General features: G+C 45.8%; 1 protein-coding gene across 1 annotated transcript; it reads right to left on the bottom strand.

Moving 5' to 3' along the window:
* Positions 1-38,345: 38,345 nt before the first annotated feature.
* On the bottom strand, positions 38,346-114,302 carry FRMD7 (FERM domain containing 7). Its single transcript, XM_063938555.1, is given in 13 exon segments — positions 38,346-41,610; positions 44,452-44,527; positions 44,609-44,677; positions 48,090-48,253; positions 51,064-51,159; positions 60,352-60,499; positions 79,251-79,365; positions 80,515-80,612; positions 81,937-82,015; positions 82,385-82,427; positions 92,549-92,664; positions 95,719-95,829; positions 114,074-114,302. Coding segments are annotated over 13 exon segments (2,463 nt in total). The 3' UTR covers positions 38,346-40,491.
* Between the last annotated feature and the right edge of the window lie 10,496 nt (positions 114,303-124,798).

Below are 124,798 nucleotides of genomic sequence, written 5' to 3'. Positions count from 1 at the left end.
GGTGGGCTCTTCTTGGGCGGCTGCCCGGGGCGTCTCGGCATTACAGCTTTGCCGAGCAGCAACTTGGTCGGGGGTCAAACACTTTTGCTAAATTCTACAAGTTTGATACCTTGGCTGATGAGGACCTAGCATTTGCTCAGTTGGTGCTGCAGAGTCATACGCACACTCCCACCCGATTGGGAGCTTTGGTATAATCCCCATGGTCCTTACGGAGTCCCCAGCATCCTCTAGGACGTAAGAGAAAATAAGATTTTAAACCTACCGGTAAATCTATTTCTCCTAGTCCGTAGAGGATGCTGGGCGCCCGTCCCAGTGCGGAAACTCTGCAAGACTTGTATATAGTTGTTGTTTACATAAGGGTTATGTTACAGTTGGAATCTGTCTTGGACTGCTACTGTTGTTTGTTCATACTGTTAACTGGTTATGTATGTTCCGGGTTACATGGTATGGTTGGTGTGGGCTGGTAGGACTCTTGCCCTTGGATTTATAAAATCCTGCCCTTGTATTGTCCATCTCCTCTGGGCACAGTTCTCTAACTGAGGTCTGGAGGAGGGGCATAGAGGGAGGAGCCAGTGCATACCCATAGGAAAACTTTTAGGTGCCCATGTCTCCTGCGGAGCCCGTCTATACCCCATGGTCCTTACGGAGTCCCCAGCATCCTCTACGGACTAGGAGAAATAGATTTACCGGTAGGTTTAAAATCTTATTTTCTTCCAGAAACAGTTGACTGCCCTCCCTGAGGTTCAGACTTTTTTGAAGGGAGTTCTGCACATCCAGCCTCCCTTTGTACCACCTACGGCGCCCTGGGATCTTAACGTGGTGTTGCAGTTCCTCCAGTCGGACTGGTTTGAACCTCTACAGGAGGTTGAGATCAAGTTTCTCACGTGGAAGGTTGTCACTTTGTTGGCCTTTGCTTCTGCTAGATGTGTGTCGGAGTTGGGGGCTTTGTCATGTAACAGCCCATACTTGATCTTCCATGAAGATAGAGCTGAGCTCCGGTCACGTCAGCAGTTCCTTCCGAAGGTTGTGTCGGCATTTCATATCAACCAGCCTATTGTGGTGCCAGTTGCGGCTGACTCCTCAATTTCATCAAAGTCCTTAGATGTTGAAAGGTCTCTGAAAATCTATGTGAGGACTGCTTGTCACAGAAAATTGGGTGTCCTGCTTCTAAGCAGACAATCTCTCGCTGGATCAGGGTCACAATCCAGCATGCGTATTCTACGGCAGGCGGGCCGTGTCCTACGTCTGTTAAGGCCCACTCTACTTGTAAGGTGGGTCCTTCCTGGACGGTTGCCTGGGGTGTCTCGGCATTACAACTCTGGCGAGCAGCTACTTGGTCAGGGTCGAGCACGTTCTGCAAGTACGATACTTTGGCCTCTGAGGACCTTAAGTTTGGTCTATTGGTTCTGTAGAAGCCTCCGCGCTCTCCCTCCGGTTCTGGGAGCTTTGGTACATCCCCATGGTACAAATGTGGACCCCAGCATCCTCTAGGACGTAATAGGCAAATAATATCCTATTTTCTATCAGTACATTTTATTTTTTTCGTAGTCTGTAGAGGATGCTGGGTGCCCGCCCAGCGCTTTATCCTGCAGTGGTTATTTAGTTCAGTACTGCTTAGTTCTGCGTAAGCCGTTGCTGATGTTTCTAACTAGTTAGCTTGGTTTGCCTTGTATGTGAGCTGGAGTGAATCTCGCCACTATCTATGTAATCCTTCTCTCGAAGATGTCCGTCTTCTTGGGCACAGTTTCTAGATTGGGTCTGGTAGTAGATACACAGAGGGAGGAGCCAGTCCACACTCTCAAACTCTTAAAGTGCCAATGGCTCCTAGTGGACCCATCTATACCCCCATGGTACTAATGTGGACCCCAGCATCCTCTACAGATTACAAGAAAAGGATTTACCGGTAGTTAGTGAAAATCCTATTTTTTCAACTTTGAGTGCTTATAGAAACTGTTTCACTTCACACAGTGCAATGATTCATATATCATATTAAAAAAAATGTAATGCTGAATTCAGCACAATAAACAGAGGTCAAATATTTGCATTTCAAGGGAAGTTATGCTACTTTCAGTCAGACAAAGAAGCAAAGATGCGCGAGATTCAAGAAGTGGATTGTAGTAACAGCTACTACCAGCTAATCAGAATAGTTGTTCTGAGGACCAATCAGCTGTTGTTCATGAGCAGATGCAAGGTCATGTTCAAAGGTAGGAAAGGTCAGTTTGGCTGTTTCATTTTGCAGAATAAATTTGGTTACTAAAGTGCAATTACGGTTGGATGTTTGTGTGTATTGTTTAGTGCTATTGACGGTCAAAAATACATACAACAATATCGTCCAGGCAAATTGGTGACTGGTCACCCAGGAAAAGATCCAGGACTGTGGTATTACGTGAAAATGGTCTTTCGTATGCAGCAGTTGCGTGAGAAGTTGATGGGAATGTGACAACATCAGGAGTACGAAAGTTTTGTTTACGCTATCAGGAAACGCAATCTATACAAAACAAGGAAAAGGGCACAACAGCTGTTGCTAGGAGAATAAAACAAATTTGCTTTAGGGACAGATGGATGTCATCTGCGGCCATTAACAGTGAACTGAGTGCAACCGGTGTTTTTGTCAGTGCAAGAACGGTACAGAGAAGACTAACGGAGGTTGGCCTAACAGGTAGGATTCCCCGAAAAAAGCAATTCCTGAATAAAAAGCAGCGGGAGAAACGAATATAGTGGACAAAAGAACACATTGCATGGACAGAAGGTCAGTGGTAACAAGTGATATGGAGTGACGAAACTAAGATGTTGGTATTTGGTAGTGATGGGAGAAAATATGTGAGACGTCGCATCAGGGAAGTGGTACATAAAGATTGCATTCAAGCGATGACCAAGATTCCTACAAGTGTTATGATCTGGGCATGTATGACAGCAGATGCTGTAGGCCGCCTTCATGTCATAGATGGCACACTGAACAGCAGAAAGTACATTGACACCATCCTTCAACAAAAACTTCTACTTTCTATCAGGGATCTTTTTCCAGATAATGCCCCATTTTTTTTTCCAGCAGGATGCGGCTCCCTACAACACTGCACGGATATGCAAACAGTGGTTCACGGAGAATGACATGCAGGTGCCGGGATGGCTAGGAAACAGCCCAGACCTGAACCCCATAGAACATTTGTGGTTCCATTTGAAAAAAACTGGTACATCTGAGGCGTCCATCCAATAAAAGAGAATTGAGGCTATAATTGTCTCATGGCACCACATAATAAAGAAGGAAGAGCTCCAAACATTGGTTGGCTCAATGCCGCGTCGCTGGACTGCGGTCTTGAAAAATAAAGGATACCCAACGAAATGATAGGACAGTGACATCATAAGTACACAGGGATTTTCACCCTAAGTGTTGTTTTCACTGCATAACGTCCCTTGTAATGCAAATATTTGACCTGTTTATTGTGTTGAGTTCAGCATTACATTTCCTTTCATATGATATATGAATCATTGCACTGCATGAAGTATAACCGTTTTTATAAACATTCAAAGTTGAAAAACATTCACATTTCAAGAAGTGTCTGCAATTTTGGCCACCACTGTATGTGAATGCTGGTGGGCCTCCTTGCATAGCATTTCTATTGGGTTGTGGTTTGGAAGTGGGTACTATATAATGAGAAATTCCTTCTAATTCAACCATTTGTGTATTTTTAAATAGATTAGTGTGTTTAGGGTTGTCATGCTGTAGGGTCCACGCCTTATGTTGAGTTTCAGTTCCCATAATGATACCCTGCTACTCTCTTGGTATTGCCTTCAATTCATAGTTCCATTAGTGATGGCAAGCTGTCCTATTCCCGTGGCAACAAACTGTGCCAAACTCATGATACTGCCAACACTGTTTCACAGTTAGGATTTTATTTTTTGTAGTAGTTTGCTTTTCTCTTACGTCCTAGAGGATGCTGGGGTCTATATTAGTACCATGGGGTATAGACGGGTCCAACAGGAGCCATTGGCACTTTAAGAGTTTAATAGTGTGGGCTGGCTCCTCCCTCTATGCCCCTCCTACAAGACTCAGTTTAGAAAATGTGCCCGGAGGAGCCGGTCACAGCTAGGGGAGCTCTACAGAGCTTCTCTAGTAAAAGTTTTTTTTTTTTTTTAGAGTTTGTTATTTTTACAGGGAGACTGCTGGCAACAGCCTCCCTGCATTGAGGGGGTGAGTAGTGTCCGCCTTGCAGGGTTTTGAGCCACTGCCTCCGCTGACTGGACGTTGAGCTCCAGAGGGGACAGATCGCGCCCCACCACAGGGGAACGCTTTCCCCGGCAGCCAGCCGCCACCCCCTCACAGAGCTGGTGTGGCGAGTTAGTCACTGTCCCCCCTTACAAGCGGGGGTCAGTGTGAAGAGGGCGGCTTAAGGGTGGGAGCGCTGTATTAACCGCGCTCCTGGACTGCTCAGCGGTGCAGCGCTGTGAGGGGCGCCCTGAGCCATCAAGGCCTACACTGACCATTTCCAGCCTGTCTGGGTCCGCAGATCTCAGCCAGCACAAATTTCCTCCGGCCAGTATAATCTTCAAGAGCGGGAAGACAGCGCCATTGAAGGGGCGGAGCTTCTCAGAGCGGACCCAACAGTGTTCAGCGCCATTTTTCCTGCCTGCAATCACTACTAGTGGATGTCCAGGTCCCTCCAGAGCAACTCCAGCTTTCTGTACGGTACCAGGGGGTTGTAGAAGGGAGGGGGGAGGCTGTATGTAGGCTGTGTCACCTATTAAGGGACACAGCGCTGGTTAGGGTCTCCCTATACCTCTAATAGCGTTGTATGTGGGTTGGCTCCAATCTCTGTGTCTCTCTGCCATTCTTGGGGGGAAACTATGTCTAGTAAATACCCTGTGTGTTTGTGGGGTGTTTGGAGTGTGACAACATGTCTAGGGACACTGTTTCATATGCTGCAGAGGATTGGTCTTCCCAGAAAGACTCCATACCATGTTATCAGGATTGCACTGTTGTAGCACAGATCCCAGCTAGAGAGCCAGAATGGTTAGCCTCTCTGAGGGGGATTATTTCTCAGATTTCTGACAGGTTTGCTAGGACTGAGCATGCCACTCAGATCCTACAATCCTCTATGGGTTGTATGGTGCACTTGCAATGCTTATGCAGGATGACACGGACACTGACTCTGACACTGCAGACGGTGATGGGGATGTGTCGAGGGGGACAGCATCACATGCTAGGGGGGTGCAGTTGATGATTGAAGCTGTGAGGGATGTTTTGCGTATTTCCGACACAGCTCCTGAGCAGGTGCAGGAGGCCTTTTTTTACAGATAATAAGAAGCCCCCCTCACCTTCCCGTCATCCAAAGAATTAAACGCGATCTTTGAAAAGCCTGGGAAACTCCGGAAAAGAGATTTCAGATCCCTAAGAGGGTCTTGGTTGCTTTTCCCTTTTCAGAGGAAGATAGAAAGAAATGGGAGTCCCCGCCAATAGTCGACGCCTCTGTCTCCAGGCTGTCCAAACAGGTGGTGTTGCCAGTCCCGGGATCTACCACGTTGAAGGACCCAGCAGATCGCAAGGTGGATGCTACGCTAAAATCCATTTACACAGCTTCCGGGGCTATATTACGGCCTACTATATAGCCTGTGCTTGGATTGCAAAAGCTATTGCCAGGTGGGCAATCACTCTGCAGGAGGAGTCGACTTCGCTGGATAAAGGTGATGATGATGTATTTTTACGCCATATTCAGGATTCTGCAGGGTTCCTGGTAGATTCCATGAAGGACCTGAGTTCCATGGCTGCGGGGATCTCCTCCATGTCCGTCTCGGCTCGCAGGGGTCTCTCGCTGCGCCAATGGTCTGCGGACGCGGAATCCAGGAAGAGCGTTGAGGGCCTACCCTATACTGGTCAGGCTCTCTTTGGGTAGGCGCTGGATGTGTGGATTGCCATGGCTACCATGGGTAAGTCTCCTTTTCTCCCCTCAGCTGCATCGGCTGTGAAGAAGCCTTTTACACCAGCCACGTCACAGTCCTTTCGGCCCGCGAGGCCTAGAAAGAACAAGCCTTTGAACACCTTCAGAGGTGGTCATGTCAAAGGAAAGAAACCTGCTCCCGCAGGTTCCCAAACCCAGAAGCCCGCTTCTGATACCCCTAAGTCCTCCGCATGACAGTGGACAGCTAGGCCAGGAGGAGGGTCAGGTGGGGGCAAGACTCCGGCAGTTCAGCCACGTCTGGATGTTGTCTGGCCTGGACCCCTGGGTCCTGGATATAGTGTCCAGGGGATACAGGCTGGAGTTTCAAGATCCCCCACCTCACCGTTTCTTCAAGTCAGGCTTGCCAGCTCTGCTGGCAGACAGAACAATTCTTCTGGAGGCCATCAGAAAATTGGTGGTGCCAGAGGTCATTGTTCCAGTTTCACCTCAGCAGTGGAACAAGGGTTGTTATTATTCAAACCTTTTTGTGGTACCAAAACCGGATGGTTTGGTACGGCCTATTCTAAACTTAGTCTTTGAACCCTTATCTCAAGGAGTTCAAATTCAAGATGGAATCTCTGAGAGCTGTCATCTCAGGACTGACGGAGGGGGAGTTCCTGGTGTCTCTAGACATCAAGGATGCTTCCCATTTGGTCGCCGCATCAGGCATATCTCAGGTTTGCACTGTTGGACGATCACTATCAGTTCCAGGCGCTGCCGTTTGGCCTCTCCACAGCACCAAGGATCTTCACCAAGGTGATGGCGGAGATGATGATTCTCCACAAACAGGGGGTGAACATAATTCCATATCTGGACAATCTCCTGATCAAGGCGTCGTCCAGGGAGAGGTGGTTGCGATCCATCGTGCTCACGACACAGCTGCTCAGGAAGCACGGCTGGATCCTGAACCTTCCAAAGTCTCAGCTGGAGCTGACAAGGAGGCTCTTTCCTGGGAATGATCCTCGACACGGAAGTGCAGAGGGTATTTCTCCCGGTGGAGAAAACATTGGTGATTCAAACAATGGTCCGGAATGTCTTAAAGCCTACCTGGGTATCGGTTCATCAATGCATCCGCCTTCTGGGGAAGATGGTTGCCCCCTACGAGGCTCTGCAGTACGGCAGGTTTCATGCTCGACCTTTTCAGATGGACCTTTTGGACCAGTGGTCGGGCTCTCACCTACACATGCACAAGAGGATACGCCTGTCTCCGAAAGCCAGGATTTCACTCCTCTGGTGGCTACAACTTCCACAACACCTGGAAGGCCGAAGGTTCGGAATTCAGGACTGGATCCTTTTAACCACAGATGCAAGTCTAAGAGGTTGGGGAGCTGTCTTTTTGGGGGGAAGCCTTTCAGGGAAGGTGGTCGAATCAAGAATCCCTTCTCCCAATAAACATTCTAGAGCTAAGGGACATGTACAATGCCCTTCTGCAAGCAGCACACCTTCTAAAGGATCGGGCTGTTCAGGTGCAGTCGGACAACGTGACCACTGTGGCCTACATAAACCGACAAGGCGGAACGAAGAGCAGGGCTGCAATGTCAGAGGTGTCAAGAATCCTCCTCTGGGCGGAAAGACACGCTGTAGCGGTGTCAGCAATCTTCATTCCGGGAGTAGACAACAGGGATGCGGACTTCCTCAGCAGACACGATCTCCATCCAGCGGAGTGGGGCCTCCATCCGGAGGTGTTCGAGGAGGTAACCGGTTGGTGGGGGGTTCCTCTCGTAGACATGATGGCTTCCCGCCTCAACAAGAAGCTGGGGAGGTACTGTTCCCGGTCAGTGGCGGTGGACGCACTGGTAACTCCGTGGGTGTTCCCGTCAGTGTATGTGTTCCCTCCACTTCCTCTGATTCCAAAGGTTCGTCAGCTGGTAAGAAGAACAAAGGTTCACACTCCGTGCTGAAACCCTGACATTTATCTCTGTATATGCGCCTAACAGGATCAACATCTGTTTTTCCACTCCCTTTTCCGTCACATTGGCAAAGTTGCATGGGGTCACATTGTATTGGGTGGGGATTTTAACACCATTCAGACCCCCTATTAGATAGGACTGGTCCCCCCCTCACCTCCAGAGCTTCACACACGCTCACAGCCTCCCTAAAATTTCATGACCTACGGGACTCGTGGCAGCTATACCCACTATTCAGCCCCGCATCAGCATTACACCCGGATTGATATGCTACACATCTCATCTTCCATTGCCTCTAGAATTACCGATGCAGGAATAACCCCTTTCACTTGGACTGATCATTCCGGTGTTTATATTCTCATAGATTTGTATCATTCTGCACACACTGTTCGCAAATGGCGTTTCGATGAATCCCTGTTGCTTAACCCGTCAGTTTCCGTGGAAATACAACTGGCGATAGAACAATACTTTACAGAGAATATTACACCTGATGTCTCTTCTGGTATTATTTGGGAGGCTCATAAGGCCACCTTGAGGGGTCTTCTTATGGCGCGGACCTCCTCGCTTCGCAAAAAAGCTACGCAGGAGATACACTTGCTAGAATCACAGATTGCTACCCTAGCCACACAACATAAACTAAATTCCTGCCCTGCTTTACTTGTGCAACTGAAACTTACAAGGCCAGCTGAACGCGCTTTTGTCTCGTCGTGCGGCTCTCATTCTTCGAAAATTAAACCAGAAGTTCTATGATAAAGCGGACAAATTAGATTCCCTATTGGCGAATAAACTGCGATGTAAGCAAGCGAGTAGTGCAATTGACAAATTGTATTCCCGAATCTTGGGTGATTTCACTTGTGACCCTAAACGGTCGAAGAGTTTAAGGATTACTATAGCTCTCTTTATGACTTGCCGACCCCAACGCATTCCTACTATGCTCCTACTTGTCCTCAACCCATCTTCCAAGCATTTCCACAGCCCAATTAGACAAACTGAACCAGGATATCTCAGTAGAGGAGATGTTAACAGCTGTGAAATCCATGCAGCCCTCAGTCGCCCCTGTCCCTGACTGTTTCACGGCGCACTGTTACAAACACTTTGCTAAAGTTTTAGCCCCTCACCTTACCGCCCTCTTTAACTAGATCTTGGGGGGCGTATCCTTTGCTCCGGCAACCACTCAAGCTGATATTGTTGTGATCCCAAAACCTGACAGAGACCCCACCCAATGCGGCAATTATAGGCCTATCTCATTGCTCAATGTCGATTTTTAATATTTATGCAAAAATCCTAGCTTTGAGATTGGCCCCCCTTCTTTCTGTATTGGTACATCCCGACCGACCAGGTTGGATTTATTCTAGGCCGACAGGCCTCTGATAACACCAGAAGGGCCATTGATATTATCCACTCTATCCATCGCCAAAAGTCCTCTTTCCTTTTACTAGCCTTGGACGCAGAGAAGGCGTTTGATCGCATTTTGTGGCCTTTCGCCTTCTCTGTTCTTCAACGAATGGGCTTTTCTGGTAAGTTTTACGATGGTGTCTCTGCATTGTATCGCAACTCCTCAGCACGGGTCTCTGTCAATGGGGTCACTTCTTCAAGTTTTGAGATATCTAATGGGACCAGGCAAGGGTGTCCGCTCTCTCCCTTGATTTTTGCCCTCGTCAAGGAGCCTTTAGCGGCCAGGGTTCGTCTCAATCCGAATATCAAAGGGGTTAAAATTGGCCATGCGGAACACAAAATTGCACTTTATGCTGACTATGTATTCGTTTCTCTTACAAACCCAACGTCGTCACTCTATCCTCTCCTCTCTGAGATAGACTTATATTCACAATACTCTGGTTATAAGATTACTAAAACGATTTTAACATTACCCCTGTGTCTAGGACACAACTTGAGTCAACGTTCCCGTTTTCCTGGCATAACCGTAAAATCAGATACATAGGGATTTACCTTACCTACAGACACCATCAGCTTTTTCAAGCGAACTTCCCACGACTTTTGGACCAAATTCGTTCGGATCTCCAAACCTGGTCCTCTTATTTCATTTCATGGATTGGACGTGCCAATTCTGTAAGATGAATGTCCTTCCTAGGATTATATACCTTTTCCAAACGCTCCCGATCTACATTCCCCCCTACGTTTTTAAATTCTTGCAGCATCAAACTTCCCGTTTCGTTTGGGCCAATAAACACCCTAGAATTAAACTCTCGTTGTTACAACGGCCTTCTTGGTGCGGAGGCTTGGACATACCCAATTTCAAATATTATTACTACGCAGCTCAGATGGCAGCCTGTGTTCAATGGTGTGGTTCTGGGACGGACAAGGTTTGGATAACTATCGAAGCCGGTGAGCTAGGACTCTCCACACTTTCTTCCCTCTTATGGCTTCCGAGGTCCGCCCGTCCTCGTGCCATCTCTTTTCACCAAGTGGTGGCCCGCTCTCTCTGTATTTGGGATCTTGTGTTGAGGAAAGTACAATTGGCTCCTAACCCATCCCCCCCTTATACCTCTGTTCCACAACCTGGCCTTCCCTCCAGGGAATGGATAAATCTGCTTTCTCACTCTGGAAACAGGGGAACGTTTACTTTCTCAATGACATCACCTCTAGCACACTTTTCCTTTGTTTACCCAGATTCAGACACAATGCTCATAGTGAATTTTTTCGATACCGCCAACTTAGACACTTTCACTCCAGGGTTCATACCACTCTCTCTTCTAGGCCTCTCACCACTCTTGAAAATATATGTCTGAGACGCTCTTCTACGAAAGGTCTTATCTCTGACCTCTATGCTTTGCTATTGCAGGGCTCTACCGCTCCCAGAGACAACAGAGAATTGGCCTGGGAGAGAGATCTGGGTGTCACTTTGAATGGGGAGAAATATGGAGTAATGCGTCCTCCAGTTCTATCTGTGTTCGGATAAAGGAAAATGTGTATAAACTGTTATACCGTTAGTATTATGTACCTTCTCGTTTAAAGGCGTTGTACCCCGATGTTACAGACAGATGTTAGAGGGGTTGTGCTGCTGAAGGGACATACATGCATATATAGTGGACTTGTCCAAAATTAGTATCTTTATGAACTGACGTTGTTCGACTTCTTTCGCGCCTATTCGCTGTCCCAATCCCCTGGACCCTGTACAATATTCAGATTTTGTGTATTACTGTAAATCGACTAATAAAACGTTTCGAAAGAAAAAAAAGGTTCTGGCAATACTCATTGCTCCGGACTGGCCAAGGAGGGCTTGGTATGCGGATCTACTGGATATTCTGCTGGAAGATCCAAAGCCCTTACCTCTTCGGGAGGATCTGCTACTGCAGGGGCCGTTCGCCTATCAAGACTTACCACGGCTACGTTTGACGGCATGGCGGGTGAACGTCAGATCTTAGCTCGGAAAGGTATCCCGAGTGAAGTCATTCTTATCCTGATTCAGGCTAGGAAGGGAGTAACGTCTAAACATTACCACCGTATTTGGAAGAAATATGTTTCTTGGTGTGTATCAAGAAAATTTCCTGCGGTGGAGTTTCAACTTGGATGTTTTCTCCTTTTCCTGCAAGCGGGAGTGGATGTGGGCCTGAGATTGGGATCCATCAAGGTCCAAATCTCTGCTTTGTCCATCTTTTTTCAAAAACATTTGGCTGTCCTCCCTGAGGTTCAGACCTTTTTGAAAGGGGTTCTGCACATCCAGCCTCCCTTCGTGGCGCCGACGGCACCCTGGGATCTAGATGTGGTGTTGCAGTTCCTACAATCAGCTTGGTTTGAGCCTCTACTGGAGGCTGACATCAAGTTTCTCACGTGGAAGGCGGTCACTTTGTTGGCCTTGGCTTCTGCCCGACGCGTGTCGGAGTTGGGTGCTTTATCCTGTAAAAGTCCTTATCTCATCTTCCATGAAGACAGGGCGGAACTTAGGACTCGTCCACAGTTCCTGCCTAAGGTTGTATCGGCTTTCCATATCAACCAACCTATTGTGGTGCCAGTTGCTACTGACTCCTCAATTGCTTCAAAGGCTTTGGATGTTGTCAGGGCTTTGAAGATCTATGTGAAGAGGACAGTTCGTCATAGGAAAACTGACTCTCTTTGTCCTCTACGATCCCAAGAAAATTGGGTGTCCTGCTTCTAAGCAGTCGATTTCGCGCTGGATCAGGTTCACTATCCAGCGTGGGTATTCTACGGCAGGATTGCCATGTCCGAAATTGGTTAAGGCCCACTCTGCTCGTAAAGTGGCTTCTTCCAGGGCAGCTGGGCGGGGTGTCTCGGCCTTACAGCTTTGCCGAGCTGCTACTTGGTCTGGTTCGAACATGTTTGCTAAGTTTTACAGGTTCGATACTTTGGCCTCTGATGACCTCAAGTTTGGTCAAGCAGTCTTGCAGGAGCCTCCGCGCTCTCCCTCCTGTACTGGGAGCTTTGGTACATCCCCATGGTACTAATATGGACCCCAGCATCCTCTAGGATGTAAGAGAAAATAGGATTTTAATTATCTACCGGTAAATCCTTTTCTCGTAGTCCGTAGAGGATTCTGGGTGCCCGCCCAGCTCTTCGTTTTCCTGCATTGGTTTTATAGTTCAGTACTGCCTGGTTCCTAGGTAAGTTCTGTGTTATTTACGGTTTCAGCTGTTGCTGAGTTTTCCGGCATGTTAGCCGGATTTGTGTGTTGTGTGAGCTGGTATGAATCTCGTCACTATCTGTGTAATTCCTTCTCTCGAAGTATGTCGTCTTCTTGGGCACAGTTTCTAGACTGAGTCTGGTAGGAGGGGCATAGAGGGAGGAGCTAGCCCACACTATTAAACACTTAAAGTGCCTATGGCTCCTGGTGGACTCGTCTATACCCCATGGTACTAATATGGACCCCAGCATCCTCTACGGACTACGAGAAAATAATTTACCGGTAGTTAATTAAAATCCTATTTTTCCCATATCTATATAATAATTTTTGCTTAAAACATAACCATCTGTGCTGTATAGCGCATATTATTGAAGATCTTGTCTGTAAAAATTTAAAATATAGATGAAAGGGGTAAGATACATTAGGGGGAGGTGGGACTGAGCTTAGTGTTCATTAGAGGAAACTGAGGATGAGACTGTTCAATGGCAGAAGGGTAGAGGTATTTGGCAGGAGTTATGAGAAAGAGGAGCGACAGGAGAGGTGTAGTAGGATAGGAGGTAGAAGAGAGTGGAAGACTGACGGGCAAGATGTGAGGCCTTATAGTATATTTGCAAACAAGGGACAATTTATAGAGCATGCAGGAATGGCATGATGTGAGTTAGAGCGTAGAGATATGGGCGTGACCTGAAGTAGAATCAGTACAGGGTGTGCAATGTTTTGTGGAGTCCCATCAGCTACAAGCAACATGAAGGCAGTGCCCCACCAAGTAGTCCTATGCGCATAGTACTGCTTAGGGAGTTGGGACCTTCTAAAACACTGATCAAATCACTCCATGACCTGATCATGCCTCCTCCACCTAGGAAAACAGATATTATGTAATTTTACACTTTCCTGCTTAATGTAGTGCAATGTGTACTCAGAAGGATATGAGCTTTTTTCTGTACTAACCATACTAGTTTAAAAAGGTCAGTAAGGAAACGCACCCCCCACTGTAGTGAGAGTGCAGCTCCTGGTGCCCACTGTCCTGTTTTAGTGGTGACAAGGTCCCAGATAGTAAGCTGCAGATTCCTCACATCTAAATCTTCAGTGCCAATGTCACTTCCATCATAACTGGCAGTGTCCCACTTCCCTGTGATTTGCTTGTCAGACCTGCCCACTAAGATACAGAGGCTGCAGCCCCTCAATAGACATGGTAGGCTCTGTTTCCATCCTCTAATTGTGGAGAATCCAGACACTACTGAACAAAGCAATTGAAGCTCAATGTAAAAGATAATAAAGGTTTAGAATGGGTGACAGATGGTACTTCTATGGGTTGACAGACTCTGCCATATAGTGCCTCCTCCTCAACCATTTCCCCTGATGAGTAACATCCTGGCCAAGCCCTAGTTACAGCTCTGCTTATTTATGCAAAAAGTTGTATTGAACACTTTTCTGTTCACAGAAAACTGTTTCTGAAGTCTCTCCCTCTTGATTGAGGCATAGCATACATTCCCAAACCTGTGTATGAAGACCATACTTTGGTAAAGAAGACTTTGGTTTACATTTTTAAAATATGGCAGTGCCACCTAAATGGACACTAGATGCCTCTCCCTTTCACCATCCTGATACTAATTATCTCTTTAATTGAACTGATCATCCTAGACCTAGAGCATCACATACAGTCCTGCAAAACACATTTATTGAAATAATTTTGATGACACATGGAGTATATCCTGTGTGTAATGAATTTAGGTTCCATCTATTTTTTTATTCATGATTCAGCTGAAGATCTGAGCACAAAATCGAGCACTCTTATGCAGAAATTAAGAAAATTGTAGATGGTATACAAACATTCTAGCACCACTGTATTAATATACATAACGCATTCAGTGGCCACTTTCTAGAATTGGTTAGAGACCTCATCTGTCCCTAGAACAGCCTAAATGCTTCATAGCATGCATTCAGCAACGTGTTGGAAACGAGCATTAAGTTAGATTACTCCTTAGTGATTCTGGTTCCTGTGACGTGATGCTATCCCACAGTTGCTGCAGATTTGTAAGTAGCACATTCTTGCTACAAATCTTTTCCATCATCTACTAAAGGCGGTAACCAATTAGCTGCAGTAATTTACTGTGGCTAATGAATTCGTAGGAGTCTATCCAGTTAGCCCTAATAAACGGCACTTATTGGGGATTATGCTTCATGTGCCTCAAGCATAATCCCCAATAACTAGCCCTTAAAGCCGCGTCAACACGTGGGTCCAGTAATTTACCCTGGATCCAATGTGTGAGAAAACTGGACATTTTTCTGGGAAAAAAACAAACTCCAAACCCTGGCTTTAATTGGATAGCATGATAGTGACCATCTGGCAAAAAAGCATCTTTTTTTTTTTCCTTCTTTTTTTGCAAGCAAAATTTGTGGCTAATAAGATGCTTCTTAAAGGTGCTCTATTGGCTTGAGATCTGGTGATTGAATGTCATTAGAGTGCACTAAATTCCTTGTGTATCCAGTTTCAGATGACTGTTACATGGTGCTTTACCCATTTTCTAATGTCTACTGCAACAGGATAGTCTGTGGCCTTAGCATATGGTCAGCAGCAATACTATGGCTGTGGTATTTATAGAACACTTAACTGGTGTTAAGGTGTCTGTTGGGCCATATCAACATTCCCTACACCCATTACACCTCCAGGTTTAACCATTGATGCAAAGCAGGATGACTTCCTGGTTACGCCCGATTCTGACCTTACGGTCTACTAGTAACTACTGAAATTTGGATTCATCAGACCAGGCATAGTTTTTCAGCTCTTCACCTGTCTATAGTAGTATAACCAGGAGCAGTCTTCTGCTGTGTGTTCAGAGATGGTTAGTGGAGTTACTGATGCTTTCCTGTCGGCTTGAACCAGTCTGGACATTTCTGACCTTATTAACCAGACCTATTTGGCCACAGGACTGCCTTTCTGGATTTCTTTTATGTGTGAAAATCCAAGTAGGTCATCAGTTTCTGAGCTAAATCGCTCCATCTGGCATGAGCAATCATTCTGCAGTCAGTCGCTTAGATTAGGCATAGGCAACGTCTGGCGTGCCAGCTGCTGTGGAACTACACATCCCAGCATGCCCTTTACGCAAAACTGTCAGGGTATGCTTAAATGTGTAGTTCCACAGTAGCCGAAGTGCAGCATATGGTTTACCCCTGCCTACATTTTTTTTTCCCCCCATTCTGCTGTTTGGTCTTAAGAACAATTGAACTTCTGCAGTGGGGTACACTGGGTTCTACAGGGATAACATTGGGGTGTAGAGTAGGATCTTGAGCCGAGGCACCAACAGGCTAAAGCTTTGACTGTTCCAAAGATGCTCAGCGCCGCCTCCTCTATAACCCCACCTCCGTGCACAGGAGCTCAGTTTTTAAGTTGGTGCCTGCAGTGCAAGCAGCTAACAGGCAGGGCTGCTCCAGCAGCCCAAATAAGAGCTATTTTAAAGAAGATAGAAGACTTCAAGGGCTGCAGCAGAGGCACTGTCCATGCTAAGATGTCATTCCCACATCACTCAGTGTCTACCTAATAATGTATCTTTATCCTTCCCCCCTAGTCTCCTACACCTCCTCCTCTGTCTCCCCTCCATCCCTCTGTTTCCTTCCCCCTCATTTCCTGTTACCCCACATTCATTTACCTCAGCCCCATGGTCCTGCTACCCCACAACTCAGCCCTGCTCCCTCTCTCCCTTCCCTGTCACCTGCCCATATCCCCATCCACATCACACTGACCTCTCTCCCTGCCCAACTCCTGCAGTTTCACCTCCTAACTCAGGCACCCGTACCATCACTACTCTCTCACCATCCCTGCCCTCAAAGTTAATCTCACCTCATCGCTACAGCAACCCTGATAATCTCATTCACATCTCTCCCACACACTCATACCCCCTATCCTGTGCCCTCTGGAATGCCAGATCTGTTTGTAACAAACTGGTCCCCACTCATGACCTTTTTATTTCCAAATCCCTACACCTACTAGCCATTACTGAAACTTGGATTACGCCCTCTGACACTACTTCTCCTGCTGCTCTCTCTGCTGGGGGCCTCACATTCACACACACGCCCCGACCTGGGGGTCGCCATGGAGGTGGTGTTGGGGTCCTTTTACCTTCTAGTTACTCCTACCAACTCATACCACCAGAACCATCCCTTACATTCTCAACATTTGAGGTCCATGCCATACGCCTCTTCCAACCAGTACATCTTAGAGTAGCTGTCATTTACCGCCCCCCTGGCACTGCTTCCAAATTCATCGACAACTTTGCTTCATGGCTTCCTCACTTCCTCTCTTCTGACATTCCCTCCATTATCCTAGGCGATTTCAACATCCCTATTGACAACCCCACACAATCCCCTGCCTCTAAACTCCTTAACCTCACCTCTTCACTTGGTCTCTCCCAGTGGACCTCCTCACCCTCCCATGTGAATGGGAGCTCACTGGATCTGGTCTTCACTCACCGCTGTGATATTTCTGATTTTTCCAACTCCCCATTTCCCCTCTCTGACCACCACCTGCTCTCCTTTAACCTATCTCTCTCGACTTGCCCATCTCTACCTCCTAAGGCTACCATCACTAAGCGTAACATTGAAGCTATTGACACTACATTCCTTTCCTCCCTGTTTGACTCACTTCTCTCTCCTATTCTCTCTCTCTCTCATGCCCTGAACAAGCCACTTCCACATACAATGCATCCCTTACTTCTGCTCTTGACTCTGTTGCTCCACCAACCACTATTCACCCTCGCAAATTAACACCTCAACCCTGGCACACCAAATGCACCAGATATCTGCAAAAATGCTCACGTACTGCTGAGCGACACTGGAGGAAATCACGCTCTAAGGCAGACTTCCTCCTTTTCAAACTTATGCTCTCATCCTTCAGTGCTGCCCTTTCTCTTGCTAAACAGTCATACTTCAAGAACCTCATCTCCTTCCAGTCTTCCAACCCCCGGCGCCTCTCTGCCACTCTCAACTCACTCCTCTGCCCACCTCCACCTCGTCTCCCTTCCTCACTCTCTGCTCTTGACTTTGCCAATTACTTCACATCCAAAATTGACTCCATACATCAGGACATCACATCACACCAGTCCATCAGTAACCAGCTTTCTCCTATCCCTTACCAACCCTCCCCATCCCTCGCACCTACTCTGTCATCTTTCTCCCATGCATCTGGAGAGGAAGTCATGGCCCTCATTCATTCCTGTCCCCTCACCACCTCCCCACTTGACCCTATCCCCTCTCGCCTCCTCCGCTACCTCTCTCCTTCTGCTTGTTCCCATCTTTCCCACCTTCTCAGTCTTTCCCTCTCATCAGGCACTGTCCCCTCTGCCTTCAAGCATGCACTCATCTCTTCTATTCTTAAAAAACCTACACTTGATCCAAACACTCTCTCCAACTACCGACCCATCTCTCTCCTCCCTTTTGCCTCCAAACTCCTTGAGCGTATTGTCTACAACCGTCTTACTTCCTTTCTTTCCTCACACTTACTGCTTGACCCATTCCAGTCTGGTTTCCGTCCTCTCCACTCCACTGAAACTGCCCTCACTAAAGTATGCAATGACCTCCATGCTGCTAAATCTAAGGGACACTACTCTATACTTATTCTACTTGATCTCTCTGCTGCTTTTGACACTGTGGACCATCCTCTCCTACTGCAAATTCTGCACTCCATTGGTCTACGTGACACTGCCCTCTCTTGGCTGTCGTCCTACCTTTCTGACCGTTCTTTCTCTGTCTCCTCTCATGACTCCACCTCCCCCTCACTTCCACTAACTGTAGGGGTACCCCAAGGTTCTGTCCTTGGTCCTCTTCTCTCTCTATACGTCCTCACTAGGTAAGCTCATCAGTTCTTTTGGTTTCCAATATCATCTCTACGCTGATGATACCCAAATCTATCTTTCCTCTCCAGACCTCTCCCCTGCTCTCCTCACTCGTATCTCCAACTGTCTATCTGCTACCTCTTCCTGGATGTCCCAGCGCTTTCTTAAACTTAACATGTCTAAGACCGAGCTGATCATCTTCCCTCCCTCCCGCATAACCTCACCTCCTACAATCTCATTATCTATTGATGGCACTACTATCTCCTCTAGCCCCCAAGTGCGCTGCCTTGGAGTAATCCTTGACTCCTCCCTCTCCTTCAAACCACACATTCAGCACCTCTCACAAACCTGCCATTTTCATCTAAAAAATATTTCCAGGATCAGACCTTTTCTGACCCAGGATGCTACTAAGACTCTTATCCACTCACTGGTCATCTCCAGACTGGACTACTGTAATCTGCTCCTGACTGGCATTCCTGACAAATACCTCTCTCCACTGCAATCTATCCTCAATGCTGCCGCCCGGCTCATCTTCCTCACCAAACGCACTACATCCACCTCTCCTCTCTTACTAGACCTTCACTGGCTCCCCTTCCCTTTCAGAATCCATTTCAAGCTTCTCACACTCGCTTACAAAGCCCTCACCCACTCCTCTCCCATCTACATCTCTGACCTTATCTCCCTTTACACTCCCACCCGTCCTCTTCGCTCTGCTAACGCACGCCGACTCTCCTGCCTACGGATTACTTCCTCCCACTCCTACCTCCAAGATTTTTCACGTGCTGCACCACTTCTTTGGAATTCCCTACCTCTCCCCCTCAGACTCTCCACCTCTCTACAAAACTTCAAACGGGCTCTCAAGACCCACTTCTTCACCAAACCCAGCCAAATCTCATCCTAACCCTCTGTTCTACGCTCTCTATGTACCCCTACTGTGTCACCCCTGTCTGTCTACCCCTCCCCTCTTAGAATGTAAGCTCTCACGAGCAGGGCCCTCTTCCCTCATGTGCTTATCCTTTCTTACTTTAATAATCTTCAACTGCACCAATTCCATCAGTCTTCTGCCACCTGATACTTATTCCAGTGTCATCTGCTGATGTAACTATGTTTATTTACCCTGTACTTGTCCTATATTGTCATCAACTGTAAGTTGCTGTTTTCCTGTTTGATTATTTGTTTATGTACTCTGTAATTGGGCGCTGCGGAACCCTTGTGGCGCCATATAAATAAAGGATAATAATAATAATAATTCTGACATCTCCTGCAGCTCCCTCACCTCCCCCAGCGGCGCTGTATATCCTGTGTCCCTGGTTGCCGGGTACTTACAGCGGAGGCTCCGGTTCTCTACGTCAGGCACACACACCAGCCGCAGCTCTCCGGGATCGCGTAGCCGCATTCAGGGAGGAGGCAAGAAGGTCCCCCAGGCAGGACCCACTGGAAATCGCAATCCGACGCGGCCATTAGGCGGCAGGCTGCGCGCACTGGCGTGGACACTGTGTCAGTACAGGGACCCCACTAGACCACCAGGGTAGGGGCACAGGTCGGTTTTACTAAAAAAAAGTTTTCATATGGCCCACAGTACCCGGTGGTGAAGTGCAGCTCTGACCTGTAGCCCCAGCCCCAGGGCGCCATTTAGAGTAAATGTTCCCGCCCTGGAGCTGCATCTCTCTCACTCCCTGTCAGCGTTTGTGCGCCATCTTCACATGCTGAGCTGATCCTGGGACTGTTTGGGCAAAGCATCCTCTGTAAAGCCGCCTGCATTATCAGCGCTATGCATTTTACAGGACACTTAAGTATTCTACATGTCTGTTGACAGTGTTAGTTAAGAAACGGTGCATTACTTCAGGGTTATGTAGTACAAGTACAAGTACATCGGGTAGGTGATCCAGTCTTTACTGTGCATTGTTATATCCATTACTCTGTATAGCTTTACTTAGTATTGCTTAGTATTGCTAGTCCAGTGCAGTTTTATTGCTTGTCATAATTTCTGCATTGTACATGTGACTGTGTCTGTGTGCATATAGCTGCTGCGTAATTTCTACTCAGATTGCTATCCCTATATTCTGTACCCCGAGGGGGGCTAAGTGCGTCAGGGTCATTATTTGATATAGGTGTTTTACAGGATATACTTATTGTGTATTTGTCTCTGTGATTTTCAGTCACTGTATGCCTCTTGAATCCTCTGTTTGTGATTTCACACTTTACCGGGGGATCTTGGTAAGGTATTATACTGCTGATATTGTACTGTGTTGCCCGTGTTTATGCTTTCAGATATGTCAGCTTCAAGGGGCAATGGTGCTGTGGCTGATACCACAATGCATGGTGGTGATACTGCAGACACATTAGAGGAAAACATAGCAGCAGAGGCATCAGGTTCTGGGGGTCCACTACCCTCCAGTAGAGCCGTAGCAACGGGGGTCCAGAATGACCCACCTTGGGCTACTTTCCTACTCTACTAAATACGCTGGTAACTAGACTTACGCCCCCTATGGGACCTCACGTGCCGGTACAGCCACATATTGTCCCTGCGGTTAATCCGCCATGGGCAGATCTTCTGTCCACTCAGTTACAGCAATTGAACCACTCACTGAACAAACAAAAACCTAACCCTTGCCCGTCATTACTTCCTCACAATCCACCCATATTCCAGACACTTCGTCTGATGAAGATGGCGTATATACTGGCGTATGACACTGATCCAGATGCTTCTGATGGCGAATCTGTTTCACAGGTGGATGTTCCTGACCTATTGGAGGCTATCAGGCTGATTCTTTAAATTGACGATGACCCAGAACCCGTTGTAACCTGTAAGAAACCAGATAGATTTAAACGTCAGAAGGTTATTAAACAAGTTTTACCTCTTTCTGATCACTTAGTTGACATACGTCAGGAATCCTGGGAAAATCCAGGAAAGAAATTCACACCTCACAAGAAGATGCTGGCTCGCTATACCCTCACTGCGGAGCTAAGTAAGAATTGGGAAACACCACTGCAGGTGGATTCTCAAGTGGCGCGGCTGGTGTTGTCCTCTGCTCTGCCTGTAACTACCGTCACCTCTCTGAAAGAACCGACGGATTAGTGTGTGGATGGTTGCTTAAAAGCTATTTACACCCTCGCAGGAGCTGTGCATCGACCCACTATTGCAGCTACTTGGGCTGCAGAAGCTATTGAAGCGTGGGCTCAGGACGTGGAAGCAGAGCTGCCATCCAATTTTTCTGATAATGCTAGACAATGTCTCTCGTATATTGTCACAGCATCTCATTGCATTAAGGAGGCGGCTTCTGATGCCGGTATTCTGGCGGCCAAGGCTTCTACTACGCCCATTTTGGCTCGTCGGATTCTCTGGTTACGGTCCTGGTCTGTGGTTCTGGACTCTAAGAAAACCCTGGAGGTGCTCCCTTATAAGGGAGACATTCTTTTTGGTGAGGATCTCAACAAGATTGTTGCTGACTTAGCTTCTGCTAAGACGGCGTGTCTTCCTAGTACTGCTCCGGTCCCGAAGGTTAAGAGTACTTCCTTTCGATCCTTTTGTCCTCCAGGTAAAGCAAAGGGTCAGGCGTACCCGAAACAGGCTCGCACTTCCAAAACCACTAAGCCCAAACCTAAACGTGCCCGGGCTGCCCGTCAGCCTGCTTCCAAATCAGACAAGCCTACTGCATGACTGGACGGGCCGACTGCATGACTGGTGGGAGGCCGACTTCTAAGTTTTACCCAGGAATGGTTGAAGACCACTTCCGACACCTGGGTATGGGAAGTCATCACGCACGGATACGCCATATTCTTCAAGAATCGTCCCCCTCATCGATTTTGCCTGACGGACATCCCTTCGGATCAGGTGAAGGCAAAAGCTCTTCATTTGATGGTACAATCCCTCATGGACACAGGAGTGGTAGTACAGGTGCCTCTGGCTCAGAGAGGCAAGGGGTACTATTCACCGCTGTTCCAAGTCCCGAAACCAAATGGTTCCTCCCGGCCCATTCTCAACCTCAAGTCCTTGAACAAATTTGTGAGAGTCTCCAAGTTTCGTATGGAAACTCTTCACTCTATTGTTCTGGTTATGGAGCCTGGGGGCTATATGGTCTCCCTGGACATACGGGATGCTTACCTCCATAGTCCGATTGCCATGTCGCATCAGCAGTACTTGCGGTTTGCTATTAGCAACCTCCATTATCAATTTCGGGTTTTACCTTTTGGTTTGACCACGGCTCCGCGAGTCTTCACGAAGGTTATGGCAGTAATGACGGCTTTACTCCGCCGTCAGGGTGTCAGGATCCTACTGTATCTGGACAACCTGCTGATCCTGGCGAATTCCCCAGAAATTCTCCTCCGTCATCTGGATCTGATGGTCCAGTTTCTGAAAGCCCACGGGTGGCTCATCAACTGGAAGAAATCTTCCCTGGTCCCTGCGCAGAGCATGGTGCATCTGGGGGCATTGTTGGACACTCACAATCAGCGGTTGTTCTTGTCTCAGGAGAAGGTCCTTAACCTTCAGGACAGAATCTGATGCTTCCTCTCTCGACCTCGAGTGTCGATTCATTCGGCGATGCAAGTACTAGGCCTCATGGTGTCGGCTTTCAACATGGTGGAGTGCGCTCAATTTAATTCCCGCCCTCTGCAGAGATTGCTTCTTGCCAAGTGGGACGGCCTGCCTCACCGGATCAGGTCTCGCATGATCTCATTGTCTCTGGAGGTTCATCGGTCACAGAGCTGGTGTCTCCAGGACCAACGATTGAGCAGGGGTCGTCCCTTCTGGATCTCCAACTGGGTCCTTCTGACAACGGATGCCAGTCTAAGGGGTTGGGGCGCGGTGTTGGGGCAATACTCTCTTCAGGATCGGTGGACCAAGGAGGAATCTCTCCTCCCAATAAACATTCTGGAATTGCGGGCGGTGTTCAAAGCTCTGATCCTGGCCCAGCATCTGATACAGAACAGGCCTGTTCAAGTACAGTCTGACAATGCCACCATGGTGGCGTACATAAATCATCAAGGCGGCACTCGAAGCCGCATGGCAATGATGGAAGTGTCTTCTTCAGTGGGCGGAACGCCATCTGCCAGCCATATCGGCAGTGTTCATTCCGGGGGTCCTAAACTGGGAAGTGGACTTCCTCAGTCATCAGGACGTACACGCCGGAGAGTGAAGCCTCCATCCAGATGTATTTCAACTCCTAGTGGACAAGTGGGGCCTACCAGACGTAGACCTGATGGCGTCTCGACACAATCACAAGGTTCCGGTCTTTGGAGCAAGGACAAGGGATCCTCAAGCAGCATTCGTGGACGCACTGGCAATTCCATGGAACTTTCGGCTGCCGTACGTGTTCCCTCCGGTGTCACTTCTGCCCAGGGTGATACGGAAATTCAAACAAGAAGGAGGAATCCTGCTTCTGATCGCCCCAGCATGGCCCAGACTGCATTGGTCCCTCGACCTACAGGGTCTCTCGATAGAGCGTCCCCTTCTACTTTCGCAACACCCAGACCTCCTCGTTCAGGGCCCTTGTGTATACCAGGATTTGGCCCGGCTGGCTTTGACGGCGTGGCTCTTGAAACTTCAGTTCTGAGGGCCAAAGGATTTTCTGAGGCGGTCATTCAAACCATGTTGAAGGCCTGGAAACCGGCTTCTGCTAAGATTTATCATAGGGTCTGGAATTCTTACCCTGCTTGGTGCGCAGCTAACAGTCATGACGCTTACAAGTTTAGTGCGGCCAAACTTTTTGCCTTCCTGCAACAGGGCCTGGACTTGGGCCTTGGTTTGGCCTCCCTCAAGGTTCATATTTCTGCCTTGTCGGTTTGGTTTCAGAGAAAACGTGCGACTCTGCCTGATGTTCATGTGGCATGCCTGGTGCGCTCCTCCAAGTTACCTATACCGTCAGCTTCTTCCCTAACGGATGCGACAGACAGGAACATTGAATCGGGTCTTAAGTCTATTTTTTCCCTTATAGGGGCTATTACTAGACCAGCGTTAGCTTCAGCCTGGGTGGCTAAAGCTGCGGAGCATTGGGCTGATGCACTAGAGCAGTGATGGGGAACCTTTGGCACTCCAGTTGTTGTTGAACTACACATCCCAGGATGCATTGCTGAGGTTTTAGCATGGCCAAATAGCAAAACTGTAGCAGGGCATGCTGGGATGTATAGTTCAACAACAGCTGGAGTGCCAAAGGTTCCCCATCACTGCACTAGAGGACAGTGAGAGGTTGGATACTTCCAGAGACCAGCTGCCGGATAGCTAAAAGAGGCATCCTGGGATACATGTATGTTGGCTTCCAGGGCCTCGCCTACTTCAGTGGTAGCTCGTCGTGTGCTCCTGGAAGGCGTATTCAGAGTCTAAGAGGACATTGGAAGCTCTGCCTTTTGTTAGAAACATTCTGTTTGGCACACAATTGGATGAGATTGTGGCTACGCTGGCAGTTTCTAAATCTGCTTTTTTGCCATCAGAGGCGGGCCCTCCTCCTGGGGGACCCCAGGGTGGGAGGCCGACTTATGCGATTCACAGCCTCATGGCACCAGTCAACTACAGATGCATGGGTGCGAGAAGTGGTCTCTCACGGGCATGACCTCATTTCTGAGATGCCCCCTCCCCCAGCAGTTTTTTGCACCAATCCTCCATCTCATTCAGGCGCAGCAAGGAGCTGTTCAGTCTTTACTGCATGTAGGGGTTATTATCCCTGTTCCCCGAGAACAATAGGGAAAGGGTTTTTACTCCCCCCTTTTCCTGATTCCGAAACTCAATGGGACCTATCGACCTATTCTCAATCTAAAATCTCTGAACAAGTTTTTGTGGGTGCCCTAGATTCCATATGGAAACTCTATGGTCTATTGATCTGTCATCAGAGCCAGGGGATGCCTACATACATGTCCCTATATCACCTACTCATCAGACATTCCTCCACTTTGCTGTTCTGCAACAGCATTACCAGCTTCAGGCACTACTCTTTGGGCTGGCTATCGCTCCATGGGTATTTACCAAGCTGATGATGGTTATGGTAGCTCAACTGCATCGTCAAGGGATCAGGGTGCTCCCATATTTGGACGACATGTTGCTCCTGGCGCAATCTCAGGAAGTTTTGCACCACCATCTACAAATAACCGTTGCCTTTCTACAAACCATGATCAATTTGGAAAAGTCCTCCCTTGTCCTTTTACACCGGATGTTGCATCTAGGGGCTCTCCTGCCAGTGGAAAAAGTTGCCACACTGCATTAAAGGGTCTGCAACTTACTGCACAATCCCCGGGTGTCCATACAGTCGGAAATGCAGGTTCTGGGGTCCATGGTCTCCAGCTTAGATATGGTGGAGTATGCCCAGTTTCATTCCAGGCCCCTACAACATCTGATCCTTTCCAGGTGCTACTGGCAGTATCATTAGATCAGGGCCCAGATGATCGTACTGTCTCTAGAAATGCGTCTGTCTCTCTCCTGACGCTACAGATGTTATACTTGGATAAAGGATGGCCATTCTGGATTGGGTGGTCCTCACCACAGATGCCAGTCTCTGTGGATGGGGCACAGTAACTGGTCCACACGTCTTTCAAGGTAGGTGGACTCCAGACGAAAGTTGCTTGCCAGTCAATGTCCTGGAACTTCGGGTGGTCTACAGAGCTCTTGTTCAGGCTTAGGATGTCCTCCAGGGCAGGCTTGTTCAGGTTCAGTCTGACAATGCAACCGCCATTGCCTATCTAAGCCATCAAGGGGGCACTCACAGTCATCTGGTTATGGCAAAAGTGGAGTGCATGCTCCAGTGGGACGAGGATCACCTTCCAGCCATCTTAGCGGTGTTTGTCAAGAATCCTCAACTGGGAAGCAGACTTCCTCAGTCGGCAGGACGTCTACATCGGCGAATGGACTCTACACCCCGAAGTTGTTAGAGAACTTGGTAAACAGATGGGGTCTGTCAGATGTAGATCTGATATCTTCTCATCACAATCACAAGGTCCTAATCTATGAATCCAGCACCAAAGATCCACTGTCAGCCTTCATGTATGCTCTAGCAGTATGGTGGACCTTCCATCTGGGTTACCTCTTTCCTCTGGTATCAATGTTATCCAGAGTTCTTCACAAATTCTAACAGGATGGAGGAACTGTATAGCTCCTGCACGGCCCAGGTGCCATTGGTTCGTAGATCTCCAAAATCTATCCATGGACATGCCATTCCTACTGCCACAGCGACCAGACCTGTTGTCCCAGGGTCCCTGTCTGTATTGGGACCTTGCTCAACTGTCTTTGATGGCTTGGCTTTTGAGTCATCTGTCCTCAGAGTTAAGGGGTTCTCAAATGCAGTGATACAGACAATGCTGGCTTGTAAGCCATCTTCAGCATGCATCTATTACTAGATTTGGCACGCTTATTTTCAGGGGTGTACGCCTAGGTGCTATGTCCCACGTACCTTTTGGGTCTCCAGGGTACTGGCCTTTCTGCAAGCAGGGTTAGACCTTGGTCTTCACCTAGCATCCCTGAAAGTACAAGTTTCTGCACTGTCAGTGTGGTTTCAACGAAAGATCGCTCTATTACAAGATGTGCATACCGTTTTTTAAATACTCCATATACAGCCTTCCTTTGTACGTCCAGTGGCCTCCTGGGATTTATCCATAGTGATGCAAGCTCTTTAGACTTCCCCATTTGAGCCTTTAGAGTCGGTGGATCTTTAGTGGCTGTTGGCAAAGTTGTTATTTCTCCTGGATGTTGCCTCTGCAAGAAGGGTGTCTGATTTCAGAGCGCTTTCCTGTCAACCTCCGTTTCTGATCTTCCATCAAGACAGGGCAGTACTCCAGACCAGGGTGAGTCACTATCCTAAGGTGGTGTCCAAGTTTCATCTAAATACGGATATAGTGGTTCCAGCCTTTCAGTCCCCGTATGTGTCGGCTGGAGAGGCCTTATTGGATGTGGTTCATGCATTAAGGACTTACGTGGAATGTACCAGCGTCATCAGGAAAAGTGATTCTCTGTTTGTCCTATATGGATTCCATAAGCGAGGTTGGCCAGCTAGTAAACAAACGCTGTCCAGGTGGTTTTGTATGGCTATTGCAGAGGCTTATATTCAAGCTGATCTTCCCGTTCCGAATATAGGCCCTCATTCCGAGTTGTTCGCTCGCTAGCAGATTTTAGCAGCATTGCACACGCTAGGCCGCTACCCTCTGGGAGTGTATCTTAGCTTAGCAGAATTGCGAATAGAAATTTCTTAGCAGTTTCTGAGTAGCTCGAGACTTACTCCTACACTGCGATCAGCTCAGCCCGTTTCGTTCCTGGTTTGACGTCACAAACACGCCCTGCGTTCGGCTAGCCACTCCCCCGTTTCTCCAGTCACTCCCGCGTTTTGTCCTGGCATGCCTGCGTTTTTCCGCACACTCCCAGAAAACGCTCAGTTTCCGCCCAGAAACACCCACTTCCTGTCAATCACAATCCAATCACTTCAACGATGAAAATTCTTCGTTCGGACGTGAGTAAATCTACAATGATTTGTGCTAAAATACTTAGCGCATGCGCACTGCGTACCATGCGCATGCGCATTTTTGCCTTAATCGCTCCATTGCGAAAATCGGCAACGAGCGAACAACTCGGAATGACCCCCATAGTCTCTGCTCATTCTATACATTCAGTAGGTCCCTCCTGGGCAGCTCGCTGAGGCGCTACAGCTGAACAACTCTTCAAGGCAGCTAAATGGTCTTCTATTAACACGTTCCTGAGGTTTTATGCCTTGGATACCTTTTCCATTTCAGGATGCTTCCTTTGGGCGTTGGATTCTCCTGTCTACTCAGGAGCGTCCCCACCCTTAGGGGAAACTGCTTTAGGGCATCCCCAGTGTAAGGACTGTGGATCACTATGGACCCTGATGAAGAAAACAAGAGTTATGGTAGACTTACCATGGTTGACTCTTTTTCTTTGCGGTCCATTGGAGCCACAGGGCACCCACCCTGACGCACCTGTCTTTGGGGAATTTTTTTTGTTTTTTCCCCTTTTTGATGTTTCTTTCCTCTGCTATGTGGAAGAGTGTGTCTTGTATGTTGAGGTCTTTCTTCTCTCCTGAAATCCTGCTCCTGCCTTGGGCTTGTTAACAAAACTGTCTTCCCTAGGCCGGGGGCGGGGTATATGGGGAGGAGGACCGTAGCATCCTGGGAGCTAAAAGCTTAACTGTGTGGTGCCCGTTGGACTCCTACCACCTACACCCTGATGTAAGACCTGTGGATCCTATGGACCTCGAAGAAAAAGATTTATCCATGGTAAGTCTACAATAACTCTTGTTTTTATACTTAATTCATTTGCTCATAACCCAATGGGGGATAGGGCATACTGGACACTGGCATTTAGAGTATCTTTCAGGGCAATGAAACTATTTTAAGTGTTTTAGGTTCCTTATTTATTCTCTGTCTAGCAGCAAGCTACTATACCTTCATATGAGGCTTGGTTTGAAGAATAAAGAAAATTATTTTTATTTTTTTTATTTACTCCCTGAAGAATACACTTGGGTAAACCTGGTACAGGAGTACTGGAGCAGAAATGAGCGGGCAGGCCATGTCCCCAATACAAAGTGCTTTTTATGTAAGTATAGGAATCCTATCTTCTCTGACATTCTTTGGATGTATCAAAACTGCCACTTCAGTTGAATACGCCCACAGAGTTGTAATGTGCAGCACATTATGGGTAAAATTGCTGTACTCACAAAAGTCTTGCATTTGTAAAAGTTTACACAAAGGACCACGTGACTGCCTGAGAAAGCAGTCCATCGAAACTCAGCTGCACTGCCAATGAGGTGCTCACAGCCCCAGGGACGTGATGTGAGGCAGAGCCTTTCCTGTCATACTAATGTATACGCCAGAGTTTTGACTAAATAAAGTATATAAAAAAAATACAGAAAATATATTAGAAATATCTTCTATGTGTTATTTTATTCTTTTGTAAAGTCAAAACTCTGTGGAGTAAAAAATCTATGGCAGTGGAGGCAGTGCGCCCCTGCCTAGCTTTCTGCAGCAGGATACATTGGTTTCCACAGGATAACATCGGGCTGTAGAGTGGATCTTGATCCAGAGGCACCAACAGGCTGTCCCAGGATGCCTTGGGGCCTCTCCTATAAACCCTGCCTCCAGGCACGGAGAGCTCCGTTTTTGAGTTGGTGCCTGGAGCAGCAGGTCACCTAACAGGTGGGCTGCACTGGGCAGCCCTGAAAAAGCTTTTCTAAGAAGATTTCTTCAATCAGGCTGTCAGCGCTGTATGTCAGGAGACACTTCAGCGCTGCATGTCAGGAGACACTTCAGCGCTGCAGCGCCATCACCTCCCAAGCGGCGTTGCATACTCCTGTGGCCCTGTACCCGGGTACTTGCGGCGGAGAAGCTCCGGCTTAGACACACAGTCGCAGACCACTCTCCTGGATTGCGTGGTTGCTACGGGGAGGAGGTAAGAGGTCCCCCAGCGGGACCTGCCATTAAATAGTGTTCCATCTGCGACCGGGTTGCGGCGCTGGTGTGGACACTGTCACCAAGCAGGGACCCTACTAGACCGCCAGGGCATAAGAGTACAGGTCGAATGTACCAACGCCCCATTTAAAAAGGCTCTGTAGTACCGGTGGTGGAAGTCCAGCATAGTGGAATCGGCGCTTCACCTGTAGCCCTTCCCCTGGCCCAGGGCGCCATCTCTGAGTAGATTTTCCCGCCCTGGAGCTGCCTCACACTCTCCCTTATTCCCTGAGGCTGGTGTCCATCTTCTGAGCATAGTTGCTACTGGTCTCTGGGATTGCAGGGCAAGGTCACCCTTGTAAAGCCGTCCGTATACAGCGCTGTGACTTTACAAACACTTGAGTATTCTACATGTCTTTAAACAGACAGCATTCATTAAGAAAGAGTGTACCTGTTACAGAGTATTCTGATATATATATATATATATATATATATATATATATATATCCCTCCGGTCTAGAACCGCGCTGTTATATATGTTCAGTGCAGCTTTATTGTGATAATTTCTGCATTGCCTATGACTGTGTGTGCCTGTATCTACTGCGTGGTTTTACTCTGTGTTTCTCAGAAATAACTGTCATTATATTCTATACCCTAAGAGGCTAGGTGCATCTGGGTGTGCGAATATACTGGTGAAACTCAGAAAATTAGAATATTGTGCAAAAGTTACTTTATTTCAGTAATTCAACTTAAAAGGTGAAACTAATATATTATATAGACTCAATACATGCAAAGTGAGATATGTCAAGCCTTTATTTGTAATAATTTTGATGATTGTGGCTTACATCTTAAGAAAATCCAAAATCTCAAAAAACTAGATTACATAAAATCAATAAAAAAAGGATTTTAAATACAGAAATGTCGGCCCTCTGAGAAGTATAATCATGCATATATACTCAGTGCTTGGTTTGGGCCACTTTTGCATGAATTACTGCCTCAATGCGGTGTGGCATGGATTCTATCAGCCTGTGGCACTGCTGAGGTGTTCTGGAAGACCAGGATGCTTCAATAGCAGCCTTCAGCTCTTCTGAATTGTTCGGTCTCATGTCTCTCACCTTTTTCTTGGCAATGCCCCATAGATTCTCTAGGAGGTTCAGGTCAGGCGAGTTTGCTGGCCAATCCAGCACAGTAATCCCATGGTCATTGAACCAGGTTTTGGTACTTTTTGCAGTGTGGGCAGGGGCCAAGACCTGCTGTAAACACGCCAAAGGATTTCCGAGGCTGTTATCCAAACTATATGTAGGCCCACAAACCGGCATATGCCTGGATTTAATACAAGGTCTGGAATTCTTACTTCACCTGCTGTGCTGATAAGAATTATGATGTCTTTATGGTCAGAATTTCCAGAATCTGGCTTTTCTGCAATGAGGCCTTGACTTAGGTCTCCATCTGGCCTGCCTAAAGGTTCACATATTTGCCTTATCAGATGGTTTCAGAGAAAAATTGCGTCTATACCTGACGTTCATACTTTCACCCAGGGCGTACTTCGGTGTCAGCCTCCCTATGTCCCTCCTGTGGCTCCATGGGATTGACTGTTGTACTGAAAGCCCTGCAAGAGTCTCCAATGAACCTCTTGAGTCGGTGGACCTTAAATGGCTCATGGCCAAGGTCTTGTTCTTGCTGGCCTATTGCCTCGGCAAGATGGGTGTCGCCTTGTCCTGTCGTCCATCTCATTTGACTTGCCTGAGGTGGTGTCATCTTTTCACCTTAACCAAAAGATTGTGGTTCCAGCCTTTATCTCTTCAGACTTGTCTTCCAAAGAGTGTTTTTTGGATGTGGTAAGGGTTCTCCATATTTATATGGAGAGGACTGCCTGTATCAGGAGGTCAGAGTCCCTTTTTTTGCACTGTTTGGTTTCCACAAACGTGGCTGGCCTGCGAATAAGCAAGCCATGGCCGGATTGAATAGAATGGTGATGCACAAGCGTATGCACAGGCTGGACTTCCAGTTCCTGCTGCTATTAAAGCCCATTCTACTTGGTCTGTTGGATCTTCTTGGGCGGCCCGCAGAACAATGTGCAAGGTGGCTACGTGGTCCTCAGTGAACACGTTTATTAGGTTTTATGCCTTTGAAATTTCCGCCTCCCAGGATGCTTCCTTTGGACGCCGGGTTCTCATACCCGCAAAAGCACGTCCCCTCCCTTGAGGAACTTCTTTAGGACATCCCCGATGTTTTCCTGTGGAAACCAATGTATCCTGTTGCAGAAAGGAGAGTTATGGTAGATTTACCATTAACTCTCTTTCTGCAATGTACATTGGTTCCACAGGGTGCCCACCCTGATTCACCTTGCTTCTATGGGTTTGTAAGGCATTAGCCGCTGGTACCTTCTCCTGTCATGAGAATGTGGTTCTATGTGACTAATATCTGCCTTCTCTCTTGCCTGCCCCTGCATTAGACTAGTTAACAAAACTGAGCGCTCAGTGCCTGGAGGTGGGGCATATAGGGGAGGCCCCAAGGCATCCTGGGACAGCCTAAAGCTTTAGCCTGTTGGTGCCTCTGGATCAAGATCCACTCTACACCCTGATGTTTTCCTGTGGAACCAATGTACCTCGCAGAACGAGAGATAACAATGGTAAGTCTACCATAACTCTCCTTTTTCCACACATCTCTGCTCAAAACACACCAAATTTCCAGCAGTATATACTGCTGCATCTTTCTATGTTGCCCACATGAACCCTTTGGCTCATATATGTGTGTAAATCTGGCTCTGGTACTAGGCAGTGCCTCCCCAGGCATTTACACCACTGCACGTCCCTGCACCACTCTACTAGACTAGGCTTTACATTGTAAGGAACAGGTCTCCACCCCACCCCCTTCCCCCAATGTAAGTGTGTTAAATCACAGCAACGTTTCATCTAACAGTCTTTTCTTTTTATGGGGACTGACCGCTTTTGTATTCATCATATAATTACAATACCCTGATTTAAATGGAGTTTGGAAACCTTAGGTTAAAAAAAACGTTTCTTTCTGAAGAACTATCCTATGCATATAGTAATGAAAGATCAGGTATGGAGGTTTGCAACTCTGACACACACCAGCGCGTGGACATAGGGTAATTCAGACCTGATCGGTTCTATGCGTTTTCGCACAGCGGACAGCCAGGCACAAACTGCGCATCCGTATGCACCGCAATGCGCAAGTGCGTTGCACGGGTACAAAGCGGATCGCCACTCAGCGATGGGTTTGTGCGACAGATCCGCTCACATGGGCGCTCACAAGGAGATTGACAGGAAGTACACGTTTGTGGGTGTCAACTGACAATTTTCAGGAAGTGTCTGGAAAACGCAGGCGTGTCCATGCATTAGCAGGGAGGGTTCCTGATGTCAATTCCGGTCCTGGACAGGCTGATGTGATCGCAGCGGCTGAGTAAGTCCTGGGCTGCGCAGAGACTGCACAGAATCTGTTTGTAAAGCTCTGCTACACCTGTGTTCGCAGTGCAAAAATCGCTTACTATCGATCAGGACTGAATTAGGCCCATAGAGAAGAGCAGTGGTGGATCTAGACTTTACTTTTAGGGTGGGGGTGGTAGTTTAAGAATACTGACTCCTCCCTCTACTCATAGCTCCTCCCACTTAGTTCTACCACTTCCATTTTCAACAAATATTGAAGAAAAAAAACAATATTTATTATATCACAGTAGATAAAAATTTGCAAACCTTTTATAATACAAACTCCACCTCAGTCCTCAAGGCACACTAATACCCCTTTTCCCCCTGAGTACCGGGTCCGATCCGGAATGTTTAACCCGGCTACAACCCGTGTCGGCCCCCTCCGTTTCCACTGCACTTCGACGCTGGTTATTCCTGGGTCGGATCTGTTTCCACTTAACCCGGGAATTGCTCTGTAAAAGCATATTGATGTAATTAAAAATTTACTTTTTACTGTCTCATCAAGATGATGTCACGAAAAGAAAACAAAAGGGAGGGGTGGGGCCTGCTCACAGCAATGGAGACTGGTGCAGTAGCTGTGTCTAGTATGGAGTTGCAGACTGTAGTTCTGCTGCTATATAGTGTCTGTTTGTTTGGAAGCTGCTGCAATAAATATCTGTATGTGCCCAGCGTGACTTCAGAGTGTCTGTTTGTTTGCAAGCTGCTTCAATGCCTGCATGTGCCCAGCGGAGTGTCTTTCTGCAAGCTGCTGCAATAGCTGTGCCCAGCGTGTCTCCCACTGTGTCAACTCCGCGTTTAGCAGCTGCTGTGATGCCTGCATGTGCCCAGTGTGTCTCCCAGGGATGGCATCATCTTCCTGTGCCCCAGAAACACCAATCAGTATCTCAGAGCATTACTTGGGTCTGAAAACATGGGTAATGACCGTTTCCACTGCACAATTACCCGGGTCATTACCGTTTTCAACCCAGGTAACTATCCGGGTAGGATTCCAGGGTCACTCAACCCGTGTTGAGCCGTTTCCACATACCCCTGACAATGCGCGCCCCTGTGCAAAAGCACAGGTAAATGTAGCTAGTGGAAAAGGGGTATATCAGTCCAGGTCCGTACTTGCTCCCGCTTGTCTGTATGTTATGCTAGACGCCCTGTCTGTATGACCCTCTCCCCCAATAATATGCATCCAGTTATGCACCAAAGTATGCTCACATAGTCACTTACAGCCTCTGCAGTCTGCACACCAGGCTCAGGGCCAGGCTCACTCAGGGCTCAGCAGGCTCCTCAGGTCAGGACACAGGTGGCAGGCCAGGAGGACAGACTGGTACAGGCTGCAGGCACTCCACCTTGCTGGCAGTGGTCCGCAACGCTGCTGTAAAAAAAATGGCGCACTGACAGACCTCTTTCGGCGTTCTCAAATGCTTACTGTGTATGTCAGATTCTCTGTTATCACGCAGCAGCACAAGGACAGAAAGGATGAGGTCAGGGAGGCCGGGCGCGGAGAAGACCCTGCTCTCACGCGCGTGCATGCGTCCGTGGCGTGGGGGTGGGCAGTCTCACACTCAGTGTTGCTCAGCAGGCAACCACTACCCTGACTGAGTCCAGGGGCAAATGCAGGCTTTTTATGAAGGGAGGGTCGTGTGTGTGTGTGTGTGTGTGTGTGTGTATGTATTTATATATATATATATATATATATATATACACACACACACACACACACACACACACACACAAACACGTCAAAGTGGAAATTTTTAAGTGGGGTATGGAGAACTGAAGGTTATAATTATGCGCGTGCTCTGGGAAAAGGGGGCATGTCCTTAAGTGTAGTATACTACATCATATACCCCTTATACACATTATGCACCACAATAATAGGACCCCTTGTGCTATCTAGTACTGGTGCCCTTTATAATACATTATGCCACACTGAATGAGCCAGAATTCAAACGGAATAAACCAAAATTCCCATTACACCACACAGTATGAGCCAAAATTCCCATTATGCAACACGGAATGAGCCAAAATTCACAATATGCCACACAGTTTGAGCCAAAATTCAGGGACAAGGAGAATGACAGCAACGACATAGGGACAGGGAGAGTGACAGAGGGACAGTACTTAATAAGCAGCAGACGGGGCTGTGGTCAGAGGTGGTGCAGAGGCTGAAGATGGCTTCGGTGAGGAGAAGGTCCAGGGCGGTGGTGCGGAGGATGGCATGGGTAGCAGCGTCGGCGAAGAGGAGAAAGCCCTGGGTTCACAGGGACCGTAGCGCCCTCCTTTAAAATCTCCCACAGATCGGCAGCCAATCAGGCTCCTGATTGGCTGCCGGTTCCAGCGCTTGACAGCACGGAATTTAAAATGCGGCGGCGGGGTCAGTGCTCGAAGTGCCGGTATGCCATACCGTTGTGTACCGGCCCACTTCGAGCACTATATGCCACACAGTTTGAGCCGAAATTCAAGGACAGGGAGAGTGACAGCAGGGACAATGACAGATGGACAGGGAGAGTGACAGAGGGACAGTACCTAATAAGCAGCAGACGGGGATGTGGTGCAGAGGCTGAAGATGGCGGTGGTGAGGAGAAGGTCCTGGGCGGTGGTGTGGAGGATGGCATGGGCGGCAGCGTTGGGAAAGAAGACAAAGCCCTGGGTTCACAGGGACCGCAGCGCCCTCATTTAAAATCTCCCACAGATCGGCAGCCAATCAGGCTCCTGATTGGCTGCCGGTTGCAGCGCTTGACAGCGCGGAAATTGAAATGCGGCGGCGGGGTCAGTGCTCGAAGTGCCGGTATGCCATACCATTGTATACCGGCCCACTTCGAGATTATATATATATATATATATATATATATATATATAAAAAACAGATGTAGCCATGCTTATCGTGGCTTCGCCGCAGCAATATGTGCATATCCGGCGTACCTAGTCACACCCACGCCCAGCCGCATAGAGCTGCTGCAATTGTCGCTCAGTCCATTCCTAATGGGCGTATGGTCGCAACTAAGATGCACACGTACGCTGGGTGTGCAACGAGGCGCATTCACGCCTAGATGTAGGTACGATGAGCGCGGCTACATTTGTATATCATAATATATACAGTGTGTATATATATATATATATATATATATATATACACAGTATATATATATATATATATATATATATATATACACACACACACACACACACACACATACACGAATGGGGAACTCACTAGGAAATTTCTTTAGCACATGAAAATCAAATGTTTATTTCTCACATGTCAACATGATTCTAAGTCAGTCAGCGTTTCGGTCCAATCACGACCATTGTCAGGACAAGAGTCGGTAGTCTATACTGGACCAGCAGCAATGAAACAGTGCCTGACAATCCCCTAATATACCTCTGGGAATTCATAAAAAGGCGCCAAAAACGTTCTAGCCAACCATATTGACGGTCAATTCCTGGTATTGGTATTACTCATGTAGTCACTATAAATTACTAGCAACCTAGATGGATAGAATACAATACTGTTTGACTATTGGAACAGCGCACACCAAAATTAAATAACACTTACTTAGAACTTAAATGGGTTGCAACAAAGTACAGCATCCATAAGCAGTGCTTTACCGCCAGCGTACGTTCCAATACTGGTGAATGGAATGCACAACGTCACTTCCGGCTTATGGAATATGGGGGAGTGATCACCCTTTCTGCCCCACTTTAAATCTGCCACTGGTGAGGAGATAAACTGTTTTCACTATGAGAAACTTTGCAGTTTCAAGTGGTTCAAAAGGAGATTGTTGTGATATCCTCAACAATACGTAACGTAAGTTAATTTCCAAATGACTCCTGGAGGTGTGATTGATGCTTGTAAGTGTGCCACACCCTGCCCTTCCAGTATGAGGGTTACCATCTTTTGGAAAGAAACTAATTAAAAAAAAAAAAGCTTTTAAGGAACTGAATTTTAATTGATTATCTAAACCATCCCATTATACAAAAAGAAGGAACAAGCAAGATCATTGTAATTACTGCAGTTGCAACACCAATGTAACTGCTTACACCAGCTGTCCCCATCTATATATATATATCTATATATATATATATATATATATATATATATATATATAGACAGGTGCAGTCTGTGGGCTTCAGAAAGCAGGCACGGCACTCCCGGATGAGTAAATGATACAAACTTTTACTTACTTCAACGATTCGGGGACAGTTTTCCCCGTCTTCAGGAAGCAAACAAACAATTACAGTGACATGAATTAACCTTACATCCCTTAAGATATAAGGTTAGTAGACAGGTGCAATCCCCACAGACTGTCTGCATATCTAATATTGGTAAAGGCACACCGGTAGTTGCACCCGTTGAATGGAGTGCCGGACCTACTTGCTATATATATATATATATATATATATATATATATATATATATAAAGATTTTACCGGCACTCCTGACTGCAATGAATACTTGGCTGCGGTGCCCTCCAGGTCAGATGACTGCATAGACTGGAAATATCGGCGGCACTCAAGCAGGCTGATGAGAAGATGCAAACAGTGTCCCTTTATTGCCTACATGTTTCGGGGAAACTCCCCGTCCTCAGGGCTCGACAACAATGAAAATCCACATACAAAACATTTATACACAGCACAGACAAAGACATTAGTGTAACAATTATACTCACCTGTCCTCACGGGCGCTGCCGCCCGCCTGCACACGCTGCTCGCTTCCGCATCGCCGGGCTATGACGTCACGGTGCGCCGCGGGACGGGAGATTACCATGGTAACAAATGAAACAAGTTCACAGGCTCCCACATCAATGTAGAGCCTGTACATGAATAAAACTCAAAAACATAACATTAAACAGCACATCGTATTTCCAGTCTATATATATATATATATATATATATATATATATATATATACACACATAGATAGATACATACATACATACACACACACATCGTTCATTGCTGGTGCCTCCACACTCAAAGATATGAACGGTATCTCGTTCATTAATGAACGAGATCGTTCATATCTTTGAATATTATCGCCCAGTGTGTAGGGCCTATTACACTGCTCTGCTGCAGTTTTGTATATATATATATATATATATATATATATATTCTACCTGATGTAATATGTGTAATGTGCTCTACCTGGTGCAATGTGTATAATGTGCTCTACCTGGCGCAAAGTGTATAATGTGCTCTACCTGGCGCAAAGTGTATAACGTGCTTTACCTGGCGCAAAGTGTATAATGTGCTTTACCGACTGCAATGTGTATAATGTGCTTTACCTGGTGCAGTGTGTATAATGTGCTCTGCCTGGCGCAAAGTGTATAATGTGCTTTACCTGGTGCAATGTGTATAATGTGCTTTACCTGGTGCAATGTGTATAATGTGCTTTACCCACTGCAATGTTTATAATGTGCTTTACCTGGTGCAGTGTGTATAATGTGCTCTGCCTGGCTCAAAGTATATAATGTGCTTTACCTGGTGCAGTGTGTATAATGTGCTCTGCCTGGCGCAGTGTATAATGTGCTTTACCTGGTGCAATGTGCATAATGTGCTCTGCCTGGCGCAAAGTGTATAATGTGCTTTACCTGGTGCAGTGTGTATAATGTGCTTTACCTGGTGCAATGTGTATAATGTGCTTTACCTGGCGCAATGTGTATAATGTGCTTTACCTGGCGCAAAGTGTATAATGTGCTTTACCTGGTGCAATGTGTATAATGTGCTCTGCCTGGCGCAAAGTGTATAATGTGCTTTACCTGGTGCAATGTGTATAATGTGCTTTACCCACTGCAATGTGTATAATGTGCTTTACCTGGTGCAGTGTGTATAATGTGCTCTGCCTGGCGCAGTGTATAATGTGCTTTACCTGGTGCAATGTGCATAATGTGCTCTGCCTGGCGCAAAGTGTATAATGTGCTTTACCTGGTGCAATGTGTATAATGTGCTTTACCTGGTGCAATGTGTATAATGTGCTTTACCTGGCGCAATGTGTATAATGTGCTTTACCTGGCGCAAAGTGTATAATGTGCTTTACGTGGTGCAATGTGTATAATGTGCTCTGCCTGGCGCAAAGTGTATAATGTGCTTTACCTGGTGCAATGTGTATAATGTGCTTTACCCACTGCAATGTGTATAATGTGCTTTACCTGGTGCAGTGTGTATAATGTGAGCTCTGCCTTGCTCAAAGTATATAATGTGCTTTACCTGATGCAGTGTGTATAATGTGCTCTGCCTGGCGCAGTGTATAATGTGCTCTGCCTGGCGCAGTGTATAATGTGCTTTACCTGGCGCAAAGTGTAGAATGTGCTCTATCTGGCGGAATATGTATAACGTGCTCAAACTGGCACAGTGTGTATAGGAGGTTCTACCTGGTGCACGGTGTATAAGTGGCAATACTGTGTGGTGTAATGTTGGCACTATTATGTGGCCACGCCCCTTTCCCACTAAGCCATGCCCCTAAAATTTGGCTGCGTTTTACATTCATTCGTATATGTTGGCCTTCTGAGCACTAATCCTCCCACTTGACAGACTCCACCCCCTCAACAGTCCGCCACCCCTATTAGGGTTGCTTCCATAAATTTCCTGGGCTGGTTTTTGATCCCAATCTGCCCTTGGTAGTCATCATTACGTATCCTACTCCAGTACCAATAATACCCCTTTCACACATACATCCCGGGAAATTGACGGGTCTATCAAGCTGGCAAATTCCTGAGTCTCAGCCCTACCCTAGTAAAGAGCAGGGTCATGGCCCCTTACACACATACCAAAAACCTGGGTCGATGTGCATTCACGCGCAAAAACTCGGGTTTTAGATGTATGTGTGAAAGGGGTATCAGAGATGTAACTCTTACAAAGCGTATCCGGGGGCACATCCACATCTAATTGTGTAATAATTATTTAAACATGCCCAACATGCACTTGCTGGCCGTCATTTTGCATCTCAAGTATTAAGGTGATTCAAATCAATGCTACAGAACATTTTACAGACACAGACGTATGTGTATGCATTTTTTGTGTATGCGCTGTATGGAAATGTGTATCTTATGCAAATAAAATGCTGTACATGTAACTCTTCATAGGCATATGTGTCTCTTCAAAGTTTTCTGCCCCTACACTAACCCAGGCTCACTTCAGACAGCAGAGACTCCTAGACTCCCGGGTAGACCGCCTGGGGTCACCACTGCAAAACCAGGGTATTTTGTGGTGCACTTTGTAAGTGACCTCCATAGATGTTCTAAGACAATTTCCACACAACAATTCACTATTTACATTTGTGCATCTGTAGGCGGCTGAATAAGCACTAAGAAAGCAGCTATCTCATGGCTGTTATATCAATGCCCACCACGTCCACGGATATTGGCCAATTCCCTATGCAGATGTTCTGTGTGATAAATGCATATTTCTAAACTAAGTGTGGTAATGTCTCTTCTCTTGATTGGGCTTTCTTGTTTCCCATGCATGCACATTGAAAGGAACTTCCTCCTCCTCATCATCTAGCTGGAGACTACCCGATGACAGCCTAACTCTTGCCATTGGATGTCTTATGTTTTTCCCAAATACAGCATAATAGTATGGATTTATGATTTCAGATTCAGAGTCACTGGATTCCGTCCCACTGTATACATATCTTTCCGTGACTTGTGGCCCTTTCTTTGATAGAGGAAGAGATTGTGGTGGAGGAGGTGGCGGCGGCGGCGGCAGCGGTGGAGGTGGAAGTGGTAATGGAAGAAGTCGATATGGTTGTTGTTGCTTTGAGACACTAGATGTTCTGCTTAATATTGGGTAAACACCTAAAGGTCTGAATTCTGAACTTTGTGGAAACCATGCAGACTTCATGTCTGAATGACTCAAAGACCTCTTGGGATAAGGTTCTTGACTGTTGTCTACCCTCATTATTTGAGTATCTGTTTGGGGTACCACACAAGTGCTACTCTGGCAACTAGTCCTGGGATATACTGGTTGCTGGTACTCCTTTGACTTTCTGGCACTTTCACTTTGGTTCACTGATTTCCCTTCAAGCAGCTTAGATTGACTGGTAAGTCTCATTATTTCCTCCACTATGGCTGAAGTTTGTGCCGGGATTGGAGATTGTCCATCTGTATAGCAGTATACATTGGACGGAGCCCTGTTCACATCTAGTCTTGCTGAGGATGACCCCAGCTCTGTATTAATGTAAGTTCTTGGTGATGAGGGCACAAACTCCCTCATGCTGCCTTCTGAGGAGCTCTTAAGGTTCCTAGCAAAATTGTTATTTTCCTCATAGCAAGACAAAGGTCTCCTGTGTGTACGATGTTGAGACACTCCACCTGCTATGTAATTGTACCCATAGCCAGGAAATGAAGTACTGCTTGTGGATTGTTGCAGAGCTACTTGTTCCATCTCTGGTTTAGAGTGCTCCAGTTCCGTTGTATAAATTACTTCAACGGCAGAGTTCCTCCGGTTGCTGCTCACAGGCAGATCCCAACCCACACTATTGACACTTCTGGAGCAGGGTCTACTGGTGTATACCAGGCGTAAGTCATTGGGCTAAGGGACAAAAAAAAAAAAACAGACTCAATACAACCTCTGAGTGGATTTTCCATTTTTTTTCCAAATCTTATTGGTCTCTTTCGGGTATACTAACGAGTGTGTTATATTTTCTTTTAATAAATATAGCGCTGTTTTTAAATATCAGCATCATTGCGAAGTTAGTAAAGTTTATAAACTATGTAATGCAGGATAGCATTCTAAACAAGACAGAGAGTAATCTTAATAATGATTAGCTTCTGCATATTTGTAATATCTCACTTAATTTGTGAATGGTCAATAATTAGTAGCATTTCTATACCACAAAGATTATACAGTATGTATGGATAAACCACAAATTGTCTATGTGACAGGATCATTCATGCAAGGTGTACTTAAACATGCAATTGTCACTTTCTGCAGACACCTGTATTAAGCTACTAATATGTGGCATACAAGGGAACATTGGGGCGAATTCAGGTTGGATCGCAGAATCGATCCAATGCACAGTTTTCTGATATTCGGGAAACTGCGCAGACGCAGGACCCGTTCTGCGCATGTGCAGAACTGATCCTGCGATCGCATCTCAGTAATGCGAACGCTTCTGCCTGGTTGATGGGCAAAAGCATTTGCGGGGATGGAGCAGCCGGCGTTGCTGAAAATGGGGGAGTGTTGTCCACGTTTTCCGGGAGTGGCGAGGCCAAGGACTGCATCACGGCCCTCATTCCGAGTTGTTCACTCATTATTTTTCTTCCCATCGGTGCGATTTTCCGCTAACTGCGCATGCGCAATGTTCGCACTGCGGCTGCGTCAAGTAAATTTGCTAAGAAGTTTGGTATTTTACTCACGGCATTACGAGTTTTTTTCTTCGTTCTGGTGATCGGAGTGTGATTGACAGGAAGTGGGTGTTTCTGGGCGGAAACTGACCGTTTTATGGGTGTGTGTGAAAAAACGCTGCAGTTTCTGGGAAAAACGCGGGAGTGGCTGGAGAAACGGGGGAGTGTCTGTGCGAACGCTGGGTGTGTTTGTGACGTCAAACCAGGAACGAAACTGACTGAACTGATCACAGTGGCAGAGTAAGTGTCGAACTACTCAGAAACTGCTAAGAAATTTCTATTCGCAATTTTGAGAATCTTTCGTTCTCAATTCTACTAAGCTAAGATTCACTCCCAGTAGGCGGCGGCTTAGCGTGTGCAATGCTGCTAAAAGCAGCTTGCGAGCGAACAACTCGGAATGAGGGCCCACATACGCAGTTTCCTTGGCCTCGTAAGTTGCCTTGTGACAAGTACTGTAGTCTGAGTCAGTGAGCAATGGTGGGATCGATTCTGGGCAACTCAGATTATTGCTACCCCTTTTCCACTGTCTTGAAAAACCCAGGTTTTTGCACATGAACGTGCATCAACCCGGGTTTTTGTTCGGTGAATAAGGGTCCCAAAAAAAACCCTTGGTCCAGTTACCCAGGAATCCAATTTGTGAAACTTGCATGGTAGGACCCGTGTCCCAGATCATCCGACCTGGGACCCAGTTACAGCATGTGTAGAGCTAGACCTCCCGAACCACAATGTCCCACTGGCGGTCAGGAGGTTAAGGAGCACAGCGCACACTGGACCTTCAGCAAGGATTGCAGTTTCTGCTAAAAAGCAGTTGCTGCGATCAAATAGTTGCTGCCCAGAATTAGAGAAAAAACACCCATTGCAGAAATTGCAAATGCATCGCAATGTGTGTTCTGATTGCAAAACCAGACGCAATTAACATCTAAGATTTTTCCATTCTGAATTGCGATTATATATATATGCAATTTCTGTCACTATTTCCACTCGCACATGCGCAGTCGTTCGATAATCGTCCGGATTGTGATTCTCAAATTTTGCAATACAACCTGAATAAGGCTCACTGGTCTGCCCTGCTATGCAGACAGCAAATGGTGCTCCGTGATGGTTGGAGGTTGGGGGGCAGCCCAGCAACCGCCAGAGTACTGAGCTTGCTCCCATCATGACATGGGGCAACTTCAGTGAGGGGGCGTGGCATGCTTAATGGGGTTTGTTTATTAAATGATGGATTCCATTTTTTATATATCTTTCAGGGAAGTTAGGTACCAAAAAATGATCTTGAACATCACATGGTCCATGGGCTTCCAGTCTTCCAGCTGAATATACCATAACTTGTAAACTCATATGGACATACATATGAATATCATTTTAATAAGATTTAGTGGAAGTATTTGCATGAGGCCACGGACTTGTGATGTAATTCATTAGGCATTATCTAAAGATGGTAATCTATTATGGAGAAGATCATATGCATAAGGTGTGTACAGACGGTGCGATATGCACTTAACTTTCCTTACGATTTTGACTATATAGTTAAAATCGTAAGGAAAGTTAATGCATATTGCACCATGTGTACACAGCTTGCGATGCCGATGTGTGGTCCCGCTGGATCGGCATCGCAAGCAAAAATAGACTGTGCAGGCAGCTCAACATTGACTATATTGGCGGGGCCGGAGTCAAATAGTCAATGTCGGGCTAAAGCAGCATTGCGCCGTGTGTACACAGCTTTACACCCTGTCGTCATCAGCACGTACTGTATATTACAGTAATCTTTCCAGAGCTGCAACAGATACACCTTCTAAGAGGCATATCCAGAGATGTGGTCTAGTATTACTGAGCCATAACTCACCCTTGGCTCCGGGACCCATGCGTGCTGCACACCCTGCACCTATTATAAATACACCACATGTGGTTACAATATATGGAGACTGGAAGTTTACTGCAAGGCTGATGGTAGCATTGCTGGCATGGATGGTACATACAGCTTCTAGTTGGACAACCATGATCTTATTATATACCGTATATGTCTTACCTGTTTTGCCACTTCAGTCAGGAGATCAGGGGAAGATCGGCATTGTCTCTCATGAAGGTTCGCCTGAAAATGCCTTCTGTAATCATGACGGGAAAGTGTTAATATGAACAGGTGTAATCACTGACCTGCTTGTAGCATTATAAATGTGGTAACTTACCTTTCAAAGGGGAGATTCTTGGCTTTTCCTTTAATCCAGGAATCAAATAACTGTTTTTGGGTTCTCCCACTAAGTAAAACCAGAGAGGAATCTAGTGACACAGTACTGAGCATCTTTGTTATCAGTGGAAGTGTGATGGGCAGTGTATAGATGCAGTAGTTCAGTGATAGCTTTCATCATGATGTTTGTTGGAGTTTCCAGGGGTTATATTTACTAACGTTCGATTTTCAGTTTCGTGGCATTTGGCATTCGATTTCAATTGAAGAGATTTACTAAAGGCAAAATCGAATGTCAAATCAATTCTAAAAAAGAATTGAACTCAAATCCCACTCGAAATCGAACACTAAAAGGTGGCCATACACTAGTGCTACTTCTCCGAGGGGAGAAGTCGCATACATTGCCCTTGAACTACTTGGCAGCTTCCCGGGCGGCAGGATCGCATATGATACATCGTATGTAGTCCTTTTGCATACAATGCATTGTATGTGATCCCAGCCAAGGATGCTGCCTCTGAGAATCTATAGTGCAGCCTCTGCGATTCACAGGCTCCGACCCGATGAGCACGTGACCAAGCATCGGATCAGATTGACTTGCCGTTTGCCACTTTTCATCCGATTTCTCGGCCCAATGTGTTAAAATCGGGCAAAATCGCACAAGTATATGGGCACCTTAAATCAAACTTCAAATCCCCATAGTAATTGAATCCTGTTAGACATTAGATTTGTGCTAATAAACACCATTCTATTGGTAGGAAATTGATTGTGATGACTTTTAAAGTATCTAAAAGCACGAGGAACAGTGTGGCTGTAGGAATAACGTCTGTCCAAGGTTATGGTAAGTCGTGCACCTACCAGCAGTATGCAAATCAACACCTGACTGAGAGAACCCAGGAGCATTAATCAGAGCAACATCAGCAGCTTCATGAGTTGAATACTGCACATGTTTATATAAATAGGCCTCATACCTAGGAACCGATTCAGAGATGGACGCAGATCGCTGCATATGCAGCCAGATGTGCGTCAATCTCCTCACATGCTGGGGGGCTGGCCAGCACAGGGCAAGGCTGCCCAGTATGTGTGAGGCCACCTCCCAATGTGTCCGCAATTAGATCGCAGACGCATCATACGACGGTTGACACCTAGCAGCGTGTTAGGCGATCAGCCGCCTTTTTTTTTTAATCGGAGCGACTGCATGTGATGTCACGCAGCTGCCTTGAAAATGGTCACGGCACCCCCCCGTTCAGCCCGCCCCCCAATGCCACATCGCTGCCCCGCGAACGCGCCCCCACTGCTATCAATCACACAATGTGTAAGGTTGCGCAAATGAACTATGGCCAGTGCATCTGCGCAGGCCAGATGGACGCGGCCGCTGCGTATGGGTGTGCGGCTACTTCCATCTCTGAATTAGTCCCCAGTCCATAAATGTGCAATAGATAGCAGCATAGCACAATATCTGGCACTTCTGTCAGATGATATAAGGAAAGTTAAATTCATGAGTGTTGTAACTGGCAATCCCAGTTCAGTCATGATGCCTACATCCTCATCCCTGTCTGCAAAATTTCAGGTCAGTCAAATGCCAGAGGGATGGTTGTTGGGTAAGTTACCTGTATATGTTAATAAAGCAGCTAATAGTACTTGTTACTATATTGTTTTAATTCTCTATACCCCCCTATCCCACCCACCCAACAGGTGATTTAGGCTATGGCTGTTGCTCCTGGCTTATGACTCCATTGTCAAATCATCATAAAGAGGCATGCATAGCCACCCAATCCATGACATTATGCACTTTCGGACTATTAAAAACAAGGTTGATCATTCGGGAGGAATATTATTATATCATTTGGCAAAAGTGTCCAATATTGTGCTCTACTGCTATTGTATAATCGCGCATTGAATAAACCAGTCCCTTCAGATTATGCAATAAACATGAATGAAGCAGGCAGAGGTTTTGTTACCAACAACTGACTATGTGAGCACAGAAACTGGAAGGCAGACAGGAAGGCAGATTAGGGATAAGATTATTGCCAACCATTTCAGATGTAAGTATTATTTCATTTTTCTTGAATAAAAAAAATAATAATCATCCCTTTTCATGTATAAACCAATGAAAAGAGAGCTTCCCCTTTAAGTAGTGTGCATGTGATATACAGGTATTTAGACCAATAGGAAGCAATGAGGAAGTATTGTTTGAAATTTGCATTTGATGTTAATGAGGATTTGAGGTTCGATTTTGGAAGGGATTTCATAATCTCAACAGAAAATCCCTTCTGAAAATGAATCAAAATCAAATTGGATTTGAAAATCGAATTTAAAATCAATTTTTAGTAAATGAGGGATTTTCTAAAGGATATTTCAGTTTCAATAGAATCGATTTCATTTGATTTTTAAGATTCATAAAAATTAATCCCAAATCAAACTTTAGTAAATATTCTCCAGGTGTCTATATAGTGGTATGATCAAAACCAAGGACTTACAATGACCAAAAAGAAAGATTTAAAAAAGAAATAAGAGGCCAGGTACAATTACACCTAAGCTGTACATAAATGCGCACACACACGTATGTAAAAGGGCATCACAATTGGTATTATTCCTAAAATCTGTGTAGTTACTAAGGGCCTAGAGCAATGTTACTCAAACTGTGCGCCGGGCACCCTGGGGTACTTGCAGGGGTGCCCTGGGTTGGTGGTCCAGGACCAAATTCTAATTATTTATGGTCAATAAAATAGACAAAACCAGTGCCTGTGGCTTCCAATCATAAAATATGTGGACAAACAGAAGTGAATCCTGTACCTCACCACATAACTGAACCTAAGGATGACATATAAACACGATTTACTTAATTTCATTTGTTTTATTTTCTCAATAAGAAACTTTTGGGCTAGGGGTGCCATAAAAACAATTTTGATACTCCATTGTGCCATGACTCAAAAAAGTTTGGAAACCACTGGCCTAGAGACTTAGACATACCCTCTAAATTAGGGGTGAAATCTGGGGTATTACCCCTTAAAATGTAATGGGTCTAGGAGTTATCTGGGCCAAGTTACAGCGGCTTAACCGGATGATCTGGACTGGAGACTTAGAACAAAGAGTCCAGTCAGAATTTCTGACGCCTTGCGGTTGGGAGCTCCTAGCTCCTCACAGTATGAGTGCGTGGAGCTCACTGAGGGTTTAACATTTAGAGGATCCCTTACCAACAAGGGAGCATACCTTTGGATGCCATTTTGAATGTTGCTAAATGGTGGCTGAATTTTAGGTTTCTATTTGCACAGACCACAAGTGCATCTTATGGTCCTTATAATAAGTCATGGCGTGATTTCATGATGTCAGGGGGTGTTGCATGTACTGTATTCATGGATGCACTCATTATAGAATTTAGTTTTGTGAATGGAAAATACCAATTAACAGATGAAAGCTGCAGGCTCAATGCACCTGCTCAGAGCAAAGCTCCACAGAGGATACAAGATATTATTTTATTTTTTTACCTGTATCTAAAGTTGGAGCCTTTACTGCATAGGAATGGTTTGGGTTTACACTTGGGTTCCTCGGATAGGCGGAAAAAGGCATGATACTCCACACAGGTTTTCCAGAAAACTTTACAGGCATCCCGACTTACCATGGTGAATTCTAGAGTGTCTTTACACAGGGTCTGCGGGCAGAATATTACAGAACAGAACATTTCAGAGTAAATCTAATTAACAGTGAAACAATGAATCTGTAATATGCTTTACATTTTTTGTTCAATACAATGTATTTTATACATCAAATTTGGCATACCTGACGGTAAACCACTGGCTTGCCCATAAGGATGGGAGATAAGTCCCAGTAGTGGTTTAAAAATAGAAATAAATGTCAATCAGTGGGGGGAATCCTTTTAGCCACGAACAGCTCATGTGGGGTACAAGTTACTGTTGCGATGGCACCCCAACTCCCCCCCTTGCGGCCACTTCTAGTGTCAAACACGCACATTTTTACTCACAGTCCTATAGGCCTGCAAACTAAAAAACACAACTCAGTCGGTACCATGCGGCATAAAGCTGCACTTACGTGAACCAGGAGCTGTGGCTAATTGGATTCCACCGAGTGTGTTAGCACCTCTACAACTAGAGAAACAGATTTTCAGTATATAAAACAAGTAGAAATGCTCCTCTTATTGGGATAATATGGTATTTGGTTGTGTTTTCTGGTTTGTGCCTCAGTTGGTGACAGCTCCGACACAGTAAGATTCTAAACATTTCTATCTGATCAATGATCCCAGATATCCAGCGACAATCTCCACTTCTGGAAAGATGATCCTGTCCAACACCTTTCACCTACTCTGATATGGCTGCAATCTGGTTCTTTATGGAATAAGTCCTCATGGTAAGCCAGCCTACAAGATGGCTTATGTCAAAGAGACCTCTTCAAGGCACCCACCAGCAGCCAGATTAGCAATGGGGTGGATGGAGCTCCAATACACAGTGAGGCTGGTAGTGTAAGGGGTGTACATATGTCCACAGCAGTGGAGCCGAGAGGAGGGGGAATGGGTACTAATTACCAGGGCCGGGGTTCACTGCCGCCCCACCAAATGTTATTAATATTTGGTGCAGTATATTTGCTGAAACCTACCAAATAATGTACTTGATATAAAGGTTATTGTCTGGAAACATGAACAGCTTTTTAAATTCTATGTACATACTTATATCAATAATTCCTTTTAATTGAATATCTTGGAAACTGCAAAGTCAGGGAAAAGGGTTTCCTTTTCTATATAGAGCTGTAAATTGTATTCTGAGAGTTGAGTTTAAACCAAAATAAGGTCTGCCTACTTATTAAATGTCCAAAGTCGAAGGGCACTTCTGTAATGAAGCAGAGTTACAGTTTTGTATGGGGTATACAAAGCCATCTCTAATAAACCAAAAGGTGAGACTATTTAAGGATGGGTTAAAAAAAAAAAAAAAAGTGACTCCATGATGTGAATGTTCTCAGATTTTCTCATCTATCTCTAAGTCAAGCCACAGTTCCAGTTTTGCGAAGGTGTGCCCAAAAAAAGAGTGGACAGGGGTGTATCTAGGGGTATGGCAAAGTAATGGGCTGGCGCCCCCTACACACATTTGAAATAAGGTGTGAGTATTGGAAATGGGGCATGGTCTTGTGGGGGAAGGGTGTGGACACAATAGTACTTCCAATTCAAATTATGCCACACTGTAATGTCCTTCATTCACATTACACTGCACAGTAGTGTCTCATATTCACATTACACCATCCCTCCCCCCTAACCCACCTTTCCCACAGCCTGACCCTAACCCGTATCCCCCCCACCCCAGCCTCTTCAGTGGTGCCTAACCCTAACCCACCCTTCCTAATCTCCCTCCCTGCAGCCTAACCCTCCCACCCTCACAGCCTAACCCTAACCTTCCCATGTGGCTTGCCAGTGGAGACTTTGGCACCAACTCAACTCGGATTTTGGCATTCTGCATTGCTATCTATGTTGGGATGCATCAGCATTCCAAGCAGTTTCGGGTTGCTGGCGTCAGCTTTCCGACCGCCGTGATTCCATACGCCGGCATCTTGACTGCATACCAAATGAAATGCTAATGAGATGAGCCTCAAATGGACCCAGCCATTAACCGAACACCATTAGTTGGATGGTAGAAGTGCTTCCTGTTAGAAAAAACATCAGGGTGCCATCACTTCTAAGATAAAATGAACAATTATACAATTAACTGATATACATTTCCTTGAACCTGGCCTTGAAATAGGTAAGATATGTATTTTCTTTATTACACTGAACAAGTTAAAGGTTTTCACTTACTTACTACTTACTTACATCTAACATGCATGAAAATTGTGTAGTTTTCCAGGTACTACAGTCCCTTCTCCCAAACACTGACACTTTTTTATTATCTTCTATTATCTTCAACAACAAATAGATCTATAGCAGTGTGCTATATAACAATTGCTGTGTACCTGGTGAGAGTCTGTTACTGCCGGTGCGGCGCCAGTGTCCGTCAGCACCGCATTGCACTAGTGATCAGACTAGTGTCCGGCAGCACCGCACTTGTAATCAGACTCAAAATAAACTACAGTTCCCAGCAGCCCTTGCTGCCAGGAGCTCCCAGCAACAAGGGCTGCTGGGAGCTGTAGTTTATTTTGAGTCTGATTACAAGTGCGGTGTTGCCGGATACCGGCGCCACTCCAGCAGCAATAGACTCTCACAAGGTACAGTCTGACAGTACTACTTCTCTACCCTTTGGCCGTGGATGGCACTGCCAGGCGGCGCCCCCTCCTTGCCTGGCGCCCCTGGCGATTGCCATCCTGGCCAATGGGTAGATACACCCCCGAGCGTGGACCTATGATGGGTAGATCTCTCAGTTCTCTGATACAAACAAAGGAATTTTTTGTTTGGTGTATACAATGCATTTTTGTAAATGAGGTCCATTTGTGGTCAGGGAACAGATACACTAAAATACTACTCACATCAATATGTGGGTGAAGTTTGATCAGGAAATGTTTCCTTTTGAAACTCAGCTTCCTAATAGTAGCCCAATTGAAGGTATTTATTTTGGTGTTTCCCTGGAAAATAAAGACATTTTGCTGAAAAAATCATTTTGTCTACAACATTCAAATTGTCACAGTCACTCGCAGATGAGAGGACGGTGAAAACATTAATAGTTTGCTGTTACTCTTACATTATTTTGAGATATGCAGGGTGGTTATAAAGCATATTATCAATATTTTCTATGTTTAGGAACATTGGGGTTCTCAAGTCAAGGCTATCGCAAATGTTGCTAACAAAAGTATGTCCTCCTTAGAAGGTCTGCTACTTCTCCCCCTAAGGGGGTCATTCCGAGTTGATCGCTTGCTAGCAACTTTTTGCTGTGCTGCGATCAGATAGTCGCCGCCTATGGAGGACTGTACTTTCACTTTGTAAGTGTGTGAACGCTTTTGCAGTCGACGGCACAAAAACGTTTTTTGCCGTTTCTGAGTAGCTCTGGACTTACTCAGCCGCTGCAATCACTTCAGTCTTTTTGGTCCCAGAATTGACGTCAGACACCCGCCCTGCAAACGATTGGACACGCCTGCATTTTTCCAAACAGTCCCAGAAAACGGTCAGTTGACACCCACAAATGCCCTCTTTCTGTCAATCTTCTTGCGATCGGCTGTGCGAATGGATTCTTTGTTAAATCCATCGCCCAGCACCGATCCTCTTTGTACTCGTACGACGCACCTGCGCAATGCGGTGCATACGCATGCACAGTTTTGCCAAGATTTAACCTGATCGCAGTGCTGCAAAAAGTTGCTAGCGAGCGATCAACTCGGAATGACCACCCAAATGTCACCTGCAGCTAATGTGCTTAAACTGTATAGAGTATTGTTCTACTTTACACTGAAGTGCCAAAAGTCATGGGATAGCAGTATGTAAAAGTAATAGTAGGTGGCACCACCATACTGTGATGTCTTGTCAATGGTCTGAACACCGGCTAGGCTGCTCAGAACAAGGCAAATTATTGGAGTTCGAACAGGGCATGATAGTGGGTGCCCAATGGATGTGACATTTAATTTCTGAAGTTGTGCAAACATTCAACATTCCTCAATCTATTGTATAATGTGTATACCAGGGAATATCTCATGGAAGGCATTACCACCCACCGTGGGCAGCGCAGTGCCGAACAGGGGTTCTTAATGATCATGACCAGTGGCATCTGGCCAGAATTGTCCATGGTAAGTAACAAGCGACACTGGCTAAAATCAAATCCACATTCAATGCAGATGGTAGCAGATGCATATACAACTGGTCAGTGCAGTGTTCTTTAGCTTCCATGGGATATGGGAGTAGAAGACCCACCAGAGTGCCCCTGTTAACACTACACCTCATTTGGGCCTGTGCAGGGGCGGATTGGGAACAAAAAGCGGCCCTGGAAAAATTTCTACTAGTGGCCCCACATGGGCAGCACCAGAGGTGTAGGGTCTAGTCATGGGCCATGGCAGCAGCACCCTCCCCCCAAGACTTTCCAGATAGTGGGGAAGTTAAAAGGAAATAAAATTAAATATTATGAGCACATTATATGATACACCTTCAGAACTTAGGAAACTAGATCATTCTTTAGAAAGATATATTTTCTTGCTTATTACACCAACCGTATCCCAATCACTATTCACTCAATCTTATATGTCAGCCAAGCAGGCAGAAAGAGCATACATTAGATCATCTGCAATCACAGGCTATGGGGTATATTCAATTAGCAGCGATAACGGACTTTTCGCGTGAAAAGTCCGGTTTTCGCGCGAAAAAACTGACTTTTCCCGTGAAACGCAATTACAGCCTATTCAATTTTCCTGGAAAATTTATCGGTGATCATTTTTTCACTAATTCACTTCACCTACTCTGAAGCAGGTGAAAAGTTGGGAAAAGTCACTATTTTAAGGTAAAAATGTTTGGATATGGTACAGAACTCCTGGGACACCCCCCTTAATGACTAATTAGGCACGTTGAGGTTTTTAATTATTTTTAATTGGCCAATAATGACATGTCATTCATTTTTGGGGTGAAAAAGTACAAAGTGATGGAAATTGGGGTTCAAGGTATGGGACAGGTATATTGGGGTGCTTTATGAGTGGGACAGGTGTTTTTTAGGCTTGCAGATGGGAGTAATCGGTCTGTTTCCACTTTTTTTTAAAGTACCCTAAAATGACCCAAATATATACTTATACCCATTTTCATGTACCCCAAATTTAATGAGCATTTATTTTGCTAAAAAAAACTTGCTTTCTATCATTTTTTTGCATTTTGAAAAAAAATGCATATAACAGCCATTTCACACAATTTAAGTCCCCAAAAACTCTCTAATGTGATCTCTAACACACTTCTCTTCTGTTTTCCTATGTTAGTTTAGCATTTTTTGGGGTACAGGCTGATTTCCCCATTTTCACCTGCACTTTTCACTGCAAGAATTTTCACGTGAAACCCGTTTGGAATCGAATAGGTCGAAAAACGGAGCGTTTTCGCGGCAATTTTCGCCCGATTGCCGCAAAAAAATTTCGGGTGAAAAATTGCCGCAAATTTGCGGATAATTGAATACCCCACTAAGTGGCAAAGTAATTTTCTTATATGCAAATTATTTTGCATCTTATTCATTATGTCTATAAAAAGGACCACATGTCCTCAAACAAAATAGGCCCTAAATGGTGCGTCGGCCCACCGGGAATCTTCCCCGTAAACCCTATGGCCAATCCGCCTCTGGGCTTGTGACATTACTAATTGCACTCTGGAGGACTGGCAACATGTGTGCATGGTCCAATGAGTCACGGTTCCAGTTGTTTCATACTGATGGTAGGGTTCATGGTAGATATCAAAATGTTATGCTACAGTGTACTCCAGCCAAACACTGTAACATAATTTGGTATATTGATACAGTTGCAAATTACGCACAGAATATAGCCATGTCGCATATCATTTAAATCTGCATAAGCTGCTTGTGCCTCCTAATACAGCCGTTTGTGTATCAGACGCAGTTTTCTGTGCAAAAATGACATGTACACTACACGGACTATTTTTACAGATCAAAGTTTTTTTGTTTGTTTTTTTTGTGTAAAAAAAAAAGTTTATTCATTGCAAATGTGCTTGAAAAGTGTACTTATAATTGGTTTCCAACATTTTCATAACCAACTCAGCCAAATAAACCACTTCTAAATTTTTTGAGAGTTTTAGAAACATTGGGGGTCATTCCGAGTTGTTCGTTCGTTATTTTTTTCTCGCAACGGAGCGATTAGTCGCTAATGCGCATGCGCAATGTCCGCAGTGCGACTGCGCCAAGTAAATTTGCTATGCAGTTAGGTATTTTACTCACGGCATTACAAGGTTTTTTCTTCGTTCTGGTGATCGTAATGTGATTGACAGGAAGTGGGTGTTTCTGGGCGGAAACTGGCCATTTTATGGGTGTGCGCGAAAAAACGCTACCGTTTCTGGGAAAAACGCGGGAGTGGCTGGAGAAACGGAGGAGTGTCTGGGCAAACGTTGGGTGTGTTTGTGACGTCAAACCAGGAACGAAACTGACTGAACTGATCGCAGATGCCGAGTGTGGAGCTACTCAGAAACTGCTAAGAAGTGTCTATTCGCAATTCTGCTAATCTTTCGTTCGCAATTTTACTATGCTAAGATTCACTCCCAGTAGGCGGCGGCTTAGCGTGTGCAAAGCTGCTAAAAGCAGCTAGCGAGCGAACAACTCGGAATGAGGGCCATTGTGTGTCTGTCTTGCAATATCGGACTCATTACATCGGCCAAGTTGTATACTTAACATGGCCACAACATCGGGATCCGACTTTTTATTGGGATCACTACTTTAGAGCGTCCCAAAAATCTGGTTTGCAGCCGCCAAATTATTACCCGACTTTGCCCGATGTTTTTAAAGAAATACTAGATCTTCCTCATTGTTTACTTCATTGATGTTGTAGTACTAACACTTTCATTTGTAAGGTCAATTTATAAGGTTAGAACGTATTACTTTTAAAACATTGTTAATAGTTTCTGCATAAAACTCTGTTACATTTCTTTTAGGATGGTATCAGTTGATTTTCTGTTTACAATGTGTAACCTTTATCCATCTTTGCTCAAAGGACATCTCACCCATTCATGACGGTTTGTCTATATCAGGTCATCACCTACAGTACTTTAAGAACAGATATAATTAAAATCCCTCTGCAATCATATGGGTGAAACACTCTACAAAGAATGGCAGACCACAGTTGGAAAAGCTTTACTCCGTAGAACTGATGTGTGTCAAAGCTTATTGCCCAATGTACAATTCACATGTGTATATAAAATCCTTGTGTGGAATTTTAAAATGTGTAGTAATTTTTATGAGTTTTGTTCATGGTTACAAAGCCTCAGACCGTCTCAGTGTACATACTAACATCTAGGCCAGGGGTGGGCAATTATTTCAGCTGGGGGGCCGCTTAACACTTCCAGCGAATATTCGAGGGCCACACACAAAATATCTTGTATATACAATATCTATCACAAAAATGCTGTTAGATTTTTATAAAAAAATATTTTATTATACAAAGCAAACAGAATAAGAAAATGAACACTGATACAATATAGAACACAGTAAATGTCTAGGTAGGAGTACAAGGAACAGAAATGGAGGAAGAGGAGGAGAAGACAGAAAGAAGACAGAAAACAAGAGAGAGAAAAAATAGCAAACACTCAAGCCTTCGTACAATCAAATGGAGTGTCCGTTTAAAAAAAAAAAAGACTAACAATCAAAAGTGGAATTAACAATTACATAAAAGAGTCAGTGAGATGATTGAAACCTCTGATGCGCATTAACCAGAGAAGCGAAGTCAGGCATCATCTCTGTTGTCGCAATCCGGAGCACAGCTGCAAGGTGCTCATCATTCATGGAAGATCTGTGTTTTGACTTGTTAAATTTCATCACAGAAAATGCCTGCTCGCATATGTAGGTTGAACCAAATAGCACAAGCATCTTCCGCGCATGAGCCTTGATCTTTGGAAAGTTTTGACCATTGAGAGAGGCATAAAACCGTGGAAGAGGTTCTGATTTGAATTGCTCTTTAAGCAAAGCATCACACTGCAGGTCAATAAGCTCAAGTTGAAGATCACAAGGAGCATTGTCGACATCAAATGTGAAAGGTGAGGAGACCAAAGATAAATCTTTTTCTATTGTTTTGAAATCATTGAATCTCCGTGAAAACTCCCCATGTAAATCGAGTACTGATGATGCATATTTTTCCAGATTTTCATCTGAAACAGCAACTTGATGCAAAGTGCAGAAATGAGTGAACTGCTTGTTCCTTAAATGACGGGAGAAAAGCAGCAATTTGGTCATAAATGACTTCACGCTGAAATGCAGATCATGAGCAAAAAGCCCCTTCCCTTGCAATTTTAGATTTAATTCATTCATGTGGCCCATAACATCAACAGCAAATGTGAAATCAGATAGCCAATCCTTATTTTTCAGCTGGGGAAAATCGGGTTCTATTCCTTTCATGTTTAGAAACACCCCAATCTGCTCTCTCAGCTCCCACACTCTTTTCAAAACATTCCCCAAGCTAAGCCATCTCACATTGGTATGATACAGGATATCTGTGTGCTCAGCTTCAGTCTCCTCTAGCAGAGCTACAAATTGTCTGTGATTTAATCCTCTTGCGCGAATGTAGTTGACCACTTTTGTAACTGTGTCCACAACGTTGCTTAATTTTAAAACACTTTTACAAAGGACCTCTTGATGTATGATGCAATGTAGAAAGACAATTTTGAGTTCTGGATTCTTTTCACTGACTTGGTCTTGAATTCTTTTTAGCAATCCAATATTTTTTCCTGTTAGATTGGGGCTTCCGTCAGTTGTCACACCAGCCAATTTTTTCCACTCCACTCCAAGTTTGGACACACACTGATTTACAGCCTCCAATAAATCCTTTCCAGTTGTTGTATCTTTCATGGACTGCATTGATGCCAGTTCTTCTGTAATATCAAAATTTTCATTGATACCTCGAATGAAAATCATCAACTGGGCTGTGTCTTTGACATCACAACTTTCATCCAGTGCTAACGCAAAATATGACATATTGTTGACTTTCTTTTTTAATTGCAGTTCCATATTCTCGGATATGTCCTCGATGCGCCTCACAACAGTTCGCCGTGACAAGCTAATATTTTCAAACATTTTTTTCTTGTCTGGGCACAATATTGCAGTAGAGTCAACCATACATTCCTTTATAAATTCTCCTTCGGTGAACGGCTTACTGTTCTTGGTGATTTTGTGTGCTATTAAATAGCTCACCTTTGTAATTCCATCCTGTGCAGATGACAATTTTGTGAAAAATGTTTGCTCTTTTTGGATTCGAGCAACCATCTCATTGGCTTTCTCCAATTTGTCTTCAGCAGATACATTTTTATACTTCAAAGCATGCTTTGTCTCGAAATGGCGATTTAAATTATATTCTTTGAATACTGCCACGGATTCCTTACAAACTAAGCACACTGCTTTTTCACCAACATTGAAAAAAAAATATTTAGGAGTCCATTCTTTGTTGAATTTTCTGCATTCACCGTCTATCTTTCTTTTCTTTGCGAAACTCATTTCTTAGTCTGTTGATTTTAAATCAAAATCAAAATTTAGGCAATAAATATAAACAAGACTCACACAGTGGTGCGCATTACTGACATCTGTATGATGTTTTTATGTTCTCCGATGTTTGTATGGCTTTCCTCCCACACCACAAAAATATACTGGGAGGTGTTGCGGAATTCATACTGTAAGCGTCAAAAGGGAGGGGACTGATATGAATGACAAATATTTGTAGGAGTAAGTCCTGGGCTGCGCAGAGACTGCACAAAGTAGATTTTTGCAGCTCTGCGTATACATACGATCGCACACTTGCATAGGCGAATTTACACTCCCCCTGGGGGCGGCGACTACCCGAACGCAGGACAGCAAAATTAGCAGCACAGTGATCAAGTCTGCATCAGCCCCTTAATCAGCAGTTGCAGCAAAATGCAAATGCAACCAACTTAAAATAAGACCCGCTATAGGGCCCAAGTCAGACACGATCACTGCTGTGCATTTTTGCACAGCAGACGATCGGGTTTGAACTGTGCATACACTGCAATGTGCAGGCACGTCAGTCTGCAGCGCCGGGATGGTGCGAACAAAGCGATCGCACAGGCGATCGCAAGCCGATTGACAGGAAGAGGACGTTTGTGGACGGCAATTGACCGTTTTATAGGAGTGTCCGGAAAAACGCAGGAGGCACCAGGCATTTCGAGGGAGGGTTTCTGACGTCAGCTCCGGCCCCGATCATCGCAGCGGCTGAGTAAGTCCTGGGCTGCGCAGAGACTGCACAAATTTCTGTTTGTGTAGCTCTCTTGCACATGCGATCGCACCCCTGCACAGCAATTACCCCCTCCCCCTGTAGGCGGCGACTACCTGATCGCAGCAGTGCAAAAATCGCCTGCTAGCGATCAGGTCTGAATAAGGCCCATAGTTATGTATATAACTATAAAAACATAGTATATATAGCTATAAAAACACACACCACAATACAATATACATTACGTAGAATACATAGTTTTTTTTACAGGCACAATACATATGTCCAAAAAACACAGTAATCCAGTAATAAAAAAAACAAACCACAGGGCTGAAAACAACCTGCACCCTGTGTAATGCTGCAGCCTCTACCCCCCCCCCCCCCCCTCTCCCCTGGACCCATATAGCAGTCTATCCTCCCCTCTCTCCTGAACCTATATGGCAGTCCCTACCCCCCTTTCCCCACCCTCCCCCTAAACCTATATAGCAGTCCTTACCCTAACCCCCCCCTCCCCTAAACCCATATAACCGTTTTTTAACTCCCCTCCCCTGAACTTATATGGCAGCTTTAGCTTTATCCAGGGGCTGGCTGGACAGGGGGTTTACCTATTTGTCAGTGGCAGACGATCCCCGCTGTCTGATGATCCGTGCTGCTGCTGCTGCCGCCGCTTCTCACTGGCCGCCGCTTCTTCTCCCCACTGGCCGCCGCTTCTTCTCCCCACTGGCCTCCGCTTGTGCTCCCCACTGGCCGCTTCTGCTCCGAGTCCCCACTGCAGTGCCCGCCCAGCGCCGCCCCCCGTGACGCCCAGCGCATGATAGAGGAAATCCCGGTCAGCTGACCCTGTGACGTGACCGGGATTTCCTCAGCGGCGCCGCGTCTGAGTGCAGTGCAATGACAAGCGGCTCAGCCTGTCGGGCCGCTTGTCATTCCACTCTGGTGGAGCACAGCGGGCCAGGCAGGATCGGTCCGCATGTTGCCCACCCCTAATCTAGGCTGACAATTTACATGTGAAGTAATTCATTGATTTACCTTTTGGCATATTCAAGTGGTTAACTTCTAGAACATTTACTATACGTGACTTTATGCATTCAAGATACTGGAGATCATTCAGATCTGATCGTGGGGCTGCTAATTTTGCTGTCCTGCATGCAGATAGTCTCCGCCTCCAGCGGGAGCAATCCTATGTGTACGCCAAGCTGCTAAAATCCACTTTTGTGTGGGAGGGAGGAGTTCAACCTCGAAGTAAAGCAACAGAACGAGTTCCTATATGAAGTTAAACCCACCAATCATGTGAGGCACTAATGAGTCTGTACTGTAAGATATTCATTTGCGGTGTTTCTGATCATTCAGAGTAAAGGGCTTGCCACTGGACGATGTTTTAAACGATATCGTTCATTTTCACTCTTCTTAGCGACATTTAAAGTATCACGCAGTGTAGGTCATCAATGAGGACATCTATCCCTGCAGCTCAATTCTGGCTATATCGTTGATGACATGGTACATATCGTTCGGCATGGCCGGTATGAACGGTAAGCGATGACATGTAAATGCAGAACAAACATTTAAATAAAGGTGCCAAAACCCTAGAGTTAAATGATTTAGGCATATAGTTCACTTGTTCATGAAATCATTAAGTGTGGCCGCTCTATCTCGTTTATCCGGGAGTCCGGGAAGTTCAAGGGAAAATAATGAACTATATCGTTCATGTTGTCCAGTGTGGCAGGCCCTTATCACTCTGGAACAGGCCCCTACATGCACATCAGCCCACCAGGGCTCTTCCCTGCAAACCCTATGGCCAATCTGCCCCTGCATGTGGGGATGGCTCAATCCTTCTTTAGAATGTTTTCTTCTCTCAAACAGTATGAACTATATGTAAGTTGTCTCGTCAAGCTATCTGCAACATCAGACTTACACAAGGTTTTAATGACTGACCCGTAACACCAGGACACCCATATGAGCGACTGCTAGGTTGATTTGCATATTCTCTCCATCGATGGCTTGATGAGGCCGTATTCCATACAAGTCCAGCTTCCGAGCTATGTCCAGCAGCTGCATGTCTGACTCAGCTGGAGATTTCCCTCTAAATACAAATACAGTATACATGAGTACAAGCTGGTGTCCAACAAACTCTTTTTAAAGTTTTTAGACATGAACACTTCACACAAAACAAAATTTTTTGTTAAAGAAGTTAGGGTACTTGTTAATTATATGGGCGCCACTTGAAATGTGAACTCCACCTCCATGTCATTTTAAATGATCACCGTGTTATCCCAGCTATACGTGGTCGCAGCAATTCACATCATCCATGCAGAACCTCCCTCTCCACAGCCTATCTATGTCTGCTCATAATATCTATCTGTGCCTCTTGGCACATGGCCATGGTGGTGGTCAGTGGTGGGGCTGTCAGGGAGGTTATTTGCTGGGGATCAGAATGATTTACCGATGGACACAATACCGACGGTCATAATCCCGACAGCCATTGACCAACAGTCAAAATACTACCACGGTAAAAATACCAAAATTCATTATGCCGACATGTTCAGAATACTGACATTTGAAATGCCGACATTTCAAAATACCGAAATCTGCTTTTCTGCTTTTTGTTGTGTCAATGTCGACATGGACACAGCTCTACATGCTTCAGCCACGGTGCCTTGTTGCACTCAGCACACTATTATATTTCCCCTCCAGGTCCACTGGGATGGTAAAGTATGAACAAGTCTGTTTTGGGGCAAACATTCCTTAAAAACGCATGTCGCCATTTGGACATGTTGGCATGTCAAATGTCTATATTCTATGTCAGCATTTTGAACATTTCAGTATAATTAATGTCGGTATTTTGACCGTGTCTGTGTTTTGACTGTCAGTCACTGGCTGTCGGGATTATGACCATTGGTATTGTGTCCGTCGGTAAATCAACTGCTACTGCTTTTCAGATATGCCAGCTCCCTACTTGATTCCTCCCTGGAACAACAGGTGCTTTATACCAAATGGAGCCCACATAATTAACAAGTACCACATTTAGTTAAAAAAAAAAAAAAAAAACTGAAAATTGACATTGGAGAAAAGGAACTGATAAAAGATATTTGGCTGACACTAGTATTTATGTATCTGCAAGACTGCTTCATATTTAATATATGAATCTACCGGTAATTAGATTAGAAAAAATTATAAATCTGTAATAGGGGCACATTACTCTGTAAACAGGCCCTGATTTATGGTTAGACTCTATAGGCCTGGACCAAGAGCAATAGCATGCTTTGCATTTTCTCTTTATATTGTTTTTCTAATAGACCATGGGTCTGCAACCTGCGGCTCTCCAGCTGCTGTGGAACTACACATCCCAGCATACCCTGCCTCAGTTTTAGCATGCCTTAAAAGTAAAACTGTGGCATGGCATGCTGGGATGTGTAGTACCACAGCAGCTGGAGGGCTGCAGGTTGCAGACCCATGTCCTAGACCATAACTGTTGTAGGTGTTGGACCGCAGGGGGCCTTAGGCAGGGTTGAATGTCAAGCTGGGTATACACTTATGCAACTTCTCAGAGGGGAGAAGTCGCATCACCCGGCAGCTTCCCAGCGGCAGGATCACATATGATACATCGTATGCAGTCCATTTGCATACGATGTATCGTATGCGACCCCAGCCAAGGCGCCAGTATGATATATCTAAAGTGCAGTACTTCCGATTTAGGGCTCCAATCTGATGCTCACGGGTCTGCTCATCAGATCGGATTATAGGTAAAACACATGCGATGTGCCAGTTTTCATCCGATTTATAGGGCAGAAACACAAAATCGGGCAAAATCATACTAGTGTGTGGGCACAGTCTGCTGTCATTTTCGTAGTTGGAATTAAATCCATATACTTGTCCATATGCAGAGTTATAAAAGCCTTATAGCACGTACAAAATATATGCCTGAAAATAGGTGCATTTACCATGATGTCCAAGTCACCATAGCCAGCAGGTGTATTGACACGTCCCCTCTCTATTTTGCCTACATGAGAATGCCCTGTTGTAGACCAGTTATGCCTCCTCAGTCACACACTAATGTTGGTGGTATTGCAAAATCACCCGGCCACATCATGATATGTGACATCATGATGTCACACCAAAGGGGAGGGTTCACCAAGACCAGGGAGAAAAGCAGTGCCTGGAGTGACTAAAGGATGCTCCGGGTAGCTCTACAGGCTAAATGCCCCCTAGGCCCTGCGCTCTGAGCAGCATAGAGCTCACCCACCACTGGTTATGGCCCTGGCTGTTCTGCAAGGGGAAGCACTATACTGAGTAACCCTTCACTGGATCATATAGGAGCTTGCTTAATTATATCATCCAGACTGGGGACAATACTGTCAATTATCTTGCAGCTTGTTCCTCTACATACCCAGCCCTGAAGCTACAGTGGGGCAAAAAAGTATTTGGACAGCCACCGATTGTGCAAGTTGACCCACTTAAAAAGATGAGAGAGGTCTGTAATTTCTCTGATAGGTACACTTCAACTGTGAGAGATAGAATCTGAAAAAAAAAAACATAGGAAATCACATTGTATGATTTTTAAACAATTTATTTGTATATTTTTGCAGAAAATAAATATTTGGACTATCAAAAAGTTTAACTCAATACTTTGGCATATAACCTCGGTTGAGGTTAGATTACAGAGGTCAAACGTTTCCTGTAGTTCTTGACCAGGTTTGCACACACTGTATCAGGTATTTTGGCCCACTCTTACATGCAGATCTTCTCCAGATCTGTCATGTTTTGGGGCTGTCTCCGGGCAACACGTACTTTCAACTCCCTCCACAGATTTTCTATTGGGTTGAGGTCTGGAGACTGGCTAGGCCACTCCAGGACCTTGAAATGCTTCTTACGGAGCCACTCCTTAGTTGCCCGGGCGGTGTGTTTGGGGACATTGTCATGCTGGAAGACCCAGCCATGTTCCATCTTCAATGCTCTTACTGAGGAAAGGAGGTTTTTGCCCAAAATCTCATGATACATGGCGTCATTCATCCTCTCCTTAATATGGATCAGTCGTCCTGACCCTTTGCAGAAAAGCATCAACAAAGCATGATGTTTCCACCCCCATGCTTCACAGTGGGTATGGTGTTCTTGGGATGCCATTCATCATTCTTCTCCCTCCAAACATGGCGAGTGGAGTTTATACCAAAAAGTTCGATTTTGCTCTCATCTGACCACATTACATTCTCCCAATCCTCCTCTGGATCATCCAGATGGTCACTGGCAAACTTTAGACGGGCCTGGACATGTGCTGGCTTAAGCAGCGGGACCTTTCGGGCGCTGCAGGATTTCAATCCATGATGACATAGTGTGTTACTAATGGTAACCTTTGTGACTGTGGTCCCAGCTCTTTTGAGGTCATTGGCCAGGTCCCCCAGTGTTGTTCTGGGCTGATTCCTCACCGTTCTCAAGATCATTGATACCCCACGAGGTGAGATCTTGCATGGAGCCCCAGGTCGAGGGAGATTGTCAGTGATCTTGTATTTCTTCAATTTTTTAATAATTGCGCCAATAGTTGATCTCTTCTCACCAAGCTGCTTGCCTATTGTCGAGTAGCTCATCGAAGCCTTGTGCAGCTCCCTGGTGTCCTTAGACAGCTCTCTGTTCTTGGCCATGGTGGAGAGGTAGCAGTCTGACTGTTTGAGGGTGTGGACAGGTGTCTTTTATACAGATAACAAGTTCAAACAGGTGCCATTAATACAGGTAATGAGTGTAGGATAGAAGAGCTTCTTAAAGAAGAAGTAACCGATATGTGAGAGCCAGAAACCTTGCTGCTTGGTAGGTGTCACGTCTAGCAAAGTTTGAGGATCCGGCAACTGAGATTTGACCGAGGAGGTAGCAGGCTGTGGATGAACAAGATGAGAGGGTTGGATATAGTTCCTTCGCATGGGACACGGAGCAATGAAGAACGTAGGTGGGGTTTGAGAGTCAACAAAAAGTATTTATTATGTACAGGGCTGAGGTAGAGAACTGAGGCTGGAGCACGATGGTTAAGGAACGTAATTGCGGATAAAGAACTGCGGGTTGTGGCTTGAAAGACGAGGTTGTGATTAATGAACTGCGGAACTGTGGATAGTGGTTAAAGACGTGGTTGGAGACAAGGACTGTGGGCTGTAATTTGGAAAACGAGGCTGAAGATAATAATCTGCAGTCTTTGGTCGGTGGTACAAAGGCGTGGCTGGTGAAGGAGATCTGTGGAGTGTGGCTTGAAAGACGAGGCAAGGGGCGTGGCCTGGCTGCATCCTAGAGCAGACGTGCTGTGGAGGAGCTCTCAGGGATTAAGCCAAATAAACCCCTTATTCACAGCCTAACCTGGAATTACAAACATCCAGGTGGGGTATTTACTGCAGGAGAGTGCCCTGCTGTGCGGCCCTGGACAGCGCTGACACATAGAGTGCAGATCCGGCATTGCGGCCTACGCCGACCACTGAAGCCGGGGCCTCGAGTTTGGAGGAGGTCCGGCGGGAAGCTCCGGAACGGCGTGCGGCCGCGGCGGGACCCGGGGCGCGTCCTACGGACACCCATTGGACCCCACAACAGCCTGGAGACCTCCCCAAGACCCTCAGGTACCTGACTAGGGAGAGGGAATTATCCAGGGGTCCACGGGCTCCACACACAGGGAGACATCCTCCAGCCTGTCACAGCTGCGGCGGCCATCTTGGATCCAAAGTTATAGTGCAGACACACAGGCTGCTCACATAGACAGCCTTATCTGAGTTCTATAGCTCACAACTCCACACCTCACCAAACTGATATTGCCTCCAGGACTGTCATATTAACTAAAGCTCACCCACTCCCCACTGCCTGTGGGGGTGTCTGGAGCTGAGGGGTGATGCCAGACTGATTCCTGTCGACTGATTTGGTGGAAGACCTGGGACCTACCTCTGCAGTGCAAATGCCTCAAATTAGACCACACTGACGGACATGACCCCCTGAACCACCCGCACACTATGGGGTTAGGTGGCTGATGACATAGCCCGGGACACCCACACGACAGTGGAGAATCAACTCAGACAGGGTGCGTTCCTGATTCGGCGATGTGGCTTCCTTTTGTTTTACTGCACAATATGATGCATAACGACTGCTGATGGGGAAATCTAAGAGAGGTGGGAAATCATCTGCAGCAAAAAAAACTGGTGACAAATCCCTACAGCCTAATCTGCACCGATATCTCCTACCAGATACCGAGGGAGAAGATACTCGTTCCCTATCATCCGTGTCTAGCTCTCCTATTGACGTCGGCAAGATGGCGGGTACCGACTCTTCACCGATAGACAAGGGACCCGAAACATCAATGGCGGACGTGTTGACCTATTTACGCTCACTCCCTACCAAAAAAGATCTACCTACTAAAAAAGACTTTTTGGATCTTGAGCAAAAGATACGCGACACGGTCAAATCCGAAATCTCCATATTGCAGGCAGATATATCCCACATATCACATCGAGTCTCTGACATGGAAGACCACGTCGATGAAGTTTCATCTTTCCAGCAAAAGCTATGTGATACAGTTGCTCTTCAGGCTCAAGAACTAAGGTCGCTTGCGCGTCGACAAGACGACCTAGACAACAGAGGCCGGAGAAACAACCTGCGCGTCAGAGGGCTATCGGAAGAGGTCCAAGGCCCGGGGATAACAGACGCCCTCACTAAGATTTTCAACGAAATAATAGACGCGAAGCCAGACAACATCATAATGTTTGACCGGGCTCATCGAGCACTGCGCCCGAAAGGTCTCTCCTCTGAGGCTCCCAGAGACATTATATGCCGACTTCATTATTACAGCGTCAAGGAGGAGATTCTTAATAAAGCCCGCAAATTAGATCGGCTGGAATTTGACAGAAATGTGATCCAGATTTTCCCAGATCTGTCCTGGACCACGCTGCAGCAGCGAAGAGCTCTCAAGCCCTTGACAGAAGTCTTAAAGGAGAAAGGAATCAGATTCCGATGGGGTTTTCCAGTCAGCATCCAGGCTACATTTGAGGGATGACAGGTTGCCTTACACTCACCAGAAGACCTGGATAACTTTTGCTCCACGTTATCCGTAACTAAACCTGCCCTAACAGAATGGATACAAACCTTTTACCGCCTGGAACCCCCGAAGCCTCCGACCGCGCGGATGTCTTGGACCCCGGTCAACAACAGAAAACGGGGGACGACTCGATCACCCCAGCTTTCCAACGATACCGGGACATGATGTTTACAAGACCTCTTCCTCCACGACTTCAAGTTGTTTGCCATGGCTCAGCGGGACATAATACTGCCTAAGCAGTCGGTGGCTAACGGTTCACTTTCGAGAATGTAGACTGCACCACTGATTTTTCTCCACGACACCTGCACCAAACAACATTGCAGTAAAATGCCTTGGCATTACTGTCTCTATCTGGACCCACCCCTCCTTCGATACCCCTGATAAGCGGATCCATAGCGCCCTATTGCCTCTTCAAAAATGTGCTTGATTTTCTTAACTCTTAATTTTTGAACTACATCTTTATTTTTATTTTTTTTACTTCATCTGTTGAGCACCAATTAAGAGATATACACTCCCACTGTCCATATTACTGAACAGGGAAACCCCCCTGAGGATATCGGAAGACTGATAATTGGTTACCACAGGTTATCCCCTGAATACACGATATACCACCCCTGTCCCGGGGTTTTGTTGTCTTCACCATGCCCCAGTTGGGTTAGACCGCTTGCCTGTTTTGGCTCTTAAGTCGTGGGTATGACCTTCCTACGACTTAACGGCGGTACTACAATCACTTCACAGGATGTGATAATGTTGTTATATAATTCAATGTTCATTGCATTGTTTTTTCTTTACGTGTTTTCTTCTTTTTTACTCTTTCTTCCTTCTTTCACACTTCTGCTCCCCCCGCTGACCTCCGTAGCAGGCCGAAATGTCCACCATGTGTGGCCCCAATGCCGACACCACGTTATCGGTAAGTCAATGCCACTTCTTCTGCTCATTATATATGCTGAACTTAACCCCACTAATGTCGTCTGACCTTAGATTGTGCTCCTTCAATGTGAAGGGGCTTAATATCCCTGAAAAACGGTCCACACTGCTGCGAGAACTATGGACAGACCGTATAGACATTGCCTTTCTACAAGAGACCCATTTCAAAAACCAGGCCGCCCCTAAACTAGGAAACTATCGTTACCCCCAGGTTTTTTGTAGCAATAACTCAGCTGGTAAATCTCTGGGTGTGGCGATTATAGTGGCACGCAAAATTCCGATTATCGACGTCTCACACCTTACTCTTGAGGAGGGCAGATGCCTAGTTGTCAAATGCACTATATATGGCCAAGTATATACCCTTGTCAACATATATGCCCCTAATAAATGCCAAAGACAGTTCCTCATCAAAATATTGAGACGCCTTGAACCTATTAAAGAGGGGAGATTGATTATAGGAGGGGACTTTAACTGGTCACAAGACCCAGGGATGGACTGTTCACCTTCCTTAAATAGAAAGCAGACACGAGACCACCGGCGGGTAGGCCGACTTCTTCGTGAGTTTCAGCTTATGGACTTATGGAGAACTCAACACCCGACCAGTAAGGATTTCACCTTTTTTTCTCCCCCTCATAATATGTACTCGCGCCCGGACTATTTTCTAGTTGAGCATAGGTCACTACAGTTATTCCCATCAAGTACAATTGGACACATCACATGGTCCGACCATGCCCCGGTTTATATCTCAGTCACGACGACATTGGCCCCTCCCACGCCCTGGTCATGGAAATTTAATGATTATTTGACACAAGACCCCAGACTAAAGGCCACGCTTACTACTGCCATCTTAGACTATATAGAGACGAACGACACTCCAGACGTTAGTGCAATAACAATATGGGAGGCACATAAATGTGTGGTTCGGGGAAAGTGTATTCAGCTTGGCTCTCAGCTTAAAAGGGAGCGAACGGCACAGAGACTGCAGCTCATTGATCAAGTTGCGGCATTGGAGGCCTCGCATCAGGACTCCCTGGACCCGGGGGTACTCCTGGAACTCACAGAGGCGCGAAAAGCTCTCAATAAATTCATATGGGACAAAACTAAATTGGGGATGACCAAATGTCGCCATAAATTTTATCTTTGGGGCAACAAACCCGGTGCTATGTTAGCCAGAGCACTCCGGGTCCAGAGACTGCAGTCTTATGTTCGCTCTATTCAGGAGCCCGGGGGTCGTGCTGCAAATACGCTGCCCCAAATTGCCCACTCCTTCCAAAAATTCTACGAATCCCTCTATAATCTCAGAAAGAATCAAACCCCACAAACCGCTGCAGATCTGAGAGTGTCGATACAGAAATACCTGACAGAAATTGACTTCCCAAGACTGCCGGACTCAGACTTAGACAATCTGGAACGACCCTTTACACTGGAAGAACTAGAGACGGCGCTGGCGGCAACACCGTCTGGGAAGAGCCCGGGCCCGGATGGCTTCCCAGTCGGATACTATAAAGCCTTTAAAATACCTCTATTGCCCCTTTTATTGAAGGCATGTAACGCGGTCTCTGCTGAGAGAGGTTTTTCTCCGCAGACACTAGAAGCCCACATAGCAGTAATCCCGAAGGAGGGTAAAGACCCCACCCAGTGCTCAAGTTACAGACCCATCTCTCTCCTCAACTGTGACATCAAACTTTTTGCCAAACTGCTCTCATGCCGTTTAGGCCGCCTTCTCCCGGGGGTGGTGCATGGGGACCAGGTGGGATTTATATTGGGACGAGAGGCCAAAGACAATACCTCCAAAGTTATTGATCTCATACATTTGGCACAGAGAAGTCCTTCCCATATGGTCCTCTTGTCCACAGACGCGGAGAAGGCCTTTGACAGGATAGACTGGCAATTCATGGAGGGTCTTCTTGGGCACATGGGTCTGGGTCCAGCCTGTCTCAGTCGGATACTGACCCTATATACCAGGCCGTCGGCTAGGGTCCGTGTGAACGGTGTCATGTCCGCACCCTTCCTGATAGGAAACGGAACGAGACAGGGTTGCCCACTATCCCCGCTCATATTTGTTCTTTGCATGGAAGCACTGGCGAGAGCAATTCGAGATAACCCAAATATCCACGGCATAAGGGCAGGTAAACAGGAACACAAACTGGCATTATATGCGGATGATTTACTGGCCACCCTGACAGATCCGGTAACATCCCTCCCAGCGCTTATGCTAGAATTCAATAGATTTAACCAGCTCTCCAATTTCAAAATAAACTACACTAAATCAGTGGCCCTGAACATTTCAACCCCAGAGCGAGTGATAGAAAGCATACGAGACACGTTCCCGTTTCAGTGGCATCCCACTCAGCTAAAATACTTGGGAGTCCTTTTGACCAAAGACCTCACCGATCTATATCGGGCAAATTTCCTTCCACTATTACACAGAATTACAGCGGATTTTAATAGGTGGTCTACACTCCAATTTACGTGGCTGGGCAGGATTAACACGATAAAGATGACGATCCTCCCGAAAGTATTATATCTACTGCAAACATTACCCGTAACAATTCCGACTTCCTTCTTTACGAACTTACAATCTTCTGTCGGCCGTTTTATATGGGGAAAGCGAGGACATAGACTTTCACAGTACACAATGACCCGTACCCGCAGAGAAGGTGGTTTACAACTGCCACACTTTCTTAGCTATTATAATGCTATCCACCTATCCAGAGTTATTGATATCTCCAGGTCCCCCCAGACGATGCAATGGCCATCAATAGCGGAGGCGGCCACAGATATACACATAGCTGCTCTCCCCTGGCTCAAAAAAATACCGCGCACAAAACACCCCACTCTAGACCCAACCTTAAAAGTGTGGAGGAAATTTAGACACCTGGACTCCTTCAGTCCGAGCCCCTCCTTACCGACACCGGTACTAAACAACCCAGACATGCCCGCGAACCCACTCCCACTATCTCAGTCCTCGGTGTGGGTTGAGGCTGGTATATCACGACTAGGCCACTTGATCGGTTCGACGGGACTCCACCCCCTTGCAGAATTACAACGCTCCTTTAATCTACCGCCCAATTCTTTTTGGGCTTACTTACAAATAAGGCACTATATTACTACAATTCCGACTCGAACCGTGGGGTGGAGGCCGACGAATTTTGAATCATTGTGCCTCTCTGAGAATTCGCCGCGACATCTTATATCTCTTCTATATAGACAATGCCTAACAAGTACTTCAGTTAAGCCCCCGACATTTGTAACAGCATGGCATGAAGACCTAGGTAGAGAACTGACTTCTGACCAATGGTCGCGGATTTTCCAATACACGTTTGCTAGCTCCTCCTCACTTCAAGTACTTGAGACTCAATATAAAGTGGTATCGAGATGGTACAGATGCCCAGACCGAGTACATCACATGTTCCCAAGCGTTCCAGATGTTTGTTGGAGGTGCAATAGCTCACGAGGCACCCCTTGCCACATATGGTGGCGGTGCCCGGGACTGGCCCCCTTCTGGAAACAGGTTTGTTCCATCACGAGGAACATCACGGGACTCCCAATACCTGAGACACCTGAGTTCTGGTTACTTAATTTGACAGACCTACCTTTATCCCAGTTCAAAAACTCACTACTGAGACACTTAATGAATGCAGCCAGAGCAACCATCCCATGCTTCTGGAGATCCCAGGTACAACCACCCATTGCCAAATGGTTTCAAAGAATTGACCACTACATGGCAATGGAAGACCTGACAGCCCTGTCCGACCGATCTGCGTCCCGGTTTACGGCCGTCTGGTTCGAATGGCTGGAGTTCAAGGACACGTCGGAATACAAAACCATTATGTTTCACCCCACATCGGCTACATAGTAAGCCTGCTACGGAGAATGCGACCCCCCCCCCCCCCTATCGGTTGCCTTACTCTCTCTATTTCTCTCTCTCTTTCCTTCCTCCCCTATCCTCTATTCTTCAGGATAGATTTATTGTTCTTGTTATTAATATTTGAAGGTGATACATATTAATGACTCTAGCTAAAGTTAATGTAGATGAACGATGCTCTACACTGTTTGTTTATTGTATTCCTGGTTAACAACTAAATTATTAGCTACTGTTCTATGAATATATGTACCGATTGCAAAACCATCGTGATGTATAATATTATCTTTTTATTGATAATAAAAACTTAATTTGCAAAAAAAAAAGAAAGACGAGGCAAAAGACCGGGGCCGACTGTGCCCAAAGAGTCTTACTGGACCGGGTTTTCCAGGAGCGCTTCCACCAGCAGTAGCAGGCTAGAAACGGCAGGGCTGCAGCAGCAACAGAGAATCGACCAAGCAGGATCAGGAGGAACCAGAATACAGCAGGAATCCTGGGAGCACAGGCTAAAGCACCTACAACAGAGTTGTAACTTGAAGCATTGGCGTCCCTGTCCTAAACCAGCCCCCTTTTATAGGGAGAGCTTCCCCTGGATTAACTGGAAGAAACAGGAAACAGGCACTATGCTTAAAACTTGGTCTCCAACATGGGGGCACCCAGTAATGTAGACCTTTTTGCAAAGCCACATTGCTCACTGCCCCTGGTCTCCTAGCAACGGCTCAGCAAGAGCGACCCGCTGCAGCGGCATCCTGCCGCCACGAGCGGACCCCCTCACCACCGCTACTGCTGCCCACAGATCTGGCGCAGCAGCCCACCTCCGCCGCTGCCCGCACATCGCCAAGGAAGCCAGCCCCGCGGCCCCAGCATACCGGTAAGACTCCAAACGCTGACAGTACCCCCCCCCCCACCTTTGCGGGTGGACTCTGGATACCTATGTGGTTTAGTTGGAAACTTGGCATGAAATGTCCGAAATAGTCTTGGAGCATGGACATCCTCTGCATCTACCCAAGATCTCTCCTCTGGCGCATACCCCTTCCAATCAACAAGGTACTGGATGCGACCATAACGTCTGCGAGAATCGAGGATCTTGTGAATCTCAAATTCGTCTCCATGTGCTGATTGGATCTTGGATGATTTAGGCAGAGCGGCTCTGAACCGATTAAGTACCAATGGTTTTAAGAGAGAAATATGAAATGCATTAGGAATTCTTAGCTGCGGAGGTAATTTCACTTTGTAAGCCACAGGATTCAACACTTTTTCGATTGGGTAAGGCCCAATAAATCTGGGAGCAAACTTTCTTGTAGGAACCTTTAATCTTAGGTTACGTGTGGAAACCCAAACCCGATCTCCTACCTTAAGGCTTGGTACAGCTTTTCGTTTCAGATCTGCATAGGTCTTATATCTCTTGGATGTCTTGAGCAAAGTCTTGTGAATTTGTTTCCAGGCTTCAGTAAATTGTCGAAGTGGTGACTCTGCGGCAGGAACCTCGAGCGTAGGCAGAAGTTGGAAGTCAGGAACTCTTGGATGGTAACCATAATTAATGAAGAATGGAGAAGATTTTGTTGCAGAGTGATAAAGATTGTTATGGGCAAATTCTGCGGAAGGGAGGAAGTCCAGCCAGTCGTCCTGTGAGGAGTTCATGAATAAACACAGAAAAGTCTCCAGATCCTGGTTCACTCTCTCTGTTTGACCATCCATTTGGGGATGATAACCTGAGGAGAAGTTTAATTTCACGTCAAGAGCAGAACATAGGGATCTCCAAAACTTGGCCACAAATTGAGGACCTCTATCAGACACGATTTCCTGTGGTAGAGTCGAAAGATATCTGCTATAAACAATTTTGCCAACTGGGATGCAGATGGAAGATTAGCCAGAGGAACAAAGTGTGCCATTTTAGAGAGTCGGTCAACTATGACCCATACGGTGTTCCGCCCACCAGACGTAGGTAAATCTGTAATAAAGTCCATAGAAATATGCGTCCATGGTCTTAGTGGTACCGGCAAAGGATGGAGTAACCCGGCTGGTGGACCTTTATGCTGGGCACATTTTGGACAGGCAGCTACAAATTCCTGAACATCAGTCCTGAGATGAGGCCACCAGTAGGAGCGCTGAATGAATTTAAGTGATTTATGACCGCCTGCATGGCCCATGAAGGAGGAGGAGTGAGCCCGTGTAAGAAGTTTTTTGCAAAGATTTGGTGCAACGAAGATCTTCCCTGGAGGAGGAAGTTAAGAGGTATTAGAAAAAAAGGTGTATTCCAGGATAAATTGCTCTTTTGAATGGTCAGAGGGTTCTACTGAACTTAGGGATCGAGATAATGCATCTGCCTTTTTGTTGAGGGAACCTGGTCGGTAACTGAGTTTAAAATTAAAACGGGTAAAGAAGAGTGCCCATCTTGCTTGGTGTGGGTTCAGACATCGGGCTGACTGTAGATACAGGAGGTACTTGTGATCCGTGGTCACCGAAATTGGATGCTGAGCTCCCTCCAACAAATACCTGCACTCCTCAACGCCAACTTAATTGCCAGTAATTCCTGTTCCCCAATAGCGTAATTCTGTTCAGCGGGGGAGAATCTTTGCGAGAAGAATGCACAAGGATGGACCTTCTTGTCCTCGAAGAGCTGGGATAATACTGCTCCTACTCCTACAGTAGAGGCATCAACCTCCACCAAGTATAGACGGCTGAAATCGGGTTGTCATGAAGGCCTCCTTTAAAGACGAAAAAGCTTCCAAAGCCTCCGGAGACCACTTGGCAGGGTTGGCTCCCTTCCTAGTTAATGCGGTTATAGGAGCTATGACAGAAGAATAATTTTGAATGAATCTTCGGTAGAAGTTAGCGAACCCCAGGAAACGTTGAATTCGTTTAAGGGTAGCTGGAAGCGCCAAATCCTGAATCACCTGGACTTTAGCGGGGTCCATCTGTAACCTCTGCCTTGAAAGAATGTAACAGAGGAATGGAATCATGGGTACTTCAAAGGTGCACTTCTCTAACTTACAGAATAACTGACTCCATCGTAAACGAGTTAGCACTTATTTTACTTGTTCCCGATGGTTCTTCAGATCCCTAGAAAAAATGAGGATGTCATCCAGATACACTACCAAGCAGTCAGAGGAGATCTCTGAAGATTTCGTTAACGAACTCTTGAAAGACGGCTGGGGCGTTACATAGGCCAAAAGGCATTACCAGGTATTCGTAATGGCCATCGCGGGTATTAAATGCCGTCTTCCATTCGCCCCTGGGCGAATACGTATAAGATTGTAGGCCCCCCGTAAGTCCAGCTTAGTAAATACAGTAGCTCCTTTAACACGGTCGAACAGTTCTGGAATCAGATGTAACGGATATCTGTTCTTAACTATTATGTCATTGAGACCTCTATAGTCAATACAGGGCCGCAACCCCCACCCTTCTTTTTGACGAAGAAAAAAACCGCTCCGGCCGGAGATGTAGAAGACCTGATGAACCCTTTCTCCAAGTTCTCCCAGATATACTCTGACATGGCCTGTGTCTTGGGAAGTGAGAGAGGGTAAATTCGACCTCGGGAGGAGTCTTACCGGGTACTAGCTCAATGGGACAATCCCAAGTACGATGCGGAGGCAAGGTGTCTGCCCCATGCTTACTGAAAACATCTTGAAAAGCTTGGTACTCCACAGGAAGGCTGGAAGGGCTGGAAGAACAGAGAGGTCTAACTGCAGGTGAACAGTTCTGAAAGCAGTCTTGTCCCCAAGAGAGAACATCCATAGTTTGCCAATCTATGTGGGGATTGTGTCTGATTAACCATGGAAACCCTAGGATTAGTTCATGAAAGGCTTTAGGAATTACAAGGAAAGATTTTTTCTGAATGGAGAACTCCGACCTTCATCTTGAGAGGAATAGTACGAAAGGATATAATACCCTCAGGGATATAACTTCCATCCACCGCGGTAATAGAAATGGTACGATCCAAAGGAACCGTTTGTATTTCAGATCGTTTGACCAGAGCTGACGTAATGAAGCTTTCGGCGGCTCCGGAGTCGAGTAGTGCAGGGATGAGAAGAGAAGAAGAAGGGATCTCCAATTGGGTTAACAAGACAGACTCTTTCTTGGTATGTAATTCCAAGAATTCACCTAGCTTGACCTCTCCAGCACAAACTAGGAGCGGGCGTTTCCCGGACGTAGATTGCAAGTTTTAACAAAGTGATCAGATGCACCACAATACAAGCAGAGGTTCCCTTGTCGCAGTCTCGGACGTTCTTCATTGGAGAGGCGGGAGCGATTAATCTGCATGGGTTCCTCCGCAGTAGGTGATGATGGCGTTGGTGGAAGAACAACTCTAGGCTTAGGGCGATCTGACCGCAACCTCTCCATACAGCGTTCTCTGAACCTCAGGTCTAACTTATTGCATAAAGAAATTAGTTTATCCAACTTATCAGGTACGTCCTGAGTTGCGAGGTCATCTTTGGTCTTTTCGGAGAGACCGCTCCAGAAAGCTGCAATGAGAGCCTCCTCGTTCCAGTTCAGTTCTGAGGAAAGAGTGCGAAACTGGATCACGTACTGACTGACCGTATGCGTGCCCTGATGCAGGCGCAGGATCTCCAATGAGGCGGCAAAAGTTCTGCCCGGTTAGTCGAAGATTCTTCGAAAGGTGGCCACGAATTCTGGATAGTTAGATAAGATGGGATCCATCCTCTCCCACAAAGGTGAAGCCCATTCCAACGCTTGCCCGGTAAGTAAAGAAATTATATAGGCTACTTTGGTTCGTGCTGATGGGAAGTTGGCCGACTGTAGTTCGAACTGGATTTCGCACTGGTGAAGAAACCCGCGGCATTGTTTTGGATTCCCATCGAATTTACTGGGAGATGACAAATGCAACCGTGGAAGTGGTACTGGTACAGGAGGAAGCGGGACCGGAGGTGCTAATGTGGGAGCAGCTGTAGATACTTGAGGGGCCTTCATGGCAACACAGAGAGAATCGAGACGTTCGGACATAATCTGCATGAACTGCACGATTTGAGATTGTTTGGCCTCCTGCTTACTTAAGCGAGACCAAATATCTGCAGTTGAATCCCCTCCTGAGGCCTGATCACCCGTCGAATCAAATTAATAACTGCTGCATAGAAGTGTCTCTCAAGAAGCATTGGGACAGGGGGGGGGGGGGGCTTCAAAATTTTGCTATGGGGTCCACAAAGTTCTGGCTATGCCCCTGGCTATACTCTTAGATTTCATGGAGGTTATGTGTTTACATGTGTTTACAGACTGACACGACTAGATGCAGCATCGCTTGGAAAGTGATAAAATGGAGAGTGAAAAAGTACCAGCCAATCAGCTCCTAACTGCCATGTCACAGGCTGTGTTTGAAAAATGGCAGTTAGGAGCTCATTGGCTGGTACTTTTTCACTTTCTATTTGATCTATTTTATCACTTTCCAAGCAATGATGCTTTTGACCCTGTAACTGTGTGACATTTTGGGTATACAGGTTGTATACAGTGGCATATGTATAATGGGTGCAGGGTGTTTGTGTGGATCCCTCTGGACTCAGGGGCCCATGTGCACACCCTGCACCCATTATACATATGCCAATTTCTTCAACACTTACAGTACCTCCCCAGAGTTTCACGGCAGTGCTGCACAAATCACTGGGAATATGGCATGGTGGGTATTTACCCACTGACTGCGATTCACTGCATTTTGCTGTGACAAGGCGGAGCCTAATGATATGAGCCCTGCCCCCAGAGTGGTACTTTGCATCTCCTCTCTAAGCTTTTCCCGTAGAGGAGAAGAATAAAGTAGGCAAGTATTCCAGACATCCACCACCCAAGCGTCATAGGACAAGCCCTAATGCTATCAGCAGAGGGCTGGTTTCTTCTAGAGGAGGTTCATCATTTTTTTGTGCAGGCCAGATCCATACTTAGGAATGCACCCCCATGCCGGGGAACCTCAGGCTGTGTGTTCCCCCTGTCATAGTGGCACTAGCCCTTGCTGGTAACCTAGTGCCAGCAATTTTGGGGACACCCTGGAACTCTTTGTCCCTTGATACCCAAAAAAGCCAAAGTGTTAGTGCTAGTTTTATATTGGGGTGAGGGGAGTAGAAACACAGTTGTTGTTGTTGTTTTTTTCTTTCATTATCTATAAATTAATTTTTCTTAAATGCTGAAAACACGCTGGTCTGTGTGGGTTTATCATCCGATGCTCATTGCTGGTAGCTTAACGATGTCCAAATTTGCAGAATCTCACCCCACTTTGCAGCAAATTAAAAGTTGCTGTAAAATCACACTGTATTAAATTCTGGCCATAGAGCCCCCCAACAATATACAGATACTCAAACAAATGCGCTCTGACCTTTCACATGTCCATTAGCTGTTATCACATGCAATCAGACCTCTGAGCATGACCCAGAACTCCAACCTGCTCCCCAGATTACCTACATGACCCTTTCAAGCCCTCAGATGTTCCCAAATGCCTGTAAGACCTCTTTGCATGCCTCATGTTCATCAGACCTCCTTCACATGTCTTTTACATCTCATCATATGCATCCTCCTCCCCTTTGCTGCTGGAGCATGCAGATTCTGCAGCGCAGAGAAAAGAGGGAGCGTGCACTGTACTCTCTATTCCTGCAACTGGTTATGCAGCATGACCTCGCTGCAGTATATAGAAGAAGTCAATTGATACAAACTACAGGAGCAGCAGCAGCCAGGGGACCAATCTGCTCATGCCAGCACCTACACCATCTGCAGCCAGGAGGCAACTTCTCAAAGAGCCACATGAGGCCACCTCTGTTTGCAACAGGACATTCCCTCCTATTTTTCTCCTATTGTTTTAACAGAATTCAGAATTAGGGGCAGTTCCATTAAATGCAATTAATGTAACTGTAAATAAAGAATGAAATGAAATCCAGTTATGGTGTTATTCCTGGTTTCTAAAATGATTATTATTACGTTCATCAGGGTACAAATTTATACAGATGCAGTTAGGCTTGGACTGGCCCACAGGGGTACCGGGGAAACCACCGGTGGGCCCCACTGCCTGGGGGCCCACCTTCTGCTCTAAGGATCAGGTTCCAGACTTTGCACTTGAATTATACATATGTTACCTTATACTGGACTATGGTGTATTTTCTACAGTGCATTGGTGTTATTAATCTGTTACATTACCATGCATGCAGCAGCTGAATTTATTGTGTATATTTATGAAGGGGCCCAGACGTTGCACTCTCCAATGGTTAGTCAAACTAATGATGTGGCAGGTCACACCTCCTCTGCAGAATGGCTACACCCCTAACATGGGCCCCTACCACTGCATTCCCCCGGTGGGCCCCACATGTTCCAGTCTGACCCTGGATGCAGTAGACGACACTAAGTCACATTAAGGAACTGTGTGTAAGTCATTGGTGTAGGGAGTGAGGTAAATGCTCCAGGAGAGACTGTTTCATCTTATCTCTTCAGTTATTACAACAACAAAAACACACATGTGGCTCTGTAACTGAGGACCTCAGTCTGGTCCAAAAACTGACCCAAGTCTTCCTAAATCTATTCTATTTTATTAAAGCGGAGTACGCACTGGAGCGACGGCGATTCATTCCAACATCGGAACGAATGCCCTTGAGCCCAGATTCTGTGTACACATTTAAACGAGTTTTATAAGAGACGGAACAATCATGTTCCATTCTTCATAAGCATAAACATGGTCGTTAGCAATATCTCTGGATTTGATGTGCCGCACATCAAACCTAGCAACCGCGGGAGCACGCAATCACCTGTATACACTGAGCAATGTAGGCGATTTGTCATTACGAAACGGCAAATCGTCCCAACATCGCTCCACTGTGTACCCAGCTTATGATTATATATGACCACTCCTTCACTACAAAGTTTGTATAATGACGTCATATTGAAAATAAAAAGTTTAAAAAGATTATATTTGACCTCATGTGCCATATAATCCATGCAAATCTGTTTTTTATTTTGTTTTTATTTAGTAGAGTAATGTATTTGACAAATCCTTTCAATAAGGTTACTTACACATGCCGCTGGTAGTATTTGAGGATCTTGTTGTCCAAATATTCTTGGTTTGGCAAGTATTGGTTCTGTTCCAGGTGTTTCCTGGCTGTCTCCTCCTCAAAATCTCCCAACTCCGCTTTATTAATTGACAAAAGGAAGATTTGATTTACTTATTCTTCGAGAGACTGCTGCATACTCGTACTACACACAGGTCTTAAACTTACGAATTCATATACTGCCAGTTCAGGGCTATCATTGGCCCTAAATGGTGCACAGTCATTGGGATAAACCCCTTGTAAGAATGGGCACCAACTTAGTTTCCATCCACATAGCAAATCATTTTCTCCGACTATTTAAATACAAGATATTGCCCCATACTCCTAGCATTAAAAAGAATGAACATCTTCCCAAATGTATTACATTGTATAACATTCCCCTCATCTCTAAGGTTGCCAAGATTAGGAGACAGATAATAAAGTTTCCTGGATGGGCCTTATTTTGGGGTCCAGCAACTAAGGTGGGGTTGGAAGGGACCACTGATCTATGTCCCAAAGTAAGTCAGATTCTGAGTGGGAGAATGTCCCACATAGACAACAGATTCCCATTGTTCCACGTGGAATGGTCACATCCTAATAGTCTCTGTGCACAGCCTTGGGGTTTATTTATTAGTATTTATTATTACCAGTTATTTATTTATATAGCTCACACATATTCCGCAGCGCTTTACAGAGACAGAGTCCCTGCCCCAGTGGAGCTTACAATCTTTATTCCCTACCACATGTACACACACACACACACGCTAGGGTTAATTTTGTTGAGACTCAATTAAACTACCAGTATATTTTTGGGATTGTGGGAGGAAACCAGAGTACCCAGAGGAAATCCACGCAAATTATGGGGAGAATATACAAACTCCACACAGTTAGGGCCATGGTGGGAATCGAACCCATGACCTCAGTGCTGTGAGGCAGTAATGGTAACCATTACACCATCCGTACTGCCCTAAAATAAAAAGCTTGATTTGCACATAACATTCACTCTTGGGCTGCACCAGCTTTTACCACAGGGGCCCATGAATCAGTTGCATTGGGGCCTGACTGAGATTCCTTTTGTTAGCCCCACTAACTCCAAGTTCACTTTATCTCTTACCAGTGCCATGCTTGCACCGTTGAGTTTCAATGGTGAAGTTCTGGGACTGCTTGCAGCTGTGGATCTCAGGTTATTGCTGTAAGAACTGTTGTGCATAATTTGAAACCACTGCACCCATGTATAATAGCTTGCTTACCCTGCAGTATGTAAGAAGTCATTAAGGCACCACTGTTGTCATTGCAAAATAATTTTCCAGATGCCAAGTCCTTTTTCACTTGAAGAGCAAAGAGGTATCTGGATGGTTAGCAAGAGATGTAAACATATAATAAGAACATATGCTGAAAACATGAATATGGCTTGAATGTATTTTGTTCACAAGCTAGAGGAATTATTTTTTATATATCTAGATATCTAGATAGATAGATAGATAGATAGATAGATAGATAGATACACTTATTAACATTGTACAAGACTCTAGGACAAAGTATTTCTTCTTGGATCACTCTATCCCTGGGATTGTTCATCCCACTGACAAAGTCTGAGATGTGTAATTATGCATACATTTCACTGCAAAAATCTGCATTTGTACAATATAGCTGTATACAGTATTTCAGAAACTAACACGTTTACTGCGGCCAGTATCGGATTGGGGCAAGAAGGGCCCACCGGGGAATGTACTGACGGGACCCATACTTAGGGGTGTGACCAGTAGCGGATCTTGCCACGGGCAAGCAGGACTTTTGCCCGGGGTGCCGCCTTCCGGAGGGCGCCGGCACCATCCGGAGGGCGTCGCACCATGACAAGATACACTACTGCAGTGCTGTGCCCCCCGCTGTGTCCCGCTGCCACTGCGTCCCGCTGTGAAGGGCGTCAGGGAACTAGACGCGTAGCGTCTAGTTTCCCTTCGTGGAGAGGACCTTTACTGTGCGGTGCGCGATGACGTCATCGCACACCGCACAGCATTTCAGCGGCGCTGCTACTGTACAGGGGGCGTGACTGACCACGCCCCCTGTGTGAAGCCACGCCCATACTACCCGCCCGGGGAGCAAAAAGACCGAGAACCGGCCCTGGGTGTGACCAGCCTCCACAGAGTCTTGAAATACACCATAGTCCTGTGCAGTATAATGTAACATTATACTGCACAGGACTTTGGTTCCAGACTGTGCACAATGATCAAGTTTTAGACTGTACAATGTTCCTTAAAGGAAGGGGTGGGCCAATCAGGTAGTGGGGCCCACCGGGGGTTTCCCCTGTGCCCCTGTAAGCCAGTTCAACCCTGACTGCGGCTCTAACTAAAATGCAACGGACATCAGTACTTCAGATATTATCTATATGGCACGCGTGGAGACTGCACATATGATCCCCTGTGGCAACATGGTAAACAAAGTAATTATGTCGTTTTGTAGTCCATAGAGATCTATATACTTGCAAGCACACTTAATTGTATGGACCACCCAAGTGCCACTTCTTTATTCAGTGATTGATTCTAATGATACAATGAACATAATATCTGCCATGAACTCAGTTTGTATAAGATGCAACTTATATGCAGCTAGGTGTGGGTTGCTGTTACTAATATCCATAAGTTCCATCAGTCACCATACATGGCATTTATTACCTTGTCAGCTCTCCACGCAACTGTCCTGGGTCCACTAGGAAGAATTTCACCATAAATTTGAAAACTGTTTCCTTAGGATCTTAAAAATAAAATAAAAACTTATACTGCATGAAATGCCAATTTGCAAAATATGATGGCACTATTATATTAATTATTAAAATCAAAATCCCGCATTTTTGGGACCTCTACTGAGATACTGACATATATATATATATATATATATATATATATATACACACACACATACACACACACACACACACACACACACACACATATATATGTATATATATATAGTCATCTCAGCTGGGGAACCAAAAATGTGAGATTTTGAATGGGATACTCAACCTGTACCTCTACAGGTTGCTATGTAGTTGACAGCATCTATGTAGGTTAAATATTACCTTTTAACAGTAAGCAAGGATTATAAAACATTTATTGAACTTACTTTTCACCTGCTTGGTTATAGGTTTCAGAAGTCCCAGCCAAACCTTCAAAGACAATATGACAATAAAAGACTTGCTTAAAAATAATCCTGGTCTATTATACATTCATATAGTTTTCATCTCCTCTTGATGAATGATTGTGTGTACTAAACAATACAAGAGATCTAAAGCAGTAAATTATATGTGTGTATATATATATATATATATATATATATATATATATATATATATACACATACACACAAACATTTTATACAGAGCTGTAACTTGAAATGTTGGCCTTTGCAGGAATACAGACATTTGATGCCCCCTTAACCTAGGCTTACCATGCTATGCCTTTACACAGGGACACTAATAAATTACAGAGCATCTGTGGCTGGCTGACTTCAACTCAGTATTTCACCCTCCGTTTTAATCCGACACAGAGACTGTGTAGTTCATAATTGTCCTGGTTTAAAGGGATAGAATGGCAATCCTACCCAGGTCATTAAATATAATCATACTTGACTACTCTCCCAGTTCTGCCAGGAGGCTCCCGAAAATCTGGTGACACTCCCGGACACCCCGGAAGGGTGGGTAGGTCTCCTGGAGCTGGTATCACTCCCCTCAGACTCCCACATCCCCCACAGCCTCCCCGTAGCTGTCCTTTAAAGTAGGGGAGGCCGATTGCGCAATTTGTGCTGAACTGCGTCATCAAAGCCCCGTACCCTGCTTTTCAATGCTGGTAATATGGCCATTAAATAATGGAGGGTAGGGCCACAATGATGCAATCGCGCATATATGCCCCCGCACCGCTCACAGATGATTAGGCCAGGCCCCCTGCTGTACAGACCTGCCTGCCCACTCCCATATGGGGCAGCCAGAAAGTCCAAATATTATAGCATTTTCCTGTATGGGGGAGTCATATAAAGTAGCTGTTCTCAACACCAGTCCTCAAGTTTTGATTTGAGAACCCCTGATATAAAGGAATAGCGTAACCCTTGCTCATATTACAGCACTAAAAGTAAAGACAGGTAGGGGTAAGTGAAAGTAATTTTGTAAAGAGAGCAAATTGGTTTGACGCATATCAGGTTTCAAAATATTTTCCTTATTTAACATTTATTATTGAATATGTGGGAAAAACCTGATTAATTTGCTAATAGTTTGAAGACTAATGTGCATTTGTTTTCACTATGTCTGTATTACCTACAGCTGCCACAAGTTAGCACTATGACACTTACAATAAACCAGAATGAATCCAGTTGTGTTTATTGACCGCCCTCATGACTGTGACAGTGACAGGGAAAGTTGATGTCTGTGCCATGAAGAAACCACTATAGTACAGGTAATAAAAATATATTGGCTCGAACTGTAATTAGCACTATGTGTAGCAGCCAGTGTTTTTTTTTTCTTCAGAAATGAATAAAATAAGTATCTGAAGACTTGTCCAGATATGGAAGAAAAGCTATATTGTGTATAGCTATAATTTCTAGACCTCTCATGCCTAAGCAGAGGCGTTTTAAGACTGAAGGGGCCCGACTGCAGATGTCGGAGGGCAGCCATTCCACTGAAACAGTAAATAGCTGTGGCACATACACAGTGCGTCATAAAGACCATAGCACTGTACCCGAGTACCTGCACAATAATCCGCCATTATCATCAGAACCATAGCAGCATATTTCTGATGATTATTTCAGAAATATTGCATCGGTGTCATATTTATAAAGGTATCAACTGGATAACAGCACAGGATAAACAGGAGGTCAGTAACTGAAATGGGCAAATTGTGTGCGGCATAAACCTCACCCGGGACCCAGGGGCCCATTTGCACCAATTCTACTGTAGATATACCACTTTGCCTGAAAAAGAGCCAGACTTTTCCTGTTCTTGGTAACATAATTAAGTAATATTTAGTATGACCATTTTTAAGGCACTTAAAAACCAGAAAATAATGTTCTTTAATGGTTATGACCACCACTCAGACCTGAATAAAAAAAAATGTTCATATAAAGGGACAATCCAATTAGATTTATTTGCTAGTGCGAGTAAGTGCAGCTATGCGCAGAACCACCAGATTCACAGATTTTTGTTCATTGCCCCAAAGAGCTGTGTACAAAAATCCTAGAGCCCTATCTTGTCCTAGATTCATGGATTTCTGGACACAGCTCTTTGGGGCAATGAGGGGGCAATAAGGTGGTCAAGTTCTGATTTGGGGCAATAAGGGGGGCGAGTTCTGATGCCACTGGCGCTGTTAATACACCATCTCAACGGCAACTTACCCCCTTGCGTGCTGAGGCAATTTAATTGGATGGAGCCCTAAATGCTCTTTATGGAAGACAGGTTAATGGGTCTTTTTAATAATATTGTACATATCAACCCCTGCACCACCTGGAAGAACCAATGGCTTCCCATGTATCCGGTACATGCCCATTTCATTGGTTCAAACAAATGAGAGTAGGATGGGTTGATCAATGAAACCAAAACTTATTTTTCAAGTTTATTTATATAGGAACAAATAAAAAGAAAAAAAATAGGATTTTAATACCTACCGGTAAATCCTTTTCTCTTAGTCCGTAGAGGATGCTGGGGACACCAAAAGAACCACGGGGTATAGACGGGATCCGCAGGAGAGTGGAGACATGGGCACTTTAAGACTTTGAAAAAGGGGTGTGCACTGGCTCCTCCCTCTATGCCCCTCCTCCAGACTCCAGTTATAGGAACTGTGCCCACGGAGACAGACAAATTTCGAGGAAAGGATTTATTGTTAAATAAGGTGATATTCATACCAGCACACACCACAAACACGCCGCACAATGTGGCATTCAACAGAACCCAAGTCAACGGCATGAACCAATGTCAGCAACAGGCTGACTATAAACATAACACAACATGCGTGTAACCAGAATTAATAACTGCTGAAACAGTACGCACTGGGACGGGCGCCCAGCATCCTCTACGGACTAAGAGAAAAGGACTTACCGGTAGGTATTAAAATCCTATTTTCTCATACGTCTTAGAGGATGCTGGGGACACCAAAAGTACCATGGGGTTATACCAAAACTCTAGAACGGGCGGGAGAGTGCAGATGACTCTGCAGCACCGATCGACCAAACTTTAGGTTGTCATCAGCCAGGGTATCAAACTTGTAAAACTTCGCAAAAGTGTTCGAACCCGACCAAGTAGCAGCTCAGCAAAGTTGCAATGCCAAGACCCCTCGGGCAGCCGCCCAAGAAAAGCCCACCTTCCTAGTAGAATGGGCCTTCACCGATTCCGGTAATGGTAATCCGGCCGTGGAATGAGCATGCTGAATCGTGTTACAGATCCAGCGTGCAATGGTCTGTTTGGAAGCAGGACACCCAATCTTGTTGGGAGCATACAGGACAAACAGAGCCTCGGTTTTCCTAACCCGAGCCGTTCTGGCAACATAGATTTTCAGAGCTCTGACTCATCCAAAGATTTTGACTCGACGAAAGCATCAGTAGCCACTGGGACCACAATAGGTTGGTTCATGTGGAAAGATGAAACCACCTTCGGCAGAAATTGCTGCCGGGTCCTCAACTCTGCTCTATCTTCATGAAAGATTAAATAAGGGCTCTATTGAGACAAGGCCGCTAACTCAGATACGCGCCTTGCGAACGCCAAAGCCAACAGGAAGACCACTTTCCAAGTGAGAAACTTCAACTCCACCGTCTGTAAAGGCTCAAACCAATGCGATTGAAGGGACTGCAACACCACGTTAAGATCCCATGGTGCCACAGGGGGCACAAATGGAGGTTGGATGTGCAACACACCCTTCACGAAAGCTTGACCTTCTGGAAGGGAGGCCAATTGCCTTTGAAAGAAAGAAGGCTGAAATTTGAACCTTAATTGAGCCCAACTTTAGGCCCGCCTCCACACCTGCTTGTAGAAAATGGAGAAAACATCCTAGCTAAAACTCTTCCGCAGGAGCCTTCTTGGATTCACACCAAGATACATACTTCCTCCAAATGTGGTGGTAATGTTTAGACGTTACTCCCTTTCTGGCCTGAATAAGTGTGGGAATGACTTCACTGGGAATACCCTTCCGTGCTAAGATCTGGCGTTCAACCGCCATGCCGTCAAACGTAGCCGCGGTAAGTCTTGATATACGCACGGCCCCTGCTGTAACAGGTCCTCGCGCAGATGAAGAGGCCAGGGATCTCCTATGAGTAATTCCTGAAGATCTGGATACGAAGTCCTCCTTGGCCAGTCTGGGACAATGAGGATTGCTTGAACCTTTGTTTTTCTTATGATCTTTAGAACTTTTGGAATGAGAGGAAGTGGAGGGAACACATACACGAACGGGAACACCCATGGTGTCACCAGTGCATCCACTGCTATTGTTTGGGGGTCCCTGGACCTGGAACAATATCTCTGAAGCTTTTTGTTAAGGCGCGACGCCATCATGTCTATGTGAGGAATTCCCCAACGACTTGTGACTTCTGTGAATACCTCTTGATGGAGGCTCCATTCTCCTGGATGGAGATCGTGTCGGCTGAGGAAGTCTGCTTCCCAGTTGTCCACTCCTGGAATGAAGATCACTGACAGCGCTCTTGTATGTTTCTCTGCCCAGCGGAGAACCTTTGTGACTTATGCCATTGCCGCTCTGCTTTTTGTTCCGCCTTGGCGGTTTATGTACGCTACTGCTGTCACATTGTCCGTTTGGATCAGCACGGGCAGATTGCGAAGAAGATGTTCCGCCTGCACAAGGCCGTTGTAATTGGTCCTTAACTCCAGAACGTTTATGTGGAGACAAGTTTCCTGGCTTGACCATCTTCCTTGAAAGTTTACCCCTTGCGTGACTGCACCCCATCCTCGGAGACTTGCATCCGTGGTCATTAGGATCCAGTCCTGGATTCCGAACCTGCGTCCCTCCAGGAGGTGAGAGCTGTGCAGCCACCACAGGAGCGATATTCTGGTCTTTGAAGACAGGACTATCTTCCGGTGCATGTGCAGGTGGGATCCGGACCACTTGTCCAACATGTCCCACTGAAATACTCTGGCATGGAATCTGCCAAACTGAATGGCCTCGTAGGTCGCCACCATCTTCCCCAGCAACCGAGTGCACTGATGGATTGGCACTCTTGGTGGTTTCAGAATTTGTTTGACCAGGTTCTGAAGTTCCTGAGCCTTTTCCACTGGAAGAAAAATTCTCTGTAGTTCTGTGTCCAGTATCATCCCTAAAAATGACAACCTCGTTGTCGGAATCAACTATGATTTTGGCAAGTTCAGGAGCCAACCGTGTTGTTGAAGAACTGTTGTGACCGGGGAACCCTAACGACAACCTGATTTTGACACAACTTTTGTATGGCGTTGCAAATTACCTCCCTGTCCGGAAGAAAAACTGGCAAGGCCGATTTGAAAAATCGGTGAGGGGGGACGTCTTGAAACTCCAGTTTGTACCCTTGGGATATTATTTGTAAAACCCATGGGTTCAGGTCCGAACGAACCCAGAACTGACTGAAGAGTTTGAGACGCACCCCCACCGATGCGGACTCCCGCATAGGAGCCCAACGTCATGCAGTGGAATTGGCAGAAACCTGGGAGGACTTCTGCTCCTGGGAGCCTGACAAGGCTGGCAACCGTTTACCTCTTCCCCTTCCTCTAGTATCAAGGAAGGAAGAACCTCGGCCCTTTCTGTATTTATTGGGCTGAAAGGACTGCATCTGATAGTGGTGCGTTTTCTTTTGTTGTGGAGGAACATAAGGCAAAAAGGATGACTTACCCGCGGTAGCTGTAGATACCAAATCATCAAGGCCGTCCCCAAATAAGGCCTTACCTTTATATGGTAGAGACTTCATACTTTTCTTGGAATCAGCATCAGCATTCCATTGGTGAATCCACAACGCTCGTCTAGCTGAGACAGCCATGGCATTGGCCTTTGAGCCCAAAAGGCCAATATCCCTTGCAGCTTCCTTTAGGTAAACTGCCATGTCCTTGATATAACCCAGCGTCAAGAGGATGTTATCCCTATCTAGGGTATCTATGTCAGATGACAAGTTATCTGCCCACTTTTCAATAGCACTACTCACCCACGCCGAGGCAATGACCGGTCTGAGTAATGTCCCTGTGGTCGTATAAATGGGTTTTAACGTAGCTTCCTGCTTACGTTCTGCAGGGTCTTTAAGGGTTGCCGTGTCAAGGGGACGGAAGAGCCACCTTTTTAGACAAACGCGATAGGGCCTTGTCCACAATGGGGGGTGACTCCCACTTTTCCCTATCCCTCGTGGGAAACGGAGTATTCAGTTCATGAGAGGGAGGAAACGTTATTTCAGGTTTCTTTTCCTTATACATACAGAGCCTTTCATCCGGAACAGCAGGGTCCTCAGTGATATGCAACACCTCTTTAATAGACACTCTCACAGACACACTGGGCTTATAGGGGACAGACCCACAGAGAAACCTGTCAGAGAGACACAGAGGGAATTTGCCAGCTCACACCCCTGCGTCAAATCAATGCGTCAGCAGCGTTAATTAAAATGCCCCAGACCTGTAGCGCTTTTTAGATTATATATTATTGCACCAAATAACCTGGGCCCCCCCGTTTTGCACCCTGATACTTGTTCAGCAGTGTGAGGAAGGACCAGCGTCTCTGCAGCCAGTGGAGAGGAAATGGCGCCGAGTGAGCTGTGGGGATGAAGCTCCGCCCCGTTAATGGTGCGCTTCCATCCCGCTCTTTTATAATACAGAGTATACTGGTGGGGGTTAGGACAGTGATTAGCACTAATGTCCCCTTGCCAGACCTTTTGTTGAGGTATTTTAAGCTGCCCAGGGCCCCCCCGCGACCCTGCACCCAGTAGTGCTGTGTGTACCTCAGGGAAATGCCGTCACTGAAGTCTTCTTTCTTCTTCTACTCACCTGTCTTCTGACTTCTGGATCTGTAAGGGGGGTGACGGCCGGCTGTGGGAGCGAGCATCTGAGTGTACCCAGCGATTAAACCCTCAGGAGCTAATGGTGTTCTGTAGCCAGAAGCAGAGCCCTTGAACTCGCTAGAAGTGGGTCATACTTCTCTCCCCTTAGTCCCACGAAGCAGGGAGGTTGTTGCCAGCAGCCTCCCTGAACATAAAAGAACAAAAAAAGTATTTTCAGAGACACTCAGTAGAGCTCCCTGTAGTGCGTCCAGTCTCACTGGGCACAATTTTAAAACTGAAGTCTGGAGGAGGGGCATAGAGGGAGGAGCCAGTGCACACCCCTTTTTCAAAGTCTTCAAGTGCCCATGTCTCCTGCGGATCCCATCTATACCCCATGGTTCTTTTGGTGTCCCCAGCATCCTCTAGGACGTATGAGAAATATATACTAATAGCTATGGTATGGAGATATATATCAGGGTATTGAGGTCAGCTGGTCTGTTTAAACTAGCCATGCTTGATACGGGTTCCAACCAATAAAAACCTGAACCAGGAGCACTTATCACCACCTTAGATAAATGGGGATGTGGTTAATTTACTGGCTGTCGGTACCGGATACTGATGCTGGAATCCCGACAACCATCACAATGCCGTAATGGTCAGGACACCAACACTGGAATGCCAACAGTCAGCATCCCGACCTATGTAAGTATAGCGCCTGGGTTAGATCCAAGGGGGTTTAGTTTAGCTGATCCCCGGGGAGGTTAGGGTTAGGCTGAGGAGGGGGGGTGGGGGGTGGTTAGGGTAAGGTTGCTGTGAGGGAGGGTTACGCTGCAGGGAGGGAGGGTTAGGATTAGGCACCCACGGGAAGGGTTAGCCTGCGGGGAAGGGAGGGTTAGGTTTAGGCTGCGGGGAGGGGGGGGGGGCTTAAGTTTAGGCACCACCGCAGGGAGGTTAAGCACTATAGGGGGAGGTTATGATTAGGCTGCGGGAAGAGAGGGTTAGAGTTAGGGGGTAGGGGAGATGAGAGAACAAACCCAACTCACATCTGTCAGCATTGCAAGCTTTGGGACCCCAGCGTCAGTCTTCTGGCCACCGGAATCCCAAGCACCGGCATATCACACTGAGTCAGATAAATGAACTAAGCACGAAGTATGGAGGAACCAAACAGAAAGACACACCATACAGTTGTGTGATCCCAAATAGTTGGCCACTTTAATGATTACTATATATAACCTGTTGGTAAGTTATCATTAGTAAGCTGTATCCATTGTTAAGAAGTGAGAGTGATAGCAGCCATCCATGTTAATACAGGTAGAAAATAGGGAACAAGTGTTTTCTGTAGCGAACGACACACTAACATAAATCACCAGGGTACACAGAGTTAATCCACAGTAGAGGATAATCACTAGAATGCAAATGGTTCTCTAGATCAGCAGAGAAGGGGGATCAGTTATGGTTGCAGCATCTTTCTATCTGTCTGTCTGTCTGTCTGTGATACAAAACTGAGAAGATAGATTATGACATTACTGAAAGATCTGTAAAAGTAAAGACATAATTTATTTGAGAGCTATGTAAATGTTAATAGAGCAACCTAATGATTGGCATAAGAAAAGAGGTGGTTTAAACCTCTAGGATGGAGGTTGAGTTGGTACCAATCATCATCTTAGTAGCCTATTGCAGTACAGGGAAGTGTTTTTGGAGAGAGATGATATAAGGAGCTTAAGGCCCATACACATTGGGTGATTTTGATCTGAAGGCAGCTCACTTTTGGTGTGTTGAGCTGCTTTCAGCTCAAAGCTGCCCAGTGTTTTTTCCCCCGGCGATGAGCGGTGAGCACTGATGCACGCTCCCGCTTCATCGCCGTCAGACGCCGTTCATCTGCTGGTATTACCGGTAGATGAACGGCGGGGTGAGCGGCTTTCCATAGCATCCTGTTATGGAAAGACCCTCACCCCCGCTGCCCAGCGATGTCAGTGTGTATGCACTGAGCACTTTTCAGCCCAGCGATGTCAGCGATCATCACTGTGCATGCACGCTGGGCAAAAACGCCCGATGTGTATGCACCTTTAGTCTGCCCACCCTTCCTTCCCTATGAGTTTCTTCTTTTGGTGTTGTCTATGTCGAGGTGGAAAAGAACTGCAGCTCACCAGTCCAGGTGCAATTGTTCAGTTCGGGTGCGCGTCTTTCATTGACTGGTAGTTGGCTGTACCACCCTAACGGGGATGGGGGGGGGGGTTTAGGGGGACAGTATCATCACCCAAACGGGTGAGTAGTCAAGTTAGAAGGTTGAGTGGATATATTTATTGTTTATAGGGGTTTGATAGTTGTAAGTATTTAGATCTCATTTAATAATTAGCTAACAGTTTTCTGCCAAAATATACGTCTATGTGTCTTTATTTATTGCTAGAGTTTATTGTTAAGTGATTTGAACACGACACACCTCGGGGGTCATGCTGACCTGATCGCTCGCTGCAGTTTATCGCAGCGCAGCGATCAGGATAGAACTGCGCATGCGCCAGTGCCGCAGTGTGCCGGCGCATGGCTGACAGCCTATGGCTGTCATTGCCTAGCGATCGCCTCTGCCTGATTGGCAGGGTGGCGTATGGCTGCCGTTTTGTGGGCACGGTACGGCCAACGCAGGTGTGGCCGGACTGTGCGGGGGGGGCTGCAGCGGCTGTGTGACGTCACACACAGCTGCTGCGACCCAGGCCGTGACGAGTAACTCCCGGCCAGCCGCAGGAGCTGCGCTGTCTGGGACTTACTCTTCAAGTACAAAAGCATCGCTGCTGTGTGATGCTTTTGTACTTGAGCGGGGGAAGGGGTGGGCGGCCTGACTAGCCCTGTGCTGGGCGTCCCCCCGCATGTCAGTGTAAGTGGTCGCAGCTGTGCGCTAAGATCAGGTCGGAATGACCCCCTCATCTGATGACCTTTATGGCATTTACTTTATATATACACCATGTTTAATCTTAGAGTAAAATATGTTGGAAAGAACCAATTCCCCCCCCCCCCCCCCCATGTGTATTTGGGCCACTGCAGGGTGGGACTCCTTTGGCACATCCATACATTTAAAGGTACACAATATAACATTTAAAGAAAGAAACGTTTAAGATAAAAAGAGAGATGTTAACCCTATCTACATGGCATCCAAATGGACTTTAGCTCACCCAATAATGGCAAGGGTGAGTGCATGTATGTTTGTGTACGGTGGACCCACATTTTAGCACCTTTATAAATAACCCTCGCAGACTGAAATAAGAGGTGATCACCTAGGGTAAAACAGTAATAAAATCACTACAGAACTGGACAATATGGCCTTACTTGGTATCCGGAGTTATTCTTGAACTCTAAACCAAAATATTCTTTCTCAGTCAGGTTTAAATGATTGCAGCTCATGTTAAACAGTTCTTTTCCAAGCGCTTTTTGCTAATAAAGAAACAAAAAAACAGTAATTTATAAAGAAAGTCATTGCACGTGTTCCATCATGTTGGTGCTACTGTTATAAATATCCCAATTAATCAGCTTTCAAAATTTGTGCAGAAATAGACCAGTGGATGAAGTCCTCTCATAGACTGGTGGGTGACGTCCCCTCACATTACTATCCCCTGTGTTTATGCATAATGTTAAATTGTTGATAGGTCAAGGTCAATAAAAGCCAATCATTACAAAACTGCATAATATAGTAGCACTATATAAGGTGTAATAGCAATACTGTAGGGAGTTCAAAAACTTCCTCCGCAGTGAGCGCTGTCTCTGGCTGCAGATCTCCTCTACTGTTGTGGGAGGACATCGCTTTCAACACTTATAGATAAGCATGTAACAAATTGTCTTATTTCATTTCAATAAAGTGCTTAATAACAACTTTGTTGTCATTATACTTAGCACACATTTTATGCGGGGAGACTTGCTTAGCACACAGTCACTGCAGAGGGCCTTTTTGAACTCCCGGTATAATGCAATCCTTATATGTTTGTTATGGCGAATTGATAAATACTCTCCAATAATGATAAAGTCCTTGGGCTAAATGTAATAGCCTGAATGTTGCCAGAGAGGTGGGAATTTATTTGCGTGTGTCTGTATTTTTAAAGCTGCAATCATTAACAAGGTAAAACCAACCTAACAATAGCCCTCATTCCGAGTTGATCACTCGCTAGCTGCTTTTAGCAGCTGTGCAAACGTTAAGCCTCCGCCCTCTGGGAGTGTATCTTAGCTTAGCAAAAGTGCGAACAAAAGGTTAACAAAACTGCTCGAAATAATTTTCATGCCGTTTCTGAGTAGCTCCAAACCTACTCCCACTTTGCGATCACTGCAGACAGTTTAGTTCCTGTTTTGACGTCACATACACGCCCTGCGTTCGGCCAGCCACTCCCCCGTTTCCCCAGGCTCGCCTGCGTTTTTACCTGACGCCTGCGTTTTTTTAGCACACTCCCGGAAAACGGTCAGTTACCTCCCAGAAACGCCCCTTTCCTGTCAATCACTCACCGATCAGCCGAGCGACTGAAAAGAGTCGCTCGGTCTTGTGTAAAATAGCATAGTTTTGTGTGAAAGTATGCGCAGATAAGCTGATTTTTTGCCTGATCGCCGCGCTGCGAACGAAAACAGCTAGCGATCAACTCGGAATGACCCCAGACTTGCCTACCTGACCCTCTCCATGAGGGAGAAAATGCTCTGTTCCTGGACTTTTCTGGTAATGTATGATTGCCATTACCTGTGGTGAAACACCTTTCTTATCAATTAACTAGCTCACCACAGGTGATGTCATACATTACCAGGAAAGTCCAGGAACAGATCATTTTCTCCCACATGGAGAGGGTCAGGTAGGCAAGTATGAATGACCCCCATCATACAAGCTATCCTGTTGACCAGTGAAGTGATGACATCAGAACTCATATTTATATACTGTAGTTATTATTTACAGAGTTTATATCTAGAATAATATCATTATCTTCTCATCCAACATATTTTTCATGTTTCGGAACATATTATTTTCTTGTTATAGCATTTACTCTACTATTGAAAGACAAGCGGCAGTGCCACTAGCATAATGCTGGGAATGGAATTAGCATGCAATGAATGAGCACTCTACTTCCCCTGGGACGAGCAGACTATATTGCAGGTGAGGGGTTGAACTGATTGTTGGAGTAATGAGCATAGCAAGCCTCCAAAAATCAAGATCTGTTGGGGTAAATTACTATGTATTGTGTTGAGCCTCTTGATTAGTGACAGTCTAATAGCAGCCTGTACTATACAGTTATGCTCAGTTCTGTCTAAGTTAAAAAGACCTCATGTAATTAAAACAATTATAATGCTCCACAATAGAACATTTCATGCACTTCGTTCTGTGGATATCTTTGTAAGATTAAGGCTTTGCCAGCAAAGATCTTAGGAAAATTCCATTTAACACAGCGATCCATTAGAGTGTCTATTCTTATATCTAATATTAGTATTGCTCTGTATAAAAGCAGACAGTGTAACAAATGTTCTTTATATATTAGCTGTCTGTAGCAGAGTTAGTCATCCTGTAGATCAGCTGTTGTGGAACTACAAGCTCCAGCATGCTATGTTAATAGCTGTCAAGACATGCTGGGTGTTGCATCTCCATAACAGTGAGAGATCCAGGTTGTTAACTCCTGATCTATGGTGACTGGTCAAATGTTGATGGGTGTGTTGGGAGCCATCAAGGGTGTCACACACACACACACACACACACACACACACACACACACACACACACACACACACACACACACTTTGGTGCCCTGTGACAGAGAGAGCATGGGAGCCCCCTTCCCTATATGTTTTAAATAGGGACAGAGGAAAAAGGGCCATGATTTCATGGGGAAGCGGCGGAGACACACAGTAGTACCCCCAATTCAGATTACACCACACAGTAATACCCCTTACAGTACACCATATAGTAGTGTCACTTATTCACATTACACCACACAGTAATACCCCTTACAGTACACCAAATAGTAGTGTCACTTATTCACATTACACCACACAGTAATACCCCTTACAGTACACCAAATAGTAGTGTCACTTATTCACATTACACCACACAGTAGACCCCTTATTCACGTTATTCAACACAGTAGTGCCCCTTATACACATTATGCCACACAGTAGTGCCCCTTATACACATTATGCCACACAGTAGTGCCTCTTATACAAATTATGCAACAAATTAGTATCCCTTCTTTTTTTTTTTTTTTTTTTAGAGAGGACAGGCATAATTTTCACTGTTCAAATCATTGGTAAGTACAGAAATTATAAATAGGTCTTCTTCACAACACAGTTGGATACAGTTACAAGAATGTGTAAACATACATAGTAAATATCCCTTGACTCACTGGACATGATTACAATTTCTTGTGTCAATTAAAATTAAGCAACAAAAAATCCTCCCACTAACCCTAACCTTCTCCTTTCCCTTTCTTTTTAATTACTATACTCCTCTGCTTCAACTACATTTCAACTTCTTCTTATACCTATCTTCTTGTCTCTCTTGATTTTCTTCTGTTCTGGCTGGGGTGGGCTCATGTCTCCAGGTGTGCCGAGCAGCATTCTTCTTTTCAGCTCCGAGTCCTGCAGATCCTGCTCTTAGGATTGAACATCAATCATTGATGGTTTTTTCATCATTGATGGTATAGTGGCAATATTCGATCGTTTTGCCATCGATTGCTGCGAACCAATGATTCTCCACCATCAATGGTACAGAGGGCCCACTCTTCACCCGAGGTGATCCCTACTGCACTTCTTCTATGTCTTATACATACGCCTCATCACCCCTGAGTGTCACTATTAGTGCTGCTGCTGACGCGCACAGGAGAAAGGAAGCCGGCGACAACTGGGGAAGCGGCGATTCCACCACTGCCCGAGTCACTGCCTGCTGTCATGTATATTAGTAGCTACTAATATGCATACTGTGGGAGCTAGCAATTACAGACTGTGGTGGCTGGTTGTACTGTCTGGCTGCAGGTGGCACCACTGGGTGGCACATGCCATCCTGGTCAAGGGGTAGATACACCTTTGGAAGCCATTATGCCAAATATGTAGCCATGACCCAACTGCACCATGTTTACAGTAAGAGGCATCTGTTTATAAGGGATGTTGCACTGTGTGACTCGTGTGTGCAATAATAGCTAAGATGTAGACGCCTCTATCGTTAGTTTGCATATTGACAAACAAGGCCTTGATTTGGATTATTGTCAGAAAGCGAGGGTGGTTAACGAATAGATTAAGTTTTTAAACAAAATAACACAACTACACAAAAAATGCTGTGTACAGTATTAGACTAGGTAATTTGTGATTGATTGATTGATTATTATAGTGGCTGCTAATAGATGACTATATATATATATATATATATATATATATATACACACAAATCCATGAAAAACGGCACTGTATTTGGTACTGAGGACGGGGCGTGAGCTCCGAAACGTCTGCCTTCAATACAATTTCTTTTGCTATATACAAGCCTCCAGTGCCGTTTTTCATGGATTTGTATGCTGTTTAGTATCCAGGCATGGGGCGAAGCTTTTGTCATTGATGGGAGTGCCGGCTGTTATGGACTATATAAATATATATATATATATATATATATATATATATATATATATACACACACACACACACACACACACACACACACACACACACACACTCACACTCCAGTGGCGTATCCAACTTTTGACATGAGGGCGAAAAATAGGTGACCAGGAGTTTCAGACTTCAAATATCAACATCAGAATACTTAATTTAAATTCAAATTGCATTACATTAATACCTTACAGGCAGAACTCATACTGTAGAGAAAACATCTCAGTGAGCACCACATAGTTATCTTTCCTAAACTCTGCACATTATCCCCCTTTCCCCACACACTACCGCCTGCCACCCCATGCACCAGTGCCACTTACTTGCTGCTGATCTCAATATCTATTCTGGGCTGTTTAAACTATGTGTGACATTGTCACTGGAAGGTGAGACGCAGTAGATGGCCTTTAAAAGGACTTTTTCCAACCACTGATAACATTTCCCACAGCACCTGCACCACCTCCAGAGGAAGGACCACCAGGGAGGAGACAGTGGCCATGCACTGCAATATCTATACACACAAAACGATAAAAAACTAGCGCTGTGATTGTTTTAATAATTTAGTTTAAAACATTCATAACTGGAGAATCCAGAAAGCATGTACTGCAATAGTACGCTGCACAACCTCTACAAGGAGGTGAGGAGTAATGTGCTGCATCTTGAATGTGAATTAGTAACATAGTAACTAAGGTTGAAAAAAGACAATTGTCCATCGAGTTCAACCTATTTGTGGTCTCCTTATAGGACTAGTTATTTTTATGTTAGGACTAGTTATATTTACTATAATGCGTGCCTACACACCATAACCATGACTATCTTTATCCAATAGGAATTTATCTAACCCATTCTTAAAGGGGTTGACTGAGTCCACAGTTACTACTCTCAGGCAGGGAACTCCAAACACGTATTGTCCTTACTGTGAAAAAACCTTTTCGCCTCAATGTGCGGAAACTCCTCTCCTCTAACCTAAGCGAGTGACCACGTGTTCTCTGTGCTGATCTTATAGAAAACAGGTCCCTCCCAAGCTCTGTGGGTGAGGTGAGGGTCAGGGGAGCGATGGTGAGTGCGGGGTATTTCTAGCATGCACTTGCTTTGGGCGCCATGACTTCATGCTACACCTCTGGCTGCATCCACCATATACATAACTGGGGTTCTAGGAGGATGGAAACCAAAGTGAGTGATTTCTATAGTCAGTTTGATTCCTCTTCTTCTGTTGCTATTTGGCACAATTCTTGGTAGTTGTTTTTATTTATGCTTCATACATTATTATTTTTATTATTCATTGATTGAAAACATAACTTTTAAGATATTAAAAGGTACCCAATAATAAAATGTAATAACAATAACCTCATGGAGTGTTCCAGGGTCCATTAACACCACTCCAATCATAATACATAATTATCAAGGCATATTTATCTAAGTTTGAGAGATAAAGGGGAGAGAGATTAAGTGCCAGCTAATCAGTTCCTGTCATGTTACAGGCTGTGTTTGAAAATATACGTTATGGTAAGAACTTACCGTTGATAACGGTATTTCTCCTAAGTCCACAGGTTCCACAGGATAACAATGGAATATGATGGAGCGTCAGCGGATTGGCACCAATCGATCAAAGCTTTCTGGCCTCCCAGGTCCACTGGCCCAGGCAAATCAGTTGTATTCCAAAGCAAAAGGCAGGAGCATCATGTAGAGCCCTAATCAGGCGAGAAGAACACACATGCACACCCTTCCGTACAAGAAGGAAGAGGTTAGTGAGTAAAAGGATCCTGGTGCGTCAGGGTGGGATCCCTGCGGAACCTGTGGACTTAGGAGAAATACCGTTATCAACGGTAAGTTCTTACCATAACGTATATTTCTCCGGCAGGGTCCACAGGTTATCCACAGGATAACAATGGGATTTCCCGAAGCAGTTTAGAGGTGGGGACGCTCCTGATGTACAGGAGAATCCTTCGCCCAAATTCAGCATTGCGAGAGGCAAAGTATTCAAGGCATAATGTCTAATGAATGTGTATACGGAAGACCATATGGCTGCCTTACATACCTGTTCTGTTTAAGCACCACATTGTGCTGCCCAAAAGGACCTACCTTACAAGTAGAATGAACAGAGACATTAGCCAGATGAGGGAGATCAGCTTAGAGAATATGCTTCTGAAATCGTCATCTGAAGTTATCTTTGCCAGCATCCGTTTACCAGCAGGCCATCCTCTCTTCTGAAATCCATAGATAAAAAGAGAATCTGCTTTTCTGATGGCACTGGTACAATCCACGTAGATCCCTATTGCACGGATCACGTTCAGCGATGCATCTCCCGCAGAAGGGCCCGGAACCTGAAAGGCCGGGACAACCCTTTCTTCTTTAAGGTGGAACTAGTCTTCACCTTGGGAAGATACCCAGATCTAGCTCTGAGAACTGGTTTATCTGGATAAAAACCTCAGAAATGGGGAACAATATGACAATGCCCCCAAGTCTGATATTCCTCTAACTGACCCCGTAGTCAGTAGAAAAATAATTTATGATCCATTTTAATAAGTGGTTAAAATGGGCAACTTGAAGGGCTTTGAGGACTAACACAAGTCCGACGGCACTGTAGGAGGAACAACCAGAAGCTGAATGTGCAGCATACCCTGTAAGTTGGTCATTTACTTTTGGAACCCTACAGTCAATGCCGACCCTTGCTCTTTCAAGGAAGCCACCTTCAAACCCTTATCCATTTGTGCTTGAAAGAATGTTAAGACCCCGGAATTCTGAAAGATTTAGGGTCCAACCTTCTTTCACTGCACCCATGAATATAGGCTTGCCATATTTGGTGATAAAGGCAAGCTAAGGAAGGTTTCCTTACTCTGAACACTGTTTGAAACACATGTTGAAAAGATCCTCCTTGACTTCAGGATAGAGGCTTCAAAGGCCACGCTGTCAAAGACAGTTGATCCAGATGTCTGTGATAACCAGGACCCTGCGTTAGTAGGTCTGGATGTTGAGGGAGCTTAAGTAGAGCATCCATTGCCATTCTCTGCTGGTTTTCCTGTTTTAACTTTCTCACCATCTGGGTAATAGGGTAATTAGAGGAAAACACATCCGCCAGACGAAGGTCCCATCTCACCGATAAAGCATCCACAAAGATCGCCCTGGGATCCTTTGTTCTTGATCTGTATGTGAGTACTTTGTTGTTCAACCAATACGCTATGAGATATATCTCTAGCAAGCACCTCTTGTTTACTAGAGTCCGGAAGATCCCTTGGTGTAGAGCCCATTTACTTCCCTGAATGGTGTGTCGACTTGAGAAAGTCCGTTTCCCCGTTTAGGATTCCCAGAATGAGAACAGCGGACAAAGTTGGATGATGAAGTCCTGCCCACTTAGGTATGTGACTTACCTTCTTCATCACTTTTCGGCTGAGAGTTCCTCCCTGATGTAGAGGTACTCTACTGCCGTCGCATTGTCAGAGCGGAACTGGACTGGTTTTCACTGAAGACTGTCCTGTGCCTACACTGGTGCCCTGTATATGGCCCGAGGTTCCAACCTTAATCGGTAGACACAATCTTCCTGACACTGATCCCCAGTGTCAGAATCTTCCCAATCTGATATCAATAGGATTTCCCTTTGTCCAGCTGGGATGTCTGTAGCCACCAGGCTAACAACCTTCTTACTTTTATCGTAAGTACCATAGTCTGTCTTTATTATCTGATGCAACCCGTTAATACCTACAACACCTTGTATTCCCAGCTGGTCCCTCCAGGTACCAACCAGGACAACACTGCTGATCTTCCCCAATCCGATGAGATCCGGCCATATCCAGTGTGGTGTGACTGTAGATTCTATTTGGTAAGAATCAGACGCTGCAGAGACCTAGAGTGGAATTGTGCATACTCCCTCCTGTTGATGCAGATACCATCAAACCCATCATCCGCATTGCTGCGTGAATGGATACCGTTTGACTGTGTGTCAAGTCCTGAATCCTATGCTGAACCCTGGATATCTTGTTGCGAGGTAAGAATTACTCTCTGTAGACCTGATCCAGTACATCCTCCAAGTGAGTCATCCGGTGTGACGGAACTGGAGACGATTTTTCCAAGTTATGAGTCACTTTCCTCTGCAGATGACAAAGAGCAGTCTCTGTGACTGTGCCAGAATTAAAAGATCGTCTAGGTATGGGAACATCCTTAACCCCTGCTGGCGGAGATAAGTTGTTATTACCCCCATATGTTTGGTAAATACTCTGGGGACTGTGGCTAACCCAAAGGTAAGGGCTAGAACTGAAAATGCTGTTTGGAGGATAGCAAACCTTGGATAACACTGATGGACAGTGTATAGGAACATGTAGGTAAGCATCCTGTATATCCAGGGATACCATAAAAACCCTGGCTCCATGCCACACATAAGGAACGTAACGATTCCACGTGCTACCGAGGTTCCAAATGTATTTGTTCAGCATTTTAGGATTGAGCATGGGCCGAAATGACCCATTTGGCTTCCGATTAAAACCAGGTTAGAGTAAAACCTTGCCCCATTGGCTCCTCAGCCAAGCACATACACCATATGTCTGAACCTGCGGTTCCTCTCATACTGAGCAGGATTACTATGGCGATAACTATCGTCGCACTTAGGGCGGATTCTGACTTAGAGGCATTCAGTCATAATCCCACAGATGGCAGGCTGTCTTGAAGGTGAAAGCATAAACTAGAGATACCATGCCAGATCTGTGTGACCTGAAGAAGTCAGCCCCCCAGCCTGGGGTCTCCCAGGCATATGGCCACACCATCAGACTGATGGTTTATTTTTCTACAGTACCTGGAATTTCCAGATGGTTTCCCATCCGAGTACTAACCAGGCCCAACACTGCTTAGTTTCCAAAAATCAGCTGATATTGGCCCCATCCAGTGTGGTGTAGCTGTAGATCTTCTGGTAGCCCAATGCTTTCCTAGTCTTCCCCGACTTGTTAGATACCACAAAGGACCAAAATGCGGAACTTTTAGGTTTGAAACTGTATGTGGAAGGAACCTGACCTTCTTGGAGTCTGCTTCTGACTCCAGAATATCTGTCAGTTCTTACCAAAAAGAATATTTTCAGAAAAAGACAATGACTCCAAAACCTTCCTAGATTCTGAATCAGCCTCCATGTACCCAGCTAAACTGCTCTACGAGGAGGTATAGTTGGGGCTGATGCCCTGGAGTAAATATTTTGCCCATATTTTTTATATGAGCTATATGAGATCTTTGCTCTATTGAGAAATCTCCTTCCAATGCATCAATGCAACCACTGCCTTTGCCATTCAAGCCGAAGCCAAGGCTTGGCCTTATGACTGCCCTAGACCGGAAAATAAATGGTTTTTCTGGGACCCATCCACTCTCCTATCCATGATGTTGAAAACAAAGATAATGTAGATTATTACGCATCTACTTTAGGAGCCACCTCCCCTTTTTTTAAACAATCCCCAGCTGGAAGAGGATAATTGGATTTCCATTTCTTAGGAATTCTAAACTTCTTATCGGGCGTAGCCCAACCTCTTCCATGATTTCCATCAGACCTGGAAACTCAGGTTTTGGGATGTTTAAACACAGGTGCCCTGGTTTTAACACAGGCTCTGCTGTATCCTCTAAGGATAGAATGGCTTCATTGCTTTAATTAACTCAGCTAAATTCCAGAGCTGAGACCTACCTCTTTTTCATATGATGAAGTGGAATAAATTGGGCTTTCATCTTGTGATGAATCTGAACAATGTGTAGCCTGTGAGGGTGAAGATTTACTTACCACCGGTTCTGAGAAACTGCTGCTAGGAGTGATACACCATAGGTGGATCTGCATATAAGAGCCAATAGTGTAACCCTATCCCTGGTACAGAATTTTGGGGGAATTATCCATTCAACTTATTGGATCAAGTCTGTGCAAAGATAGCCCAAGGCAGACACACTTGTACCCACCTCTGCCTTGTATTTTTGCTGAGCTAAAACATTATGCACACAACCATCCTGAACCAGATCGTGAGAGGATAATACAGCTTTGCAAAACAAACATGGTATGAGTGTCTTCACCATTGCCGCACTTATACATGATAAATAATCAGCACTTCCACAGTGTGCTACACAATTTTGAGACTGTAAATCACTTTAACCTTTTTTCTTTAAAATTATATCCATCTGACCCTACTCATGCACCAGCATTGAGGATCTGCAAAACAAACTGACAGACATATAGTAAAGTCAGCATCATACTAGCAGTCAGTCACATGTTATACATTCGTATAAGAAGCAATATGAGTACATCATCAACTACAATAACATTTTAAGTATGTAGGAGAACACATTTACTGAATCATGTTTAACAGATCTAACGTATTCAGACGCAATGCGAAAGAAAACAACAGTAATGGTATACAGACTCATGTGCGATATGCACTTATCTAACTATTCGTACTCAAAAGGTAGAAAGAGATTTAGTGCTGTATTACCTGTACTCAGTAGAGTGGGATACAGGGAGACTCACCCCACTTCCAAGATCGATCATACGTTAGCGAACGCTGAGTGGATCCAGACGCTACTAGTGTACACTGCCGCTCCCTGAACCTAGTGAACACAGACGCTCCGGTCACACAGCCGCCTATGCTGCGACTGGATCCCCTCATGGTAGTGCTCAGTGAACACAGACGCACCAGTCACACAGCCGCCTATGCTGCGACCGGGTCCCCTTGTGGTAGCAATCAGTGAACACAGACGCACCGGTCACACAGCCGCCTATGCTGCGACCGGGTCCCCTCGTGATAGCGTCTGAGACGGAAGCGAGGAAACAGTTCATGACGGGAGACTCGGCGGAAACTGGTCATGAACTGAGGGGAGGGGCGACCAGGAGAGCGTCTGACTCCCCCTGCTGACATCTCGTGGCCTCATGCTATTCCTGGAGCCTATGATCCCTAAAGCCTAACGCTGGAGCACCAGTGGTGGTGGCGGCGCGTCAGCTACTGTTTGGTAGTCTCCTTCCCAAAACAGTGTGGCTGTGTCCGTATTCCCCTTCTAAGCGGAACCGATGCCGTACCTTCTTCCCTGTGCTTTGGCCACAGCCTGTTAACGTCTGATGTACCTGCTAGTATATCCGACACAGACGCTCGCCGAAACAGCACTGAACTCGCGGGTAAGCATTGTCGCGACCCGGTGGAGAGTTGTTGGAGCGACTCTAATATGCGTATAAGACGCTGTTTAGAAAGATCACTCAAAAAACTAGTAAGACTATAACAATAAAAAAAGAAAGCTTAGGGCTGCTAAAAAACAGCAGCCCTCTGACCATGTTCCGCCTCCTGCCACACCAAACAAAAAACTGATTTGCCTGGGCCAGTGGGCGGGGATATATGGACGGGCCCATTGCATCCTGGGAGGCCAGAAAGCTTTGATCGATTGGTGCCAATCCGCTGACGCTCCATCATATTCCATTGTTATCCTGTGGATAACCTGTGGACCCTGCCAGAGAAAATAATTAAGAGCTGATTTGTGGGTACGTCATCTCTCTCCAAACTTTGATCCATCTCTCCCGTAGTTACATATCAAGCTTAGAGACTTTAGACATCATTTAGAGTTGGACACCGTTTGTGTCTAAGCGTAAACATAAAGATGCATTCAGAAGCAAACATTAGGCCTGATGTATTAAGCCTGGAGAAGGAATAAAGCAGTGATAAGTGGAAGGTGATAACACACCAGCCAGTCAGCTCCTGTCATTTTTCAAACCTGTAATGATTGACTGGTGCGTTATCACCTTCCACTTATCACTGCTTTATCACTTCTCCAGCTTAATACATCAACCCCGATGTATTGCGCTACCCAGCTGGCTGCATATATGAGACAAGTCCAACTCTCTAGGTAGTTAATGTGCCTCCCTCCGCCAGCAAATAACAGGAGCAGATGCAGCAGTGATACCATAGGAGGCGCGGCTTCACTGTGCGTGCAAAATTTAGGGAAATCACAGTACGCAATTGCTACACATTACAGTATGTGTTCATCTCTGTATACAGATGAGGCACAGGAGGATTTCCCCATGTGACAATCCTCTGTTTATAATGAGCCATTATAAGTCCTGAGCCATTTTTCCTATTGTCCACCCTGAGCTCACAGGCTCCATTCATGCTGCACAGCTTCCATCACCAAATGGATGAAATGCCTGCAAGGGAAGGGTCAGATGTGCTCATCCTGCAGAAGGAGAACCCTAAGGGAACCATTAGCTACAATAACAAATACTTAGCCACCAGCTTGTTTGACTTGACTTAAACATGACTATACTGTAGGTCTGTATGTACAGAACATGCCACTTATCCTAACAAACAAGGCTAGATACATACATGTAGTATAGAGATTTACAACAGATTGAGTACCAGTTTCATGGAAATGTTAAATATATCTTATGATTAAGATGATTAAACTTATTATATTTTGTTACTACATAAATACAATACAGATTAAATATGGGAAATATCCTAATGCGCAGAGGGTGGTAGGGGAGAGTATATCTGTGCCTGTATGCCCTGCTCTGCATATATGGATAGTTATAAAATGAGATCATTAAACTGTGTGTGTGTGTGTGTGTGTGTGTGTGTGTGTGTGTGTGTGTGTGTGTGTGTGTGTGTGTGTGTGTCACACATTGTCCACATCATACAGACAGAGATGATAGTTTGGTAATATTGTAACTAAAGAGATTAAAATAGCATCATTTGGAATGCTACAGTATATATTGTAAGCCTTGGCCTCACAGAAACTCTGAATGTGCATATAATATTATATGCCTTATAAACTGCTATCAGATACATTAAGTATGGTATGATAAAATAAACTGTCACATGCTACAACATGAACGTAGTAATAATATAATTATTTTTATATAAAGAGACAAAATAGCCTGTATCATTGGTGTATAGACTTTTCTACTGGGGCCACTGTTCTAGACCCCATGTCAGAGCACCCGTCCTTCAAAGTGTTAAAGCACTCCTGTTTTGGAACCCAAAGTACCACTAGATCACTATTCTCAAAACACAAGCCTGAGTACGTCCCTGTTATGGGACAATGTCAATGCACACCAGTTCCTGAGAATCCAAGTGTCAGTGCACCCCTGTTTATGGACCCCAAGTGTCAGTGCATCCCTTTTCTGGAACCCCAGTGTCAGTGATCAACTTGTCTTGGACACCATGAGCCTGTTCTGGGACAAACAGGGGACCCCAAAAACATATATTGAGACCCATATTATGGTGCCGGACATGAAGCTGAGCACCTGCGGACAGTTCTCTACAATCTATGACATGCCAAATAACATGTAACAAAACAAACATGACTGGTAGGTTTTAGGGAATTACTCTTTCAGCAGCTTACATGTGTGGACATCTGGAAGCCAGCAATGTTATTAGGACTGACAAGCAATGCAGAATATAAGCCTTACTAGCATGCTGTATTTGTAACACTGATCTTTCATATAGAACATTACATGTTACTATATTTAAACAAAATAGTGCTGGTTTCTATATGTAAATATATTTAGTATTTAATAGCAGCTTCTCTGATAAATTATCTGATTTATAAAAAGTATTTGGAATACAAGTAGAAATGAAATGTTGCAAAGAATGAAACTGAACATAATAATGCACTACTGTAACAATATATATAACAAACTACTTTCTCAAACTACGTCATCTACTGTTCAAGCACATTAGTGAAGAATTGTAAGTCATGTACTTACATCCACAACAAAGGTCTTCTGAGAGTCATCCAGAAATTGGACTTTCAAGTGCAGCATCATCGGATGTAAGTAGAAATGTGACCTGCTCACAAGAAGTGCAGCTGGATGGGAGAGCCTGCAGTGTCAGAAGCAGCTAGCCTAGGACCGAGATTTTTTTCTCTGCTTACAAACAAAACATCTACAAGCAGAGCATGCTAACAGGCACAGAAAATATATGTTATACACACAACCGTATTTGATTTTCACAGGAATTTCAGATACAACACATAAGAAAGAATTCAGTATATGTTATTATATTTATATTCAGCCTTTAATGTTAATATTGAGTAGTGAAACTAATCTTTCCTACATTCTATGTTACTGTTATTTATTATTATTAACCTTTATTTATGGGGCACCACAAATGACCCGCAATAACAGATAAAATACAAATAGTATATAAAGTGCAAAACATTACAATAAATAATAAGGTAATTAACAATTATGAAAATACAGATATAATAAGCACAAAGTCAGTGCTGGCTGAAGCCTCTACCCTAGGTGATCGGTGCAGCAGACAGGTCAGAGTTACTGTAAGCATAGGAGGGATAACGGCAGAAGTGAGGAAAGGAAGAGTACATAAGGAAAGGGGGCGCTGCTCATGAGAGCTTACAATCTATCGTCAAACAGCAAATAAAGCCAACAACATAAAAGTTAGTAAGCTGAACACCATGGGTTCTCAACTGGTGTGCCCTCCAGTCTTCCTTCAGGTAACTGGCATACGTGTACTTTTAACTGTGCTGGTCTAGCAGGAGGGGGTGGGGTGCAACCAGGAAGAGGCATTTCATTGACTCAATACCAGCAGTAGCATCAAGGTGGTCGCCGGCGGTCCCAACAATGCAGCAGAGCACACTACCTCTGCGGAGCAAGAGCGGGGAAGGAACAGTGGAAGGAGCATTTCAGGTTTTCTTTTTAATGTTTTTTTACTTTAAAAAAGTGTGTAATAAGAATATTCAAGGTGTGTTCTCTAGGTATTTATAAGCATTTATGTATGGGCTTAATTTTTTTTAATTAAAATATTTTATTAGTATTTGTCAAAGATTACACAAACATAGAGGGTACAGAAATAAAAAAAGAAAAGGGGAGGGAAAAGGGAAGGTGAACGCATCAGGTACAGTCAATGCATTGAGAGAGGATTGAGACTTACAGCCATACAATATCACAGCATCGAAGGGAACACAGTATACAACGATTACAAAGCTATAAGTTCAACCTGTAGTGAGTCCGAAAGAGATGCAAATTAAGTACAAAATACCAACCAACAAATTTACATTAGCAGTGAGCCACCATGTGCTGTAGGTAATATTTAGAGGGATTGTCGAGTTCTGTAATAATTCAAGGGAGACCACTTTGATAGGATGGAAGCCCTCGTCAGGGAGCTAAAGTAAGGGGCACCTGCCGTTTCAAATTCAAAATGGGATTGCACAGCGATTTCGACCTCGGTCAATGAAGGAATTAAAGGCGTGTGACAATTTCGTACAAGCAGAAGCTTTGCGGAGGCTATGTATGGGCTTAATTTTTATACCAGGCCCCACACAATGCTATGGAGTAGGCACGGCAGCCAGCATTTACTGCACACTGGTCATAATATCATCTGGAATCTTACAAATACAAACCATTAAAATTGCATGTATACAGTTATTTGTGTGTTAGTTATTTGTATGATCATTATCTAGAGCAACCTGATATGACTAAAATTATGCCTACTGAATCCTGAGTAAAGGCCCCCATACACAGGTCAGACTTGTCTAAGCAACAAGTCTGACCTGATTTTCCCGGCAGCTGGCCGGGAGGGCTAAATCAGATTTGGCACTTGATGTGCCATTATTTACATGCGATTTGCATTAGGTAAATCTCATCAGATTTATCTGGATGGCTGGCCCTCATTGCTAGGGGGGCTGGCTAAACAGTGAAATACAAAGCAGCAGCTGATGCTGCATCACTTCCTGATCCTGTGTGGGTTGGTCCACACAGGATGCCAGTCAAGTATGCATGCAATATATCGGAGGTACTTAAAAAGCACCTGCAATGTGCCACTGATGGCCCTAAATCCGATTTATCCTATATGGGCACATAGGATCTGTAGGGTCCGACCCAATGCGCACTGGAACGTGCATCGGATCCGGCCTCGTGTCAAACACAGACGATTTGGCCAGTTTTCATCCGATTTATCGTAACAATCCGTCGGAATCGGATGAAAACAGGCCAAATCACGCCTGTGTATGGGGGCCTTAACACTCATATACAAATCCCAACCTTTGTGACTGACACTTTTATCCAATCTCATCCTTCCCACCTGACACCCATATCCAAACCCCTGTCCTTCCCAACTGACGTCCATATCCAATCCCGTCCTTCCCATCTGATGCTCATATCACAACCCCTGTCCTTCCTGACTGATGCCCATATCCAATCCCGTCCTTCCCACCTGGTGCTCATATCCAAACCCCTGTCCTTCCTGACTGATGCCCATATCCAATCCCGTCCTTCCCATCTGATGCTCATATCACAACCCCTGTCCTTCCTGACTGATGCCCATATCCAATCCCGTCCTTCCCACCTGGTGCTCATATCCAAACCCCTGTCCTTCCTGACTGATGCCCATATCCAATCCCGTCCTTCCCACCTGGTGCTCATATCCAAACCCCTGTCCTTCCTGACTGATGCCCATATCCAATCCCGTCCTTCCCACCTGGTGCTCATATCGCAACCCCTGTCCTTCCCAACTGACGTCCATATCCAATCCCGTCCTTCCCATCTGATGCTCATATCACAACCCCTGTCCTTCCTGACTCAGGGTGTGATTCAGACCTGATCACTGTGCTGCTAATTTTGCTGTCCTGCGTTCAGATAGTCGCCACTCAAGGGGAGTGTAAATTTGCCCGTGCAATTGTGCGATCGCATGTGTATGCCGTGCTACAAATGTCCCTTGACAGCTGCAAATCCGTTCGCACCTCACTTACCATCGAATGTTTTTACCAGTGTGTGCAGTCTGTGCGCAGCCCAGGACTTACTCCTACAGTGCGATGAGAACAGGCTGATCGGGTGCGGAGCTGACATCACACACCCTCCCTGAAAACGCTTGGGAACGCCTGCGTTTTCCCTGACACTCCCAGAAAATGGAGTGTGCATCTGCATCTCTTTTCCTTCTGTATAGTATTAGAAGGCCTCAGCATGATAGCACCTCACACCCTTTTTACTCCCAGAGAACGGTCATTTACCACCCACAAACAGCCTCTTCCTATCAATCAGCATGCGAATGGCTGTGCAATTGAAATTTTCGCAGCAGCTTGTCGCTGTTCGGCGATGCCTATTTGGCAAACTGCATGCGCATTGCGGTGCATATGCAGTCTATCAAAAATGCACAGGAGCGATCAAGTCTTAACCGAGCCCTCACACCTATGTACAATCTCCTGCCCTTCCGGATTGAGACCTATATACAATCTCCTGCCCTTCCTGACTGACACCCATATCCAACCCTGTCCTTCCCACCCTACACTCATATCCAAACCTGTCCTTCCTGACCGACACCCATATCCAAACCCGTCCTTCCCACCCGACGCTCATGTCCAAACCCGTCCTTCCCACCTGACACTCATATCCAAACCTGTCCTTCCTGACCGACACCCATATCCAAACCCGTCCTTCCCACCCGACGCTCATGTCCAAACCCGTCCTTCCCACCCGACACTCATATCCAAACCCGTCCTTCCCAACTGATGCCCATATCCAATCCCATCTTTCCCAACTGATGCCCATATCTAATCCCCTGTTCTTCCCTCCCGACACTCATATCCAAACCCATCTTTCCCAACTGATGCCCATATCCAATCCCGTCTTTCCCGACTGATGCCCATTTCTAATCCCCTGTCCTTCCTAACACTCATCCTTCTTAAATGGCGCACATATACAATCTCTTCTCTTTTCCGACTGATGCCCATATCGACGCACCTGTCCTTCCTAACACTCATACCCAATCCACATTCCTTCCTGACTGACACCCATATCCACACCTGAACACCAGGAGATGGCTTGCATTAGCCTAAAGGTTGCAGACGTGACATGTGGCAAAAGAATCTGAAGCGATTACAGCAACGTGCAATTTTGAATCAGACCCTATCGGGTCAAATTAACTAGCCCCTAGGGGAGCGAATTGCCATTGCATGGAGAACCTCCTCTCACCCCATTTCCTGTCCTCACTGATGTACTTTTGGCACAGACCCCTACCCCCACCAAACAGCCAGAAACTGATCAGCCACTTATTTTTCCAGACGTCTCTAAGTGCTGGGACATCATTCAGAGCTCATTGGTTCTCAATTATACCAGAGGCAACATGGAGGTTCCTTGAGGAAATGCAGGTTTCAAGGTTAGGAAGGCCTATGAAAGCTTATTGGCATGGATGACCGCAGTAGTGCAGCAACAGCGGATGTGGAGGTCACCCTTGTCATCAGATAGTGGCCTTTGGATCCACATGCAGACTTCATGGAAAATAGAGCACATTTACCCACCTTAGATGGAACACTAGTACTTCCTGCTTCCCCTATTATACCAACCACAGGCTGTGCTTTAAGTTGTAGAATTTAATTGTACTTTTATGTTGATATTCAAATGGATGCAATATTTTCAAATCAATCAAAATCTTAAGAGAAGATGCATATACACACGTTGGGGGTTATTTTTTTTTTAATAGAGTATTTTTATTCAACACGAATGAAATCAATACAGACATTTCAGTGTACACTGAGAACTTCAGTTGGTGTTATACAATGTATTCAGCCACACATTTTCCCCATACAATAGATGTATATAATACGTGTAACAGGTAGTCACAGGTCCACCTATTGTCAACCCGCAAGACACAGATTTTCTGAAGTCTGTAAACAAATACCAAAGCGCATATTGACATTTTCTACTTTCTCCCCGAGATACCTTGATAAGCCCCCCCAACTATGAGGACAAGTACAGCCTACATAACTCCTTAGGGAGAAAAAAAACAAAACAAAAAAAACACACATGAACAAAACAACAACAAAAAATGAAAAAAAAAAATCCATCAAGCCTAAATACACAAAGTTGTGCGAGGTGAGGTGCAATATCAATATAGTGTAGAATAAGGAAGAAGAGTCTGGCTTGTTTCCACAAGTCCCAAATAACCAGACTATCGTAAAGGCTCAATGCATCTCAAAATTTTAATTTTAAATTCTAAATTCTAAGGGCAGGGGAGGAGTATATAGAGTTAATCCAAAAGGACCATATCTGCTCGTATTTAGAAAGGGCATCAGTTTTCATATAAACATAACGATCCTTCAATACCGTGTCATTCACCAGAGCTTTAAAGGCAGACATTGTTGGGGAGCGCGGAGCAATCCATGTCCGCGCAATGCACACCTTGGCGAGGGCGCAAATACGAGCATACATGCCATCCCACCGAGGCCCAGAGTCAGGTCCTCCCACCCCTAAAATGCAAAATCCCGGACTCAGCATACCTCTCAGAACGCCTGCAAGGATGGACACTCCCAGACCAGGTGCCAGAATGATCCGCCAGCGGCCCCGCACTTAGGGCAGGCTGCAGCGCCACCAGCCCCAAATCTGGCCAGCCCATCCGGTGTCATATAGGCCTTATGCAATATAAAAAGTTGAATCTGTTGGAACCGTAGTGATTTGATGACCTGGCTCGGGTTCCCCAGCGCAACCTCCCAATCCTCCTCATCTATGGGGCCCAAATCACGCTCCCAGCACTCCCGAAGGTTCGAGAGCGGGTCTGCATGAACTGTTTTAAGAAGGTACGAGTAAGTGAAGGAGATCACCTTGACCCGACCCAGTGAACATAAAAAGGTCTTTATGGGGAAGGGGAGGAGCACCGGGGGAGAATCCCCGAACTGTGATTCTAAGGCATGCCGGAGCTGTAAAAATCTATAAAAGTAAGAGTTCGGGAGACCAAACTCCTCCTTTAGTTGCTGAAAGGATTTCAGTGTACCATTGCTATACAACTGGGATATGGAAGTTACTGAGTACGGAGCCGCCCCCCCCCCCCCCCCCCCAGAGACCCCAGTTCATGGAGCGATGCGGAGTGCCAGAGGGGAGTATCCGGGTCCAAACTTTTGTACCCAAGCATACGCGTCAAAGCCAGCCAGATCTTCATGGCCTGAAAAACAATAGGAGGGGACAATCGAGAAGCGCTCCCCTCCCACCAGAATCTGCGCCGGAGAAAGGTCCGGGTAGTAACATCTGAGAAACGCCCAACATAGACCAGCCTCCTCACCTCCCCGCAACCAAATACCAATGTGTGCCAACTGGGCCGCATAGTAATATAGTTGGAAGTGAGGCAAGGCCAAGCCACCATCAACTTTTTGTCTGGTGAGGGTATTTAACTTTATTCTAGGTCTTTTATTGGCCCATATCAGAGATGTTAATATACTGTTTAATTTCTTAAAGAAGGCCGAAAAAATGTACACAGGGGATTGCGAAAGAACGTACAGTAGTTTGGACAAAACTATCATTTTAATAAGGCTAACCCTACCCGTCATTGTCAGCGGGAGTTTACACCAAGCCCTCCACTTGCGAACAATCAGCTGTACAAGTGGGTCAAGGTTCAAGGATATAAAGCCGAAGGGTCATTAGCAAACCTGGATCCCAAGGTATTTAAACTGGCCCGTCCAGCTCATCGGCAGGGAAATCCTCGGAGCCCGGGGAGAAGAGCCCATAATGGGCATTATAAATGATATGGACCAGTTTATGCGGAGACCGGAAAAGCCGCCAAAGGTCTCTATGACCTACAACACTATAGGCATATCCACAGCGTAGTCATGTAAGAAGAGCAACAGGTCATCCACATAAAGGGCTATTTTGTCAGTGCAGGGACCCGTGTTAACTCCCCCAATGTCCGGGTGCGATCTAACCAAGCAAGCTAAGGGTTCGATGGCTATGGCAAACAAGGCCGGAGAGAGGGGGCATCCCTGTCTGGTACCCCGAGTCAAAGTAAAGGAGGAAGAAATATAGCCGTTAACCAAGATCCTGGCGTGTGGACTTTGATATAGCAATTTGATCCATCGTATAAACATGTCATGACTCCCCACAGATATGGCCATTCGACGCTGTTGAATGCCTTAGCCGCATCCAGTGAAACTACAACCGCATCCGAGGGAAAGTCGTGGGGGGCCTGCAAAATAGTGTTAAGCCTGCGCAAATTAATGGACGTAGATTTTCCTGGCATGAAGCCAGACTGATCCTGGTGTATTATCGATTTAATAACCGAGTTAAGCCGGGCCGCAAGAATTTTTGCTAGGATCTTGGCATCGGTAGGGATAAGGGAGATCGGCCTATAGGACTCCAATAGTTTGTGGTCCTTACCGGGCTTTGGCAGTACTATAATTACGGCCTCGGACATTGAGTGAGGAAGTTGATTAATGGCAAATATATCTGTATACATCTCATGCAACTTCGAACCAAAGAACTGTATGTATTGTTTATACAGCTCGTGGGAATGCCATCACTTCCCGGTGACTTACCACTGGGAGACATTCCCACCGCCGAGGTCACCTCTTCTAAAGTCAAAGGCGCGTCTAGAATATCCCTAGCCTCGGGGAGAAGCCTGGGAAGGGGTATATTGGACAAGTACAGGTCCAAGTCTTCCCCAAAGCACATCAGCTGAGAGTCGTAAACCTCTTTAAAGTATGAGAGGAACATCTGCGCTATGTCAGGGGTATTATCTACTATGGAGCCGTCAGGGCCAGACATCTGCACTATCGTAGTCCCAGGACGGTCGTAATGCACCAAATGGGCCAATAAACTACCTGGTCTGTCCGCCTGCATATATATATCGGTGGCCCTAAACAAAAGGGAGCGTGCATTTTTATCCGAAAGGTGAGCCAGCCAGGCCTCCTGAGCTAACAGCCAACGTGCCTTTAGCACAGAGGTACCCTCCGCCAAATAGCGGGTCTCCAGATCCCTATAGTCAGATTCTAACTGTCTCTCCATTGCTCTGTACGCTATCTTGCGGGCAGCAATTTTGCCGATCAGTGTACCACGTAAGTAAGCTTTGAATGCATCCCATACAACCGGTGCCGGGGCCGAGCCCGCGTTATCCGCAAAGAAACCCTCCCACCTGGACGGTAAATCCGGGCACTCTCCCAGCTGAACCAGCCAGGACAGATGCAACCTCCAATATGACTGTCCCCTCCGGCACTCCACATCAAGAGACAGCAGCAGGGGCGAATGATCAGACACCCCCCGTGCCTCATAATGAATATCCGTTATGCTAGGTAGGAGCTTAGGCGAGACCAGGGCCAGGTCGATTCTGGAGAAGGAGCCATATATCTACTAGAAAAACATGAGTATTGCCTAAGCGTAGGGTACTGAGCCCTCCAGACATCTACCCACTGCATACTATCTATAAAGTCCGCAAACTTAGATTGAGATGTAGACGGGCCACTCCCCGCCCCCGGATCCCGAGAAGACCTCCATCTATCCATAGAGACATCTAACACATTATTATAATCTCCTAGACAAATAACAGGAGTATGTGGAGAGGAAGCAATAAATGAGGCCGCCTTCTGCAGGACATCATACGAAAATGGGGGAGGAACATATACAGACAAAATAAAGAAATTACGAGAGCACAACTTGCATTCCAGAAACGAACCTACCATAAGGATCCGTGTTTACCGTGATTAATTCAAACTGTACAGTTCTCTTTATCATGACCGACACTCCTCTGGAATAGGAGGAGTGAGAGGAATGATACGCCCAACCCACCCAAGGCCTGCGGAGCGACAACAGTCTATTTCCCTCCAGATGAGTCTCACTCAGACAAATAATGTCCGGGCCATATTTCCTAATCCTTTTGAAGACTAGGGATCGCTTTACTTTATTATTAATGCCCCAGACATTCCATGCCAAAATCTTTAAGGCAGACATGTCAACCGTTTTACCATCTGAGACACAGCATTTAGAGACCCTACAAAGTGAAAAAAGAGCCCCACCATCAACCATATCCGGGTATCCACCTGCCCATACAGAGTACCATCCCTGAAACCATATCGTCCGCAGGCCCTGAGTCCCAAGCCAAACCCCCCTAAATAGCACAGCATCACCTCACAAAATGGGAAACAGGCATATGAAAAACAAAAAACTGGAAGAAAAAGAAATAAAAAAAAAAAACAACAGAAAAACAACCATCATCCCAACAACAGCCCCCCTCCCCGTATACCTCCCCGAACTGTGGCATACACATATCCCGAACGGAACTCTAACCCTGGTGATCCGAAGGCCTACGGCAGTGCTATACGTAGCATATGGATCCAAACAAAACCCCCCAATACAAACCCAATACGTAAAAGTCACTACCCAGCAAAGTCCAGAACAATACAAAAGGAAGCTCCCCGGACTTATACTTGCATACTGTAGACCCATGTAGAAGAAAACTGGATGTCAGTCTGGAGCCAGCTGGCGGGCACCCGGAGCAAATCTGTCCAGCCAGGCCGCCGCCTCCCTTGGAGAGCTGAAGAACTTAGTTTCCCCATATGCCACCACCGCAGTCTGGAGGGAAACAGCATCGAATAGGGATGATTCAGGTCACGAAGACGCCGCTTGATGGGCAGAAACTGGGCCCGATCTTTTTGGACATCCGCTGCAAAATCTGGAAATGCCGACACCCGAACACCATTTCGAAGCAGGGGGCCCTTCGCACGGCCCAAGCGCAAGACAGAGTCCCGGTCTTTATAGTGCAGAAACTTGGCAATAAATGTTCGTGGTGGTGTACCTGGAGGCAAAGGTCGGAAAGGTACCCGGTGCGCCCGATACACCGCAAACTGGGGCGTAAAGGATTCAGCGCCATATGCCTCTTTCAGCCAGGTTTCTAGAAAATTCTCAGGGTGCGCCCCCTCTTCCTTTTCAGGCAGGCCCACGAATCTCACATTATTTCTGCGAAGTCGACCCTCCATATCCAGGAGTTTAGTTTGCAGTGTCAAGACTTGTTGTGTAATCGCAGATACAGACCGTTGTAGGGGGCCGCTGAGGTCTTCTAGATTAGAGACCCGCGTCTCTGTTTCGCCGACCCTCTCCCGGACACGCTGGACGTCCTGACGTAACAGTGATAAGTCGCACTGTACCTTCTCCATTTTGTACGACACACGTTGTTCGCTGGCGGCTATGGCCTCCAGGACATGCTGAATGGAAAGAGTAGATGGCTGCATCTCCTCGCCTGAGCCAGCCCCATCCGGGGGAGTCGGTTTGGTAGAGGGCTTAGGGGGTGACTGCGTCGGCTGGGCCGCAGGATGGCGAGCAAACTTCTCCAATTTAGCCGCAGCCGCGCTCTGGCCACCCTTCACCATGGTAACAAGGCCCTAGCAGCGTTCAGAGTCCCGATATTCAGTGTCAGAAAGCACAGCAGGGCAGAGAAACAGTATCAGCAGCACTCCAGAGCACAGGGCATCCAGCAGTAAAACTTAGAGAAGGGGGGGGGGGGGAGAGGGGGGCAGAGGGACCTGGGGTTTGTATTATGAGGTGTACTATGCAGCAAGAGGCAAAAAGGCAAAAGGCAGGGCAGCTCATGCTAGGGCATATCATCCAGCCCTGCAGCCCTTACAGAAGGTCAGATCCACACAGGCAGGATGTGTGTTTAATGCTGCAGCCAAGATGGCCGCCGGACCCACAGTCTCACTCCCCTCTGCACTTCCACCCCGATCCCGGGCACCAGGGGGCCAGAAATGGCATGGCAAGGGTTTCAACAGGTGCAGGTGAGGGGCGCCGCACACCCCAGATGCTGGATGGCTCGAACTTCACCGCGGGTTCGCAGCGGAGCTCCAGTAATTTAGGCCGGGGATTCTCAGGCGGCCTATGCCCGAAGTTCAGGCAGCTCCGGCAGGAGACCCTAGATGACGCCCGCCACTTCCCCACAGGCAGATAGCGCGGCCCGGCCGAAAATGAGCCTCAGGTAGGGCCCCAGGATAATGTGAGGATTAATATGCCGGGGAGCTCCTCAATCCCGCTGCTTATCCACTAGCTGCCGTGGCCACCCCCCATGTTGAGGTTATTTAACATCCAAATGCGTAATTTGCCTTATCTTGATATGTGACTAACAATTTCTCACTTTTGAAATAGTGAACCTGCTTTCTGTTATATGCCATTATTTAGTTAAGATTTACAAGTACCACACTATTTTGTGCTGATGCTAGTCAATTCATGCAAATTTCCCTGTTAGGGACTATAGGGTTAATTGTGTATTAGAGATGAGCGCCGGAAATTTTTCGGGTTTTGTGTTTTGGTTTTGGGTTCGGTTCCGCGGCCGTGTTTTGGGTTCGACTGCGTTTTGGCAAAACCTCACCGAATTTTTTTTGTCGGATTCGGGTGTGTTTTGGATTCGGGTGTTTTTTTCAAAAAACACTAAAAAACAGCTTAAATCATAGAATTTGGGGGTCATTTTGATCCCAAAGTATTATTAACCTCAAAAACCATAATTTACACTCATTTTCAGTCTATTCTGAATACCTCACACCTCACAATATTATTTTTAGTCCTAAAATTTGCACCTAGGTCGCTGGATGACTAAGCTAAGCGACCCTAGTGGCCGACACAAACACCGGGCCCATCTAGGAGTGTCACTGCAGTGTCACGCAGGATGTCCCTTCCAAAAAACCCTCCCCAAACAGCACATGACGCAAAGAAAAAAAGAGGCGCAATGAGGTAGCTGTGTGAGTAAGATAAGCGACCCTAGTGGCCGACACAAACACCGGGCCCATCTAGGAGTGTCACTGCAGTGTCACGCAGGATGTCCCTTCCAAAAAACCCTCCCCAAACAGCACATGACGCAAAGAAAAAAAGAGGCGCAATGAGGTAGCTGTGTGAGTAAGATAAGCGACCCTAGTGGCCGACACAAACACCGGGCCCATCTAGGAGTGTCACTGCAGTGTCACGCAGGATGTCCCTTCCAAAAAACCCTCCCCAAACAGCACATGACGCAAAGAAAAAAAGAGGCGCAATGAGGTAGCTGTGTGAGTAAGATAAGCGACCCTAGTGGCCGACACAAACACCGGGCCCATCTAGGAGTGTCACTGCAGTGTCACGCAGGATGTCCCTTCCAAAAAACCCTCCCCAAACAGCACATGACGCAAAGAAAAAAAGAGGCGCAATGAGGTAGCTGTGTGAGTAAGATAAGCGACCCTAGTGGCCGACACAAACACCGGGCCCATCTAGGAGTGTCACTGCAGTGTCACGCAGGATGTCCCTTCCAAAAAACCCTCCCAAAACAGCACATAACGCAAAGAAAAAAAGAGGCGCAATGAGGTAGCTGTGTGAGTAAGATAAGCGACCCTAGTGGCCGACACAAACACCGGGCCCATCTAGGAGTGTCACTGCAGTGTCACGCAGGATGTCCCTTCCAAAAAACCCTCCCCAAACAGCACATGACGCAAAGAAAAATTAAAGAAAAAAGAGGTGCAAGATGGAATTGTCCTTGGGCCCTCCCACCCACCCTTATGTTGTATAAACAGGACATGCACACTTTAACCAACCCATCATTTCAGTGACAGGGTCTGCCACACGACTGTGACTGAAATGACGGGTTGGTTTGGACCCCCACCAAAAAAGAAGCAATTAATCTCTCCTTGCACAAACTGGCTCTACAGAGGCAAGATGTCCACCTCATCATCATCCTCCGATATATCACCGTGTACATCCCCCTCCTCACAGATTATCAATTCGTCCCCACTGGAATCCACCATCTCAGCTCCCTGTGTACTTTGTGGAGGCAATTGCTGCTGGTCAATGTCTCCACGGAGGAATTGATTATAATTCATTTTAATGAACATCATCTTCTCCACATTTTCTGGATGTAACCTCGTACGCCGATTGCTGACAAGGTGAGCGGCGGCACTAAACACTCTTTCGGAGTACACACTTGTGGGAGGGCAACTTAGGTAGAATAAAGCCAGTTTGTGCAAGGGCCTCCAAATTGCCTCTTTTTCCTGCCAGTATAAGTACGGACTGTGTGACGTGCCTACTTGGATGCGGTCACTCATATAATCCTCCACCATTCTTTCAATGTTGAGAGAATCATATGCAGTGACAGTAGACGACATGTCCGTAATCGTTGTCAGGTCCTTCAGTCCGGACCAGATGTCAGCATCAGCAGTCGCTCCAGACTGCCCTGCATCACCGCCAGCGGGTGGGCTCGGAATTCTGAGCCTTTTCCTCGCACCCCCAGTTGCGGGAGAATGTGAAGGAGGAGATGTTGACAGGTCGCGTTCCGCTTGACTTGACAATTTTCTCACCAGCAGGTCTTTCAACCCCAGCAGACTTGTGTCTGCCGGAAAGAGAGATCCAAGGTAGGCTTTAAATCTAGGATCGAGCACGGTGGCCAAAATGTAGTGCTCTGATTTCAACAGATTGACCACCCGTGAATCCTTGTTAAGCGAATTAAGGGCTCCATCCACAAGTCCCACATGCCTAGCGGAATCGCTCCGTGTTAGCTCCTCCTTCAATGTCTCCAGCTTCTTCTGCAAAAGCCTGATGAGGGGAATGACCTGACTCAGGCTGGCAGTGTCTGAACTGACTTCACGTGTGGCAAGTTCAAAGGGCATCAGAACCTTGCACAACGTTGAAATCATTCTCCACTGCGCTTGAGACAGGTGCATTCCACCTCCTATATCGTGCTCAATTGTATAGGCTTGAATGGCCTTTTGCTGCTCCTCCAACCTCTGAAGCATATAGAGGGTTGAATTCCACCTCGTTACCACTTCTTGCTTCAGATGATGGCAGGGCAGGTTCAGTAGTTTTTGGTGGTGCTCCAGTCTTCTGTACGTGGTGCCTGTACGCCGAAAGTGTCCCGCAATTCTTCTGGCCACCGACAGCATCTCTTGCACGCCCCTGTCGTTTTTTAAATAATTCTGCACCACCAAATTCAAGGTATGTGCAAAACATGGGACGTGCTGGAATTTGCCCATATTTAATGCACACACAATATTGCTGGCGTTGTCCGATGCCACAAATCCACAGGAGAGTCCAATTGGGGTAAGCCATTCCGCGATGATCTTCCTCAGTTGCCGTAAGAGGTTTTCAGCTGTGTGCGTATTCTGGAAACCGGTGATACAAAGCGTAGCCTGCCTAGGAAAGAGTTGGCGTTTGCGAGATGCTGCTACTGGTGCCGCCGCTGCTGTTCTTGCGGCGGGAGTCCATACATCTACCCAGTGGGCTGTCACAGTCATATAGTCCTGACCCTGCCCTGCTCCACTTGTCCACATGTCCGTGGTTAAGTGGACATTGGGTACAGCTGCATTTTTTAGGACACTGGTGACTCTTTTTCTGAGGTCTGTGTACATTTTCGGTATCGCCTGCCTAGAGAAATGGAACCTAGATGGTATTTGGTACCGGGGACACAGTACCTCCAACAAGTCTCTAGTTGGCTCTGCAGTAATGATGGATACCGGAACCACGTTTCTGACCACCCAGGATGCCAAGGCCTCAGTTATCCGCTTTGCAGTAGGATGACTGCTGTGATATTTCATCTTCCTCGCAAAGGACTGTTGGACAGTCAATTGCTTGGTGGAAGTAGTAAAAGTGGTCTTACGACTTCCCCTCTGGGATGACCATCGACTCCCAGCAGCAACAACAGCAGCGCCAGCAGCAGTAGGCGTTACACGCAAGGATGCATCGGAGGAATCCCAGGCAGGAGAGGAATCGTCAGAATTGCCAGTGACATGGCCTGCAGGACTATTGGCATTCCTGGGGAAGGAGGAAATTGACACTGAGGGAGTTGGTGGGGTGGTTTGCGTGAGCTTGGTTACAAGAGGAAGGGATTTACTGGTCAGTGGACTGCTTCCGCTGTCACCCAAAGTTTTTGAACTTGTCACTGACTTATTATGAATGCGCTGCAGGTGACGTATAAGGGAGGATGTTCCGAGGTGGTTAACGTCCTTACCCCTACTTATTACAGCTTGACAAAGGCAACACACGGCTTGACACCTGTTGTCCGCATTTCTGTTGAAATACTTCCACACCGAAGAGCTGATTTTTTTGGTATTTTCACCAGGCATGTCAGTGGCCATATTCCTCCCACGGACAACAGGTGTCTCCCCGGGTGCCTGACTTAAACAAACCACCTCACCATCAGAATCCTCCTGGTCAATTTCCTCCCCAGCGCCAGCAACACCCATATCCTCCTCATCCTGGTGTACTTCAACACTGACATCTTCAATCTGACTATCAGGAACTGGACTGCGGGTGCTCCTTCCAGCACTTGCAGGGGGCGTGCAAATGGTGGAAGGCGCATGCTCTTCACGTCCAGTGTTGGGAAGGTCAGGCATCGCAACCGACACAATTGGACTCTCCTTGTGGATTTGGGATTTCGAAGAACGCACAGTTCTTTGCGGTGCTTTTGCCAGCTTGAGTCTTTTCAGTTTTCTAGCGAGAGGCTGAGTGCTTCCATCCTCATGTGAAGCTGAACCACTAGCCATGAACATAGGCCAGGGCCTCAGCCGTTCCTTGCCACTCCGTGTGGTAAATGGCATATTGGCAAGTTTACGCTTCTCCTCCGACAATTTTATTTTAGGTTTTGGAGTCCTTTTTTTACTGATATTTGGTGTTTTGGATTTGACATGCTCTGTACTATGACATTGGGCATCGGCCTTGGCAGACGACGTTGCTGGCATTTCATCGTCTCGGCCATGACTAGTGGCAGCAGCTTCAGCACGAGGTGGAAGTGGATCTTGATCTTTCCCTAATTTTGGAACTTCAACATTTTTGTTCTCCATATTTTAATAGGCACAACTAAAAGGCACCTCAGGTAAACAATGGAGATGGATGGATACTAGTATACTTATGGATGGACTGCCGAGTGCCGACACAGAGGTAGCTACAGCCGTGGACTAACGTACTGTGTCTGCTGCTAATATAGACTGGATGATTGATAATGAGATGAAATCAATATATATATGTATGTATATATAATATCACTAGTACTGCAGCCGGACAGGTAGATAATATATTTATTAGGTAATGATGACTGATGACTGATGACGGACCTGCTGGACACTGTCAGCTCAGCAGCACCGCAGACTGCTACAGTAAGCTACTATACTCTATAGTAGTATGTACAAAGAAGAAAGAAAAAAAAAAAACACGGGTAGGTGGTATACAATTATGGATGGACTGCCGAGTGCCGACACAGAGGTAGCTACAGCCGTGGACTAACGTACTGTGTCTGCTGCTAATATAGACTGGATGATTGATAATGAGATGAAATCAATATATATATGTATGTATATATAATATCACTAGTACTGCAGCCGGACAGGTAGATAATATATTTATTAGGTAATGATGACTGATGACTGATGACGGACCTGCTGGACACTGTCAGCTCAGCAGCACCGCAGACTGCTACAGTAAGCTACTATACTCTATAGTAGTATGTACAAAGAAGAAAGAAAAAAAAAACCACGGGTAGGTGGTATACAATTATGGATGGACTGCCGAGTGCCGACACAGAGGTAGCTACAGCCGTGGACTAACGTACTGTGTCTGCTGCTAATATAGACTGGATGATTGATAATGAGATGAAATCAATATATATATATGTATGTATATATATATAATATCACTAGTACTGCAGCCGGACAGGTAGATAATATATTTATTAGGTAATGATGACTGATGACGGACCTGCTGGACACTGTCAGCTCAGCAGCACCGCAGACTGCTACAGTAAGCTACTATACTATAGTAGTATGTACAAAGAAGAACGAAAAAAAAAAAACCACGGGTAGGTGGTATACAATTATGGATGGACTGCTGAGTGCCGACACAGAGGTAGCTACAGCCGTGGACTAACGTACTGTGTCTGCTGCTAATATAGACTGGATGATTGATAATTAGATGAAATCAATATATATATGTATGTATATATAATATCACTAGTACTGCAGCCGGACAGGTAGATAATATATTTATTAGGTAATGATGACTGATGACGGACCTGCTGGACACTGTCAGCTCAGCACAGCACCGCAGACTGCTACAGTAAGCTACTATAGTAGTATGTATAAAGAAGAATGAAAAAAAAAAAACCACGGGTAGGTGGTATACAATATTATATATATATATATATATATATATATATATATTATATACAATTATATATATATATATATATATATATATATATATATTAAACTGGTGGTGATTGATTATTAAACTGGTGGTCACTTCAGGACAGGTCACGTTGCAACTTGCAACTAGTACTCCGAGGCCTAAGCAGACAATCACAAAATATATTATTATACTGGTGGTCAGTGTGGTCACAACAATGGCAGTGTGGCACTGACTCTGGCAGCAAAAGTGTGCACTGTACGTTATATGTACTCCTGAGTCCTGCTCTCAGACTCTAACTGCTCCCAACTGTCAGTGTCTCCCCCACAAGTCAGATAATACACTTACAGTCACACTATCTATTATCTAATCTAGTATAAAATATCACTTCAGCAGCAAGTAGTATAGTAGTATACAGTATAGTAGTACTCCTCCTAATAATGCTCCCCAAAATACTGTGTCTCTCTCTTCTCTAAACGGAGAGGACGCCAGCCACGTCCTCTCCCTATGACTCTCAATGCACGTGTGAAAATGGCGGCGACGCGCGGCTCCTTATATAGAATCCGAGTCTCGCGATAGAATCCGAGCCTCGCGAGAATCCGACAGCGTGATGATGACGTTCGGGCGCGCTCGGGTTAGCCGAGCAAGGCGGGAAGATCCGAGCCTGCTCGGACCCGTGTAAAAAACCTGAAGTTCGGGCGGGTTCGGATTCAGAGGAACCGAACCCGCTCATCTCTAGTATTTAGTTTGTGAAACTGTTGCAGTCATGCTACACAAACAGACTAGTCACATATCAGAATACAACTATTAACAAACATTTAATACACATATGGCATTATCGTGTGGATAGAAAATGATGTTGAAATTATTTGAAAAGGAAGTTCAAGTGCTGAATATGAATAAGAAGATTTATGCAGAGGTTTAGCAAGGTGTCATGGTGCCTGGAGCAAGGTATGTTTCGGCGCCCCCCTCCCCTGTACTGAATTGGGGGCGTGGCCTCCTGGGCCGGTTCTAGACCTAGTAACATCCAGGGCGAAAGTCCCCCCCCCCCCACACACACACCCAGAGGTCAAGCATAGTGCGCGCCGAAGGCGTGCGGCAAAAAATAGGAGTGTGGCTGCATAGGGAAGGGGCATGGCCACAATTATGCC

Source organism: Pseudophryne corroboree, chromosome 8, assembly GCF_028390025.1.
Source record: "Pseudophryne corroboree isolate aPseCor3 chromosome 8, aPseCor3.hap2, whole genome shotgun sequence".
Classification (NCBI taxonomy): domain Eukaryota; kingdom Metazoa; phylum Chordata; class Amphibia; order Anura; family Myobatrachidae; genus Pseudophryne; species Pseudophryne corroboree.
Note: the sequence above shows the minus strand (reverse complement) of the source record. Positions and strands in the feature narration are given on the sequence as shown.